This window comes from Mustela putorius, unplaced genomic scaffold (assembly GCF_011764305.1).
Source record: "Mustela putorius furo isolate JIRA1106 unplaced genomic scaffold, ASM1176430v1.1 tig00000242_pilon_pilon_pilon, whole genome shotgun sequence".
NCBI classification, from domain to species: Eukaryota; Metazoa; Chordata; class Mammalia; order Carnivora; family Mustelidae; genus Mustela; species Mustela putorius.
In genome coordinates, this window is record NW_025421325.1 from 19,498,131 (window position 1) to 19,642,309 (window position 144,179).

The 144,179-nt window shown below is 45.6% G+C and overlaps 1 protein-coding gene across 3 annotated transcripts; it reads left to right on the forward strand.

Moving 5' to 3' along the window:
- The first annotated feature begins 13,242 nt into the window (after positions 1-13,242).
- BLK (BLK proto-oncogene, Src family tyrosine kinase) lies at positions 13,243-83,153 on the forward strand. 3 transcript variants are annotated; one of them, XM_004766072.3, is made up of 13 exons: positions 13,243-13,598; positions 62,942-63,050; positions 65,224-65,275; positions 67,296-67,389; positions 68,284-68,382; positions 69,476-69,579; positions 73,917-74,063; positions 74,500-74,652; positions 75,955-76,134; positions 77,319-77,395; positions 80,089-80,239; positions 81,431-81,562; positions 82,307-83,153. In XM_004766072.3, the coding sequence occupies exons 2-13, from the start codon at positions 62,943-62,945 to the stop codon at positions 82,510-82,512; spliced, it is 1,503 nt and encodes a 500-aa protein (XP_004766129.1). In that variant the 5' UTR covers positions 13,243-13,598; position 62,942; the 3' UTR covers positions 82,513-83,153. The 3 variants fall into 3 exon arrangements, with proteins under 3 accessions (XP_004766129.1, XP_012918758.1, XP_012918757.1); XM_013063304.2 differs by lacking the exon at positions 13,243-13,598 and adding an exon at positions 31,542-32,081; XM_013063303.2 differs by lacking the exon at positions 13,243-13,598 and adding an exon at positions 36,801-37,056.
- The last annotated feature ends 61,026 nt before the right edge of the window (positions 83,154-144,179 follow it).

Consider the following 144,179-nt stretch of genomic DNA (forward strand, 5'->3'; position numbering starts at 1 on the left):
CCAGCAAACAAACAAACAAACAAACCACATTTCCTTCGTGTCTCTTCCATCGAGCACTCTGAGGTTTCTCTCAGAGCCACAGTCCCAGAATCTCCTTTGTATCTGGGTAGTATTCCACCTGTGGGCAGAGAACGTTTCCTTCCCATATCCTAGAGAGAAGAGGGTCTCTCTTTTGATTCTTATTCTTTTAAAAAGATCTAGTGTTAGGGTCTACCAAGGTCATACATGCATGTGATTTAAAGACTCAAAGAGGCTTGCTATGAAAACAAAGGGCTTTTTTTGCCTTTGCCAACTGCCTGCCCTTTTCTGCTTCCCAGAGCCTTAGCTTTTCCAACTGATACTTGGGACATTTACCTCCATTTTGCCAAATAACACACTTAGATTGCTACTTCTTGATTTTTCAGCTTTAGACAAGATCTTTTTATTTCTTACTGTAAAATAAATTTAGCTCTTTTTCAGTCTCTTTGAGACACCCTACTCATCTTTCCTATATAGGTATATAATAATTTTTATTAGATAAATGTTCATTGTTTGTATTATGATTATACAATCTAATATAGCTGAAAGATACCATATACTATGTTTATTTTTTCAAACACAAATTAAGTTTTCCCTTGATGTAATTGACTTGATTTTTCATTTGCTTAATTATCTATGTGTTTATCACTAATTCAACCCTTTGCCCCAAACCAGTTGTTTCTGGTTGTGTAAATCTCTTCTCAAAGCATTCAGATACAACAAGCATTGTGGTAATACTGCCTTACTGAAGACATCCCCCAGAGACTCGGACCTGCTCCAAAGTGTATGGGTTGAATAGGAAACTGTACCTCTCTTAAAAATCAATATTTTAAAATGTTGCATGACCCTTAAATGTCTTTATTCTACTCTCACCATAATTAATAGTTTGGCTTAAGACAGAATTCTAAGTTGGAAATAAGTTTCCTTTGGACCTTTGAAGACACATTACAGCACTTTCTAGTTTCTTTAAAGAGTCTGAAGCTGTTTTGGCCATTGATCCTCTGTTCACTCTGGAAATGCATAGATATTCCTTTTACTTCATTGATCTGAGATTTTATGCTGTAGTGCATTAGTGTAGGTTAATCTTTATCCATTGTGCTGACCATGCAGTGGGGCTTTTCAATCTGGAAACTTAACATCTTTCAACTCAGACATTTTCCTTTAACTAGTTCTTGGTTAATTTCCTCCTTTCTTTTTTATTTTTCTATTTCTGTAAGGTTTTTGTTCTCATTTTATTTAAAGTTTGGACCTTCTTGTCAGTTAATTTGCATTTCTTTTCTCTATCTCTCTTTTTCTCTATTTCTTTGAGATTTCTTCAGCTTTCTTTTTTAGTCCTTCCATTTCTTGTTGATCCCTAAGACTCTTTTTATTTTTTAAGTCTCTGTTTCTTCTTTCTTAAACATCCTGTTTTTCTTGTTTTGTGGTTCAATATTATTTGCTGACTCTCTAAGAATATCAGTAATAGTCTTTTTGAAGTTGTCCTTTCCTGTATAGGTTCTGTTTTCTCCGAGTTGTTTTTTCCCCCTCCTGTTTACTTTGCCTCTGCCTGATGTAGTAAAGGCTTTTTAAAAAAAAAATACTTATTCTTGACTGGTTGCTCATATTACAGACTGGTGTACTCAAAATTCTTTCTGGAAACTTTGAGCCCACGGGTTGGGACTGTCAACTGTTCTTCTTAGAGAGTGATACCATGTGAGCTGTTCCCATAGAAACTCCCATGCTAGCATCTTTAGACTCTGGGCTAGTCAGAGTGCTCAAAGAAGACCTTTCTACTCTCCAACTTGGAAGCACAGGACTGGATGCCTGTGCTTTGGATACAGAGTCGGAAATAAAACTGAGGTTGGCAGTTCTCAATCTTCAGTAAACAAATTTCATTTACTCCCTCTGAGATTAGTATATAGCTGTGTCTTCAGTTGTGCCTGGAGTCTCCCAGTACAGAGTTCCTCTGTTGTAACTTTGACCGGGAATAAACCTCCGGGCATCTGCTGGGATGAGGAGGGGGCAAATGCCAGTGTGTGCTGAGTAGGAGTCAAAAAGCAATGGGGTGGACTCTAACTGCTTTTTAAATAAACTTTCATCAATTAGTCTGTTTTTAGCTTCCTTTTATCCTCCTTTTAAATTCCTGAATCTTCTGGAGATTCTATGTTGAAAATGGGGTCTTTTTTTTTCTTTATTGGTTGGTTTAGCTAAAGATTTATCAAAACTGTCTTTTGGTCTCATTGATTTTCTCTTTTTGTTGGTTTGTTTGCCTTCTATTTCTTTGATCCCTACTCTATTGTTTCCTTTCTTCCACTTACATCACATTTGATTTGCTCTTCTTATTCATTGATTTTAGGCATTTCTTTTGTTATTTTCTTATGCTGACATTTAAAGCTATAAATTACTCTCGAAGTACTATTTTTTTTGCTGCCATAAATTTTGATGTGCTTTCTAAAAATTTTGATTCAGGTTAAGATATTTCCTAATTTCCCTTTTTTGAGGTTATTTAGAAATGTGCTGTTCTATTTCCACATATTTAGAGATTTATCAGATTTATTTCTATTATTGATTTCTAGTGTAATATCCTTTGCGGTTGGAGAATGTACTTGATTAATTTCATTCTTTTCACATTTTGGGGGGCTTCTTTTAAGGCCTAGAAGGTCTATCCTGGTAAATGTCCCATATAGACTTGAAAAGAATGGGTATTCTGATGTTGCTGGGTGGAGTGTTTATATGTCAGATAAATTGAGTTCGTTGTTAACATTTCTCAGATCTTCAAACTTACTGATTTTCTTTCTACTTATACTATCAGTTCCTGATAGGAGACTATCAAAATCCTAACAATAATTTTTGGATTATAAACTACATCTTCTTTAAAATTTATTTATTTATTTGAGAGACAGAGAGAGAGAACATGTGAGTGAAGGGAGGGGTGGGAAGAGAGGGAGAGAGAGAATCCTCAAACAGACTCTCCACTGAGCACGCAGTCTGATGCAGAGCTAGATCCCAGGACCCTGAGATCATGACCCAGGCAGAAATCACGAACTAATTGAGTTAGCCAGGTGCCCCTAAACTACACTTTTTAATTCTGTCAGTTTTTACTTCACATACTTCAGGGATTTTGTTGTTGTTTAAGGTCATGCACATTTATAGTTTTTTATGATATATAGTAAATATATATATATATAGTTTTATTGATCTTTTGTTATTATGAAATAATTCCCTTTCTCAGTGATAGCTCATCTTAAAGTCTATTTTGTCTGATATTCATATAGACACTCCATCCATTTATATTTATTGTTAGCATCATATAGATTTTCTATCTTTCACTTTATTTGTTGATCTAGCTTCAAAGTTGGTTTGAATTTATTTATTTATTTGTTTGTTTGTTAATTTTTAAATTTATTTTCAGCATAACAGTATTCATTGTTTTTGTACCACACCCAGTGCTCCATGCAATCCATGCCCTCTATAATACCCACCACCTGGTACCTCAACCTCCCACCCCCCGCCCCTTCAAAACCCTCAGATTGTTTTTCAGAGTCCATAGTCTCTCATGGTTCACCTCCCCTTCCAATTTCCCCCAACTCCCTTCTCCTCTCTATTTCCCCTTGTCCTCCATGCTATTTGTTATGCTCCACAAATAAGTGAAACCATATGATAATTGACTCTCTCTGCTTGACCTACTTCACTCAGCATAATCTCTTCCAGTCCCATCCATGTTGCTACAAAAGTTGGGTATGCATCCTTTCTGATGGAGGCATAATACTCCATAGTGTATATGGACCACATCTTCCTTATCCATTCGTCCGTTGAAGGGCATCTTGGTTCTTTCCACAGTTTGGCGACTGTGGCCATTGCTGCTATAAACATTGGGGTACAGATGTTTTTCACTACATCTTCTTTTCACTACATCTTTTCACTACATCTGTATCTTTGGGGTAAATACCCAGTAGTGCAATTGCAGGGTCATAGGGAAGTTCTATTTTTAATTTCTTGAGGAATCTCTACACTGTTCTCCAAAGAGGCTACACAAACTTGCATTCCCACCAACAGTGGAAGAGGGTTCCCCTTTCTCCACATCCCCTTCAACACATGTATTTATTTATTTTTAAAGATTTTGTGTATTTATTTTAGGGGGGAGTTGGGAGGGGCAAAGGGAGAAGGAAAGAATCTCAAGCAGACTCTACACTGAGCATGGAGCCTGGACCCCAATGCAGGGCTTGATGTCATGACCCTGAGATCATGACTTGAGCTAAAATAAGAAGTCAGATGCTCAAGCCACTGAGCCACTTAAGAACGCTTAATGTTGCTCTGAATTTAGAGTGCATGTTTTGTACCCAGAATGAGGTTGGATCTTGCTTTTTTTTTTTTTTCAGTCTGAGACAATCTTTGCCTTTTGATTGGAGTGTTTAATCCATTTATATTTGATGTAATTATTTATGTTTATATTTAGATCTATGACATTACCATTTGTTTTTTACATGTCTCATCTCTATTTTGTTCTTCTGTTCATCCTTTATTACCTTTTTATTAAAAAATATTTTTTGGTATACCATTTTAATTCCTCTTTACTTTTTCCATCAGCTTTATTTAGCTATTTATTTATTTATTACTATGTTGTCACAAATAGCAGGATTTCCTTCTTTTTAAAGACTGAATATTATATATATATATATATATAAGTTTTCATATATATACTTTATAAATATATATAAAGGTATATATATATATATGTATATATATACATATATATATATATACAAGTTTATATTTATCCATTCAATTCAACAGACATATTGTTTCCATATCCTAGCTATAGTGAATAATGCTGAACTCAACATGGGAGCGAAGACCTCTTTGAGAAACCAATTTCATTTCCTTGAGATATATGCCCAGAAGTGGGATCATAATGTAATTTGATTTTTTTATTCTTTAAGAAACCTCCACACTCTTTTACATAATGCCTGTACTAATTTACTGTCTCACCAATAGTGTAGAAAGATTCCTTTTCTGGGTGCCTGGGTGCTTCATAGTCAGTTGAGTAGCCAACTCTTGATTTTGGCTCAGACATGACCTAAGGGTCCTGGGATCCAGTTCTGAGTTGGACTCTGTGCTCAGTGAGTAGCTTGCTTGAGGACTTTTTCCCTCTCCCTTTCCTCTTCCACTCACTCTCTCTCTAAAAATAAATAAATACATCTCCTTTTTAAATATTTTATTTATTTGACAGAGTGAGACACAATGAGAGAGAGAACACAAGCAGAGAGAGTGGGAGAGGGAGAAGCAGGCTTCCCGCTGAGCAGGGAGCCTCATGTGGGGCTCAATCCCAGGACCCTGGGATCATGAATCATGACCTGAGCTGAAGACAGATGCTTAATGACTGAGCCACCCGGGTGCCTCTAAATAAATAAATCTTTAAAAAAGGTTCCTTTTCCTCTACATCCTTGCCAACTTGTTATTTTTAGTCTCTCTGATAATCATTTTAACAGATGTGAAATAATACTTCAGGGTGGTTTTGATTTGCATTTTCCTGATAACTAGTGAAGTTGAGCACCTTTTTATGTACCTGTTGGCCATTTGTATGTCTTCTTTTGAGAAATGTCTATTCAAATCTTTGCCCATTTGTTTTTTGCTTTCTTGTTTTGTTTTGTTGATGAGTTGTATGAGTTCCTTATATATTTCGGATACTATCTACTTATCAGACACAGTTTGTGAATATTTTCATCCATTCCATAGGTTACCTTTTCATTTCACTGATTTTATCCTTTTCTGCACAGATGCTTTTTTCATTTGGTGCCATCCTATTTAGCATCTTTCCTTTCATTCTGAAGAGTTGGAGCATTACTGTAAATCATGTGTAGTGGTGATAAACTCTCTTAGTTCTTGTTTGTCTGGGGAAAACTACCTTTCCTTCAATATTAATGGATAATTTTGTTGGTTATAGTATCCTTGGTTGGTAGATTTTTCTTTCAATACTTTAAATATATTATTCCAGTCTCTCTGGAGCAGAGAGACACTATTCCAGATTTACAGGAGTGCAAGATTTCTGGTGAGAAATCCACTGATAGTCTTATGGGGATTTCCTTGTATGTAATGAGTTTTTTTTTCTCTTGCTGCTTTCAGAGTTCTCTTTGACCTTGACTTTTGATAGTTTGAGTATATTATGTCTTGATGTAGTCACTTTTAGTCTAATCCTATTTAGGGACTTTTGAACTTCATGAATCTGGATGGCCTTTTTCCTCCCAAGATTTGGGAATTTTCTAGCCATTGCGTTTTAAAATAAGTTCTCTCACTTCTCTTTCCAGAAATCCCATAATGCATAAATTGATTAATTTGTTAATTTCCCATAAATCATGTAAGCTTTCTTCACTCTTTCTCATTCCTTTTTCTTCTCTAACTAGATAATTACAAATAGTTGAGTCTTTGAGTTTGAAAATTTTTCTGCTTGGTCAAGTCTGCTGTTGAAGCTGCCTATTGCATTTTTCATTTTATTAATTATATTCTTCAGCTGTTCAGTTGTTTTTAATGATTTCTTTCTCTTTGTTAAACTTCTCATTTTATTCATGTGCTGCTTTCCTGATTTTACTGAGTTATCTATCTGTATTTTCTATGACTTGCTAAGCTTCCTCAAAACAATCATTGCATTATCATAGATTCATAGATTTCCATTTTTTTGTGGTTGGTTATTGAGAAATTTTTGTGTTCCTTTCATAATGTCATGTTTTCTTGATATTTCATTTTCCTTATAGCCTTGTGTTGATGTCTGCACATTTAAGAAATCCACAACCTCTTCCAGACTTTACAAACTGGCTTTGGTGAAGAAAGAGCTTCACCTGTTAGGGGGGTTCTAGGGCATTGACTGGGTGAGGGGCTGTGGATCCAGATCTTGGTGGGGGTGTGTGTGTGGTTTTAGCTCTAGATCTGGACAATACACAATGATATAGTCTCTGTACAGCTCCAGCAGCTGAGGTGAGCATTAGCAAAGACTGTGGAGGTCCTTAGCAGCCAAGCCTGCAGGTGTCCCTAGTGATGGTGATGGATCCTTATGCATTGATGTTCCCTGTTGGCAAAGGCTGTTGGGATCCTCCTGTTCCCTTCATTCCCCACAGGGGAATGTTGTGGCCAAGATCTTTCTTGGTGCTGGATTTGGCATGCAGTTGTGCTCACTGTAGAGGTAGCACTGGTGTCTGAGCACAACGAAGTGGTCATAGTGCCAGGTCTGGTGCACAGCCATGTGTAGAGCAAATGCAGCTCCAGAGTCTGGGGTACAGACAGGCTTGGTGCAGCAGGAGCACTGGTGTCTAACATGTAGGCAAATGTCAAGTGACCATGGCTCTGGAATCAACAACACAGGTGCACTTGTTGTGGTCCTGCCATTGTCTGGGGCATGATTTACATGGAGGAGCTGCTGAGGCATATGTGCAGTTGTTGGGGAGGGGGAGTTGGTGGGGCAGGGATGCTCCAGGGGGTCTATCCCCCAGGGCAATACAGTAGGGTTTTGGGGGTAGGAGAAAGGCATAGCTTCTTCTTTGGGTGGAGGGCACAGCAGTATCAACTCCAGGGAGCTTCATCATCTGAAGTTAGCACCAATAAAATACTGTGGGAGCCTTTGGTGATGACAGCTTTTGGGTGGCTGCACGAGTGGTAAGGGCTACTGCAGTCCTCTGTATCTCCTTTTTCCCCAGGTGAGGAGGTCATGCTGAGGGACTCTCTTGGTACCAAGTTATATCAGAGTGGGGCATATGATGGTCCAGATAAGATACCTTATATGCTTTTCTATGCAGCCATTCTTGGTTTTGTGTTCTACTGAGTTGCTGCAAGTTCTTAATTATATTTAAAGGTCTCTCAGTGCTTTTTTCATCTGTTCATAGTCCTTTATTCATTACTTTTTTTTTTAATGGGAGGGAGAAGTACTAGGATTGCCTAATCTACTAACTTGCGAAGATCACTTTTCATCTTTACCTTTTAACTAAGTTCCTTTGAGGGATGCCTGGGTGGCTCAATTGGTTAAGCATCTGCCCTCAACTCAGGTCATGGTTCCAGGGTCCTGAGATGAAGCCCCGCAACCAGCTCCTTGCTCAGTGAGGAAACTGCTTCTCCCTCTTCCTCTGCCTGCCCGTCCCCCCACTCATCCTTTCTCTCTGTGTGTCTCTTAAATAAATTAAATTAAAACTAAGTTCCTTTGAATTTGTTTTCTTTAGTTACTGTCTTGGGCATTAAAATTGCACCTTCAATTTATCACAATTTACTTCAAATTAAAAATAATTTTTTTTTTTTGGTGAAAAAGGAAACTTTGCACTGGTATAGTTCCATTTCTTCTTTCCTCCCACATTATTATTTTCATATACATTTATATGTGTTATAAACCCCCAGTGTGATGTTATCATTCTTGCTTTAAACAATCCTATATGCTTTTTTCAAATTATGAGGAGAAAGGGTACTATATATTTATATTTTTATATATGTATTTTTTATTTACCTTCATGCTTGCCATTCCCAGAGATTTTCATTCCCTTTTGTGAACTGGTTACCATCTGGTGCTATTTCCTTTCAGCTAAAAGAATTTCTTTCTTTCTTTCTTTCTTTCTTTCTTTCCTTTTCCTTATTTCTTCCATAGCTTAAGTCAGATAAAAACAAATTCTCTCAGGTTTTTTAACATGGAAAAGGATTCATTTTACCTCCATTTTTAAAGATAGTTTTATTTGATAGTAAATTCTTAGGTGACAATTCTTCAGTTTTTTTTTTCTTTTAAGACTTCAAATATATATTCCACTGCCCTCCAGCATCTAGTTTTCCCAATTAGAAGTCAATCTTGAGTTGTTTTGTTGTTGCCATACATATGATGCATTATTTTTCCTCTTGCTGCTTGCAAAATTATCTCTTTTCTTTGGTTTTCTGTATTTTGACCATGATATCAAGGTGTGGTTCTCTTTGTTTGTATTTATGTTACCATAGACTCGGGGGCTTATAACAACATAAATTTATTTCCCATTCTTCTAGGGGCTATAAAGTCCAAGATTAATGTGCCAGCAGGTTTGGTGTCTAGTGAGAACCCTCTTCATAGATGGTTATGTTTTCGCTGTAACCTCACATGGTAGAGGGGAGGATGGGGGCTCTTTGGGGCCTGTTTTATTTCCAGATAAATACTTCTGAGACAATTTTATTCTACCCAATTTACATGAGGCTCCACTCTCTTGACCTAATCACCCCCAAAAGCCCCACCTCTTTATACCATCATTCTGGGCATTAGGTTTCATCGAATGAAATTTGGGGAGACACAAACACTTTGAGACGTGAGTGTTACCACTCCCGTAAGTGTTACCTGAGTGTTACCACTCAGATGGTAACATTGAATCTTTAAGCAAATGTTATTTACTATTGGTGGAGAAATTTCAACTATGTTTTCTTCAAATTATTTTTCTGTGTCTTTTTTTTTTTTCCTCTCATTTGGGGCTCCTATTATATTTATACTAGAACACTTTACATTGTCTGGCAGGTTTCTAAAACTCTGCTCATTTTTCTTAATTTTTTTGGTATCTTTTAGATTGGATTACTATTGATTGCTCTATCTTCAAATTCAAACTCTTTCTTCTGTCATCTCAGATCTGCTGTTGAACCTATCTAGTGAATTTTCAATGTTAGTTTTGTAGTTTTCAGCTCTAGAAAATCATTAATTCTTTTTTTTTTTAGAATTTCCACTTCTCCGTTGAGATTCTATTTTTGTTGGCTCTTTAATGTAATTTCCTTTCATTTTTTGAGCATATTGTCCTTTAATTCCTTGAACATATCTGTAACATTTGCTTTGAGGTCCGTCGGCCAAATTGAACATCTGGGCCCATTTGGAATCAAAATCTAGTGACTTTTTTTAAATCTGGTCACAGTTTCCTGTTTCGTGGCATGTATGATAATTTTTAGTTGAAAATTATGTATTGTAGTGACTCTGAATTCTGTTATTTTCCTGAAAGTTGTTGATTTTTGTTTTGTTTTGTTTTACTAATTTATCTATACCTCAATTGTTTTCCTCTATGGTGTGCAGCACCTAATATCACTGTGAAGTTTTTATCTCTTAGTCTTCTACTTTGTTTTTTACTCTGGCTTTCTAAGGGTATCCCCTGGTTCTGCATTGTTTAATAGTCAGGCAGTTATTTGAATGTAAGTTATGCTCAGACACTTTGAAAAAGCAAACCCTCCACCTTCTGCTGCCTAAACTTCATGTGGTTGGAGGAACAAATTCAAATCTACAGTTAGCCCTTAGGTTTCCCTTAGTTTTCACTTTCTGCTTCTTTCTCTTGGTTCTTCCCAACTCATGCATATTATATCAGTCAGTAAAAGAGGTACAGAGTGTTTATTAGCTCAGCCCTTTCATGACTCTCTTACTTTCAGGATCTCCCTCGTTATCTTTCTGGGTGATTTTCTGCCTACTCTGAACAGAGGCTATAACCTCAAGCAAGTAAAGCAGATTTTCACTTCCTATCTAGAACTGATTCCATGACCTTTAGCCCATAAAACTGCGGATTTTCATCTTCCCATCACAGACATAGCTGTCACCACTAGCTGGTAAGCCAACTGGTTTTCACTAACTAACAGCTCTCAAACCAAGCCCACTGTTCATTCCCATTGGAAAAGCTGTGATTCTCACCACTCAGGCTAAGGGATGGGAGGAGGGGTTTGAACCTGTAAGCAAGAAGGCCACAAACTCATGGCCATTCTAATGCAGTAGCAGTTTTTCAATACTAAACATTTCTTCATTTGTTGTTTGGCTTTGGTCATTTTCTAGTGCTTTGAAATGGTTGGTTTTGACATCTTTGTCTAGTTTTTTGCTTGTTTTCTTCAAAGGGTGATTGCTTCTCACACCATCACTCCTCCAGTGAATTTTCAACTAGATTACTTTAATGTTTCTTCTACTCAAATATTTTACTACCCTTGGTTTTGATTTTGATCAGAAATGTACTGGTGTCAAGAGGTTGGCTCAACCAACATGGAAGGAGAGCTCCAAATTTTGCATAAGTCACCTCAAAAGTGCAAAAATAAATGGGAGAGCCAATGAGGCTGAACATTAAACTGGGGTTTCAGAGTCCAATCTCGGTGTAGCCATAAGAGTCCTCTCTAAGGTTCTTTAACAAACGTGTCTAAAAAGGATACTCCTAGCCTCACCTTACACATTTCACAGCTTCCTATCTTCTCCCTTGGGTCCTGTCCCCACCTCCTCTCTGCCTTTCTCATGGATTTTATGACTCTGGGAGGGTGAAAATGGCTGAAATTAACTTTCACTTCTGCTCAGACAAGTGAAACCCAAGAGCAAGGTCATTTCCTCGTTCTTTTCTGAGTGACTGCTAGAATCCATTTTTGTTTTTTTCCGACCCCTGTCTATTGGACATAGATAGAAAGGTGACACTTTTTTTCCAGACCACACAAAGGCTAGCTTACCCTCCCTTTCCTGTAGTCATTCACCTCCCCTTGAGCTCCAATTTTGAACAGATGAGCCAGAGTCAGAGGAAAATAGCTTTTCTCCTTAGGAAGGTAGATTTCCTGCTCCCCACGACACTTTTAATATGCTCAGGTGCAAGTATATAATTTGTCCAAAAGTCACTTATTTAGTCATTTATTTAATTAGACATAATGGTACATAACTCAGGCAGCATCATTTGGATGCTTGTTCAGTAAAAGATTCAACCTAAGTACCTGCCTCTGAGAGTTTGAAAAATTCTTAGTCACAAACCATGTTCAAAGCCATCTGCTTGGTAACTTCTTCTAATAATCCCTGGTGTTCCTATTGCTTTTGCCCCTGTTCTAAAACTGTGCCTTGTTGGGATTCTGTTGCCCCATTTCCCACCCCGCATTATTATGTCTATCTACCAGACATCCTTTCCAGTCTCCCTAGGCTGACTCCCTCAAGGGAAGATCATGCTTATTTATACCTCAACCCCAAACCTCTGGCATGTGCTTAACACAGAGCAAACATTCACAAAAGTTTGTTGTGTTAATTGAATTGAAATAAGAAAGCTAAATAATCTCATCTCAAGTCAGCAAGTCTTTAGATCAAGAGTTTAAGGAGTTTGGGATTCTTTCAAGTTGTATTTAATGCTTAGATCCGACTCTCAGGTGTCAGGAGATGAATATAATAATAAATTAATAAGAGCTATGATTCACTGAGCACAACTCGTTCGGGACACTGTTCCAGGCTCTTCACTACCAAGGACAGAAGAAGACAAAGCAGTGTTAAGCATTAAGTTTGGGACTTAGATTAGAAATATTCACATCAGCTACAAGTTATGTAGAGTTTATTATGTACTAAACACTGTAATACAAATTTTTATGCGTTAATCCATTTACTGTGCAAAAAACTTTTGGGGAAATCAGGTAGGTTGTTTTCAAAGAGCCGTGGAACCCAAAAACTCCGTGTTGCTGCTGCTGTTGCTATGAACATCTGCAAAAAGCTCTTTCTTACCCAAAACTCTCAGCAAATTACTGTCTTAGTCCTAAAATCCATTAGGAAACTGAGATTCTGGACTGTGGTTCCACGCCAGGAGTAGAAGCAAGCCTGTCTGAACTCCATCCCTGCCAATGTTCCCAGACATAAAGACAGGAGAGGATCAAGTCCATGGGCTCCCTTTGGTCCCTCGATCAGAAAGCAAGTGACCAGCGGCTTACCATGTCTGGCTGGACCAGCAGTTCTCCTAAGGTTGTCTCAGCAATCTTCTTGGTCCTGTTGTTTCCTCAGCTGGTGTAGTACGGGACAGCACCTCACCACTCCAGATGATAGGGTCCTTTCCCAATCACTTCCATCATTCTCTACACCCCTGAGTTTTCAGTGCCAAGTGCAGTGGGACAATGGAAGAAGCTCTGTGATCAGAATCAATGACTGGTTAGACTGCTATTTTTTTTTTTTTAATGAGAATTAGCATTTGTTGAGAGACAATTCTGTGCCCGTCACACCCATTCTGTCATTTGTGCCCATGGTATCTCTGGGCTAGGTATTATCAGCACTATTTGGAAGACAAGACAAAACCAACAAGGCTGAGAGAACAGCTGCCCAGGCTCACACAGATGGCACAAGACAGCAGAGACCAACCTCTTTCTTGTCTTGCAGATAAATGCTACAAGGCAGAGAGAAATACCTTGTAGAGTTAGCTTGGAGCTTTACTAACTCTGCCAAGTCTGGTGCGGGAAAGCACCATCCATGTCATTAAACCAAACCCCCATGAGAAAACTTTCTAGTAGCAGAGGGTCATTGGAACCAGTGTGGCCCAGGGCCTGAGAAAGACCAGCTGCTTGTGGTCCTTCCTCCCAAGCTTTTCTGGGTCAGCAGTGCCCACTGGACCCAGTGAGACCACAGACGCCTTCAGAGTGTTCCATGGGAGGGGCGGGGCTCCTTGGAGGAAGCTGGTGAAGCTCTGACCACAGACCGGGGAGCCCGCCACCTCTGCTGGTGCTTGCCAACAGCAGGAAGCCACAAGCTATGGGAGCTGAATGAGATAACCACGATGGGCTTTTTCTTTGGGATTGTATCAGGAGTTGCTGGTTATCACTAGAAGGCTGCGGCATCATGAGGGTGCTGGGATTGAAAAAGCTATGGTGACAAGCTACTGAGCCTTACCAAGGTAAGACTGCATCTTTGTTTTGTTTTGTTTTTGATTTATAAAAGCTCATCCATCCAGGGAGATCTTGTTTCTTGGGCTTTCTAAGCTGGAAAAGCCAGTGAATGTGCCACAGAGGAAAGACAGGAGAAGACTGTGGGGTAGGAAAGGGGGTGGGCACATGCATACAGGCTGTGGGGCTCCTGACAAGTTATTCAGCATCTCTATAAACAAGGGTAATGGTACCTAAGAGGCAGACGTGGCAGAGGCTAGCAGGGATGTATGGGGAGTGTCTGCCTCAAGACAAATAATTTCCATGGTTTTCCATTTTTCAGACATCAGGGGTAGCGTGATAGAATAGGTTTAATGATTACTTTTTGGGCTAAGCGATCAGTTTCTGAGAAGGAATGAACAGTTGACAACACATTTTGGGAGGGTTTTTCAAATTCTAGGGTTTTAACAACTGTTCCAGTCATTTGCTAATTGGCCACTGCTTTCACCATCAACTGTCCACACAATCAAAGGACTATAGAATGGTTATCATCGTGCTGCCACAGTTAGAGAGAAAAATTGTGCATGATATATGTAGATACTTCTCCTTCCTGGATGGAGTTTGATTCCACTCACCTTTGGTGCCGAAGAGAGTTAGAATAAAATATGGAAATGGAAGAACAGGAACTCCATAATGGAGAATGCTGGCAGACACCACCTGAATCAGATGAATCAAGGTTAACTTCTCGAGGGATAAATTGTGTTGTATTATATAACTTTGGTTATGGTGCAAAGAGAAAGTACTTCCCCTCTGTGCTGTTCTTCCCCCAAACCCTTAGCCCTGATCTCATAATGAAAAAACACCAAACAAACCCAAAGTGAGGGAAAATCTACAGAATACTTGACCTTTGCCATTGTCAAGGTTATGGAAAAGGAGGAAATATGGAGAGACTCTTAACACGTCAGAGGAGAGTAAAGAGACATGACAACTAAATTCAAAACTCACATCTGGGATTGGAGTGGGTCCTAGGGGGAAAAAGTTATTAATGAAAAAATAGGTAAAATCTAAATAAAGTCTGGAGTTTAATACCATTGTGTCAAAATGGGTTTCCTCGTTCTGGCAAATGTACCATGGTTAAGTAAGATGGTAATATTAGGGGGAACTGAGTGCAGGGCATATATGAAGTCTCCAGGCTATCTTTGTAACTTTTCTGTAAACTAAAATTATTCCAAAATAAAAAGCTAAAAAAGATTATACTCATCCTGCCTCAGAGCAGATGTGGTCAAAAGGTGAGCTTGCTTTGGGAAAACTGGAATCCATGACATGGTGGTTCCTGCCCTCTCTTTGAACTTTCTGGAACACAACAGGACTTTTGCATTTTTTACCATTGTCTCCCCCAACCCCCACCTTAGTCCTAGAAAGTTCTATATTTCTCTCTCTCTCTCTTTTTAAAGATTTTATTTATTTATTTGAGAGAGAGCACACAGAGGGAAAGGAAGAAGAGAGTCCAATGCAGGGTTCAATCCTGAGACCCTAAGATCATGACATGAGCCAAAAGCAGAGGCCTAGCCAGCTGAACCACTCAGGTGCCCTTATATTTCTCTCTCTTTGTGGCATTTCTCATCATTCATGTATTCTTTTATTCAGAACAGTTTTTGAGCCCTTACTGCATGTCAGGGACTTTAGGGCCAAGTGCTCCCTGCTCTGTCACCCCAGCAGTGCTCACTGTGCTGGTTCAGGCTCACAGTCCTCTAAGTATACCCAAACCTGACCTCCTCCTTGGTGATGAAGCAGAAGGCCAGAACGGAAGCAAGTGAGGGCCCTGACCCTGTGTGGAATACCAGGATGGAATCTGCCATCCTCTGGGCCCAGTCATCCCCACAGAACCTGTGGCCAGCCAAGAAGCTGGGAGCCCAGCTGGGAACTAATTCCCTGGGAGCCCACTGTGCCACCCTCAAGTCTGCAGCAGCCCAACAGAGCCACCAGAGGCCAGCATCCTTGCTTGTAAGGGTTACGTGTGTGGGGAGGTAGCAGGGGAGCCAGAGCAACTCCACCCCCCACAACACATCCCTTACCCACCCCCACCCACCCGACAGGCCCAGCAGAGCAGGTGTGCTCTGGTTCACGGGTGATGTCCCAGCCAGATTAAAGAAAGAAGAAAGAATCATGAAGCTGTAGGAAGACAGCACTTAGATGAAAATCACAAGAGTTAGATGAAGATCAGTAGGGAGAGCAGTGATTACCACTGGGTCTCGGGTCCTTTTCCTGTCACAGTTCCTGTTCCTCTACTAGCAGCCCATCTCCTTTGTCTAAGTCAGCCCTGTGCTGCTCTGGAAAGGTCCAGACCATGCTCCTACTGTTCCCTCAGCCTGAGGCCCCCTCCCTACCTTCTCATTAGGGCAAGCCCCTCCTGTTCTAACTCCTGGGACCAAAGCCACTGCCTTCTCTTCGTTCCCAGTGCCCAAATCCAACCCTGTGTCCCCGTGAACTTCCAACAGATGCTGAGGGTTCCTTGTTTGCAGGAATTCTGGATCTGTGCTCCCTCAGAATAGGGAGGTGGGCCTCTTACATCCTCCCCTGGGTTCCAGAGCACAGGAAAGTATCTGGAGCAGGGTGGATGCCCTGTGAAATGGTTCTTGAGGGAAACAACAAGGGCAAGTTCTGGAGTGCCAGCCAAGATTAAGACAGGAGGAAGAAAGCTTGAAGGCAGAAATGCACATAAGACTTAATGACCACCCTTAGGCGCAGTGACCACCCTTAGGTGCAGTGACCACCCTTAGGCACAGTGAGCTTCGGTGCCATCACCACACCCAGGGTTTTATTGGGGGCCCTTGTGGAAGAAGGTGGTTGTCACTAGGTCTCTGGTATGTTCCACTAGCTGCAAGGTGCAGTACCGTCCAGAGGAAGATGATAGGCCTTGGGGCCAGCCAGTTTTTCTCTAGGACCTGGTTCTGCCACTTCCAGCTAGATGAACATGAGCAAAGGACCCAAGTCTCTGTAAGTTGGGAGCAGGTGCACTCTGCTTTAAGCCCAGATATGAGAACTAGATACAGCAGGATGATTAGAGCAAAGAAGAGGCTCTGCATTGGGTCCCTGCTGACCCTGCAGGACCTCGGCTCACCTCAGGCCACTGTGTGCTTTCTCACCAGAGGGCTGATGCTCAAAACCATGTCATATAAAGAGGTTCTCTTGGGTGCCTTGTCCTTACCTCTTTCTGCAGGCTTCTTCACATACCTTGGTATCTGAACTGCTAGGTTAGGACCAGGGTGAGGCGAGCGAGTCACCTGGGGTACAGAGTTTAAGAAAGTCCTCAGTCTCAGGGTTGCTCGGGCTCAGGAAATGTTTGTGCAGGTTTCTGTAGTGTCTAAAATGATGCAAGGTGGTCTGCGCTTAATGGATGAGGTCAGGAGCTCAGACCTCCAAGACCGCAGACCCTTGATGAGTTCATGGGGTCTAAGAGCTCTCTGAACTTGTCTGCAAGGTTTTACGCACATGTACACTCCCACACCATGCCCGCCCGGCTTCTATCACATTCCCAAAAGGATCCACCAACTCCAAATATTTGGAATCACCATGTCCAATATTTAGTAATAATAATTTAATTTTAGCTCTCAGTGTGTTGTGGATCCCAGGAATTAGAAAAAACGTGGGCATAGGGGTACAACAAGGCAGCTACGGCTGAAAGGTTCTCTAGGATAGAGGTTGGATGGCCAGCCTGTGGACCAGAGCGCTTCAGTTCAAGGTGTTGCCCTGCAGCTTTCTGACTGTGACTTGGACAAGTCACCAAGTGTCCTTGTGAAAAACAGTAGTTCATCCTCAGTCCATACTGACATAACTCAGGTAGGTTAATTTTACCCTGGAGTCTTACTTCTTCATTAGTTAGTAACAGTTGAAACTGAAAAGTATACAATATTTCCATCTAGATTCTATCCAGTTCTCCATGTGAGGATCACCAGAAGAGTCCCTATGGCTTGCAAAGAGCACTTTGCATGTTGTAACTTTTTAAATTAGTTTTTATGTACAATATTTATTTTGAAGTTTCAGAAGAGAGACCATGGTTTTGTTATGTTTCTCAAAGAGGAAATGCATTTAATATGACTGAGAAATGAATCCAGATATTTTGGGTGTGCCCCCTCCCCTTCCTTCCCCACCATCAAGCTAGTCAGTCCAAGATGCATGGGGTGTTCAAGGGATTGCATTCCAGAATCAGGCTCCGGCACACTTTCCTGGTGAGGGCATGTCGTCCTAGGCTTGAGCCGAAGGTTGCTGTAAGAAGTAAGGTAGGGAACTGTGTCATTGTAACTGTGATGCCACTAAGACCGCTGTTCACCGTTCCTCTCAGGACCACCCTAAGAGTTGCAGGAGAATTTCTGTCAGGCTCCAGACTTGGGAAATCCATGCTTCTCTGGAGCAATGGATATCCTAAAGACACTTTTTCCTCCAACAAATGATTACCCATTCTGTGCTTTGGACTACAGCACACTTAGAGCCTAATTTGCATCTAACCACTAGCAATTGGGTAGCCCCATCTCATGTTGGTTCTTTGTAACCAACTTTACCCTCAAATTTGTTTCTCTACCCTAATTTACCCTTTGGTCTTGATTTATTCATCTCTTTTTCTCTCCTATTGTTTCATGTTTGCTTTCAAAAGTGGCTTCAAATCTTTTTGGAAGCCCCAGAAAATGAATAAATAAACAAAATCAGAATAGCATTTTTGAAAGAGCTTGGTGCCTAGTGTGGGTGCTCAGTAAGAATTAGTTCCCTTTCTGTGTACAAAACAGAAACCAATTGTTTGTTTGTTTTGCCAAAGGGGTCAACCTATGGTGAAATGCTCAGCTGTGAATCTATAATATGTGCATAAACAGCTTGTTACACTACCTATTTTTAGATGTTCCACCTTGAACTGTAGCAAAGATTATACATAGTTATTTCATGTTAAGTTTTCCTTTTATTCCTTAATATACAGCCATCAAAACAAAAACAAAAACAAAAACAAAATCTTACCATTTGCAATGACATGGATGGAACTGAAGTGTATTATGCTGAGCAGAATAAGCCAATCAGAGAAAGACAATTATCACATGATCTCTCTGATATGAGGAAATTAAGAGGCAGGGTGGGAAAAAAATGGAACAAGATGGGATTAGGAGGGAGACAAACCATAAGAGACTGTTAATCTCTGGAAACAAACTGAGGGGGTGGGTGGGGAGGGAGAGGTTGGCTAGATTATGGACATTGGGGAGGGTATGTGCTATGGTGAGTGCTGTGAATTGTGTAAACCTGATGATTCACAGACCTATACCCCTGGGGCAAATAATACATTATAGTTAAAAAATATATATTCCCTTTATTCCTAAGCAAAGTTTTCTAAGGTCTGTAAAATACTTTGTACAAATTTGTTTGTACCTTTGTACTATTGTAACTCTTTCAGAGGGAACCTAGGTGGCTCAGTTGGTTGAGCGGCTGCCTTCGGCTCAGGTCATGATCCCGGCGTCCTGGGATCGAGTCCCACATCGGGCTCCTTGCTCGGCAGGGAGCCTGCTTCTCCCTCTGCCTCTGCCTGCCATTCTGTCTGCCTGTGCTCGCCCTCTGTCTGATAAATAAATAAAATCTTAAAGAAAAAATAAACATCTACAAAAATACTGTTTCTGTTAATAATTTATAATCAATAAGTTAGTAAAAGTACTAAAAGTTATGTAATTAAAAAACAATTCCTTTTATTCCTGCCATTTCTATAGTACAATCAGATTTTTTCAAAGAAATTTATTTATTTATTTACTTACTTACTTACTTACTTATAGAACATGTGCTCAGGTTGAGGAGGAACATGAGTTGGAAGGGTTGGAGTGGGGAAGGGGCAAAGGGGGAGGGAGAGAGATTCTTTTTTTTTTTTTTTTTTTTTTTTTTTTTTTTTTTTTTGAATTTTAATTTTTTTATTTTTATAAACATATATTTTTATCCCCAGGGGTACAGGTCTGTGAATCACCAGGTTTACACACTTCACAGCACTCACCAAATCACATACCCTCCCCAATGTCCATAATCCCACCCCCTTCTCCCAAACCCCCTCCCCCCGGCAACCCTCAGTTTGTTTTGTGAGATTAAGAGTCACTTATGGTTTGTCTCCCTCCCAATCCCATCTTGTTTCATTTATTCTTCTACCCACTTAAGCCTCCATGTTGCATCACCACTTCCTCATATCAGGGAGATCATATGATAGTTGTCTTTCTCTGCTTGACTTATTTCGCTAAGCATGATACGCTCTAGTTCCATCCATGTTGTTGCAAATGGCAAGATTTCATTTCTTTTGATGGCTGCATAGTATTCCATTGTGTATATATACCACATCTTCTTGATCCATTCATCTGTTGATGGACATCTAGGTTCTTTCCATAGTTTGGCTATTGTGGACATTGCTGCTATAAACATTCGGGTGCATGTGTCCCTTTGGATCACTACATTTGTATCTTTAGGGTAAATACCCAATAGTGCAATTGCTGGGTCATAGGGCAGTTCTATTTTCAACATTTTGAGGAACCTCCATGCTGTTTTCCAGAGTGGCTGGACCAGCTTGCATTCCCACCAACAGTGGAGGAGGGTTCCCCTTTCTCCGCATCCTCGCCAGCATCTGTCATTTCCTGACTTGTTGATTTTAGCCATTCTGACTGGTGTGAGGTGATATCTCATTGTGGTTTTGATTTGTATTTCCCTGATGCCGAGTGATATGGAGCACTTTTTCATGTGTCTGTTGGCCATCTGGATGTCTTCTTTGCAGAAATGTCTGTTCATGTCTTCTGCCCATTTCTTGATTGGATTATTTGTTCTTTGGGTGTTGAGTTTGCTAAGTTCTTTATAGATTCTGGGACACTAGTCCTTTATCTGATATGTCGTTTGCAAATATCTTCTCCCATTCTGTCAGTTGTCTTTTGATTTTGTTAACTGTTTCCTTTGCTGTGCAAAAGCTTTTGATCTTGATGAAATCCCAGTAGTTCATTTTTTCCCTTGCTTCCCTTGCCTTTTGCGTTGTTCCTAGGAGGATGTTGCTGCGGCAGAGGTCGAAGAGGTTGCTGCCCGTGTTCTCAAGGATTTTGATGGATTCCTTTCGTACATTGAGGTCCTTCATCCATTTTGAGTCTATTTTTGTGTGTGGTGTAAGGAAATGGTCCAATTTCATTTTTCTGCATGTGGCTGTCCAATTTTCCCAGCACCATTTATTGAAAAGGCTGTCTTTTTTCCATTGGACATTCTTTCCTGCTTTGTCGAAGATTAGTTGACCATAGATTTGAGGGTCTATTTCTGGGCTCTCTATTCTGTTCCATTGATCTATGTGTCTGTTTTTGTGCCAGTACCATGCTGTCTTGATGATGACAGCTTTGTAATAGAGCTTGAAGTCCGGAATTGTGATGCCACCAACGTTGGCTTTCTTTTTCAATATCCCTTTGGCTATTCGAGGTCTTTTCTGGTTCCATATAAATTTTAGAATTATTTGTTCCATTTCTTTGAAAAAGATGGATGGTACTTTGATAGGAATTGCATTAAATGCGTAGATTGCTTTAGGTAGCATAGACATTTTCACAATATTTATTCTTCCAATCCAGGAGCATGGAACATTTTTCCATTTCTTTGTGTCTTCCTCAATTTCTTTCATGAGTACTTTATAGTTTTCTGAGTATAGATTCTGTGTCTCTTTGGTTAGGTTTATTCCTAGGTATCTTATGGTTTTGGATGCAATTGTAAATGGGATTGAGGGAGAGAGATTCTTAAGGAACCTCCATGCACAGCATGGGGCTGACACGGGGCTTGACCTCAAGACCCAGAGATCACGACCTGAGTTGAAATCAAGAGTCAGGCATTAAAGCTACTGAGCCACCCAGGTGCCCCCAAAGAAAATTGTTGTTTTTTTTTTTTTAAAGACTGCATTTGGAGATGGGATTAAAAGTGATAATCCATTTCATGATTCTGTTTGGGCGGCTCTATGGGAAAGACTCAAATCTCTTTTCCCTATGCATTCACGTGGAAAGGAATCATTTCCATGTTGTGGTATCTGTCTGTCTGATGGGTTCCCTGGCATCTGTCAGTGCAGTGTTGGGTAGGGGAGATGAGAGAGATTAGGTTAAGATAGGTATCTTATAGACTGAGAGCAGTGGTATTCTGGTAATGCTGGTAAACGTTCAACAACCAGCTTTCTTGGAAACAAATATACACACATATACACATGTAAGTTAATTATAAACTGTACTGGTATAAAGAATATGTAACACATAATTCACAAATAATAACAAAATATGCAATATTCTTTTCTAAGGTTAGCTTTTAAGGTTATCTCTATGGATACCATAGAGACATCGATTCACCATAGAGTGCTTTTGCTGACTTTCGCCAAATTCTTGTGTCCATGGTCAAGTTGTAGTTCCAGTTGACACACAAGTAGAGGGGTGGCATGGATGTCCTTGATAGTTTCATTTATGTTAAGAAGACCAAAGTGACAGAGACATATCAGCCACGCATGCTGGGCATAGGTAGCAATGTCACTGGCTTCTTTGCTAAACTGGATAATAGTTTTTAATTACTCAAAAAAATTTTCTCAATTTTTTGTGCTGTTAACGGCTATGAACAGGACACATTTTAAAGTTGAACCTACATTATGGGCATTTTTTCTGTCACCGTATTAAGTCCAGAAAATCAACAACAGCAACAACAAAAACAAATCAGCCCCAGGTTTAAAGTTCCTGCCTATTCCTGTGGTGTAAACACTCCTAGAGAGCCAACTTCAAGCTGCTCACATGACCTGGCCGCACAAGGGGCTGGGAAGAGACACCCAATAGTCACACAGTCAGACAGTATTTCCATCCCACAGATGTGACTGATGTAAACAACCTCAAGAGCAGAGATAATAGTGAAATGTAGTGAAATAACCAGGGAATGGTGACATTTGAGTGGTTATTACCTTCATTTCTAGAATAATTCACTTAATTATATTTTATATAATTTACCATTTTATGTAATTTTAATTTTGTATGGTTTAATTTTGAATAGTGATGTGCTTAGCAAATGGCTCACAAAATTCCCCAAAATTTAGCAGTTGACTCCCACAAACCTATACAAGCACACTGCTGATGAGAAGCTGACTATATCAGTTTCGAACCACAGATCAGCATCCTGTCTGCATCTGGCTTTGCAAAGCAGGGACACGTGGAGAAGAGCCTGCCTCTTGGGATTTCCTGAGTCTTGAGCCTTTCAAAGTAGGTCTAGATACCCAGGGAATCCTGCTGTGTGCTTGGTGGCAGGAGGGGTATGCATGGTGCTGGATAGAGAGGTTTTCCCTACAAGGGTCATGTCCCCGCACCAGTTCTGGCTGCTGGTGACCTAACTTTTGGAGACCATAGACCCCTGATGAGTTTCCTGGAGCTTATGAGCTTCTTAAACTTGCATGCAAGCGGGGCATCTGAGTGGCTCTGTTGTTTAAGCCTCTGCCTTTGGCTCAGGTCAGGATCCCAGGGTCCTGGGATTGAGCTCCACATAGGCTCCCTGCTTAGCAGGGAATCTGCTTCTTCCTCTGCTTCTCTCTCTACTTGTGCTCATGTGTGCTCTCCAGCAAATAAAATCTTAAAACAAAGAACAAAAAACTTGCATGCTAGCTGTTGTGGAGGACATGAGCAACCCTCTGCAAAGATCTTTCAACAGATTTCATCAACTCAGGAGGGGTTGGGACTGCTGGCACCAAAAAGATTGACTTCTCGTGAGCTGCCAAGGGGTGAATGCAGCTTTCTCATGTCATGAGAACATGGGTCAACATGGGATGCTCTTTCCACTCCAAGAATGACTCCTGGGAAGACTTCACCACCAGTGCCAGATAGATGTACAAAGTAGAGGTATTTCTTCAAGTGGATCAGGGTTCAGTGAAGTACAGAGGGCTCGTTGTTGGCAATTGTCAGAGGCTGAGATTGGTGGGACAACACCTGTTTCCAACTGTCTTGACAAGCAGGCCTGGTGGCTCTATCACAGGTGTGGGGGAGGTAAAGTGGGGTGTCCCTTGTACCTTGATTTCTGCCAGAGCCTTATCTTAGCTGAAGCTGCTTGCCTCCTGGGCTGTCAGAGAAAAGAGCCAGTTCTTACTCTGTCTTCCTGGTCAAATAAATCTTCCCAGGCTCCTTTGCTCCACCCTGTCAAACAAGTCAAGTGGCCTCTGAGAACCAGCAAATGGGAAGTAAAAATAATACCCCAGAGGGACTCCTGGCTCAGACATCACAGGGGACAGGCCCTGTGACTGATGTCTTCCTCCAAGCTAGAACCCTGACCTCTAGAAAGATCTCATTGACTTGTATGATAGTTTCCTCGCAGAAAGGTCACACTTCTTTGTGGCATAGGAGAAGGGTTTAAAAGCTTCCTGCAGGAGGCCCCTCAGTGAGGGAGAGCGAGGCACAAAGTGAGGGCAATGCCACCTTCACTTCACTGCTGCCAAATGACAGTGTAACATTCATGCAGATGGGTTTGGAACCTTCTGCTTTCAAATCACCTTCCTCTAATGGCTGCTTGCACATAAAGCCACTATTAGGATGTGACCTCCACCCTCCTCCTGGTTCCTTCCCCACCTCCGATTCATTCGTGTGTTGTCAAACCTGCCACGGAAAGACAGACTACATGTAAGCAAAACCATGCCTCCGTGTTTGGTCCTTCTTTTCCTATTGATTGGAAAGCCCCTTGACAACTGAATGAAGTAAAGGCATGAGCAGAGTGGGTAAGAACCACGGGCCCTTGGGAGCTGGTTTTGCCCATATATGCTATTGCCATAAGCTTTTGATAGTTAAGATTGTCTTTGAATCTCCATGGTTATATGCTTTTAACTCCTTGCAGGTGGGAGTGGCTGCTAGCTGGTCTCCACCAAACACGTGCCCAAAACTCTCCAGTGTGGTGGTTTGCTGTTGGAGGTCAGCCGAGTGACTGAGGGTGTCCTGCATCTCCCAACTCTGTGAGATTCAGCCTGAGAAGGGAGTGTTTGTGGTTTTAGCCTTGGATATCCTAGAGCTTTCTGGCATGTGGAGTTCGGGGGAAGCCATCCATTTTGGATTTTATTTTAAGGATTTTATAACTAGAGAGGCAAAAAGAAAATCTCTTAAGGGAAGGAGATATAGGTTATTTTCTCTGTCTGTCTCTCATATACACAGACACAGACACACAGATTCACAGGTCCATGCACACACATGAACACAGACACACACAGACTCACACACACAAGCACGGATGTATGCAGGCACATACACAGAGAAAACACACCCACATACCTATCATCAACAACAAAACATCACAAAACCCACCATCACAAATGCTGTTGCAACAAAGTGAAGGAATAAATCTGCCCCATAAAGAGGTTCCCAGGTTTTATCCATGTGGTAGAAATCCAGTTGCTAAAGCACCATCTTCCCTAAAGTTCTTCTCATTCGTTCTTGTCATTGAACAGAGTTTTCTGCTGTCAGATGGCAAACAATGTCTGTCTTCTAGTCCAAGCAGGTCCTGAGAAGGGAGGGAACATCCCCTTCCTACTCCCCTCACCTCAGGGCTCAGACTGGTGTGTTGGTGGCCAGCAGGTTGACAGGACCACAGGGTTGGGGGACGTCCGGGTGTCACAAGAGGGGCCATGGAGCAGTAGAGGAAAGAGATGAAGGAGACTCCAGGTCTGCCTAAAATCCTCAGGATCCCTGCCTGGTCTTTCACCGCCCTGCTAAGGGTGACTAAGTCCCCTGGCATCTCTAGGAGGAGGCTCTGTTCCCCGCAGAAAAAAAACTAAAACATGGCCAAAGTGGGAGTCTTAGCAAAGGCCAGAGGGTGAGCGAGCACACACACCAGTTTCCCTGAGTGAGGGCAATGCTGTGGTAATATTTGTCCCCTCCTTTCTCAGATTTGTCCCCAGATCTCCACTGCTTTAGTTCAGACCCTCTTGCCTTTAGACTGGATGACTGCCGTATCATTAGAGCTCCTGCCTCTGCCTACAGTGACCCACATTGAAGTCTTTCCTCTCTGTTGCTGGAAAGATGTGTCTGAAGCTCAAATGTGGCCCTATCACCCCCAGGGTAAAAATCTTCATTGACTCTTCATCGAACAAACCCTAGGCCTCGAGGGACCAGCCATCTGGTCTACCATCCCAGTTTCCCTCCTGTCATCCTTCTTCAGATGCATGGGGCCCAGTAGTCCTGTCTCCAACAACTCCCTGTTGCCCATCACACCTCAGAGCTTGTGCTGAGCCCTCTTCTCTGTTTCAAATGCCCATCTGCCTGAGGAGAGCTCCCAGGCATCCTTAAAGTTCCAATCTCAAGGTCTCAGCCTTTGCGAGCCCTCCTATGTCCCAAGCACCCTGACCCAGGCACCAACAGGCATGGCTTACCACTTCTGCCACTGGGCCCAGCAGGGGGTTAGCATAGCAACAGCCTCAAGCTTCATGCTACGTGAACACGGCTCTTGCGTTTGTTCTCCAGGTGCACCATCATCAGGTTGTATCCCCAGTTCCCATTAACACACCCAGAGGGCAGAATCCCTTTTCTGTGGTCACACAGATAAGCAGCAACCCACCTAACCCTCAGGCCAGACCTCCTAACTCCTCACTCTGCCTGGCCACACTCTGGGGTGTCTCTCTAAGGCATCTGTGAAACGACCTTGAAGCTCTCCCATGACCTTTTTGCAAACCTAAGGGGTAGACAACACACAGCTGAATTTGTCCCTTAGCTTTATTCTCTTTTACCTTCCCAGGGTCACACACAGAAATATGTATTTGGCTCATTTATCATTCATTTAAAAAAAGAGAGAGAATTGCTGTTTGTGAGAACAAAGAGGCTAAGGAGAAATCTTTGAAATTGTTGACAGGGACATCAGCTTCACAGAAGGTAGAAGAGTGGGTTGAGTGAGTTTATTATGAAGGTGGTCCTATTCCTGTGGAAGAACATCCGGAGGGCTCAAGGAAGTTATAACAGAGTAGATCTGTGTGGTGTGAATATGCATTTTGGTCCACACTTAGTGTACAAAAATAGAATATCTAATCTGAGCATCTTGATTTCTGCTGGGTGTTGGGAAATAACCCCAGTGAGCTCAGCAGTCTCCTCCTTTCTCCAGGGTTGGGCCACAGTTCTGGGGTGGGGCTCATGGGGCTTAATTCTTTGGGGGAGCCCATCTGGTCTTCATCAGAAATTCACACCAGCCACTGCCAGGATGTCTCATGCCAGTCTCTGACGCAGGTCAGAGATGTGCAGTGCTGCGGCTAGTGGGCAAAGGGTGGAGGGCGGAGGGCGGAGGGTCGGGGAGGGAGGCAGGTTGCTGTGGGAGGGGTGTTGTGGGAGGGTTTCTGCGCCTACTGCTCGTGTACCGCAGCGGTCCCCCCAGCCGCAGGCATCTCTGGGACAGGGAGGCAGCTAGGCGCTTAGTCTGGGAGAAGGGAGCCAGAGCACGAGCTGCTTTTCCTTGGGAGGCTCGGTCCTAATGAGCAGTGTGCTGACCATGACCTTTAAGATCCACTGGCCTCCTGATGGCTGGAGCTGCTGCCCTCCCTCCGGCAAGCTGCACTGCAGGAAGCTTTTTCTTTCTGTCTGTCTTTCTTCCTTTCTTCCTTCCTTTCTCCTCCTCCTCCTCCTCCTTCTCTCTCTCTCTCTTTTTAAAGATTTTATTTATTTATTTATTTATTTGAGAGAGCAAGAGCACAAGCAGGAAGGGAGTAAAAGGACAGAGGGAGAGGGAGAAACAGACTCCCCACTGAGCAGGGAACCCGATGCAGGGCTGGATCCCAGGACGCTAGGATTATGACCAGACCCAAGGCAGACACTTAACCAACTGAGCCACCCAGGCATCCCCAGAAAACTTTACTGTAATTGTCTCTTCGTGATTGTTGTGAGAGCAGCCAACCTCCCAGCACCCATGGGAAACCCATGGTAACCCCCGTGTCTGTTTCCAGCACCAGCAAGCGTCAGACAAGTCATTTACCTCTGACTCTCTGAGTCAGCCCACCTGTGCATGGCACATGGGAACACCACAGGCTCACCTGGATTTAGACACGAATGGCCTCAGGCTGCTTGCATGAACCTGTCTCCTCGTTGGCTAGACTCGGATGCTGACCTAAACAGTAAAGGGTCTGCCAGGGTGATGGAGGGTAGGGACAATGAATGTGTTCCCACTGCTCTCAGTGGCAGGCTTGGTTTTGGGGGTTGGGGGAAGTCTGGGAAAACTCTGACCCGGTCTGCCCACCCTGTCTGCCTTCTCCGCCTACTCAGGCGGGAAGCCCCGGAAGGAGCCACTATTTGGAGGTAGGACAGGGCTGCAGCCAAGTGGAAGAACAGGCTGATTTTGTACAGATTTATCATTTATCTCCTTACTTGACAACTGTAAACATTACATAATACCCCCCAAATTTGAAAGCAGATACAAACCATCAATAATTTTACTAACCTCACATTTTTTCCCAAGAACTACTTATCTTGTTCATATGGTACAGCTTTTAATGGCTAGAATTATAAGGGGTTCCACTTTTCTTCCTTCCTTCCTTCCTATTTTTCATCATAACATAAGCTTTCACGATGGTCATTTTTGTGGCTGTATAACATTTCATTGTGTTAACTCTGCTTCACCATTTCTCCTGGACATTTGGTTGGCTGCTGCTGCTGCTGCTTCTTCTTCTTCTTTTTTTACAGTATAGAGGGCTATGATTAAAAACAAAATAACATGTAGTTTGCAAAGCTATGCTGAGCCCCATGATGCCCCTGAAGGCTATTCTTTCCTAATCTCTCCAAGAAATGCCAATTATCCAGGGAGGCAAATTGCTCATTTTGAGGGTGGAGTCGGGTGAACTTTGAACTGCGTTTTCCATCATGGCGATAGTGGCCTGAGCACTTCATCCTCTCCCATGCAGCTTCTTGTGGTGGGCAATCGTGTTTGCCAGCGAGGGTGACCCATGTGATCTTTGGCTAGAGAACAGGCTTTCCTCTCTGTGAAATGAAAAGACTCATGAAGAAACAAAACCAGAGCGCCTGGATGGCTCAGTTGCTTAAACGTTGGACTCTTGATTTTGACTCAGGTCATGATCTCAGTGTTGTGAAGCGATCCTCCTACAGGGCTCTGTGCTCAGTGGGGAGTCTGCTTCTCCCTCTGTCCCTCCCCCCCATATCTCCTCACTCTCTCTCTCCCTCTCAAATAAATCTTAAAAAAAAAAATGAAGAAGCAAAACCCAAAAGTTTGGTCTCATCTGTCCCAAAGGTCTTAATCAGAGGTCCATTAATTGCTGTGGGGTTTTTTAGGGGAAAGGGCACATGTTTGTATGAAAGTGTATTTTCTGGGGAAAAGCTATACTTTCACCAGGTTCTCAAAGAAGGCTGTGACTCCCCGCCCCCCCGCCACATACTCCCCACAGCTCCTTTTGGAAGAGTGGGATTAAAATGAAAGGATCCTAAAGATTTGTGTCTTTAAACAGAGGTCTAGTCATGGGACAGAGAACACATTATTCCCATTTTAAGGATGAGAAAACTGAGGCTCAGAAATTCTTCTAAGAGCATACACCTAGCATGTGGGGAACCTTGGATTTGAACCCATGTCTGTTTCACCAGCAAGTCTGTATATGCATACCCATTATGCTAAAGTGCCTTATGGTTAGGAGAATTGTTTCTATTTTTATTACTTTAACCAAAGCTAATTGCTAATGTGTTAGTGAGAGATTCTGCTGTGATTGTGGCCAACCATGGTGCTTAGCTAAAAGAAATATTTTGGCTTTAAAAAAACAAAACAAACAAAAAAAAACCTTGCATTTTTCTCCAGGAAGTCGGGCTGATACAGAAATATTTGTAGTTGGTTAATTGTTCTTTCCTGCTACAAGCATTAACCACAGGAGGTGAACTGTGTTGATCAAACTGAAATGTTCTCACTCAAGGCTTAAGGAGCCAAAGAAACTGAAATTCAAGAGACCAGATCTGTCCGTTCAATCCAACAAACAGGGTGGGAGATTTCGGCTTGTGATTCCCTGAATATCATAGGCCCTTTCAAAGAGATGTTTTTATTAACAACAAACTATTGGACACAGTAAGTGACTTTGGTTTTCTTTCTCTTAGTATTCCTGTGCCAAATCTCCTCAAGCTCCAGGGCTAGCTGGAGGCAAAGAAGGTGGGGCGTGATTTAATTTCACTCTCCTGGCTTCCTCTGGAAATCTCTGCTAAGTTAGCCACTTCTTATTACTGAAAATTGGCAGCCCTTAAAGGGGAAAGACTTCTTCAATGATACTGTAATAGCATTGCATGGTGACAGATAGAAGCTAGACTTGTCATGAGCCCAGAACACATAGACTTGTCAGATCACTGTGTTGTACACCTGAAACTAATGTAACGTTGTATGTCAACTATACTTCTATTTAAAAAAAAAAAAAAAAAAAAGAGGTGAGGGGGAGACTTCCTGAAATATGGGAAATAATTATGCAGTCAAAGAAAGGAAATTATAATTTAATTTGGGCATCTTAGATGTAATACAACATTAAACATTAGATCAGCATGCTTTCTTGGTCCCAAAGTGTTGGTTAATGATCAGTAATCAGCATTTAGAATAACAATGGCTTTGGTATAAATGACATTTTCCTACCGTTGTCCTGGTGAATTAAACTGTTTACTCTTCACGGTGCAGGCTGGATAAAAAGGCATTTTCTGATGTTTGGGTTTGTCTAATTAATTCACTCCCATTCAAAATAAGAAAGATTTATTGCATATCTCATATGTTCCAAATGCTGAGAATGGTCCTGAAGATACAAAGATTGAAAACAAACAAACAAACAAAAACCCTCCCTTCCCTTGAGGCACTCACAAGGGGTCTGATTTAGAAAACGGGCAGGTGATGGGACAGAGTGCCAGGAAAGCCTGGTGATGCCTCAACTAAGTCTTAAATGAAGACTCGTCCTTCAATCAGACCCAGGGAACGACATGCATGAAAGTCATGCTGGGTGTTCTTCAGCTCTTTCCCAGAACCTGCTGTCATTTCTTGACATGTTCTAGTCAAGATCATTAGCATGAAATCCTCATTCTCAACACTGCGCTGAAATCAACCTGCCGACACGTCCGTTATCAGACTATCTTTCAGATAGTCTGAAGACTGATGGTTCTGAACTTTTAGGCTTTGTAACTGTGGTCTCAACAGACATTTTTCCATGTTACTTTATAGTTTACAAATTACTTAATGATTTCATTTGATCCTTTAAGGCAAGTGGGGAACCCTAGTCCTAGCACCATTGTACAGATAAAGTGATCTCTGAGGTCAGAAGAGATTTAAAAATCTCTTCCCAGGGGTGCCTGGTTGGCTTGGTTAAGTGCCCTACTCTTGATCTCGGGGCTGTGAGATTGAGCCTCACATGGGGCTGTGTTGGGTATGGAGCCTGCTTAAAATTCTCTCTCTCTCTCTGTCCTTCCCCCTCCCCCACACATGCTCTCCCAAATCACACAGACTTCTAAATAAATAAATATTATGGTTTCTTGATGGTTTGGAGTCACTACTATTCCTGTGCCGTGTAATAATAATAATAATAATAACAACAACTGACATTTATTTAACACTTACTGTGTGGTATGGTATTATTCTAAGTACTTTACATATTTCATCTTAATATAAAGTCATCCAGGAACTTCCCTGCATAAAAGCATTTTTGGCCTTTGCCTCATCTTACAGATGAATCTAGATGATTCACTTAACAAAGTTTTCTGGGCAACATAACATGACTGCCTTTCTAAAAACTTACTTATTCAAGGAAGACAAGAAGGTTCTCAAAATTTTTTGGCCCTCGGTAAGAGTATTTCTTTTCACATTTTATCACAATCTACCTCATCCTTTCCCTCCATACCCACTGCCTGGATTAAGCCCTGATGTCCACACCCTGGGCCTGGCTGAGGCTGCTGATCATTGAGTGGTTGTTTCAGGAACCAGGACTCTGAATCTTAGAGTGAGTATTAAGAAGTTGGGAGGTGAAGCTGCCCAAGGCAGGGGAGAGAGCCAGAGGGCAGCTGAAAAAAGACCCTGTGATTCTTGGATCATGATGAGGGCAGCGGGAGTTGAGAGTGGGAGAGAAACCAGAGAAACATTTCCTGTGGGATCTCTGAGTCACCACCTTGGGCTCCATTGGGCAGTGAGAATGCAGGGGCTGGACCATCTCTGTATTCCATCCTCATTTTGGGAGCCGTCAGCAAAGCCTGGGTTCCCCCCAGATCCCTCTGTTCCTCTGCACCTCCAGAAATCTTCAGTGGAATTGCGGCCCACTGAAGGTTGAGGGCCTTCCCATGTGAAGATTGAGGGCCATGTGGTAATCATATTTATTTGTTTGTTTGTTTGTTTGTTTGTTTGTTTTGGTGATCATCCTTCTAAAGCCCTCATCTCACGGATGAGGAGGTGGAAGCAAAGAGGTGAGGTGACTGACTGGCTGGAGACTGCGCCATGGGTTACTAAATGGGATACTGAATGACCCAGGGACTCCCTGAAGGCATGATGGGATGTTAAAGTGCCTTCTGAATACTCAGAAAGAGGTAGGACATGCTTGCAACAGGTTGGGAACATTTGTTAAATTCCACGTTATTTAAACTTGGTCAGTTGGCAGACCATGTATCTTATATTGTATGTGGAGGCTGTGTGTTAGCAAAACTTGGGGTAACCAGCACAGTCCACCAGCCAGCCAGGCTGGGTCTCAGAGTTTACCAAAATGGAAAAGCCTATGCCTCCCAGAGTATTTAACTCATTGGTGTTTTCTGAGGGAAATATTTAGGAGGCGGCCATAGCAGAGGAATGAAAGCAGATAAGCCTGGTTTGTAGCCCTACTGAACTCCACACCTGGCTGAGGGATCGCAAGCAAATCTTGCCTCTGTCATCCCCATTTTTTTTCTAACTTTGTAAAGTGGGGTCATCAGTGCCTCCCTATGCAGAGACAAAGGGGGTTGTGGGTGATGATTAAATAGAAGCTGGAACATAGTGTGAACCCAGGGAGCTTGTCAGTGGCTTAACACCACGTCCCCAGGGCCTGGCAGAGTGCCCAGAGCAAGTAGGTCCTGGGACCCACGGGTTCTCCCCTTGGTCCTTCTAACTTGACATATTTCTCACAACATAACTTTCCTCTCTGTTGCTTCTTTGTTTCCTGTTGCCCTAATCTGTGTATTTTGTTTCTTCTACCCTTCCATTTTCTTTAACTTCATTCTTTTCCTTCTTACCTCTTTCGTTCGCAGGTTCTTGTCTTTCCAAATAATAGTATATGCATTTAAAATATAATTTTTCCTTAGAAGGACAATCCTTTCTACCTTGTACTCTACACAGTCATGTTGTAAGAGGCAGGGAGCTGGTGGGACATCAACTTCCTGAGCTGCTTCGTTCACCTCTTTTCTTTAGAGCAGTGGTTTCAAATGAGAAATCATGGCCCTTTAGTTGTTCATAAAATCTACTCAGTGGATTGTCACAGCCTTTAAAATATGAAAAAAAACACAGAGAATAGGAGAAAATATTTGCAAATCATCTATCTGATAAAGGATTAATATCCAGAGTATATAAAGAACTCCTACAACTAAAGAACTAAAAAAAACAACCTAATTTAAAAATGGGCAAAGAACTTAAATGGACATTTTCCCAAAGGAGATAGACAAATCAGCCAGCATATAAAAGATGCTCAGCATTACTAATTACTGGGAGAAGTACAAGTCAATGGCCAATGAGTTATCACCTCCCACTCCTTAGGATGGCCACTAACAAAAAAATAGAAAACACGTGTTGGCAAGGATGCGGAGAAGGGCGACACATGTGCACTGTCGGTGGGAATGTAAAGTGGTGCAGCCACTCTGGAGAATGGTGTGGCCCTTCCTCAAAAATTAAAAATAGAATGACCCCATGATGCCGCAATTGCACATCTAGGTATATGCCCCCCATTGAAAGTGTCTCAAAGAAATGTCTGCATCTTCATTTTCAGAGTGGCTTGTTCCTAGTTGCCATATTTGAAGGGATAAACAATGGGCAAGCAAATTGTTGCCTATTCGTGCAATGGAATATTATTCAACCTTCAAAGGAAGGAAATTCAAACACATGCCACAACCTGGATTAACCTGGAGAACCTTTGCTAAATGAAATGAGCCCATCAGAAAAGGACAAATTCTGAATGGTTCTACTTACATGAAGTACCTACAGTAGTGAAATTCATCAAGACAGAAAGTAGAGTGGTGGTTGGGGCTGGTAGAAGAGGAATGGGGAGTTGCTCTTTAACAGATACAGAGTTTCAATACTGCAAGAAGAAAAAGTTCTGGAACTGGTTCCACAACAATGTGAATCTATTTAACATCACTGAACATCACACTTAAAACTTAAGACGGTAAATTTTATGTTATGCCTATTTTACCACAGTTAAATCTTTAAAAAGAAATGTAGTAGAACAGACTAGAAAAGATCCACTCTCATTGCTTGCAGTAAGGGTAAAAAGTGTTTCCTGAACCTTTGCTTCATGGTGGCAGGGGTGTGTGTGCACATGCGTGGCTGGGTATGTCCTGGCTTACAGATGTACAGTATTTCTTACCGAGGGTCACGGTGAACAAAGAAAAGAGTTTTGACAAACACTGCTGTGGACAACCTCAGACCACAGAGCATGGGAAGGACACCAGCAGTCTGTTTGGAGAGATGTCCCCTCCCTGTGTGGCGGAGCTCAGAGCCGTCAGAAGAAGGGCTGCTCCTAATCTTCCGTCGCTTTCCAGGGTCTTCCCGATCTGCACTAGAAACACTTATTGATATCTATGGAGAAAAAGATCATCTAGTGGTTCTTGTACATTCTTCATCTTCTTCCATTTTCCCCAAGAACTAAAATCCGAACGCTCGATGGGTGTGGAAGAGTAAAGAAATGACGAGTAGTTAGCACACTCAGTAACTGTGAAGGGAAGGGGGGGGTGGGGAAGGAACTACAGAAGGAAGGAAATGGGGGGCAAAAAAGACGGATTGGTCTAGATTTCCCAGGCTTGCAGGTTTTAGGTAAACCCTCTCTACCCTCAGGAAGCTCAGAGGCTCACTGAAAGCCTTCCCAGAAGGAAGGCGGAACAAGGGGTCCTGAAATCTCAGGTCTGGTTTGTGGAAGCGACAGGGAGAAGCACTCCACGCTGCTGGGCCTTCAAGGCATACACAGGAGGTCTCTTCTTGGGGAACAAGAGTGGCTCAGCTGCCCTACCAGTACGCCCAAAGGGAGACATTCTTTTGTCTCCGGCAACTATGGAGGGGCGCCTATTGAAAGTGAAAGTGTGGAGTGTGTATTTAATAAAGGAGCTACCATCAGAACGTGGTCTATAGCTTCTGTAGAGTGCTGCATACAGAAGGTGCCAGAAGCTCTCCGACTAGCTCCCAGATGAGTAGAGCAAGAGTCCTGCCAAGAAGACACAGAGCTGGGGCTGAAATGGATTCACTGTGATTCACAATTCTCACTCTTCCTGCTACGACAGGGAAAGTGACAACACTGGTCTGGCCCATGAGGTGAAGAGAAAAGCCAAGGTTTAGAGTGTGGGGGGGGTGGGATTCCTGACGCATCACCACCTCACACCAACCTCAGCACCCTCATCTCCAAAGCCTCACAAGGCTGCTGCAAAGACCATATTCCATGACACCTTCCATTGCCGTTGTAGATATTAGAACGGGTGCCGTGTTAGGAGAGAGGCCATCCATTCATTCACTCAGAAACATCATGCACGGTGGCTACATGCAGGGAGTGGGGTTACATCCATGGGAAAAACAAAGGCCTAGCCTCATGCAGCTTACCTTCCGGTGGGGGAAGAGGATACTGAACAAATCTGCACATATACACCATCAAGGGGCAATCGGGGCTACGGAGCAAAATAAATCCTACTGAAGTGCCTGGGTTGGGCATAGACGAGGCTTGTGTTATCTTCAGAGAGCAGGGAAGGTCCCACTGCTACTCAGGGGACATTTGAGCAGAGCCAGAAGAGGGTCAAAGGAGCCAGCAATGTCTGGGGAAGGATATTGCAGGCAGAGGAAGAATGAGTATGAGTGCTTGAAGGTGGGAGTGTGTGGGTTTTTTGAACTCCCAAGAGGGAAGTCAGTGTGCTGGAAGCAGAGTGGGTGCAGGGAGAGCGGAAGGAGACCAGGAGGGAGAAGAGAAGGGTGTGGCTCATGGGCTTTGTCTGATATCTGTGGACTTTGGGGGATGGGAAGTGTGCACATGCATGTGCGTGTGTGTGTGTGCATGCGTGATGCACACAGTAAAATATACATCACACAAAACTGACCATGTTAAATGCACAGTTCAGTGACACTAAGTACATTCCCATTGTTGTGCGACCCATGACTGTCATGAACCTCCCAGCCTCCAAGCACACCCAGACCTTCCAGACACCTCTAGAATCTGGAGCACCTCCTGCCGTCACTGCTTATGCCTTGCTCCTCCGTGCTTCACCTGCTTTCAGAGTGTATTTGAGAGTTTCTCTTGGGCCTGTGGGAGTGAGTGGCACCTTGTAGGGATAGAAGCTCACCACCCAGCTCCTGGAGACCATGCTCCTTACCCGGCCGAGCCAGTAGCCCAGAAGAACCCCCTCACCCCCGCCCCCTTTCCGGTGCAGCCCTGTTCTGCAGTCATAGCTCTTGGCCCCTTGACCTGGTGGGGTCTTATTCCCCAAGGCCCCAAGAACTGGACCCCTCTGAGTCAGGGGCTCCCTCTCAGAGCTGAGAGTGACTCCTGGAAAGCCAGAGAAGTACCTTTTCCCTGAATTTCTCCATAGAGGAAGCATCAAGAGCAGCTCAGCCCCATGACCACAGTGGGGGCTGGCGGGGTAAGGAAGCCCCCAGGAAAAGTTATCAAAAGTATATGGGAGCCAGGCATCCTCAGATGGCTGACCATCCTCAGATGACTGACCTTCAGTCAGGCTCTCAAAGCTCACATTATAGAAGGGGAAACAGAGGGCAAGGGAATGCGCAGGGCCCACAGCCCTTTGAAGACCATCAGGTCTAGAACCTGGTTCTCCTAGTTGCTGAAGACATGGCAACCCCCCACTGAGCAGCCCTGTGGCCTCACACAGTCCCTGGGGGCCCTGTGTCCACAAGGCACATACCAACTTCCATCCAAATTCAGGCTCTAGCTAAGGCTCTCGATCGTCTTCCCCGATCAAGTACCCATCTTCCCGTGTGTTTAGTCAGTGCGCTCAGTGTTTAAAAATGGACCTGCCAAATCCCTGCTGGACACTGGGTTCTACTTTTGCAGACGTCCCACAGCAGGGGGCAGGGGGTGCAGCAGAAGGTTCTGACTCTTCAGGAGGTTGGAGGGGTATCTCTTTCCTCTCCCCTCCCCACCACATCTGAAGGTCCTCACCTTTTCACTGGCACCTCACCATTTCTATGCACTTCCCCCAGTTCCCCTGACAACACCCCGGTCCCCCCACTCGTCGCTGTGCCTCCTGGGTTGTCTCCTCCTGAGCGACCCTTCTTCTGGGCTCCCACCCCACTGTCTCCTCCACACAGCGGCTGCAGCGATCTTTCTGAAAGGTAAGTCAGCCTTGTTTAAAATACTTTAATGTGGTATTTTGAAAGAAAACCCAACTCCTTCTTGGCCCGACCCCCCCTTCTTTGCCTTCGCCTACCCGGCCTTCCTGCTCACCCTGTTCCAAGCACACAGACCCCCTCCTGCTCCTAGAATGTGCCAAGTGCGTGCTGTCCTCCGAGCCTTCCCCACCGCTGTTCCCACTGCCCTTCCCAACCTCTGCAGAGCTGTTGCCTCAGTTTAAAAATGTCACCCTCTGGGAAAGGTCTTTCCTCACCGTCTGAGTAACCCAGTACATCTGAGATAATTCGATCACACTGTCCTCTGCTTTCTGCGCAGCACTTACCTCTTTGGGAAACAGTTGGTCATTTCCTTACTTGCTCTCCTTCACCGGCCACTGGTCAACGAAAGCGAGCTCTGCAGGGGAAACCTGGGCTGTCATGTGAGTGTCTGGCACTCACCCTGCAGCACAGCCCAGGGTCTGTGCAGAAAGTTCTTTGCTGGGGACAGAATAGGTCCTCACGTGGAGGAAAGATGGCTCTGGGCTGCCCTGGGTGCAGTCAGGTGGAGCTCCTTGTCCCACACAGCTGCTGGGAACCCACATTGTCACACTCTTTCTGGAAAGCAATCCGACAGTTTGGATCAGGATCCTGAAACAGCCGCACACAGTATTGGTCCAAATTAGTGTTCCTTCTGAGAGCCTAAACTGAGGTGGAAGAAACCCGAAATGTAGGCAGCAATTTTTGCACAAATATTAGATAAAGCTGTCCATGTATGTATGTGTGCACACACATACAGACGGTAGGGCAAAATTATAAAATTGTGTTTATTTTAAGTCTGAATGATGAAAAAAGCCTCTGGTGTAGTGTTTAGTGACAAGAGGAATACAAAACTGTACGTACAGCCGGATCATAGCTAAAATGTATTTAGAGACTATTTGCTCCAGGCACTGCGCACTTTGCTTCTACCTCCTGCCTTTCTCCTCTCTCCCCGTGAGGCTGTTATTATTTTATAGCCTGGGAAAATGAGATTTCAAAAAATCAAAGATACTGATGAATGTGGTATAGTTTATAAATCATGAAGTCAGGATTTAAGTCCATTTCAAAGATTCCATTTTCAACCATGCTCCATACTGGTTTCAGCTTTGGAAAAGCGCCCTCCCCCATGCCCAAAAAAGATGTAAGATAAAATACCCCAAATTATTAATAGAGCTTGTCTCTGCATGTTGGGTTTATAGGAAACTTTCTTTTTAATTTTTTATAAACATATATTTTTATCCCCAGGGTTACAGGTTATAGGAAACTTTCTACTTTTTAAAGTCTTATATTTAAATTTGTTGCTATATGAGTACATATTATTTTCATACAAAGTTTATCATTTTATTAAAAAATAAGTTGTCACACATAAAGCTATACATAAATTTGGCTTATCAATATAGAAGCAAAAATATTTTTAAAAAAGAGATTCGAGTCAAATATGATATTTCATATATTGTCACTAAGTGAAGCTCATTCCATCATGAGAGAATTCAACATTAAGAAAAATATTAATCTGTCACATCAAGTCAAAATAGAAACGTAATTGTTGATAATTGTCCAGATTGATATTTTGAAAGACATTATACAGAATTCAGTGACATTCCTGTGAAAGCTTCTTGTAACCTAGAGAAAAGGAAAAGTTTCCAGATATCTATTGAAAGCCAACAGCCAAATTCAAGATAAATGAGACGGGCCTAATATTGATATCAGTTAGCTTTGTTTTGGAAATTTTACCCTGTATAATGTAACAAGACAAAGCAGTAAAATTACATATTTAAGGAAAAGATGTAACAGATGACATATTTGTCTTCCTGAGAAATCTAAGACAAGTAATGGAAAAACTATCAGAATTAATAAAATAACTCAAATACAAAAACACCAATAGATTTCTTTTTTCAATAATAACATTAACAAACCCAAGTTCCAAACTTAATGCATGAATTTAAATGTAACACCAACAAAAATTAGCATGGCCATTTTTAACTTGTCAAAATTATTCTTAAATTATATCGGAAAAGTGAGAAAGAAAGAAAGTCTTAAAAGAAGAAATTGAACTGCATTATTAAACTGAAGTAATTACACAGGAACAAATAGAGTCCAGAAACAAGCCCATGAATACGTGGAAATTGAATATTGGACAAGCAAGCATTTCAAATTATTGAGAAAGATGGGTTTTTAAAAATACTAATTTGTTTGGAGAGAGAGAGAATGAGAATGCAGAAGCAGGGGTGGGTGCAGAGGGAGAGGTCGGGAAAGAGTCCCCAGCAGACTCCGAGCTGAGTCTGATGCCGGCCTTGATCCCACGACCCTGAGATCGTGACATGAGCCGAAATCAAGAATCAGGCATTTAACGGACTGAGCCACCCACAGGTGCCCCGCGAAAGATGTATTTTCTTTTAATTCATCATATAGTATTTGATTTGTCAACAAAAATGTTTCTCTTCATTCCTGAAATATTCTATATATTTTTCAAAAAATTTAATTTTTGCCCTTGACATTTAGTTCTTCCGTCCATTTGAACGGGACAGTTGAGAGCAATTGTAAAGTAAGGATAGAATTTCATGGTTTTTTTCTGTATGGAAAACCAGTTGTCCTGGCATCATGCATTGAATGGCTCATCATTTTCTTGCTAATCATCTATATCTCTTCTGGAATGTACTATTTTCCAAATGGGTAAAGGTCAGCTTGGGTCTCTCTATTCCACTTCTCTGTTCTATTCATACGCCTCCACTCTTAATTGTCACAGTTTTTAAGAAGCATTTGTATCTCATAGGGATCTTCTACCTTATTCTTTTTCTTCAGGGATATATTTCCTGTTTTGGGTCTTTGCTCATGGGTAAAATTTTATTTATTTATTTATTTATTTATTTATTTATTTATTTGAGAGAGAGAGCACAAGCAAGGGGAGCAGCAGAGGAAGAAGGAGAAGCAGGCTCTCCGCTGAGCAGGAGCCCAGTGAGGGGATTCATCTTAGGACACTGGGATCAGGACCCGATCGAAGCCCATTTTGAGAATTCACAGTAGAGAGGAAGGAGCTCGCCTTACTGCCCTCTAAGTCCACAAAATCAATCAAAGCTTTGTTGTTGAGAGAAATTCTCACAGATGGGCACAAGGGATCATGATCATCATCGTGCAATTTGTCATCATGAAAAAGTGGAGACAACCTCTCTTCAGTAAAAAATGAATAAATGGGAGGCACCTGGGTGGCTCAGTGGGTTAAGCCTCTGCCTTCGGCTCAGGTCATGATCTCAGGGTCCTGGGATTGAGCCCCGCATCGGGTTCTCTTCTCAGCAGGGAGCCTGCTTCCCCCTCTCTCTCTGCCTGCCTCTCTGCCTACTTGTGATATCTGTCTGTCAAATAAATAAATAAAATATTTTAAAAAATGAATAAGTGGTTATATAAAATGAGGTTTATTCACTAATGGAATAAGATTAAAAAAAATAGAAGACCTAGAGATCTATGTAGCAAAATGAACAAACCTTAAAAACACAGTTTGGGGTAAAAAAAAAATGCAAAGTGGTGACACGTATTATAAAGTCACTTTTGCAAAACATACCAAACAAAAGTATAGAATGTTTGTGGCTGTTTATCCATATGTCACAAACATATAAACTCAAACATGGCAATAGCATTCACTGACTTCGAGATAATTATTTTTTTTGGAGACAAAGGAAGAGGAAAATAATGATCAAGCTTTAGTTTTATCTGTGACATAAAAAGAGAAGGGAGGAAGGAAAGGGAACTGATGTAGATGTACATCATATAAGTATCTGTTTGATATTAGTCCTATTACATTAGTGCGCTTTGCAAATACATGAAATATTCATAAATAGTAGTGAAAAAATATAAACTAGTTGTATATTTCTTTCATCTTGGGGTGGGAAAGATATTTCCAAGTGTGAACACCCAAGGTAAAAATTGGTAAGTTGAATAGATGGACTGGATAAAGATGTTATCCTTCTATGTACAATAAATACCATAAATAAGAAAGCAGAAGATAAGTTGAAAAAAATATTTACAAGATACATGACAAAGTAATATATGAGTTAAATATATTTATCATGGAAAGGGATTCTGTATATCATTAAGAAAATGATAAACACCTCAGTGTAAAAGTGAGGTTGATAAATACAGGATAAATATTATTAGAAAATGAAATTAAAATTATGGTTTTTTTTAGTTTTTAGTCAAAAAATTATGAAAAGCTTTTCCTCTTTTCTCTCTCTTTTTTTAAATTTTATTTTATTCTTCCAGCATTCCAAGATTCATTATTTGTGCATCACACCCAGTGCTCCACACAGTCTGTGCCCTGCTTGATACCCACCACCAGGCTCACCCATCCCCCTACCATCCTCCCTTCCAAAACTCTCAATTTAAATTTTAAATTTTAACTGTGAGTTGAGCAGTTTGACAAAGATTTCTTTAAAATTTGATAAAAACCACTGACGAAAGGCCAGACAAATGGGCTTCCTTCATCGCTGTGAGAATGTAAATGAGCATTACCTTCGTAGAGATCAGTCCAGCATCAGAGACGAAGATCCTGACATCTATGTATCTTCCTTGATTTAGTAGTTCCAATTACAGAAAAACAGCTTTAAAAATATTGGACCAACGACTAAATACATATTTTACAAAGATGTTTATTATGGGTTTATTTGTAATGATAAAAGGTTGCAAATAACTTATTTGACCAATAGTGGTTAAATAAATTAATGTTGAGTCTGCACCATGGCATGTAGTTACTAATATTGGCTCCAAAATTGCATTTATTTATATGTAGTTTACCGTACTCTTTACTGAAATAACTGTATTATAATACTGTATACACAGTTTGGCCCTATTTTTTTAAGATTTAAATATTTGTTTTGAAGAGAGAGCAAGAGGGAGAGAATCTTTAACAGACTCCCCACTGAGCACGGAGCCCCATGGGCGGCTCAATCTCACGACCCAGCAAAATCATAACCTGAGCAGAAACCAAGAGTCAGATACTTAACCAACTGAGCCACTCAGGTGCCCTGGGCCCCCGTTTTTAAGAAGTGTAGATACATCTATAAAAAACTCTATAAAAACTCCAGTGTTCATAGTGATTCTCCATATGTGGTAGGATTACAGGTGATTTTTATTTTGTTCTTTGCATGGATCTGAATTTTTCTGACTTTCAACAGGTATGTATTACCTGCCTATGAAAAATTAGGTTAAAAAGTAAAGGAAAATTTTTAAAAAATAAGTTAACTTAGTATGAAGAGCATAATAACATTTTTCAGAGAAAGTACAGGGAAATACATACTCATATACTGTGGTATGAAATGCCTAAAGGCCGATTTGGCAAAATAGATCAGAAGACTTCAAAATGTTACGACCTTACACCTAGCAATCTCACTTCCAGAACTTTTAACCTCAACCAAGATTAACGGGGGACATGAACAAGGATAAGTACACGAGCAAAGGGCACCCTTGCCGCATTCCTTCTGATACTAAAAGATGGAAACAGCTTGGGTGTGTACAAAAGCAGTGGGTAAAATACTGATCAGATGCCTCGCAGCCTTGTAATGTATACTACGGGCAGAATGGGTAATGCCAGGAACAGATGGACATGATACACTCTTTTAAAAGCAGGTCACCACCAAACAGGATGTAGATAATGATCCCAGCTCTGCTTTTTTTTTTTTTTTTCAAATGGCAATGGAAAATTATGTACCAGAATGTTCACAGAGGTTATCTCTCTGGATGACGGTGTTATAAGTAATTTCTGTCTTCCTCTCTACTTTCTGGATTTCCTATAACAGAAGCAGATTCCTTGTGTAAAGAGAAAAGCATATTTAATGTGATTCATAAGAGGAGGGCGAGTCCTCCAAGCTTGAATGGAACACAGAAAGGACAGAATTCCATCACGTCATTCATGCTTTCTAACGCTGCTCAAGGGCACATGTTCCCATGTATTTTATTTTTTGTAGATAATTGTCTAGTTTCTTTTTTTTTTAACTTCACATTTTAAAATAATATTTAACGGTATTATGTATTTGAGCATGTTGCTTTGTGTTTAATCCAAATCGCACTGAGGTATGTAAAACAAAAATGTAAAGTCTGGGGCACCTGGGTGGTGCAGTCTGTTAAGCCCGGGACTCTTGGTTTTGGGTCCTGAGATCGAGCCTCCTCTGAGCACTGCATTGGGCTCCATGCTTGGGGAATCTGCATGAGATTCTCTTTCCCTCTGCTCTTCCCACTTGTTCTCTCTCTCTTTCCCTCTCTATAGAATAGATAAATAAACCTTAAAAAAAGAAAAAGAAAAAAAGTAAAGTCCTCCAATCCTTTGGCTTGTGAATTTCATTCCCAAGAAGTGGCTCTGTTAGCAGTTTCATTTATATGAAGGGCTTCCAGACATTTTCTTTTCATTTGCAGATATATTTATACACTGCCTGCCTCTGCACCCCTCCCCCACCCCCGCCAACAAAGATCAACCCAACAGAGATCATATTATACAAAGCTCCTGCAATTTGCTCTTCCACTTCACAAGCATGTATTCTGGGCCTTTTCCTTTGTCAGAAACCTTTTTCTTGTTGTTTGTTTAAGATTTTATTTATTTATTTGATAGAAGTCACAAGTAGGCAGAGAGGCAGGCAGAGAGAGAGGAAGGGAAGCAGGTTCCCTGCTGAGCAGAGAGCCCGATGCGGGGCTTGATCCCAGGACCCTGAGACCATGACCTGAGCCGAAGGCAGAGGCCTTAACCCACTGAGCCACTCAGGTGCCCCAGCCAGAAGCCTTTTTTATTTTCCCTTATGTATTTGGAGTCACACTCAGTTGCTACTATTTCTCTCTCTCTCTTTTTTTAAGTTTTTTTTATTAATTTTTTTAATAATCTTTACACCGAACGTAGGACTCAAACTCATGACCTTGGGATCAAGAGTCACATGCTCGGGGCGCCTGGGTGGCTCAGTGGGTTAAAGCCTCTGCCTTGGGCTCAGGTCATGGTCTCAGGGTCTTGGGATCGAGCCCTGCGTCAGGCTCTCTACTCAGCAGGAGCCTACTTTCTCTTCTCTCTCTCTCTCTCTGCCTGCCTCTCTGCCTACTTGTGATCTCTGTCTGTCAAAAAAATAAATAAATAATCTTAAAAAAAAAAAAAAGAGTCACATGCTCTATGGACTGAGTCAGCCAGGTGCCCGTCTGTCACTATTTCTTTTATCTCACATGCCATCCTCTTTTTTGGATATTTCCCCCCATTTTTTCTAGAGTCATTTGTTTCATGCCTAATAGCATCATTAATTTTCCCCTGTGGGTGTGTGTGCCTTGTGCATGTATACGAGGGGAGATTTCATGCTCTTAAGGCTTAACTTAAGATGCCAGAACAGGAATAAATCTTTTCCACCATGCTAAGAACTCAACACACCATGGAATATGCAACTCAACACCCTTCAATGGCCTCCAAATGCTCTTTTTTAAAAATCGGCTTTAATGAGGTATAAATGACATTTGCCCATTTTAAGTGTACAATTATGAGGTTTACAAATATATGCCTTTGGGTAAAGACCACAGTCAAAATGTGGGCTATTTCCATCACCCCCAAAAGTTTTCCCAAGGCCCGTTTTGTTCAGTCTCTTGACACCATCCCCTTGTCCCTGAGAACCACCGATCAGCTTTCGGTTACTGTAGTTTTGCCTCATACAGAGCTTCATATACATGGAAACATACAGCATGTTTTTGCATGTGTGTTTGGCTTCTTTGTCGTAGCACAATGCTCTTGAGATTCAAACAGGTTCTTATAGGTATCAGTTGTCTGTTACAACCTTAAATGTTTTAAATCCATTCATCAGCTAATGCATGTTTCAGTTGTTTTCAGTTGGGAGCTAATAAGAGTAAAGCTCCTAAGAACCGATGCATACAAGTCTCTGCGGTCATAGGGTTGCATTTCTCTTTGAATAATAACTAGAAATGAAATCTCTGGGCCAGAAGATAAGAATTTCCCAGACTGTTTTCCGAAGTTACTGTTCCATTTCACCTTACCGTCGACATTGTAAGAAAGTGGCAGTTTTTCCACAGCCTTGCTGACACTTGATGTGATCAGTCTTTTGATATTAGCCATTCTCGCAGGTGTGTAGGGATAGCCCACTGTGATTTTTAAATGTCATTCTCATAAAAGTCAATACTATTAAGCACCTTTTCACGTGCTTGCTTGCCATTCATCTATCTTCTCTGTTCTAGTATTTATTCAATTGAACTTTTGTCTTCTTTTATGAAGTTATAAAATGTATTTACATATTCTTATATCAGATATATATATTTCAAATATTTTCCCAGTCTGCGGTTTACATATTCATTTCCATAATAATCCTCTCTCCCTGTCTCTCTCTCTCTCTCTCTCTATATATATATACACATACATATATATATGTATACATATGTATGTTTCTTTTTTTTTAGAGAGTGTGTGCACAAGTGGGGCTGGGGGGCCACAGGGAGAAGGAGAGAGAGAATCTTAAGCAGGTTCCATACTCAGCACAGAGCCCAACATGGGGCTCCATCTCATGACCATGAGATCATGACCTGAGCTGAAATCAGGAGTTGGATGCTAAACTGACTGAGTCACCCAGGTGCCCCAATAATAGTATCTTTTAAAATGTACAAACTTTTAACTTTGAAAAATCCATCAATTTTTCTTTTACCGTTTATGGGGTTTTTTGTGTATTTTTAAAAAATTTTTATTTATTGGAGCCTGGGTGGCTCAGTGGGTTAAAGCCTCTCCTTTCGGCTCAGGTCATGATCTCAGGGTCCTGGGATAGAGACCCACATGGGCTCTCTGCTCAGCAGGGAGCCTGCTTCCCCCTTTCTCTCTCCCTGCCTCTTTGCCTACTTGTGATCTCTCTGTGTCAAATAAATAAATAAAATCTTTACCAAAAAAAATTTATTTATTTATTTGTCAGGGAGTGAGATAGAGAGCACAAGCAGGGGTAGCAGCAGGCAGAGAGAGAGAGAAGTAGACCCCCTACTGAGCAAGAAGCCCAATGCAAGACTCAGACCCTGAGATCATGACCTGAGCTGAAGGCAGATGCTTAACTGACTGAGCCACCCAGGCATCCCTATAATGTATGGTTTTTATTCCAAAAGATTTTTTTAACTAAGCAAAATCACAAAGATTTTCTGCTATGGTATTTTTTTAGAAATATAACATATCCATTTTTAGCAACTTTTATGATTTTTTTTTCTTTTTGACTGGGTTTTAGCGATTTGATGATGATATAACTTGATGTCATTTTCTCCATACATGAGGCTGATTGACTTTCTTGAGTCTTTGGGTTTATGGTTTTCACACACTTGGAATTTCCATCTTTCATATCCTCAAAGATTTCTTTTTCTCTTCCAGCCCCTTTCTGATAATCCAATTACCTTTTTTGGCCACTTAATACTATCTCATTGCTCACTAGAGCCCAATTCCCTTTTCCCAGTTTTGTATCTCTCTGTGCTTCACTGCGGATAGTTTCTATTGTTGTGCCCACAAGCTCACTGGTCTTTCTTCTACAGGATATAATGTGCTATTGTTACCTACTAGAGGTGTTTTTTGGTCTGTTTTACAGATCACATTTTTCATCTCTAGACGGTTGATTTGCGTCCTTTTTATCTTTTTTTTTCTCTTATTCTATTTCATGATTTTATTTTTAAAAAGATTTTATTTATTTATTTGACAGAGAGAGAGATCACAAGTAGGCAGAAAGGCAGGCAGAGAGAGAGGAGGTAGCAGGCTTCGCACTGAGCAGGGAGCCCGATGTGGGGCTCAATTCCAGAACCCTGAGATCATGACCTGAGTTGAAGTCAGAGACTTAACCAAGTGAGCCACCCAGGAGCCCCATATATCATGATTTTCAATTATACACCCCAATCTATTTATATAATTTGTAATGGCTGTATTAAGGTTCTTGTCAACTAATTATATAGACTTGCTTTCTGGTTCTATTCCTGTTGATTTGTGTTTCTCCTGGTTACAAGTTATGTTTTTCTATTTCCTTGCAGGCTTAGTAATTTTTTTTTGAAATTGTATAATTAAAATACAGGGTTATATTAGTTTCAAGTGTACAACTAATGATTCAACAATTCTGTACATTACCCAGTGCTCATCAAGATAAGTGTGCTCTTAATCCCCATTATCTATTTCACCCATCCTCCACCGACCTCCCCTCTGCCCATCCTCCACCGACCTCCCCTCTGGTAACCACCAGTTTGTTCTTTGTATTTAAGAGTCTGCTTTTTCCCTTGGTTCATTTGTTTTGTTTCTTAATTTCCACATATGAGTGAAATCAAATGATATTTATCTTTTCCTAACTGACTTATTTCACAAAGCATTATACCCTCTAGATCCCTCTATGTTGTTGCAGATGGTGTGCCTACTAATTTTTATTGGGTGCCAGATACTGATTTTTATAATGAAGTTGAATATTGTTGTTCCTTTAGAGAGTGTTATTCTTCATTATGGCACACTATTAAGTCTCTTATGGATCAAACTGATCATTTCAAGGCTTGCTTTTTTGATTCTTAGAAATCATATCAATGTACATCAGTCTGTTTTGGACTCCTCTGCTAGCATTAAAGATAGAAATAAAATCATCATTTTGAACCAAAAAAAAAAAAAGTCATCACCAAACCGAGGTCAACTGGATTTTCTTCTACATTATCTTCTAGGAGTTTATAATTTCATGTTTTATGCTTAGGTCATGATCCATTTTTAGCTAATTATATAATGTGAAAGATTATATAATATATAAATAATATATAATATTATATAATATATAATATATAATAATATATAAATAATATAATAATTATATAAAGATTATAATGTCTATGTATGATTGATTGATTGATTGATTGAGTGGATGGCCATTTGTTCCAGCATTGTTTGTTGAAGAGAATATAGTTTCTTCACTGAATTGCCTGGGCACCTTTGTCAATGACTAGTTAGCTATATTTGTGGTCATCTATTTCACTGTTTCTTGGTACCCTGTTCTGTTAATTGGGATTGCTTTAAATCTGTAAATCATGTTGGAAAGAACTGAGATGATAATAATATTAGCCTTCCTGTCATTGTAAATGAAACATATCTTTATTTATTTATTTATTATTTAGATTTTTTTTATTTCTTTCATCAGAATTTTTTAGCTTTCTTCATATACATCTTGTTCATATTTTGCTCAATTTATACTTTATTCTTTCATTTGTTTGAGGTAAATGGTATTGTGTTTGTAATTTCAAATTTCAATGCTTTATTGCTGTTATATAAGAAAGCAAATGACAGGTTGCCAGGGTGGCTCCGTGGGTTAAAGCCTCTGCCTTTGGCTCAGGTCATGATCCCAGGGTCCTGGGATTCAAGCCCCACATCAGGCTGTCTGCTCAGTGGGGAGCTGCTTCCCCTCTCTGCCTGCCTCTCCGCCTACTTGTGATCTCTTTCTGTCAAATAAATAAATAAATCTTAAAAAAAAAAAGCAAATGTCTTTTCTATATTAATCTTTATTCTGCAACCTTGCTATAATCACTTATTAGTTCCAAGGGGGTTTTTTTGGTTGTTGATTCTTTTGGATTTTCTACATAGACAGTCATGTCATCTGTGAACAGTTGTCTTTCTTCCTTCTCAACCTGTTAGCCTTTTATTTTCTTTTCTTGTCTTACTGCATTAGCTTAGACTTACAGTATGGTGTTGAATGGGAATGGTAACAGTGAACATTCTTGACTGTTTGCTGTTTTCTAGGATGCTGCTTGACATTATAATCTAGATCATTAACTTGGAACTCCCACTGTATCCATCTTAATATTTTTCAATCACATTTTTAATTCATAAGAACTCCTTTGTTTCTGATTTTTCATTTTCACATCAACATATTCCTTTTAAATTTATACAATATCATGTATAATTTCTCTGAGGACACTAATTATAGGTTTTCTTAAAAGATATTTTCTGCACTCGGGCGCCTGGGTGGCTCAGTGGGTTAAGCCGCTGCCTTCGGCTCAGGTCATGATCTCAGGGTCCTGGGATCGAGGCCCGTATCGGGCTCTCTGCTCAGCAGGGAGCCTGCTTCCCTCTCTCTCTCTCTGCCTGCCTCTCCATCTACTTGTGATTTCTCTCTGTCAAATAAATAAATAAAATCTTTAAAAAAAAAAGATATTTTCTGCACTCTATCTCTGCTTTCTCCTGAATTATTCCATTTGTTTATTATTAACCTTCTCTTCAATATTGCTCAATTTCTTCTGATTCTTTTGACACTTGGTTGACTGTTTATATTTATGCATAAATGACATTGTTCTGTATTGATAGTTGATATAGCTTTCCTCTGTAGCTATGTGAGACTGTTTCTCCATTGACCGGTTCCCTGAATAGAATGACAGACTGTGCATTTTGATTAAGTTGTGTGGGGTCTTCTGAAGGTGCAAGAAATAAGTAAGAAGGTAATAAGACTGGCTCCCTTAAAAAGTGATAAAAGGTTTGTAAAGCTAGTTGTACTGCCTGGGACCAATAATCATATTAGTTGCTATTATTGGCCATGGTGGTAGTGATGGTGGTTGTATCTAGATTTGTGAACTTCATACCTACTAGAACATCTAAATCTTTTCCAGGCAAAAATTACTATTTTTATGTAGCCCAATCTACATGCCAACCTTGTATATATACTGTCTTTATTCTTTACAGTAATTATTCAAGGTAAGCATACTATTTCCACTATGCAGATGGGAAAACAGGTTTGGAGTAAATAAATCACATTGCCTTTCAAACAGCTATTAAGCAGCAAAGCCAGAATTCCACACATTTCTGTTAGTTCCCAAAGTCAGAAAGTGCTCTCTCCACCACACCACTGTGTTGTCCCTCACACACTATTACTGAGTCTGGCCTTTCTGCTATGATGCCTCACTGGTTGATTTTTTGAGCCTTAATTGCATGCTTTTTTCCTCTTATTTTAATTCAACTTGTTTGTTTCAGGCTTTCATTCCTGAGGGATTTTTTTTTTTTAATCTGACTGTTAGTTTTCCCCCTCATTTTATATGTTCTGATTATCTAATGAACAAAATTTTTGAGTCTGCATATTGCTGAGAAAATATTGACTAAAAAATGCTGAAGTTAGAACCCTGAAGCATGCCACTATAGTCCTTCCTCGATGTGAGATTTATCTATTATTTAGCACTACTCAGTAAGGTAGCTTACTTAGACAAATTTGCCTGGCCCTGGAATAACAAACCTTGCCCAGAATGAGACTTACAACAGGAATTATAAATAAATGAATAACTTGAAAAATCTCATCACAAGTGTCTTATTTTTATTACTTTCCATGCTTTGGAACAGAATGGGATCAGTCAGACTTCAAAGCCAGGTAGAATTGGTTTTTAAATATGTGGCTCCAATGGGGCACCTGGGTGGCTCAGAGGGTCAAGCCTCTACCTTCGGCTCAGGTCATGATCTTAGGGTCCTGGGATTGAGCCCTGCATCAGGCTCTCTGCTCAGCAGGGAGCCTGCTTCTTCCTCTCGCTCTCTGCCTGCCTTTCTGCCTACTTGTGATTTCTGACAAATAGGTAAATAAAATCTTTAAATATGTGGTTCCCTGTATGGTCTTGGGCAAGTCCTTAAACCTCACTGAACCTCAGTTGCTCTGTATGTAAAATGGGAGGAAATATGTCTGCTGTCAGGCATAGACATACTACATATAAAGCACATGGCATAGCCTCCAACCTTGAGGAAGAAGGAGTACTAGGCACTGTGCTAGTACATATGTTCATGTAATAGGCAAATCCTACAACAAAGAGTTTTATATATTAATTTTAAATCTCTGTGTCTCTGGACATCTGTGTCTCTAAACCCATTCAATAATCACAATTGACCCCAAAACATCAGGGATCTGAGACTTTTTTCTTCGTTTCTTTTTCTGTCTTTAATCTTTTCCAGCTTCATCTTTGAAAGCATAAAATAAAGCCAATTTTTTCCAGTTCAAGTATGTGCTCCTTGCCCCCTAAAACCTGGTAGATAAAGGTGCTTCTCTGCACAAACTTCCCTTCTGTTTACACATTCCATCTCTGGGTTGTGTTTAATAAATGCTGGAAAGATGGCTCAAAAAGACTGAATGATGGATAGTGTCTTTTTTTTTTTTTTGAGAGAGAGTGTGTGTGTATGTGCATGCACAAGTGGGAATGGGGTGGGGAGGTTCGGAAGGGCAGAGGGAGAGGGAGAGAATCTTATGCAGACTCCACACTGAGCACAGAGCCCAATGCAGGGCTAGATCATACAACCCTCAGATCATGACCTGAGCCCAAATCAAGGAGTCGAACGCTTAAACAACTGAGCCACCCAGGAGGCCCCAGATAGTGTCTTTTTAAAGAAGTCCAAGTCAAAGGGGTGCCTGGGTGGCTCAGGGGGTTAAAGCCTCTGCCTTCGGCTCAGGTCATGATCCCAGGGTCCTGGGATGGAGCCCCGCATCGGGCTCTCTGCTCAGTGAGAAGCCTGCTTCCTCCTCTCTCTCTGCCTGCTTCTCTGCCTACTTGTGATCTCTGTCTGTCAAATAAATAAATAAAATCTAAAAAAAAAAAAAAAAAAAAGAAGCAGTCCAAGTCATGAATAGACAGACCTGGGAAAATACCTGTGAACTCAGTAAGAGAGAACAAATCTTTGAAGACAGAGATGAGACTCAAATCCTTGTTCTGCACCTCAGTTTCTTTACCCCCCTGCCTTCAGTGTCCTGTCTGAGGACGAGGAGGATGATGGTGATTCTGTTTAGCTCACAGGATCATTTTCAAGTTTCTAAGGCACAGAGTGTGAAAATGCTTTTACAAACTGGCAAGTACCATAGGGAGGCTAGCTGTTATTACAGAAAAGCAATTATTTCCCCATGTCAAAAACTTGCAAAAATATGATAATACATAAACAATATCTGTAGGGAAGATAGAAAAAAATTCATTTCATTTAAAAACAAGATCACCGGGGCACCTGGGTGGCTCAGTGGTTTAAGGCCTCTGCCTTCAGCTTGGGTCATGATCCCGGGGTGCTGGGATCGAGCCCCGCATCAGGCTCTCTGTTCAGCGGGGAACCTGCTTCCTCCTCTCTCTCTCTGCCTGCCTCTCTGTCTACTTGTGATCTTTGTCTGTCAAATAAATAAATAAAATCTTAAAAAAAATAAAATAAAATAAAAAATAAAAAATCTAAAAATAAATAAATAAAAACAAGATCACCGACAGGAAAACTACAAGCATTATTTATGAAGGGTTCATATGAAGAAATACCCAAGCAGGCCGTCTTTTTTTTTTTTTTTTAAAGATTTTATTTATTTATTTGACAGACAGAGATCACAAGTAGGCAGAGAAGCAGGCAGAGAGAGATGAGGAAGCAGGCTACCCGCTGAGCAGAGAGCCCGATGCGGGGCTCGATCCCATGACCCTGGGATCATGACCTGAGCTGAAGGCAGAGGCTTTAACCCACTGAGCCACCCAGGCGCCCCAAGCAGGCCGTCTTTTTAATCTTTTTTACAAGTAATACTACAAAAGTGCAGCCAAATAAAGAAAGGGTCTTTGTGAAGTGGGGTTGGTGAACCTGTCTGCATCAGTATCACTGGGGATACTTGTTAAAAATGGAGACCCCCGGGGCGTCTGGGTGGCTCAGTGGGTTAAAGCCTCTGCCTTCGGCTCAGGTCATGATCCCTTGGTCCTGGGATCAGGCTCTCTGCTCAGTGGGGAACCTGCTTCCTCCTCTCTCTCTGCCTGCTTCTCTGCCTACTTGTGATCTCTTTCAAATAAATAAATAAAATCTTAAAAAAAAAAAAAATGGAGACCCTGGCGCCCCACGTTGGCCCAAATATCAGAACTGCTAGCTAGGGCTAGGCCTCGGGAATTTGAAAACTCCCAGTTGGTTGTACTGCAAACCAAGGTTGAGTACAGTTGTGCTAAGGAAGCATGATTGACTCCATCAGGCAGTAGTGAACTCATTATTTGATCTCTTGTTCAATTTTTTTAAAGAAAACAATGCCAAAAAATTTAGAAATTAAAAAGTAGATTAAGACCCATAGTCCCATCAATACAAAGTGCAACAGTAGTTGTATTTATGTTTTGGGATAACAGAGACATGTTTTAATTATCATTACTGTGGGTTTTTTAAAAATATAAATTTGTATGCTGTCTCCAAATAAGGGAATTTTATTCACAGGCTAGGAATTATAACAAGAATTTAGATATCAACACGATGCCATTTTTCCTCATAAATGTCTACCAAATTTCAAGCTTCTCCATGTCAGCAGAATCAGATGTGGGTGACTCAGTCAACATGTGTCTATATTTTACTTAACACAGATTCACAAGAATGCCGTCTTCCTTCCTGAAGCTTGCTCAGCACCCTCAAACATTTTACCACTCAAAAATCTTTTCTATCAACCCTACCACAGTGGGGAGTAAATTTCCACTGTGGAAACATTTTTACTCTACAAAGTTGAAATAGCCACATGTGTGTCTCCTCAATGTGCCTGAATTGGCAGTCAGTTTGACCAAGAGCACAACTACGTTGCAAGTTTAATCACTTCTAGCTTGCCCCCTGGCAGGGGTTCGTCCGCGCTGTAGGGGCTCTACGTGCTCAGCCAGGTGTCACAGCTCTGTATCGGGTCCTATACCAGTACTGGATAAATATGCTACTAGTATTTAAAGGTATCACCCAAGGTGGTAACTGCGGTTTCTTGAATAATTCCATCATACCCTCTACAATCCAGCCAGTGGAAAATACTCTTTCTTGAGCAAGGTTTCTATCTCTTTATCTCTGGAAAAGCACTATTCTTTATATCCAAATACAACCCAACCCTGGTAGAACTCTACATGGCATTTTTTTTCTTTCTGAACCTTTAATTTCTCGACTCCCTACTAACAAATGTGGAAGGAATGTTGGAATTAGAGCATCAGTATTTAGTAATATTTAGTAGCCCTTAATAGAAACATTAGTTGAAGTGTTGATGAGGAAGTTGGCAATGGAGAGATCAGACCAACATCACTTGAACCCAGATCTACGCTAGCATCATTAAAGTGGCATAGCCAGACAGTGTAAGCCTCCTGATAGTATGCGATGTGGAGCACATAGTCCTTCCATAAGGCATCCCTACGAGAGAAAGATGAACCTGGATCTAATGTAACCCACTGAGTTAACTCTATGTACAAGGAATAGGGAGATAGAGAAACAAGTCATTATAAAGGAGCAAAATCCAACATCCAGAATATTCTATAGGACCACCAACCTGGTTTTTACAAATGATGGCATGAAACTAACTAAAACGGGGGATGTGGGCTACTCTAGTAGAGAGAGAGAGACAGAACAATCATATGTTATGTATGAAGTTTGTTTGAATCCCAAATAGGACAAACCAACAGCAAGAAGCCATTTTTGAGACAATTGGGGGAAATATGAATACAGATAGGCTGTTAGATAATACCATGGAATTATTGCCAGCTTCATTAGGTTGATAATGACATTATGGTTATGTGAGAAATGTCTCCACATTTTAGTGATGTATGCAAAGTATGTGAAAGTGACATGGCATGTTTCAAGCCATTTGTTTCATTTCATTTCAGAAAGTTTCAATCCTTTATTTATTAAATGATTTGTCTTAATGTCAAGAAAGTAATGTACAATTATGGAATTGGGTGATGAGTATGTGGGTGTTCACTATTCTCCATATTTTTTATACTTTGAGAATTTTCATTAAAAATCATTTTAATCTTGGGGTGCCTGGGTGGCTCAGTGGATTAAGCCTCTGCCTTCAGCTCAAGTCATGATCTCAGGGTCCTGGGATGGAGTCCTGCGTCGGGCTCTCTGCTCAGCAGGGAGCCTGCTTCCTCCCTCTCTCTCTGCCTGCCTCTCTGCCTGCTTCTGATCTCTGTTTGTCAAAATAATAAACAAAATAAAATCTTTAAAAAATCATTCTAATCTTAAAAAATTACATTTGAATTGTCCTTTAAGATCTAGCTTGTGTTTCCTTCCACGTGGAAGTGATTTCTTCTTGCTGAGCTCAAAAAACATCTTTTCAGTATGTAATTCTGTCTACATTGAATTTGTAACTTGGGTATATGTCTCACCTCTATCCTGCCACAAGGACGGACTCTGTCATTATTTCTTCTCTCCGTCTTTGCCTGACACAGTACATGGTTGACAGCAACTGAATGAACACAAGAATATAGAGCTCTAAGAGCCAGCACTACTGCTATTTCACGTTCACATGTGGAGGGAAATATGAGGCAGCCTCATTCAAGCTGAGTTATTTGAAGTTGAGACTCGGAAAATGGGTTTCAATTCAAATTCTTTGGCTCCTTTACTGATTCAGAGTCACAGGGCCATTACTATACTTTTCTCAACTAGGAAAGGGATGAAGCACTAATGACATCATGGGGGCAGGACTTGGAATTCCTACATGTTGGAAAAGACATAAAGGAAGAGAGAACTCACTGAAGGGAAGCCAATATCTCGTCATGGTGGCGAACACCTGGGCTGAGCCCTGGCTTTGCAGATAGGCTCACCTGTTCCCCCTTGATGCTGCCCACCCATACCTGACAGGTCAAGTCAGAAAGGTAAAGTTTTTAGCAAATAACAAGGCAAGGTTTCCAGACTGCAGACTTAGGAGCCAGTCAGAACTGCATGTAAGGCCCACCCCACAGCTTGACCTGGACAGACACTTTCATGTCCCAAGTTCATCTCTCTATAGAAGGAAAGTAGCAGTGCCTATCCCACACTGTTACTGAAGAGATTATTATTGATAAATTGTATATGCGGAAAAATAGTAAATCATTTATCAGACACTGACTTTCTGAGATGGCATAAGAGCCTGTAATAACTAATTTAATCCTTGCAACACTTTGTTGTAAGTAGTTATTCTCACAAAACTAAGAGACAGAAAAGTTGAGCAACTTTCCCAAGGATACACAAGTAGGAGATAGCAAAACCAGGATTCAAAGCTAAGTATTCTTGTCCCCTGTGCTGTGTGGTCTCCCTCAAACATGACAACAAATGTAGCATGTCTGGCTTAGTGTCTGGCACCCGGGAAATACTTAAGACGTTATAGTATTTGCTATTTAAAAATGTAAACCAGAGTCAATCTGACAACTTCATGCATGAGACTTTTTTTTTTTTTCCAACCAAATCATCCCCCTGCCTCTAAAATAACATGTCTGGGCTTCTGGAGCAACAGTGTAGGTGGAGGGACTCAGAGTCATCAACACTCTTCTGGACCACACAACAGCCACCATCTCCATTGGCTTTGTGCACCCCTCCCCACCAAACACCTTGGCTTCCAACACCAGGGCCTCAGAAACCCCTCCTAAAAAGAGGTGGTAATCCCAGTGCATCCCAGGGCCATCTTTGGGCATCATAAGGCTCTGGAGAGTGAAAGTGTCACCCAAGTTGCTCTAGGCGTCTTCTAGTTAATATTTATTTAGCACTCTCTATCCTCTGTTCTGTTCCTGCTCTCATCTTGTTGGTTTGCATGACAACCATGAAAGTTATGTGCAAGCTGTTAGTCTTGACCTTTAGAAAACCTACATATTTGTGTTTCGCTATCCCAAAACATTTTCCATATGTTGCATTGGAGCTTGAGCACGTCAGCTGGTTGAAAGAACGTTCTCAGCATCACGGGGGCCGGTGACTGCCTGCTAAAAGCTCAGTCTTGGCAGAGCAACCATTTTTGCCTGGATAGTAGTGTTTGCACAATTGGTTTAATACTTCGGTGCATTTTTCTCTAATTTAACACAAATAGTCATAGAAATTGCATCCATAATGATGGGTGAGCTCCTAATTTAAAAACATCTATGAGAGGCTGAAAATAGATGGTGAAGATATGCCAAATAGACAAGACATAATTGAGAATTTCATAACATGGCTTAATTCTGCAGACAACTGCTCTTTACCCACAAAACAACAAAGTCAATTGTTTGATTTTTTTTTTTTCAGCATTCACCATTGAGTATGCTTTTTCAGGAAACCTTTATTTATGAAACAAGGAAAAGTTTCATACCTCCCCTTATAGATAAGGAGACTGAGACTCAGAGAGATAAAGGGGTTTCCCCAAGTTCACACGGCCATATATAGGTAGTTTTGAGCCCAGGTTCCTCGAACCCCCAGCTACCTGCACTGCACCAGGGAGTTGGGAGAAATCTGCCTGAGTGTGCCCAAACTCCAGAGGGGCACACAGCCCCCAGACCTCTCCACTCCGGTAGCAACCCCAGAGGTTTCTCCTCTGGATGGAGGGCTTCTGAGGCACCTGGCAACCCCCACGGAAAAGACGATAGGGTATCTGAACCTAAACCTGAACTATGGGTTAAGGGTGAGGGAGCTTCAGGTAGGGCCACTTGTGCACCTGCTTTGAGCAGTGAGTTCCAGACAGTACCAGGCAGAGATCAGCCTCCAGCTTCTGGCCCTTCCACCTCAGTGTGACCTTAGCAAGCCACCTCACCACTCTTATCTTCAGCCATAAAATGAGGATATTTGTAACCAGCCTATCGATATTTTCATGAATATCAAATAAATCATATACGCCAAGTGTTTTTCCACCTGTGGACTGCTGGGCAACTGTAAATACAGGGTTTCTAATTTCTCTATTTTTAGTTGCTCCCTCCACCACATCCCCTGTCAGGCTGAGGCTGTGGGCCTGTCAGGCTTTGAGCATCTCCCCTGGGGCAAACACTGACCTCCCTGCTCTGGTCAAATTCTGCACGGGGGGGCTTGAATCCATTCCAAATAAACAAACAGAAATCCCTTGCCTCACCTTCCCCTCCTCTTGCTAGCCGTCCCCCACTACACACACATACACAACACACACATCTGGGCACACTCGCGACATTGATACATGCACCGGTGCACATGTGTACACCCTCTCACCTTCTCTCCCTCTCTGTGTCTCTCTCTCACACCCACACAGACACACAGACTCACACATTTCTTCCACCCATCCTCTGTCCTTCACCACTGGAAAGGAGGCCAGTGTCTTCTCAGTGCAAGAAAACCACCTGGAGCCACCCAGGACACGCATGTGTTACACTTTGGTTTTGCATGGACTTCTGCATTTCCTGGCTCCGCCCAGCCTGAAACTGTTAAAATATCACAGCAGGGGGGCAGCCCCAGCCCCCAGACACAGCTCTAATCGTCACAAGGCCTCCTGAGTAGCTCTAGTCCCCAGTCAGAGTCACTGGGGTAGAGGGACCCATAGAGAACCTATGTATGTACAGAAACCGTGGAAAGTCATCTGTATATACACCGCTAAGGAGGTGAAGGACAAAGAAGTACGAGTAGTGGGTAATTTGATTTCAGGAATTTTACTTTCTGTCAAGTTGTTTAAACATTCAATTATGTTGTTTAAGTGGACGGAAATGTTTGTCAGGAAGTTTAAAATTGGTGGCAATATGGCTGACCAGATACGGCTGATCATTTGGGCCGTGGCAGAAGCAGAAGTCCAAGTTGGAAAAATTCTAGAAGCTGCTGCCTGCTGACCCTTCATTGAGCCAGGAGGTCGGGAGAAGTTAGGAAAGGCATGAGGCTCAGGCAGCCCTCATGGCTACTCAGTGGCTGTTCTTAAGAACTGGGGATGACCCTGGTTCCAGGCCTCATGCCTCTCTGTTGCTGGTCCAGGCACTGGTATTCTCTTTTTTTTTGCTGGTACAAATAATATATGCTTCCTATTAAAGAATTCAAGGAACATGTAAAATTATATGAAAGAAGGTAATAAGTTACATGAAGTCCTATCACTTGAAATAAACAACATTAACATTTTAAGAAATATCTTTTGGGGCCACAATATGTGCGTGTGCGCGCGCGCACACACACACACACACACACACAGAATTTTTGTAATTTGCTTTTGTTTTGTTTTTCTCATTTTCCGCCTCCCTTGTCTGTCTCTACCTCCCCTACCAATAATGAAAGTAAACAACTTTGCGTTCATCCTCCTAAACCTCTCTTCATGTAACATAAAAATGTATGCGTGTCTGCATAGAGGTTTCTTTTCTCATTCTTTGGTATTTCCAAATATTGAATAATTTTATGCACCTCTGTGCATCTTGCTTTTCTCATGTAACAGCATGTTCTAGAAAAGTCCTTTTAGCTTCACTTGTAAAGATGTAGTACATTCTTTTTAAGAGTTGTATAATATATTAGGGATTTTAGAGTGCATTTTTATTCAACAATTCCCCAAATGGTGAGCAGTTACAGAGTTTTTTTGTTTTGCCTTTTGTAGCTACCAGTATTGCTGCAATAAACATTTTTATACTGCATATATTCCTACATAATGATGTTTGATTAGTCTCTGAGATTCCCAGAAGTGGGATTGTAAATTTAAAGATATATGTATTCTTTAATTCTAATAAAACTGGAAAAATTTCTACACAGTCAGTAATATTTCATATTTTATTTGTCTGATAAATATCTATTAAGTCCTTACTCCTTGCCAGGCAATTTGGATTAAAAAATGAGTTAAGATAAAGATCCCAACCTTCACTGAGGGTTGATCCTAGAAATACAATGGGTAAGAAGAGATGAATGAAAGAACAGTAATTATATTAAATACTTTTGTACCAGGAATGTATGAAAATGTAATTCTCCCTTGCTTTCCCATCAACAATTGGTATTATCATTCCTTTTATTTTTTCCCCAATCTTATTGATGTAATGTGAATATTTTATCTTAAGTTGCATTTCTTAATTTGCATTTAATTTAACATTTTTCATGTTTGTTTATCTAGTGGGATTTGCATTGGATGAACTGACATTCACAATCTTTATTCCTTTTTTTTATTGAGTGGGTCATATGCTAGACCATATTCTTGTTTAATTACATGAGCTCTGTGTATATTATAAATACACATTTATCTGCAGTATGCCTTGCAAGTCATTTTCCCAATCTATTGCTCAGGTACTGACTTCATAATTTCTTTAACTATAGAATACCTTTCGCTTTTATAAATTTGTATTTTTGCTATCAGTATGTCTTTTTGTCCTTTCAGCATCTGACTACCCTTCATTGTTCATTGTTATTTCCAAACTCTGGGTCAAATATATAGTCTCCTAAATTTTCTTTCAATTAAATTTTTTTTAACTTTTTAATATTTTTTCAGTACATGTGGAATTTATTTTTTAATATGGTGTGAGGTAGGGGTTCGATTGCTTTTTCTTCTAGGTAGACAGCCACTTGTTAAATGTCACTTATTAAAATCAACCATCAGTTCTCCTTTGAAGTAAAATGTATCTTTTTCATATATACAATTCCAAATGCTCTATAATCTGTTTGCATGCTTATTATTCTGCTCCATTGATAATATGTCTGTTCTTATTCCAATTTTATGCTGTTTTGATTACAGTCTACTTTATCATTATTTTAAAGCTAGATTAAAACTTTATTTGGTCAAAGAAAATTTCAGATAATTTTATCCAATTAAAAATTGTAATTGTTGGGCACCTGGGTGGCTCAGTGGGTTAAAGCCTCTGCTTTCGGCTCAGGTCATGATCCCAGGGTCCTGGGATAGAGTCCCACATCTGGATCTCTGCTCAGCGGGGAGCCTGCTTCCTTCTCACTCTCTGCCTGCCTCTCTGCCTACTTCTGATCTCTGTCTGTCAAATAAATAAATAAATAAATAAATAAATCTTTTTTAAAAAGCTAATTTAATTATATTAGGAACAAGAAAGAGGACATAAGAAAGAGACGATGTTGAAATAATTACAAGACAATACTACATAAAACTTTATGGCAACAAACTGGAAAATGTGGAGGAAATCAAAGATCTATAAATCATATAAATCATCAAAATGGTGCAAGGGAGAGGAAAAATGGGAACTGACAAATTCTTGTAGAAGAAATTGGAAATCTACTTAAGGACCTACTTTTTATAAAAGGACCCCTTGGAGTTCTAAATAGCCTTTAAAGAAGAGAGTCCCAAGGTTATTAAACAGTTCAAGACCATAGGAAAAAGGTGGACAGTTCCCTTGTATGTTATAAAGCCAGCATTATCTTGGTGCTAACTCCTCATACACAGAACCCGTTCAGGAATATTGATTCTCATTTGAAATAAAATATTGGCAAATAGGATCCATCCATGTATCAAAAAGACTAGTGAACTGTAACCAAACAGCTTTTATTTCAGAATGAAGAGAAGTTTCAGTAGCAGAAAATTTATCAACAGAATTCATCACATCAACATATTAAATTATCATATTAAAAGATACTCAATAAGTACCTGATAAAATTTAATATCAATTCTTTTTTTTTCTCTTTAAAGATTTTATTTACTTATCTGAGAGAGAGATAGGGAGAGTACAGAAGAAGAGTGAGAGGGAGAAGCAGACCATCTGCTGAACAGAGAACCCGATGTGACATGAGGCTCAGTATCAATTCTTAATAAAAACCCATAATCCCTTGTGCAAAATTCTGATACCAAAAAAATATCTCTAAAAACTGAAATGTTGGCCCATAACTTTGGTACAAATTTCATTTAAAAAGTCCCATTCTTTACAAATGTGAAGTATTGCAAGGCCTTTACCCAAAGCATACCTCAACTAAGTATTCATGGATAATTTATTGTGGCTCTCTGTCCTGTATTTAAGATTATTATAGTCTTCCTTTTCTTCAAGGAGAGTTTGAGGAAAAGTAATATGAGACATGTGCTTTCACCTTTCTGGAAGAAAAGCACCACTGCATTTCATTAAATCTAAGACACCACTCTTTGGAAGGCTAGCATTTATTTTATGTATGACTGACATAGGGAAAAAAAGATGCTGCTAATTACTTTATGAACCATCACTAGTTGTAAAACACATCATGGTTTCAGAGATACTGAAATGTGAAAAAAAAAAAAAGGTGGGGTGCATCTTGGAATCAAAGAAATGCTATGAACACCTCCAAAAACAGTCAGGAACCCTCCACCAACTGCACGGCCCTTCAGACAAGAGCAGGAACTCAAGGTCCTTTCCTCTAAATGTCTGCCTGTTGGGGATGGGCCAGGTGTGAGGTGGAGTGGAGTAGCCAGTGGTCAGCCAGGACTCCAGAGTTGGCTCTTCAAAGGTTAAGTGACCATGAACCAGCTATGGAACATGTCAAACTTCAGTCTGGGACAGTGATCACGCCTATTTACGCTTACTTTAAAGTGGAAAGGATGACGGAGACAGGGTTTGGGAATTTCCCGGTCAAGTGTAAGCTCCTCTTAAAGAACCAGCCCTGGAACGGAGGCAGTGCTGATGTCCTGGTGACGCTGCCTGTGGTCTCTAGCATCTTTCCCACTTCCGTCGTTCTATGATCCTTTACCCAAGAAGAATCTTGGCTGTATTTCTCTCACCTCTAAGGAAGTTTCTCTGAGATTCCTGAGAAGAGGCAGTTGGCCTCAGATGCCTGAACCATCCCTGGGGCCTGAATTTATAGCCTCTCACCTGAAAATCTGAGACGGAAAGAACCTCAGCCATGTTCTTACACGGGCTGGGACAGGGACGTGACCTTCCCATGTAATGCAGACTGTGGCAAAGTGAAGACTAGAACCCAGCCCACCAGAATCATCATCGGACACTTTCCGGATGCCAGGGCTCCTGTCCCGAGGGCACTGGGGTCCACCCCAGCAGTTTCTGGCAGTTTGCTCAGGCAGATGATCTCTGTGTCCTAAACCCAGTCATTCCTTCTCTCTGGACCACTTCTTCCTGCTCTGGGGGGAAAAAGACAATGCCAGCTTAGCCTGCCAGATCCCCTAAACGGATTCCATGTTCTGATTTTGACTTTCATTGCCCTCCCACTTCCATCCCTCCTCCTCTTCTCTCTAATTGGCCATCCCGAAGGGGCTGGGGGAGCTCTTCTGTACTGAGGCTCTGAAGGCCTACTCACGTCGCCAGTCTGCTGTGTGTTCTCCGACAGGATGGGAGTGGTGAGCAGCAAAAAGCAGGTGAAGGAGAAGAGTAAGGCCCGATGGAGTCCTGTGAAGGTCAACACCCAGAGCAAAGATCCCCCACCACTGCCACCCTTGGTGAGTGATGGCTGTTCCCAGCTGGAAACGGAGGGGGAGGAAGAAGAGCAGAGAGCACATGCTTGTCTCCAGCCAGCACCAGGGCCATCTCTAAATAATTCAGGGCTCTGAAAAATCTGCCCCTTGCCCCTGCCACCAAAAGTGGCAGCCACCTCATGCTGGTGTGGCAATATAGTAGGAGATGTTTAACAGCCAGAGTGCCATGTTTACCCTGAATAGCTGTGTGCTTTGAAGCAGGTTACTTAACTCCCCTATGCCTCAGTTTCCGCATCTGTAAAATGGGTATAGTGAAAGTGCCTTTCTGATAGGGAGGTAACAACATGGGATGTATATACAACCATGCAATTCCGTAACATACTACCCTTCGAACAGAACCGGGCATGTGTAGTCCCCAGTAATTCTTAGCCGGTTCTTATTTCACAAGGGCAGCCTTGAAGAGAAAAAGAAATCAAAAAGATCGAGAAGAGGGTGTGGTGGGAATGGGTCTGAGGCACTTAGCAACATCTGCTGCCCCCACCCCTACCCAGAAGCTCCTGGACAACAGTCCCCTTCCTAGCACTGCTGCCCACCTTCCAAAGAGTTACTCTCCAGGAATGAGGAACCCTAAGACTAGCCACATCTCTCCAGCAAATCCTCAGCTTCCCGTGGAACCTGAGATGCTGTTCTGGCTTGTTTACAGAACACTTAGAACCCTTCCACAGAGGGTACTACATTCCAAAGAGGCATTTTTAGATGTCTATTTGTGACACTCCCCTTCCCCACCTGGCCACCTATCCCTTTTTGGTTGGGGGCAGTTGGGAGTCATGCCTGGAACCTGCTCTCTTGCTCTCTGCCTCTGGGGGCACATTCAACTGTTCATCAATTTAGTCCAACGGTGACCTAATGGGACGTAGGATTGCTAATCCCATTTCTTAGACAAACAAGGCATTTTATCTGTGTCTCAACTTAACACAGAACACTGAGATGCTTGTTGAATGAGTGAATGATGGCTCGATGACTTAGACTGAGTAATATCGCCAAAGTTACATGGTAATAAGTTATAGAGGCTGGAATATTTTAAACTTTATTTTTTTAAAAAAGACTATTTATTTATTTGAAAGAGAGAGCGCGTAAGCATGAGCAGGGGCAAGGGTCAGAGGGAGAGGAAGAAGCAAACTCCCCGTTGAGCAGGGAGCCTGACATGGGACTCGATCCCAGGACCCCAGGATCACGACCCCAGTCGATGGCAGATGTTCAACTGACTGAACCACCCAGGTGCCCCAGAGTTTTTAACTAAAAAAAAAAATCATATGACATATTCTAATTGTGGAGAAAAATTATAAACACTCGTTATCCCACTAGCCAGTGATACCCAGAGTTAGTGCTACAGAACCCCTGTTCCCAGACCCTATTGTCGATGTTATTTATATGACATGTTTATATTTTCAATGGAGCCATACTGTATGTACCATGTGGCAAAATGCTGCTTCAAAATTGTGTTCAATAAATATGGAAGACAAACAAAAAATACTCATAACATGTCCATCAGATTAAAAGGATAATGAAATGAATACCCAGCACAGCCCCTTTGGTCTTCAGGAGCAGTGACCATTGTCCCCACCCAAGTCCATCCCTCACCCCAGGCCCCTACCTGAATGTGTCCATCATTCCTTAGCTTACCGTTTTGTATCATCACATGTGCATATACTCCTAAAGACTGTTTAGTTTCTTCTGCCGGTTGTGAACTTTTGATCAAATCAAACAGCCTGTATTCTTCTGAGACGTGGTTGTCAGATCTCCCATTACATCTGTGACCTTCATCCACGTTGATGCGCATATCTGGGCTCAGAAGTTGCCACAGTGGCGTAGCATTTCCTTGCATGACTGTGCCCCAGTTTGCCTATTTTTCTGTCATTAGTCCTAAGGACAATTTCCACATTTTACAATTCTTATGTATTATTGTAGTTTTGCTGGGAGCATTCTTGTGCATGGTTCCTGATACACTACAGAAGTTTCTCTACAGGGTGTATACCTAGGGATGTATTTGTTGAGCTTTAGGGAAATACGCCCTACAGAGCCCCTGGGTGACAGGTGCAACAGCCTCCCAGCCCAGGCCTTGGGTTTGGGGGGTGTGGAACTACTGCAGCGTGTGTGTGTGTGTGTGTGTGTGTGTGTGTGTGTGTTTCTGCTGCAGGTGCTGTTTAACCATCTGGCTCCTGCACCTCCGGACACGTGTCCAGACCAAGGTAAGAAGGGGCTGTTTTTGAAGCCGAGGCTCTCCAGGCCATCTGCTCTGGGCCCAGGTCTGTGCAGGCAGAACAGGGGCTCAGCTGGGAGAAGCTTCCTGGAGAGGACAGGGGAGGCCCTCCAGGGTCAGAGAGGCAGAGGCTATGGGGGGAGGCACTAAACCAAACATAGCAAGGGGTGTGGCCCAACTCTGCCCTAGGCTTCAGCTGCCCACGGAGGCGGGGCCCCCTCCAGGAATCAAGACTCAGTTCCTGTATCTGAGCCTGGGTGTTTTTTTGTGTTTTGTTTTTCAAATAAGAACTACAAACTATAAATGAGACAAAAAGAAAAATGTTACAATAAATACAAACAGCATAAAAAACAAAACTAAGCTTTCTTTTTTTTTTTTAAGATTTTATTTATTTATTTGGCAGACAGAGATCACAAGTGGGCAGAGAGGCAGGCAGAGAAAAAGAGGGGGAAGCAGGCTCCCTGCTGAGCAGAGAGCCTGATGCGGAACTCGATCCCAGGGCCCTGGGATCATGACCTGAGCCGAAGGCAGAGGCTTTAACCCACTGAGCCACCCAGGTGCCCCCAAAACCAAGTTTTCAAAGATTCTAAAGCCCCACCCTCAAAGGGTGAGGGCCGATGGGTCTGCATATTCCCTCCTGCCCTGAGTCTGTTCCGAGAAAGATAGAAAGCTTTATCTTTCTCCGCAACTTCCCCACTTTCCAAAGCTGCTGCTGGCCTTCTGACCACTGACGCCACCCTCCCTCACCCCGTCTCTACTGCCACTCTGGTGGGTAGGACAGTGGGGGATTGTGTAATGAGTGACCATGGCCCTCCTGGGTCAGGGGTTTGGAGCCTGGGGGGGCGGGTGTGACTCACAGGACGGTCCCTTCCTTCAGAACTGGCTTGCAGGAGCATGAGGAGCTCTGACAGCCTGGGTCCCTCATTGTCTCACCCGGCATGCACTAAGCAAACAGTACCCACTCTGTCCAAATACTGGGGAGGCTATAAAATTGAGTAAGATGTGGCTCCTCAACCTGAGAGAGCTCAGAGTCTGTCAAGCTCCCAAACAAAATGCTGAAACCAGATGTTTCTCATCTTGGTGTTTCTCATCCTGCTGGGACTCACGACTGATTACCACAAGGCTCATCCTTCATTTCCTACTTGGGGGGAGGGGGGTTGGCGGTTCACGGCCCCAGCAAGGAAGCCCTGGGCAAAGCAATAAACTAACAACCTTTGATGCAAAGACTTGAATCTTAGAACTGGAGGTGGGGGGCATCGTCATCTATTCCAATCCCCTCTTCCCCCCATGGGGAAGTGACTAGCCATCACACCACACATCGGTGACAAAGTTGAGTCATCCGCTCCCAGGTGAGCGAGGTGGTCTCCAAGTGACCTTTTCCAGTGGCTCTTGGCTCCCCAGAGCTAGCAGGAAAGACCTCCTTACTCGCAGTGGCCATTCGGATGTCCATTCCTGGGACTAGCAGCAAGTCAGGGTACCACCTGCCAGGAGCACAAGGCCACAGTTACAGGTCAAGGTTATAGCAGCCACATTCCCAAGACCACTACCCTCTTTGGAATAGAGGTGGGGAGGGGCAGCTGGCAAAGAGGAAGAGAAGGGAAGCTGATGTGACTTTGAAGCAATAAGGAATCAGCCAACACTCATTCCCAAACTTGGGATGGCAGCCTTCAGCCCAGTGCAGCCAATCTCCCTAAATCTTGGGCTAGCCAGTCCCTGAGAGGGTAGCTCTGGGCCTTAGGGCTTTCATGTGGAGACCAGAAGGGATGACAGGATGGACTCTAGGGGCAGCCTGTCCTTATTCCCGGCAGCAAAGTTAGAAGGTCAGTCTGGTAGACAGGAGATTCCCCTGCTGCCTCAGTGAGGGAGAAAGCACACCACAGCTTCCCCTCTGTCCCTGTGTCCTCCTTACCTCGTGGCAGCCAGAGATGGCGCACAGCACAGACTCACCCAGCCCCTGCCCTCACTCTGCTGGGCCCAAGCGGTGCACAGCTCTTCCTTGTTCCCTCTAGAGGAGCACTTCGTGGTGGCCCTGTATGACTACAGCTCGGTGAATGACAGGGACCTGCAGATGCTGAAGGGGGAGAAGCTGCAGATACTGAAGGAGTAAGTTCCTGGAATGCGGTCCTGTGGTCAGGGGACTCTGAGGCTCCCTATCACAGTGGGACAGCCACCCAGCCGTCCAGTCCAGTCACCCACCATTTCTTTTTACCTTGACCCAGTTTTCTCCTTCGATCTACCATTCCACAGTCTTTCTCACAAGGTGGCTTCCACTCACTATCTCCCACTTCACTGTCAAAATCATACTTCTCCTTCAAAACTACCTCCAACATCACCTCCTCCATGAAGCCCTCCTGATGGGCACAGCGCTTGCCTGGCTGCTCTGCCACAGGTTCGTGTGTCTCCCTTGCCAGCCAGAACCTCGCACAGGATTCTGCTCATGAAATCATCTTTACTTAATTTCTAGGGCTCCCTCTCAGAAACTCCTCCAAAGTCTGCTCTCTCTCTAACGTCGGGCTTGTTCTGTGGAGCCTGGAGGTTCTGCTTTTGTTCTTGAAGTTCTGCGATGGCCTTGAGCCCAAAGCACAAAAGCCTCGACCTTCTGGGCACACGTGGGCTGCCCGGCTCCTCCTTTGGGCAGCATCTCTCCTCCTGCTATTGTCTTTCCTGTCTGGTCCCGACGCACTCAATAAACTCTCAATCTGTCCCATTAACCAAGAGGAAGGCTACTCACGGAAGACAGGGGCCCTCTGGCGTGGTCAGGCTGTCTGGACAAACTCTTCCTCTGGAGTCTTCACCAACCCCTTACTCCCTGGACCAGTCTGTGAGATGCTCAACAAGTTAGCACCTCCCCACTGAGCAACTCATACCAGTTCCTTCTCATCTGCCCTCTGCATCCTCTGCCTCAGGGATGAGATTGGAGTTGGGGAAGGGCTGTGAGCGCCCCCCAGAGATACCCACAGGAGTCACTATGCCATTTTGGTTTTCCCTTCTCTGTAGAGTTGGAGACTGGTGGTTGGCCAGGTCTCTCACCACTGGAAGAGAAGGCTATGTGCCCAGCAACTTTGTGGCCCGAGTGGAGACCTTGGAAGTGGAAAAGTAGGTGGACACACAGAGGGCCCTTCAAAGCCGAGGCCCACTTTTTGCTTCCCCCCTGGGGGCTGCTGGGCAGGGAGGGGTCGGAAAGGGACTGAAAGGTGAGCCTCTGGGAGCATAGCATGGAGGGAGCTAGAAAGGGGCTGCTGGGGAAGTATTATCCACAGACCCAGACAGCCTGGTGCTCAGGGAACTACTTCTCTGTGCTCACCTCACTCTTCCCATCTGTGAAATGGAACTGCTCCTCCCCTGATTTATTTGGATGTAAATGTCCCTACAGGCCCATGACCTTGCAAGCTAACCTTGAAGCACGATGATTAGCCCCATCTCCTCCAGGGCCTCCGACGGGCAGGACTCAGGGGTACTCACAGCGTGATGGCCTCGCTCAGAATTGGCCTCCAGAAAGCAGCACTCCTCAGAACCCTCATAACCCACTTCTGCACAGAACCAGTCACTCATTCCCTCCTACAACATGCACTGAACAAACAGAACCCAGACTCTGACTCTGTCCACATGTGGAGAAAGCTGTAGAAATGAGTAAGATGGGGCTTTTTCCCTGAAAGAGCTGAGAGTCTGTTAAACTCGTGAGCAAAGTGCTGGAACTGGGTTAGTGGCCTTACCTGGTATCCCTCATCCAGCGATGGTCGCCCTTGGGAGGATTCTCTGTCTGGCACTGCCAGGCCTGCACCTCTCCCTGGAAGAGTGTGTGGGGTCATGGACACTAACTTCCACACTGATTGGTCCCTGCTTGAGAGGAACATGGCGGGAATCTGTGCTCTGAGGGTCTCAGCACTTTGTGGAATTCAGACTTGACCTCAAGGAGGATCAAACAAAGAGCACCCAAAAATGTTCTCAGTTCAAGAAAGCAGTAAGTCCATCCGCTGATGGGAAGTAAAAAGAAAAGGATGCCCAGGGGCCAAAGGGCATTTCATGAACCAAGATGTGAGGAGTGTTGTTATTTCAGGGTTAACCTGAAAACAGGAAAACGCTATTTTGGGGGGCAAGGGGGTGTACAGCTTAGAAGGGGGGCATGGATAAGAGTATTCCAAGGAGTATGTTCAGCCTCTGAGATCTGCCTGCCTTTTCTCTTTCCCAGATGGTTCTTTAGATCAATTAGCCGGAAAGATGCTGAGAGGCAGCTTCTGGCTCCAATCAATAAGGCGGGCTCCTTTCTTATCAGAGAGAGTGAAACCAACAAAGGTAAGCATGGTGCCCAGTGTACCCTTCCTGTGCAGTCCCCAGGAAGCGCCCCCACCCCCACCCCCGAGGCTGCTTCTGGGAATGCCAGCCAGGGGAACCTAGAGGCTTCCGGGCCTCCTGTCTCCCTTTCAGTTCAGGCCCTGCCTGACCAGCCTATCTAGTGTCCAGAAGCTGAGTGTGAGGCTATGGTGCCAACAGGTGTCCATTGGCTGGGCTGGACATGAACAGGGTACAGGTAAGAGAGGCAGCTAGAGAGCTGCTCCCGCCCAGGCCACTGTGCATCGTCTCTGGCTCAGTGGGGACACTGAGGCTGGTGAGGTCTGAAGAGAGGGAGAGACCCAGAGCCATGTTTTGGAATCAAAGGATTTGGGAGCCCATAGACCCCTTAGAAATCATCTCAGCCAAGGCACTTACAGGCACCTGGAAGGTGACAGAGTTTGGAGAAAGGCCCGTGGCTGGGTATGAAAGACTGGGGTGGCCATTGTGGAGAATGGGGAGCACGCATGGATTCAAACCCCCCGATTGACCAAAACATTTCTGCCTTCCTTCTTAAAGTTCCCTTTGTTATGACATATAAAGCATACAAAACTTGCATAAATTATAAGTGAGCGTATAATTACAGGAAACATCTGTGCAGCCACAGGAGAGCGAACATTCCAGACATCCACAGCCCTTCTCACCACTCCACTTGTGTGACTCAACCTACCCCTCCCCCAAGAGAAATCATGGCTATCTCAACTCTTAAAGAAATTCTCTTTTCTTTTTCTTATTTTTTTAAAGATTTTATTTATTTATTTGAGAGGGAGAGTGCTCACAAACAGAGGGAAGGACAGAAGGAGAAGCAGACTCCCCACTGAGCAGGGAGCCCAATGCTAGTTCTATCCCAGGACCTTGGGATTGTGACCCGAGCTGAAGGCAGATGTTTAACCAATTGAGCCACCCAGGGGCCCCAACTTTTAGGGAAATCCTTTCTTGCTTTTCCTTATGGCTTCACCACCCATGGTTCCCATATTCTTCAACTTGATGCAAATGGAACCATACTATTTTTATTTTTATATGTCTTGTCCCTTCCACTTGACATTGTTTGTTATATTAATTTACTGGGCCTGCTGTCATAAAGTACCAGAAACCGGGGTGGACGGCTTCACAGAAAGAAACTGTGTCATGGTGCTGGAGGCTGGCAGTCCTAGATAGAGTTGGCGGCAGGATTGGTTTCTTCTGAGGCTTCTCTCCTTGGCTTGTAGATAGCCACCTTCTACCTGACAGACCTCCTGACCTGGTCTGTCCTCAGTCTGTGTCTTAATCTCCTTTTCTAATAAGGGCACCAGTCATGTTGGATTAGTCAACCTGTCTCCCCACCAATGACTTCAGTAGTTACCTCTTTAAAGCTCCCATCTCCAAATAGAGTCACATTCTGAGCTACTGGAGGACTTCAACATAGGAATTTGGGAGGGACACAATTCAGCCCATAACAGGTACCCTCATGTTGTTGAGGACAGTGGTCCGTTCACATTCACTGCTCTACAGAACCCAGCATATGAATATTCTGTAAGCTGTTCCTCCTTTCTGATGTTGGGAGACATACGCTGTTTCCAGCTTGCAGCTATTATGAACGAGCTGCTCTGGACTTTATTATATATGCTTCCTGGTACATACTTGCCACCTTTGGGATGCTGAGCCAATGGCCCCATTTGAAAGGTGAGGAAACTGAGTCCCTAAGGGAAGAAATGACTCCCATGAGGCCAACAGTGAACAGAGATCAGAGGATCAGAGCCCAAGTCATCTAAGAGACTTTACAAGGTCTACAGTGTGTCCGGCAGGCCTGTCATGAGCTGATGGAGGCGAATATCCCTGAGTAAGATGAAGAAAGCCTTTGTTCATCATGACATGGCACATAAGGACCTCTTACATCCTTGTGGCCAATTTTTAACTGGAGGAGAGGTGGTGACAGTGACATCAGAGGAGGAAGGGAAGAGATGATGGCTGGGCTGCAAGCTGGTTCCCTGTGGTTGGGGCAATGAGAGGAGACAGAGGTTCTGCTTAGTGGGAGCACCCCACCAGCCTCGTCCTCCAGCTCCATCACAGCTTGAGAACCACAGCGAGCGGAAGCCCCAGAGCAGCAAACAAGGGACATTATACCCTGGGAGGCTCAGGGGAAATCCCGAAGCCTCCCCGCCCTTCAAAGGGTCAGGGCCAGGTTGAGGAGGTGGGGGGTGCATTGGTCAGTTGGGTGTTCTATATAAAATTTCCGGAACTGTACCAGTGGATGAATTAAATCCATATATATCTATATATGGATATTGCCATATTGCCACTACTCCATTTTGGCAAAGCACTTTTGACCAAGAAGCGATATGGGAATCACTGGAGATGACATACCTGTTTTGTTTTTAGAGAATATTTCAAACATGTACAGAAGTAGAGAGAAGAGTATGATGGAACCCCTTGTGCCCACATTCTGCTTGGACAGTGATCTCTCAGTCAATCCTATTTTCTGTATATTCCCACCCACCCCTACTATGTTGACACAAGTCCCAGAATCATGTGATCTCGCCCTGGACATGATGTCTTAGTCATTGTCTATTGGTAAGGTGCCTTCTGGAAGAGAGGGACCTCCCAACCTCAGGATGGAGGAAGGGGTGCTCTAAAGGTGGGGGTACCCCTCTTGTCCTTGCCCACCATGGGGAAGCTAGTCCAAGCTGGAAATTGGCCAGTTTGAGGCAGGGCTGCAGGACTGCCTCAGCATCATCAAGCCCACACACATAGACGGACACAGACACATTTGCATACATGCTCCTCAGAACTCCGAAGCAAGTGTCCTCTCTCTGCATCTGAAAACTGCAGCCAGCGGATGGAAGACAGGGAAGGAACGCTGCCCACAGAAGCCGGGGAAATGAATTCTCCCCTGTATTGCCTCTGTCATTCTCTTAGCCTCTCAAACCTCTGTTTATGGGTACCTGGGTGAGGATCAGCTAGTTTCCCAGTCTGAAGGCAGACAGTTCTGCGGGCATTAAATCTCAATCTCTGGGAGCCCTGAACCAGCAGTTGAAAGTATTTGGAGGAATAACAATAAGAAGAATATTAAACTGTGAAAAGAAATGGGGGACAGGCCCTTGGATGAACCCCAGGCAAGCTAGAAGCCCTAAATCATGAGCTCTGGTAGCAGCATCGTGGGGAAGAGAGCAGGGTCTCCTAGGCTTCTTATGATGCAGCCTACACGATGTCCAGCTGAAAAGAAAAAAAAAAAAAAAAAGAGGAGGGGGCGAGAAAGGCCCTCTTCCTCACTACCGGGGTGGTGCAAGGTTCCATGAACTCATTAGAGCCACTCTCAGGTTGCACTTACCGGGGCAAGGCAAGGGAGACAGTTTGCAGCGAGCAGGGTGGAGCTGCGGTCGCGGACGTGGGATGGGCCTGGCGACAGCAAGATGCACACACACATCTTGCATGGTTTGTAAGTAGGTGATGAGAGGAGCAATAGCTAAGGGAGGGGAGAGGGAAAGGTGGTTTGCGAGGGAGACAAACAGCACCGCGGAAAAACCGGGCGTGCACACCCAGAAGAAGAGGCGTCCGAGCCTGACACCTAGCGGTGGAGCTTTGTAAAAGCTTCCTATCGGAGGGGGGAACCCTCAGAAGGCCAATAGCATTCCCCTTCCTGACCTCAGTTTCCTCATCTTCCCATTAAGAGTAGCGGGCGTGTTACCCAGAGAGCTGGACAGAGACATTTTATGAGAACATCAAGTCGTGGAAAGACGTTTCTCCAGTGGAAACTCTTGCCTCCTAAATTGCTCTTAGCCTTTAGCATCTGCTATCCTTGTCTGCAGGCAGACAGTAATATACATGACAAGGTACAGAGATGTTTATAAATTTGAACAGAATTCCTGGGAAATAGGTTATTATATTCTCCTCCACGGACATGAGTGCTTAAGTTTGGTGTTTGCTATTCCTTGTGGGGGCAGCGCCAGCCTTTTCAGCTAGAATGAGTGAGTTGAATGAATCCAGGAATCAATCAATCCTCTAGTTCCTTCAATAACTCTACATTTCTCAATAAATAGTCCATGGCAAAGGGGGGTCCCTGGATGACCAGATGTCCAAGTAGGGGACAGCATGTTTGCTTCAGCGTTCTGGGATTCCCTGGCTTGGAGAGAAACATCAAGGTCTGAGTTGGGTGGCGAGGATAGGGGAGGCTTTCTGGAGGGCTGAGGTTGAGATGAAAGAAAGATAACTTATGGTGGGAAGAGTTAAAGTGGAGGGCAGAATTTGGGTGGTTTTGAAATGAAGCCCAAATCTCAACCCTGATTTTCCCCTCTGTATGCCTTATCACTTTATTACTCCTCTAGGTGCCTTTTCCTTGACTGTGAAGGATGTGACCACCCAGGGGGAGATGATCAAACACTACAAGATCCGCTCCCTGGATGAAGGGGGCTATTACATCTCCCCCCGCATCACCTTCCCTACACTCCAGGCTTTGGTGCAGCATTATTCTCGTAAGAGGGGAGGATGTGACCGGGGTGCAGAGGAGCCCTTCGATCTATCACTAGATCTCAAGATCATGTGAATCACTGGTGCCATCGTAGGGGAGGGGGCTATCCCAAAGCTGGGCAAGTATCGGCACAGTGATTCAAAGTCGATTTCCCTAATCCCTTCTACTGGCTCACTCAGCGTGTGACCACTTGGAGCATAACGAGGATTTTCAGTCTTAGAGCAGGTCAATGACAGCATGCCTTGCTTTATGCAAAATGAATGCAAATGCAGAGAGTGTGTACAGCAAATGTGAACACAGGCATATGTGTACTTGGACATGGGAGTGTGGTTGGCAAAAACAAGAAAGGGACACAGCTGGGAAGGATATGGTTCCCGAGGGAGACCTGTGATTAGGCTACTCTGGTAATCTCCAGCTCCATCTCTTCTTCCCTAATGCAGAGAAAGGGGATGGTTTATGCCAGAGGCTGACCCAACCCTGTGTGAATCTGGCTCCCCAAAACCCCTGGGCCCAGGATGAATGGGAAATCCCCCGGCAGTCTCTCAAGCTGGTCAGGAAACTCGGGTCTGGGCAGTTTGGCGATGTCTGGATGGGTGAGTATGTGGCCAGAAGCCTCTCTCTCCCTGCCCTGTGTCCTGAAGCACAGAAGGCTCAGGATATGCACACTGTATTGTGCTTCCCCAGAAAGCTTGTTTGGGAGAAGGGCCAGAGGCGATGGTACCCATTTCACAGATGAGGTAATGAAGGCAATCCTAAGACACTGCAGTGACTTGGCCTCCACTGTCAGGACACCATGGTGGTGCTGTAGGAACAGACTCCAGCTCTCCCAACACCTTAGTTGGTTCCTTCCCTCACTCTTCACTGCCCGGGGCTAGTCTGCCATGGATGGACTGGTCTGTGAACTTGAACATCTGGCTAACTCCTCTTAGCTTTGGTTTGCCAGATGGAAATGACCTGCTCAACATGGTCAATGGTGACCCAGGAGCTCCAGAAGTCTAATAATAGACCAAGCCACTGCTTGTAGCTGGGTGACAAGCGAGGTCACTGAGCTCTCCAGTCCCTGTACGTGTAGCGGACGACCACTCTTGTACTCACCAAGAGCACTAGCAGACTATGAAAGGCAGTGCTTTATTTTATTCCTGGACCAGTCCATAGCTCTGGGGCATGATCCCCAGGTGAGATCCACCTGTGTCCCCAAACCCTCCTCCAGCAACCGGGACTGATGCCTGAAACACCTATGTGCGGAGCCCTACATAGGTCCTTGCAAAGATCTCCTGAGAAGGGTGTGTCAATTATTATTTATCTTTTACCTTTCAGGGTGGATGGGGGAGCTTGATGGAGGAGAACGTGCTTGGAGGAAAATGTGGGTGGGGGAGAATGTGGAGGTACAGGGGAAGGAAACTTGCAGGGCACAGAAAGGAGGGAAAGAGGTCTACAAGCCACCTCTGCCTCCTCGGCAGTGTTGCCATGGGCTGTGATGCCCATTTCCAGGCTGAAGGTATCGTGTGGTAGAAGAGACTCGCGTCGGGAGAGGAGCAGGCTATAGGAAGGACAGAAGGGACACGACACACCAGGACAGACCTGGCGCAGGGGCGAGGAGGTAAAGCAGCCTCCCTCCAGGCAGGGAAGTTTCTCAACTCCCTGAGGCTCCAGTCGGGCACAAGAGGCTGAGATAGGCTGGCATCCTACAGGAAAAGCCAGCTCATCTGTCACCTATAGGACCCGAACATCCGAGCCCAGGGCTCCATCCTAGGGGGGCAGTTCTGACCTCAGTCCTCCACCTGTAGAATAAGGGTGGCTCCTGGAAGCTTATAGATATTTTAGTGAAGGGATCACCTCCCACAGTGTCCAGGTCTTCTAAATGGTTTCTTTATTCTCTCCCCGACCCGGCTCAGGTTATTACAAGAACAATGTGAAAGTGGCCATCAAGACCTTAAAGGAGGGAACCATGTCTCCGGAAGCCTTCCTGGCAGAGGCCAACATGATGAAAACTCTCCAGCATGAGAGGCTAGTTCGTCTCTATGCCGTGGTCACCAAGGAACCCATTTACATCGTGACCGAGTACATGGCCAGAGGTGGTGCCCTGCATGGGCTGCATCGTCAGACAGGGGTGGGGAGGGGCAGGGTCAAGGCATGAGGAGCCCAGAAGGCTGAGGCTGATCTGCTGCAGTGGGTCTGCCAGTGAGCGGACCTCCGTGGGGGATCCCTGGGTCATGGGCCCCACCAATTAGGCAATATCCTACAGATCTAAGGTTTTCCATGGGACTGAGGGGCAGGAAGGAAGGATGGTGGGAAAAATATGGGTCAGTGGTTCTTTCAGAGCTGTGTCCCCATTCAGACACACTTCAGGCAACATTTTTGGAGGGCACCTTCTATGCCCAGCACTGTCTGATGCTCACTAGGGAGGGCAGAGCACTGCCAAGAGTGCTCGACTGGGCATCCAGAGATGGTTCTGGTCCCAGTTATGCCACTCACTAGCCATGGACTTCTGAAAACCATAAATGACATCATGGATGAAAAGAGAGATCAGGCCAGCTGGCCATGGAAGTCCACAGTGAAGCCAAGATCTCATGGGGCAGTGGGTGGGGGTCAGCCTGTGAGCTCCTTCCCACTCTTCCTGTGACCCTGATTGCCCAACACTTCTGTAGGATCCTAACCTGCCATGTTAACCTAACTCCTTAGAAATCATCCTCAAGGGGGCCCCACATTGAGCTGGGAACTCAATGCCTCCACCGCCCACCAGCCCCCCCTTAGGTGACCATCCCTCCCCGTTCTTAGATGTCACAGTGGAGCTGCATTTGTCCCCCGCACCAAACCCCAGGAGGCAGGGGTCTCCGTGCTGGCATTTTTTGCACCCTTGGTCCTCAGAGACAGAATCTGCCAACAAAGGGTGAAGGGGACAGGAAGACGCTGTGGGACATCATGCCAAGAACAGGCACTGATACAGAGTCGGGAGATCAGGTTCTGCTCCTGGCTTCCCGGCTGGGTGGCTCTGACCCTTGCAGAACTTCCTCTGAGCAGCTGGGAGCACAGTGGCTGCCTCCTGGGATGCTCTGATGACCGAGACTAGAATTTCTGTAAAGCATAAAGCACTCTACTCTGCAGCTGTGGGTGGTTTTGTTCTCTGTGTACCGGAGATCTGACAGGGTGCCCCATGTTTCCTGACACCAGGTTGGGGGCAGCGCACACATGGCAGGGACCGGCACAGCCGGGGTTGGCTCATTTTGCACAAGAGCAGTTGCAACTTCTCTTTCCTTAGGATGCTTGCTGGATTTCCTGAAGACAGATGAAGGTAGCAGATTGTCCCTCTCCAGACTGATCGACATGTCAGCCCAGGTTTGTGAGCTATCAACTATAACAAAGCCCAAGAGTAGTGATGACCAAGTGGACTCAGAACCCCACCCTCTCCTCTGTGCCTTGTGGCTTCATGAAACTGACTATTCAGAGGTTGTAGCCACTCAATTTAGGCTGGGCTGGGAAGGGCAGAAAACACAGAGTAATAACAGTTTAAATTTGTAAATATCCAGAGGTGTTTTGTGTGGGAGCAAGTAAGTGGGTCTTTCCCCCAAAGACACAGGGACCCACATTTCTTCCATCTGCTCGGCACTTAGCATGTCATTTAAGCCCACCTTCTCCCTTCTAACAGCTGAGCCACTCAGGCTTCCCACCTTCCTCCTTCTAGACATGTCCCTGAAGTCACCTACTATCCTTACTTTGACATTTCTTTCCTTGCCCCCAACCATGTCACCTGGCCACACCCAGGCTGCGAAGGAGGTTGGGAAATGCAGTCTTTATTCTGGGCCGTTGGGATGAAGTGAGGTGAGTCCAATTATTCCTGAAGAGAAGGAGAACGGATGGTGTGGGGAACCCGGAGAGTTCACCTGAATTCCATGTGTAGGCAGGCGTGTCATGACCTCCTTTCTTCCTCAGATTATGCCCACAAATGCCTCTTCCAGCAGGTGAATCACAGTCCAGGCTTCATGAGGTGAAGAGCAAAAGGGAGAGAAGGGGTCGTTCCTCCCCGGGGATGTTAGCTGAGGGTTCTAACTGGCAGGGAAACACACCTGATAGCCCTGAGTGTGTGTGTCTGCTAAAACTGGAACTCTCAGCAGAAGAGCTCTGGTCTGTGGTCAGCCGGTGAGACCCAGAAACACACACACATCCGCCTCCAGAGAGGAAACCTCCCCCTCACCCCACACCACCACCCCATCCCCACCTTGTCTGGTATTATCTGTTATTAGTATCAGTGCAGGAACTGATGTCACCATGCCCTTTTTCCACTAAGGTTAGTGCACCTGGGTTTGGGTAGGGTGCTGAGTGGTCTCGGAAAATTAACACTGGTAACCAGCCTCAAACCACAAAACGGTGTTAAGAGTGGCCACCCCTTCTTTCTTTCTTTCTTTGCCTTTCTCACTCTCCCCTGTCTCTTTCTCAGTTCCTGGGGAAATCTTGGGTCTTCCCAGGGGCAAAGGATATGAAAAGCCACCTGCATGTATACCTAGGGGTGGCCAAGAATCTAAGGGTTAGGAAACCAGAAAATCAGAACCTTCCAAGTGAACAGCTTCTACACCCCATTCTAGTCATGCTTGCGTCTCAGCACACACGTGTGTGGACACACACACACACACACACGACCCTTCTGGGCACTCCTTTTCCTGCTTTGCAGGATGAAATGCAAATCCCGCCTATAACCGTCATCTATGTGCCCTACTTTGCAGCCCCACAGCACCCCCCCATGTCCTGTCACACCCCTGAGCCCTCACTCAGGCTGCCCCTTTCACCCAGAATGCCTGGGCAAAATCCTAACCGACATTCAAGACCCAAGTTAAATTCAATTCAGATTTCCCTGGATGGGAAAGGGGCAGAGAACACTTTCTGCATGAGTTTTAGTTAGCACCGTGTGTGGTGTAGTCGTCTTGAAAGCCCATCTGGTTCCCCCGCAAACCCCCCCACCTTTGGTATGATTTCTAGTACTTCTCAGTACGCATTTGTTAATGGGAGGAGTGCTGGTAAATGTTATCCAGATCCAAGATATTTGGTATTCAGCTTTCTAGCCCCCACAGTAACATACCAATAAATGTATGATTTAGCAAAGGAATAAATGAATGACTAAGTGAATGGATTCTTGAATAAACCAGGGCAGATGGACGCTTACGGAGAAGTAGGATGAAGTCCAGTGCTGCCTTCTTGCCATCGCTGGTCTGGGGGTACATTGGCATTTTATGCTCTGCCTCGGTTCCTTCATCCATCAAGCGGGAGTGAGAAGAATAAAGCCTCAATGAGTTTCCTCGACTACAAGACACAAGTGCCACATGAGCAGCTATTCCTGGCCCAATGGTGGTGATAGGGGACAGAAACGGCCTCTGGTCCACTGGAATTCTGCGCATGCCCTCTGAGGGCCTAGTTAGCCACCTGGCCACATGTCTTGTGTAATGCCCACCTCGACTCCACACCCTGGAGACCCCTTTCCTCATGTTCCAGGTCAGGACAGAGACCCCTTAGAGAGCTTAAGCAGCTCCAATCCAAGGCTCCCTGCTCTTGAACAGTGCTGCTGACTTCCCTCCTTCCCTGACCTTTTCTTCCCCGACCCCTTAAAAGACCTTCTTCTCCTGCTTTCATTCTGCTGTCTTCCTTCCCTGCAAACACTTGGAAGGACAGAGAAGTGGGTGAGTGGTTCAGGCAGCTCTGGCTCTGATATCCATGTCTCTGCTTTTCTGGGCTTTTCGAGGGCTGCGGTCTATGGCTTATTCAGCTGAAGAGTGGTGGAAGCCAGTTTTCTCCACTCAGGAATCTGCTCCTTCTCCTTCTCCAGCAGCACTCCTCGTCCCCTATGCATCTGCCAACAAACACAAACACAGACCTCCAAGTGTTCCTGCCCCTTCCAGGCTATGAGGGGGTGAGGAACAGCCTTCCAGATAGGTGGGCAGGTCCTTCCTCTCCTGATTGCGGCTCTGCAGGGCATGCTGGTTGGCTCCATCCTTGCCTGGAGGTCCCTGCGCTGTTCTTCACTGTGTGGCTTGTTCCCTCAGATTGCCGAAGGAATGGCATACATCGAGCAAATGAATTCGATCCACCGCGACCTGAGAGCAGCCAACATCCTGGTGTCTGAGACCCTGTGCTGCAAGATCGCGGACTTCGGCTTGGCCCGCATCATTGACAGTGAATACACTGCTCAAGAAGGTGGGCGGAGCCCCCATCTACAAGGGAGACCTTGGGCCTTACCTTCCCCAACTCCTTAAACCCCCTTGTGCTTCTCCTTGACACTTCAGAGAAGAGCTTTGTGTTTTTTCCCAATTCTGGCCTCACTCCCAGGTAGATCAGCGTTTCTGTAAAGGGGCTTCACTAGTGTCTGATGAGGAATGGTTTTGTGATGAAGTAGGTTTGGAGATGCTGCATAGGTTGTTCAGACCCTCTTTGGAGATTCCTGGTGCACACCAACATATGAAAGGCACTGACAAGTCCTGCAGCAAAGAAACAGCATATATTTGCTTCACCTGTCTCTCCAAAACTAATTTGAGCCCAAGGTACCTTTTTCACTTGGCTTCTGTAAGCCTCCCACAGATATAGGGTTTCTCAGAACACACTATGGAAAACATTTTTTTGAAGCATGAATAGGCAGTAAATGCTTATACCTGAATTAGGGTTTCCACAGAACACTCGGCTTTTCTTCGTGAGACAAAAAAAAAAAAAAAAAAAAAAAAAAAAAAAATCTTCATGAAAAGATTTAAAATGGTCAAATACATGTATCAAGTAAGCTAGCAAGCAAGCTGAGCATATTAATCAGTTGGCACAGGAGAAAGATCAATAGGGCTTATTCCCTGAGGAAGCTTCAGGCTGGCTGGGGAAACCGAGAAAGCAGGACAAGGAAGGAGGTAATCTCATGCTGAGCTGTATGCTGTCTACTCTAAATGCTGACCAGGCTGCAGCTCCCCAGGGGGCTTCACAGGACAGCAGGATTGGAATGCCCTCCTCACCGTGACCCTAGGTGGCACACAAGTCCCTTGACATCAGTTCCATTTTGCAGGTAGGGATTAAAAGGCAGGGACCAGTTAAGGTGAATTGCCCAAACGATGGATTTCTGTTATTAAACACGTGAGGTGGAAATGACTCTTCTGTTCCAGGTGGAAACACATATGGGTTGCCTTGTGAAGCCCACGGAACCAAGACCCAAACAGGGTGACAGAGGTTGTCTCTTGGGCTGTGCACCCCTAGAGTCTTCAACATGCCTACTCATGTGTTCTAGTGGGTCTTAGTGGTTCTCTGGAAGCACAACCAGAGATGGTGGTCCAAGGCCTGCTAAAAAGGGGGAGGGAAGGTGCATAGGGACAGTCTGTCATGGCCTCACAAAGCTGCCTGTGGCTTTTCTCATAGGCGCCAAGTTCCCCATCAAGTGGACTGCCCCAGAGGCCATCCATTTTGGGGTGTTCACCATCAAAGCAGATGTGTGGTCGTTTGGAATCCTCCTGATGGAAATCGTCACTTATGGGCGCGTACCCTATCCAGGTAGGCGGCTTGGTCCCGCAGTGATTAGATGGGCTCCCTACCTTCCAGAAATGACTGCAATGACAGATATCCCATCCTTGGTGCCTGGAGCTGCCCACATCTATGTCAGAATGGGGTCCCGCAGTTGGAACAGAGACTCATGCATGTCACTCTGGAGACAGAGGCTCTGTGCCCCTTCCTCAACATTGCTTTGGCAACAGGGCTGTGCCCCTTCATTCAGGAGAGGTCAGTAAACCCCCAAACCAGGAATTAAGTGAAGGTCAGTGTCTGAACTCAAGTTCACTCCAAATTGGTTCTCACTTGAGGACAGCTTGTCTCTCCTCTGGCCTTGCACCTTGGGTGTAGTTCCGGAAGCCGTGCTCTGACTGTACAACTTCCCAGCCCTCCCCCCGCCCCACTGGGCCGCTAAAGGGCTTGGCCAACTCAGCAGCCTACAGCCAGCGGTCTCCCTCCGCGGGCTGGTGCATCTTCACGGAGCACCTGGCCAGCGAGTGACGGGCTTGGGCTGTGTGCCCATGGCAGGTAAGCAAGACAGGCTCCCACACACGGAGGAACTGCCCGCACTAAGGAGACAACCCAAGCCTCCCCTCCAGCTGTTCTCGGAGGAATGACATGTAAATAAAGGGTTATTTCTCAGGGGCACCAGCTGGGCAGCCCAGTGACCTGCGAGGGAGGATGCGGTGGTCTGGGCCTCACGGGCTCCCGCCGCCCCTCAGCCGCGCTCTGCGTCCCGTCCGCCTGCAGGAATGAGCAACCCCGAGGTCATCCGCAGCCTGGAGCGCGGCTACCGCATGCCGCGGCCCGACTCGTGCCCGCCGGAGCTGTACCGCGGTGTCATTGCTGAGTGCTGGAGGAGCCGGCCAGAGGAGCGGCCCACATTTGAGTTCCTGCAGTCAGTGCTCGAGGACTTCCACACAGCCACCGAGCAGCAGTACGAGCTGCAGCCCTAGGCCCTGACGCAGGGACACGCGTCCAGGGCGCGCGAGGCCCAGGGTTGGCTCACACCTGCGACCCATCCTGTAGAACTGACCAGGCATGTTCACCTCGCAGCTTATATTCTAGCCACAGCCAGCCAGGAAGGGCAGGGATGAATTGGTATGCCCATTTCTCAGATGAGGAAAGTAGAGGTAGAGGCGGCCTGACGGGTGGATCACACAGCACAGACTCTGGACATTCAATGGCAGCCCCCCACCCCTTCTCTGGCTGTGTGACCTTGGTGAGCCACTCAGCCTCTCTGTTCCTCCGCTGTCTTACTTGTACAATGAGGGAAGAACCATGATAGTACCTACCTCGTATGTTCCTCGAGAGGATTACATTCGTTAACCCCAGTAAGATGTTCAGAATAGTGCCCGGCAAAGGCCTGGCACACCGTTAAACGTTTGACTTCGTGTGACAACCCTGAGCTGGTTCCAAAAGCAAGAAGTCGGCTACAGGTGACTGGGGAGTCCGGCTGCTCCCACCTGCGCCGTCCGCGCCCCTGTCCTGCTCGCTCTCTGCTATCCCAGAAGCAGGACTGGGTCCTCTGAGATGTCCGTTCAGAGAAGCGTCCAGCGCTTTGGGGGCTTTTCCGTAATAAAGTCACGAGATCTGACCTTCGCCGTGTCGTTACTGGGGACAAGCCTGGACCTCGCTACGTGACACAGGTGGTTTGCATGAGTGACGCGGCAAGGGACTCGCGGATTTGTGGAAACCGAGCTCAGCCTCAAAGACAACACCGCAGACCCAGGGGTCATGGCCTTTTAGGGGAGGCTTGAGCAGGGCCGGCAGGTGGCGCCCTCACCTCAGAAATCCCTGGGCTTCTGGTCTGAGCCCAGGACCCGTTGCTGAGGCCTGGCAGTGGGAGAGTGCGAGCTGCACTTGTTGGGGGTGCGTGCACGGGAAGCGAGCGCCCTGGGCTCTGAGTCCTGCGACCAGGTGCAGCAACGAGGTGCGCACGGTGATGGGGTGGTAACACCAGGAAACATTCAAGGCTTCACACTGTTCAGGAGGCTCGCTATTTGTCATGTTTTTTTGTTGTTGTTGTTGTTTTTATTTATAATAGATTTATTATTATAGATTATTATTAAATAGATTTATTATGATAGATTTTTTTGAGAATTTAGGTTTATGAAAAATAAGTGGAAAGAATAAAGAATGTCCATTTACCCCTCACCCCCGCCCCTCTATTTCCTCTATCATTAACATCTTGCCATAGTGTGGTTCATTTGTTACAAGGACAGGCCAAATTAACACATCATTACTAGCTAAAGCCCCTAGTTTACATTAGGATTCTCTCTTTGTGTTATATTGTATGCGTGTTGGACAATGTATAATGACTTGCCTCCAGCATTACACTATCATATAAAATAGTTTCAATGCCCTAAAAATCCCTTATGCTTCTATTCATCCCTCCCCCCCTTTAAACCCCTGGCCATCAACTTGCCATGTTTTGACCCCTCTGATCCTGGTAACCCAAGGAATATTACGATGTTGTGTACCGAGGAAGAAAGGCAGGCACAAAGAGATTGGGTGGTATTCCCAGGTCACACTGCTTATTAGTGGTGGGAGGGGGTTGTGGAGGCGAGCACAGCTGCTGGACTATGGCAGCAGAGTCTTGGTGGGAGCTGCTGGGCTGGGACAACCTCACCACAGGAGCTGCCCCTGTAGGGGAACAGAGGTGACTGGGCAAAGAAGAACAAACATCTGTATGTTTGCATCCTTGGGATTTCCAGTATGCATTCCTGTAAGGTCCTTGGGATTTCTAGTATGTGTTCCCATACTGTCTATGGATTCTCAAACAGCTCTGGGGAGGCATCACCATTGTTATCAAGCCTATACTCCTTTCCATACAAGAAATAAACGACAGAGGCTCCACACCACGAAGCTTATTCAGAGGCTCTTAGCTGGCCAGTGCTGGACCCCAGATTTGAACCCATTCTTTGCCCCCAGCCCCTCTCCACAAACTACTACGTAGGTGAACACAACACTCCCAGGAGCAGGCGATGCTGGTACGCGGAGGTGAGGCAGGCTCACATGGAGCCTAGTGAGTGTGTGTGAAGCAGGCAACATGGTCAGATTGGGGCTTGGACAGATCTCCTCTAGGCCATCCAGGATTTGGGAGGTAGAGGACTCTAGGGACAAGAAACCTTGTCCTCAGGGCAGTGGGGAGAGGGAGGGGCAGAGAATCGCCTCTGAGTTCCCCCAGGAGCCATGGGCACTTTGGGCAAGAGTACTGCGGAGTCTTTCAGAAAAAAAATTCACAGCTCGAGCCTCCGCCACTCTGGAGGAGGCCTAGAGCCCACGCCCCATCTCCTCAGAATATTTGGGAATTGGGGCTGTCAGGGCTAGACCCCAAGATGAGGGAACATGGCTGGAGGGAACTAAGCTGGAATTCAGGGTAACCTGTAGAGGGTTGGGGAGGGCACCAGACACAGATCTGAGCCCGTAAGGCTTACAGATGAGCAGGGTCTGAGAGGACCTAAGAGTGACTCTGGAGGGAGGACTGGAAGGAATCCTATCAGTCAGATAGAAAATGAATCCCACCTTCCTGCTTAGCAGCCTGGACCTACAGCCTGGGCACCACCTCCCTGTCTCTCATGGCCCCTCTGAAGTAGTTTCCAGCAACTTGGGATCCAGCTGTCCAGAGCTGCAAGGCCTGGGGCTGGCTCGTCACCTCGCTGGACCCCACCACCTTCCCCATAAAGATGAAGTGGGTTCTCTCAGTGCTTTGTAACTGCACTGCTTCTAAAAATCACTTCAGCTCCTTGTTTTGAAAAACAGGTTTCAGCTGTTTTTTTCAGCTCTTGGTCTCAGCTCAGGTCATGATCTCGTGGGTTGTGGGATCGAGCCCAGCACTAGGCTCAGTGCTCAGCAGGGTGTCTCAGATTCTCTCCCTCTGCACCCTTCCCAAGGTGCTCTCTCTCTCTCTCTCAAATAAATAAAGCTTCAGGAGAACATAATAAATAAAAGACAGGCTTCTAGTCGCTTTCTGGGATTCTGATCCAGCAGGTCTAAGGTGGGATCTGGAAACCTCATCTTTCCTAGAGCTCTCAACCCTGGCTGCAGTTCAGATGATGGTGCAGTGAAGGTTAGACCATAACACAGGGGAAGGAACATCTAAAAATACCAGTGCCAGGATCCAGGAGGGGCCTGACCATTGGCACATTTTAGATGTCTGCAGCTGATACCAGAGTTCAGCCAGGATTGGGAACCATGGGGCTAGGCTGCATGGGGTTGGGAAGGACCCTTCCCAGGAGGGCAAGCTGCAAGACAGCAGGGGTTCCTAGTCTGATGCTCAGGCCGTGGAATTGCAAGACCAGTTCATATCTGTTGCTTTTCCTAGTTCTCAATGCAAGTCCTAACCTGCAGAAACTAGAAAAGAAACCCATGAGCCCAATGTTTTCTCAGACCCACCTTGTCAGGCTCACAGAGGTTTTCTGGAGGTGAGGCTGGAGCCCAACCTTGAGGGACCAGAGAGACTTTTCACCACCAGGGGGCGCCCTTGCCTCAGCGGTGCCCAGAACTGAGCCTGAGTGCCCCAGGAGGTTTTGTTAGGACAATCGTTCAATTTATAAAGACCCAGAAGCTTTTCAATTCCCAGCCAGAAAGTGAAGTGTGAGAGGATGTGGAGAGAGATGCAGCATGACAGAGATAGATACAGAGAGAGACAAGACGGAGAGAAACAGAGACACCGAGAGAGCCTGAATGGGCAGAGGCAACATTTCCTGCTCTGGGAATTTGTCTTCCGAGTGGGAGGGCTGCTCACTCAGGGCTGTGGAGGTCCTATTCTCCCGCCAGGATCTGCGAGTGGGAGGAAATCGCAGGGAGAACCCGGGCCTGAGATATTTGATCGCTGCCCGTCTCCCAGAGCTCTGGCGAGGAGCACACCCGGCCTTGGACCCAGACGTCTCCCTGCCTGTGATGGAAACCCTGCCTTCCTTTCCGTCTTCCTCCACAGAGGCAGGACACATGTGCAGCAATGGAATTGCTGCAGCGTTTGAAAATGAAGAACGGCAAGATCTTTGGGGTTACATAGACCTGGGTTCAAATACAAGCACTTCCTTTCCCAGGATGTGTGACCTTGGACCCTTGGCTTGATTTCTCTGAGCCTCAGTTTCTTCATCTATAAAATGGACATAAAATAAAAATACCCAAAAGAGGGGCACCTAGGTGGCTCCGTGGGTTGAGCTTCCAATTCTTGATTTTGGCTCAGGTCATGACCTTGGTGTCATGGCATTGAGCAGCCTGGCATTGGGCTTCACAAGTTTAACACAGAATCTGCTTGAGATTCTCCTTCCCTTTCCTTCTCCCGGCATCCAGTCACACTCTAAATAAATGAGTGGATGGATGGATGGATGAATAATCTTTTTTAAAAACACCTAAAATATAGGCTTGTTTCGAGGTTTAGACAAAATAGTACATACGAGGCATTTATCATTGTGCCTGTCTTCTGCAAATGCTCAGAAATGTTAGCTCTTTTTTTTTTTTAAAGATTATTTATTTATTTATTTGACAGACAGAGATCACAAGTAGGCAGAGAGGCAGGCAGAGAGAGGAAGGAAAGCAGGCCCCCCTGCAGAGCAGAGAGCCAGATGTGGGGCTCGATCCCAGGACCCTGAGATCATGACCCGAGCAGAAGGCAGAGGCTTTTACCCACTGAGCCACCCAGACGCCCCAGAAATGTTAGCTCTTATTATTATTCTTAGGCTAGCCCCCAGAGAAAGGCCTTTAAAGACACTGAGTCACAACCTCCAACACCTTACCTGGGTTTCCCTGTCCTCTGTGATCTGTCTCCAGACTTGGGCTTCTAATACCACCAGTATTCTGTTCTCCACTCATTGCCGTGATTTTTCTTTGTCGTCTCTCACACCCCTCCCACCTTCGAGGAAAGACTTCAAAAAGAACACATGGGATTTGAAGTCAAGGACCTAGGTTTAGCAGCACTTTCCGGCTGTGCAACCTTGGATAAATAACTCAAGTTCTCGGAGCCTCCACTTCCTTGTCTGTGAACAGGTGAGAACAATGACTCCCTTGCAAAGTTGTTTTAAGGATTTAAAGAGTAGTTTAAAAATGGAATGGTAGATTGGGCTGCCGGAACAAGTACCACAGAGTGGGGGACGTCAGCCACAGAAATGTCTTTTCTCATAGCTTTGGATGCTTGTTTCAGAAACAAGCTTATTTGGTGTGGGTAAAATTCTCATCTACAAATAAATAAGATCCACAGAGAAGCTGGAACACCAGTGGACGAGCTCCTTTTTTTTTTTTTTTTTTTTTTTAAGGATTTGCTTTTAAGTAATCTCTCCACTCAACTTGAACTCCAAGCCTAGTTCGAGAGTTTCTTGCTCTACCGACTGAGCCAGCCAGGAGCCCCAGCAGAGCACCGGCTTCCTGTAGGACGGTCTAGATTTACACAAAAGACAAATCTGTCTTTAAAATGAAATGATTTATTTTATAGAAGGGTCCACCACATATTCCTTCAGGTACTTTAAAAAGCAGTCTTTGAGGTTCCTCAAGCCTCCTGTCGTCCTCGGTTTTGGTTTTGGCTGTGGTCAAACACCCCTCACATAAAATGTCCCTACCAGCGCAGGCACTTTCCAAGTGTGCTGGTCCGCCGTGTCCCGTTCCCTCACATTGCCATGCAGCCACCAGCACCCTCCACCTCCAGAACTTCGTCTTCCCAAACTGAAACTCTGTCTCCACTGAATGCCAGCTCCCCCCTCCCCTTCCCCAGTCCCCCCCCCCCACCCCCCAAGCTCTCATTCTACTCTACTTCCTGTCTCTGGGGATTTGGCTGTTCTAAGTTCTCATGTAAATGGAAATTTGAATCCTATAGCATGTGTCCTTTGGTGTCCACTTATTTCATTCGGCGTGGTGGCCTTCAGGTTCATCTGTACCGTGGCCTGTGTCAGAATTCCCTCCTTTGAGACTGAATGAGATTCCACTGTGTGTTGTCTGTCTTGCATTTTGTTTATCCATTCATCTGTTGAGGGGTACTTGGGTTGTTTCTACCTCTTGGCTGTTGTGAATAATGCTGTTACGAACATGGGGTACAAATATCTCTTCAAGATTCAAGCCTGGGGGTGCCTGGGTGGCTCAGTCAGTGTCGGCCTTCGGCTCAGATCATGATACCGGAGTCTTGGGATTGAGTCCCACATCGGTCTCCTCGCTCAGTGTGGAGTCTGCTTCTCCCGCTGACCCTCCCCCATCTTGTGTGCTCTCTCTCTCTTACTCTTTCTCAAGTAAATGAATAAAATATTAAAAAGAAAAAAAACAGATCTAAGTCAGGACCATATAGTAGTTCTATTTTTCTTTCTTCCTTCCTTTCTTCCTTCCTTCCTTTCTTTCTTTCTTTCTTTTTTTTTTTTTTGGAGAAAGAGAGCCCATGTGCATGAGTAAGGGGTGGGGCAGAGGGAGAAAGAGTGTCTTAAGCAGACTCTCTGCCAAGGGTGGAGCTCCACCAAGGACCCTGACATCATAACCTGAGCCAAAACCTAGAGTCAGATGCTTAATGGACTGAGCCACCCAGGCGCCCTATTTTTAATTTTTTACAGAACTGCTGTAATGTTATCACAGCAGCTGCTCCGTTCTGCGTTCCCAGCAGCCTGCACAAGGCTTCCAACTCCTCCCCACTGATGTCTTCTGCTTGTTTTGACCCAGCCCTCTTACTGGGTGTGAGGTGGACGCTGTCATTTAACAGCAATCACCCAATATCGTTCGACTCTGGGCCCCACAGAATCTCAGGTCCTTCTGACAGGCCCTCAGGTGACTCTGGGTTTCTAGGGGTGCGTTATTCCCTGCGTGTGCTTGACAAACCGCTCCGGGATGGTGCCTCTGCTGTCTCCCACAGGACACAGTGGCTCACGGACCTTTGTAGGCTTGGCTGAGAGGTCCCAGGTGAGTGGATGTCCTGAGGTAGGGAATAGCACTCTATTTTGAGGAAAAAACCTCTCAGCTTCCTTCCAGGGGAGTCCACCCCAGCACCACCTCAGGGTGACCTGGACTTGCCCAAGGCTCTCACCAGCCATCCCCAGGTGGGCCTTCACCATGGTGGACACATGTGAAGGTGTTCACAAGGGTTTGCAGGACACGCAGCATCTCCATCCTCACTGGAATGAACTATGTCCAGCTTGGGACCCTTGGCCGTAGGAGAGAGAGCAGAAGGTATCGGCCACCAGGCAGATCAGGGAAGACAAGAGACACCTGGACCTTCAACGGGCTTGTGGTGAATCCTGTAGCCAAACTGGGCTCTTCAAGTTTTCTGGAATGGACAGCCAACCTTGATACCATGTTTAGAATCTTAGAGAGCTGAACAAAACTTTCCTGATCAGTCAACATTTATTGAGTCTGAAGTACCATCACAACCTGGAAAAGTAGATCCTATGATCCTCATTTTATACATGAGGGGACTGGGGCACAGAGAGGTAAGTAACTGGTCCAAGGATACACAGCCGGTAAGTGGTGGCATGAGGACTCACTACTTACCCATTCTTCCAGAAAGACTCTGGTCAAGATGTTCCAAGCTGGGTTCCTGGGAGCCTTGGGGATCTATGGTGGGTCTTGGGAGTAGGAAGCTCCCAGTAGGATGGAAGTAGGAGTTGAGAAGGCCCCACTCACCCACTTCAGGCACCAAGGTCCCTCTTCCTATCTATTTCACATGTTCAGCTGCCCTACAAGGGTTATTTCCCTGTCCACCCAACACACTCGGATTCCTGGTGGGCAGATGTTTGTTGACGCCGGGTTTTTCTGAAAATAGAAATCCTCATATCTGAGCACTCTCCAAATCAGGTTAGTTGATTCCCTAGAAATCTCCATTCCGTAGCCATGCCAGAAGAGCTCTTTATTTCTTGGAACAGATCATAGAGCCTTAAACACACTTGCCATTTACAAAAGGGTGTACTCGCTTTGTGTTGCCTGGCATGTTTTCCCCGGTTCCTCTTCCTTCAGGCCAAGAGGAAGGCAGTGATGCTGGCACATTCCCCGCCATCACATCAGAGAGAGTGGAGGGGCTGGAACACAAATCCCAGGCTCCTGGCTCCATGCCCAGCACTTGAGGGACCCAGCAAGTGCACTGAGATTAAACGTGCACTTGAGAAGTGAGGAACAGGGCAGACACAGCCTGCGCAGGGCCTGCTGAGTGGCCCTTGAGGGGCAATCGTTTTAATAAGGTTAAGCAAAACGTTCCAAGAGGATGACAGGGAAGTTTTGTGAATGCCTGGTGGAAAAGAAGCAGGGGAAAGAAACATCTGGCACCGATGAGGCCACCAGGCTTAATGGATTCTCATCCTTGAGACAGCAACGTGGCCCCTAGAGAGGTGAGGTGGCCACAGCCCCCAGGCATGAGGTCAGGAACTGTGCTGGTGATTCATAGAGTAACAACTCCGCCTGACATCAGCCAGAGACCTAAAAATAGCCACCAGAGAATGTCCAGAAGATAATGGGAGAAAGTCAAAATTTGTGGGCAGAACAGTGGCTGCACATGGAAAATGTCTCACTGGCACCTGCAGAGAACTAGCGACCTTTCAGGTCCTTTCTTGACCCTGAAGGGATACAGCAATGGGGAAGATGAGAAGCTACACCCAAAGAACCTTTAAGTCTGCCCTCATCCATGGGAGCTTAAGTCTCATACCACTCGTGCTCATGATTGAGGATGCTGGTAGCAATGCCATTTACCAACGTTACATGTCAGGCTTAAGCTCTCCTTAAGCTTTATACGCACGAACTCATTTAGCCCACAAGACAACCATCAGAAGCAGGTTCTGATACTAGTCGCCTTTTATAAATAAGAAAACCAAGGCTCTCAGGCTCTCGGGGGTGAGGTCATCTGCCAAGAACAAGCAACTAAGACTTGAGCCCAAGAACACCCAACTAAGTAAGACTCAAGCCTCTGAGCAGAGCCTCTCCCAGCTAGAATTCCCTAGGAGAGGGCGCGAGCTGAGGCTTTGAGGCTGGCCACTGCACAGCAAGCTGGAGGCAGAGCTGGAGCTGGCCCCAGAATCCACTGGTGGGGGCTTTGCCCACACCCCTTTGGCCTCTCTCTCATGCCAGTCACCAATCATGTGGACGGAGAGGTTTTGGAAGAATTGGGCAGTGTGTTCACTTTAACTCTTGGCTCTGCCTCGTACTGGCTATGGAATTCCCTGACAAATTATTTAAACTCTCTGAAACTCAGTTTCATCATCTTTAAAGTGGACACAAACATACCTCAAAGGGAAGCCAGGATGAACTGAGGTAATGTACATGAACCTGTGGGTACAGGGTTGTGCCCACAGTAGGATAGCAGCACATGCATGCTCCCATCCCCCTGTTAGAGCTCAGGCCAGACAGCGTCCTCCCTGGGTCACCTGGGAGCCAGTGTGGGAGCCCTGCCTCCCCACCCCCACCCCATCTGCCTCCATCTCCAATCAGCAGTTGAGCCCCAAGGCTACCACATCTCTGTGGCTAGCAGAGACTGACAGGGTCTGATGGGAGCCAGTCCCAAGGGGTCTGAAGGCAGATTACTGAGGACTGATGAGGTGAAGAGGGATCGCTGCCATGAGCTGACAGAGTTGCCTGGGAAGATGGGAAGGCAAGAGGGTAAGGGGGTTCCCTAATCTCACCTGATGTCTTCTGGAAGGACAAGGGTACCATCTGGGGACATCGCCGCTGGAACCTTTCCTTCTGTGCCAAGATCACTGCATCTCTTGGTTAAAATTAGCTTCCTGCTCATTACTCTGGACTGAATGGCCTTTTCCCATGAACCACCAGGACTTGGTCTTGTACAGATAGGGGCTGGGCTGTGCCCTCTATTTTCCAGAGAGCAAACAGGGCACCTGTTTCCATTCAGGAGACTGGACAGGAGGTGAGGTGTGTGCATGAGAGTGTTTACACATGTGTGCAGGCGTATATAACCAACCAAACCAGGGGACCCAGGAAGAAGTCTGAACCCTAGAGTCATGCAAGCTTCTCATCGTTGGCATCATTCTTTTTTTTTTTTTTTTGAGATAAAGTGAGTGGAGGATGGGGGTTAGAAGGAGAGGGAGAGAGAGAATCCTCAAGCAGATTCCCCACTGAGCGCAGAACTCAACATGGGGCTCCATCCCAGGACCCTGAGATCATGACCTGAGCTGAAATCAAGAGTCGGCTGTTTAACCACCTGAGCCTCCCAGGCACCCCTGGCATAATTCTTTGATTGTGCTGTTTATTTCTTACTTCCAAGGCTCCCATGTGACATCTGGTGACATCATCTCACTCCTGCATAGTTCTAGCTTTCAACAGTAGGCCCAGTCCACCCACATGCACCACACCTGAACCCCAGGAGATTCACTTATTCACTTCACCACACCTGAACCCCAGGAGATACTTATTAAGTGAGGGAGCAAATGACAAAGAAAAACAAAATGGTTTGGCTAGACAGTCCCCTCTGTTAGGCTGAGCTGTGTCATTTCCCACCACGTCCCCAGTTCCTGGCACAGGAAAACGCATAGGGAACATGGGAAGGGCACAGTGGATATTTGTCAAACATCTGAATGATTGGGAGCAAGTTGAAATTTTGCTCTTTGCCCACATGCCCCTAGATAGTAACATACAAGCCAAAACATGCTCCATGAGAGTCAGGCAAGGATGGTTTGAGCCATGTTAGCCAAGGAGGCTGAGACTGGGAAGAAAAGAGCACAGTGGTCAAGGATCCAGAGGCTCAAATTCTGCTCAGCTGAGTGACTGATTCCTCACCCATCAGGTGCATCCACCAGTCAGGGCCCCTGCCCAAAGTGGATGAGACGGTGCCTCTCTAGCCCTCTACATGATGGACATTCAACATAGGGTAACCATTAATATTTTTACCAGATTTCCCCCAGAGAAATGTGGGTTAAACATCCAGAAACATAGGATGCAGAGGAGACCCTCATGAAGGACATAGGAACAAGTTAAAAATAAGCATTAGACAGGAGAAAATATTTGTGATGCTTATATCAAAAGCATTTCTGCAAAGAAAACACAAGGAGCTCTTCCTGGTCTCAACAACCTAAAACAAATAGACAAATGATAAGACACAGGAAAGAGAACTTCAAACACCTAATAGAAAGAGAAAGAGAACTTCAAACACCTAATAAACATAGGAAAATGTGCCCAACCACAGCAATAAATGGAAAAATGCAAATTAAACAGCAATGCAATATTTTTTTGACATCCAAATGGCAAAATGGCAATACTGCTAATATTCAATCATATTGGGGATGATGTGGGAGAATGGTTCCCCTCCTCATCAAGTGTTGTTGGAAGTGTAATTGGATAAAGTCTTTTGGGAGGGCGTTTTCGACAGCACCACCCCAAATTGGAGATGTATATACTCAGTGATAAAGCAGTTGTCCTTCTAGAAGTTTATCCTACCCTAAAACGTGCCCCCAAAGATGCATGTACCATACCCTTCACAGCAACATGTTTGCCAAACCAAACAGCAAACACTGAGAACAACTTAAAGGCACAGCAGTGGGGAAGGTATAAGTCAAAGAGGACACACTCATCTCATGAACTACTGTTTTGGCATTAAAATGAATGGGGCACTTCTCTAGTTACTGATACAGAAACATGGCCAAGACATGTCAAGGAGAGGAGAAAGGTGGAGGAAAACTTCACATATGGCATGACTCTACATACACACAATTTTATATTTATCACACATGCACATTTATGTGTCTATAAATATGCCCCAAAGGGATCCAAGTGATACCCACCCAGGAGAGCCCTGAGTGACCTCCTGGGGGTGGGGCGCGACTAATGGGACAAAAGCGGATAAGGGAGGGCACTCACGTCTTATGCTGTTCTTCCGAATTGCTCCAGACTTTTAGTATGAGAATGCATTAATGCATTGGGAGAAACAAAAAAGACAGGCAGAGGTCAGTGATGGATTGGTCAGTGCAATTGTGCCTGGTGGCAGAGAATGGATGACATGACCCCTGGGGCTGGGTCCAGCCCTGGGGCTGTAAGCAGCCTCCTGGGGTTGGGCCTCCCTTACCTACCCACCCCCCCCCCACCCAGTTCCAGCCTATTTCCTCTCCAGATAGCGCCCTCCACCAGGTTATCATCCGGCTCTGAGCCCTGCACCACGCCTTTAATGTGCCATCACGTGGCTTATCGGCTTATCGTCCCTGGCCCAAAGCAGGGCGGGTGGGAGGTCCAAGACTGCGCCTCACCCGAAGTAGACTGGCGCTGCTAGATGGTGGGAATCCCCCACCTCTTGGCTTGGGTCAGCAGCTAATGCTGTGGGGGTAGGGGATTAACTCCCTACCAGCAGCATCTCCTCTCTCTACCACTGGGGCATCCCTGTGATAGTCCTCAGACAGCCGTCTCTTCCTATTACAGCAGTTAACGTGGATTGTATGTCTACTAGGTACCAGCCCTGTGTTAGGGAGTGAGCGTGCTTTTTTTCTTCTTAATATAGACATCATACTAACAGATAGGTACTAGGGTGTCCACATCACAGATGGGGAAACTCTCAGACATACTAAGCGACCAAAGCCACCACCGAACATAGGACAGAACCAGAATTTCGACCCAGGCCACTGTATGGACTTCTGCCCAGAAAGCAGGAGGTTGAGTGGACCTTATCTATTCTAGATCTTGGTCACCGCCAGGTGCCCCTCATCCCAGCAGGGACTCATCCTGCCTTCTTATTTTTCGAAGTTGGTAAGGGACCCTCTCCACTGGGGGTAGCAAACACAAATGTCATTAAACTTAGCCCAGCTAATTAAGAATTTGTCTTCTGGCATTTTGAAGGAGCGGAGTAAAAAGAGCACTTCACAAGATCAGACACTTGGCAGGCCTCCCAGAACCTCAGCCATGCCATTTGCCAGCTTCAGTTTTCCCATCTGTAAAATGGGTATAATAAAAGTACCTCGGGGGTGGTAAAGGAGGCATTAATGTACATCACGCTCTTGGGTGTCAAGTAAATAGGTGTCAAGAGGAAAGGTTAAATGATCTTTGAGGTTTCTCCCAACTCTATTTATAATCATGACTGACCAAGGTGAAGTTTTCTTGGTACCGTCTATGAGAAAATAGGATTGGCCAAACCAGAGTAAGTGAGACTGCAGAGGAAATACTTCTGAGTTGAGGAAACAACTTGCATAAGGCTTCCAAGAACCTCTGGAAACCTACCAAACACATTCACCACAGATCTTCTACTCTGAAAGCAATTCCCTGGCAACTCCATCAGCCTGCCCACCTCAAGTAACTTTATATCCCTGAACGTATCAGGACAATCTTACTTTCAAACTCTTCACCTTTCCACCACAGTGCTTCTGTGAGTCAGGCTCACCTTCCCTTCACTGGAAAGGGTTAGTACAATGGGATGGGAGAAGGACCCCGTTGTGTGGGATCTCAGGGAAGTGTGCGGGAGTCTAGGATCTGGGGAGCTTTGGGAAAGTTTTAGAAAATTCTGGACAGAATCCCTTCGTGAGTTTAGGGAGCAGCAATTTCTGGTCTTTGGAGAAGATAGCTGGATTTTCAGAAACTGGTTACCTGTTCTAGGCCCATCCCTACTTGTGAAACCACAGCTCTCTCCCAAGTTGAGACGCCATTTGGGCATGCAGAAAGTTGTTAGAGGCCTCAGCACAGAAGGGACCCTTATGCCATCAGAGCAGGAAAGGCATGGAGTTCCCCTAATCTCTTCTGCCTGGGCCCAACCCCCAAGCAATTGCTGGCAAGTTACCTAGATTCTCTGTGCTTCAGTTTTCTCTTGGGCAATTTGTAGCAGCCCCACCTCTTGAGGTTACTGGGAATGCTGAGCACAGGACTGGCCTGGAGAAAGCCCTCATCCAGCATCCCCTAGCTCTTGAGGATGATGATCAAGACTTAAAGGAACTGATTGGGGAAATATCACCACCTCCTTCATTCTCCCAGAGGCCTTTGGTGACTGTGTGCCATTCTTCCAGGATCATTTCCCAGGGAGGCTGAAAGTGCTGGGGGACCCTGTCCCAGGGTGCAGAAAGAAGGTCAAAGAGTGGCGGGTATGTCTTGGGCATCGTGGGATTTGAGGACTGGAGTTTCATGGAAGAATCGGTGTGTTGGAGATGGGGGTGTCATGGTGTGAGGATGTTTTGGGGGTGGCTAAGGAAGGATGGGTGGATCCTGGAGGTGTGTCTTAGAGGGCATCAGCCTCCTCACCCAGGAGTCCCCACCAGCAGGTCAGATATGTTCGTGAGGTCTCTGGTAAGACAACATCCAGGGGGGCTGCTGCAATAGATGAAGCAAGGAAAGGAGATGGTTGGAGAGAGGCTAGAGTGGACAGAGGCAGCAGCCAGCAATGGCTTCAGGCACCTACAAAGGGCCTCCGGCAGTGGAATGGGAGTAGGGGAGATTGACGCCAAAGTGTCCATTCTGGGGTATGCGTCTTCTAAGCTGAACATTATTCTTGGTGACTCAGATTCACCCAACACACCCTTAACGACTGGGTGCGTGGCATGGAGCCAGAAACTTCCTATCTATCATTGTGTTTCCTGCTTTAGAAACCCTGTGAGAAGGCACAGATGAAGAAACTGAGGTTCAGGAATGTTGGGTAACTTGTCCAGCATGGTTTTAGACTTCCTGTCCAGTCCCCTTTGTGGGACCGCCCCCCAGCTACTCACAACACAATTGGCTCCAGAGAACACTGTGACTCGAACACAGAGGCAGTGGGTGAGCAAGGACTCGGAGGAAAATATGATTTCGGAACTCCAGTCAAGGACCTCCCAGCAAATTCTTTTGGGTCAGCGTGACCTTCTCAAATTTTAGGTTGGACTATTTGAAATTGCCATTTAATATTCAAAGTAATCGAATATTAGCAATTTCATGGGTCTCAACCTAATAGTATTTGGAAAAGTCTTAAAATATAATCAAACAAACAAACAACAACAACAACCAAAAAAAAAAAAAAAAAAACGGTGGAAACAACGGTGAGAAAGAAAGACCTCTGTCCAGCTCAAGGATTCTATGACTTGTCCCTTGAGTTTAATCACAACTATGATCAGTCTTATTAAGATGAAGGTTGAGACTCAAGAGATATTACAACCCCAATTCCTGCCATCACCCAGAGGAGGAAAAGCACAGTCTTAGGGAACCACAGGCAAGTCTCTGTGGCTGGAAGAACCATAATGCTAACATGGTGTGTGTTGATGGTGAGATTCCCTGGGGAGTGGGGCTGGAGTGGGACCCCTGGTGGGCAGTCTACTCACCAACACTGAAAACCCTCCATCTTTACCTCCCCTCTCGCTCTGAGGTCCTTGTGTCCCACAGGGATTCCTGACCCCAGACTTTGATACAAATCAAGTCTTGGTGGGAATTGGTGTGGGCTTCAGTCCAGGGCAGCAGAGTGAGGTGAGCACTGTAAAGGCCAACACACTGGGATTAAAATCCTAGCACTGTCACTTCCCAGGCGTGACCCCACGCAAGCGTTCCCCATCGCTCTGCTGCATGCGCATGCCTGTTCCCTCAGCTGCAGAATCTGGCTAATAAAGGCAACCAACTGTTGAGGGCCGTTGAGAGGGTAAGTGGAGAAATGTTTGCCAAGCACTCAGTAGATGGTAGCCAGTGTCTGGGGTAGCGTGCCTTAAGGCAGTGGGCATTTAGAAAGTGCTCATGTGAAGCCAGGCCTGGGTCCATGGGCCTGAGTGATCCTCCTCTATCTTCCCCCTTTGCTCCATCGCCGCCTTGTCTTGGCCTCATCGTTGGTGGTCCTGGGCCCACCGCGGCAGTTTCTCCCTGTTGATAACTCTGGGGTCATGGGGGTCAGCCTGGGGCCAGCAGCTGGGCAGGCATCTTCCATCTCTCCCCGCTCCCTGCTGCTGAGGGACTGTGCAGGAGGCTTGAGGCTCTCATCTCAGAGACAGCGGTGTAAACACTGAGATGGACCGGCAGCAACCGCAGCAAATCTGGATGAGCCAGGAAGCACGTCGCCCTCTGCTGGAAGCCTCGGTCCCTGGGGGAGGAGGGCCGGGCGGAGAATGGTAACATCCCGTCATAGAAGAGCCTGTGCCAAGGACCCAGTGTCCCCCAGGTGTGTCCAAGGTGGGCTAAGGGATGTTCTCCGAGGACTCCTTCCCCAAAATACTGCGCCTCTAATATACTCCTTTGAGTTCTTCGGGACCACTGTGACCGTCAGGGTCCTCCTCTGCACATAGGGAATAATACACCTTCTGTACCTAGCCTGGAAGGACGGTGAGCACTGGATTGTGTGGTGTCCAGCACAGAGAAGCAGTCAGTACCAGTCAATATCATCCTGCGAGGGATTCTGCCCTCTCTAAACATCCTTTCCCAAGATGTTAGGGTGCCTGCATTGGGCCACGGAGGCAGCCTGGTCTGTGACATCTCTCAGTGAAGAGAAAATGATGGAATTACAAAACTTTGGAGTTGAGAGGTCCCTGCAGAGCTGGAGTGGCCGAGTGGCCCAGTCATACTTTCCTACTTTATAAAGGCTAGTCACATCTGTAATTCTGAGTCGTGTGCACTTTGAAGCAGGCCCTCAGCCTCTACGCCTCAATGTCCTGGTCTCCATGTGGAGCATAGTGACAATGTCCGCACCACCAATCTCATAAAAATGAGGTGAGGGACAAGAAAAAGCTTCACAAATTTAAGGTTCCTACTAGTTATTTGCATTTAGAAGTTCAAGTAGCCAAGCGTCTCCCCAAAGTAGCTTGGGCTGGGACTCACCCCAGCCTGACCTTCGGGCTGCCTCCCTTTCCTGGTCCACAGAAAGGGTGAGGTGGGAAGTCCACAGATGGGGGCCCGTGCAGCCCTGGGGCTGAAGGCAGGCTCCATCCCTCCGGCTCCTCCTTCAGTGCTAGTAGCTGACGTGCGGGGCCCATATCCTGCATGCTCAACCCCGCACGTGCTTGGCTTCGTAACCCTCTTTCCAACATCCACACGAGGCAGACACCCTGACTTCCTTTTCCAGGCTCCCTGTGTGCAGCGCATGCTAGGTGTTATATGACGTCATATGACAGTCACACACGACCCGGCCTACCGGGGGAGATGACTTAATTATAACCGTGACCATGAAAATGATGGTGCCTGCTACTTCCTGAGTGGTTACTACACCCTTGAAGCTTGGTCCTATTACCTAATGCTGCCCTTCTGCAGTGGGGAATGTTCCTATCCCCGTTTCATAGACGAGACAACTGAGGACTCATTAGACCAATAATCAACCAGCTGAGATTGGACCATAATGTGGGTCTTTCTGACATCAGAATTCTTGTCCTCTGTTTACCATTCTTCTAGATACTCTTCCCATCTCCTTCATCCTGTGAATTAAGCCTCCACTCCATGCACATCTTCCAGCTTCTTGTAATTCTAAAAATTTTGAGCCATTCTTTTTGTTTTTTTGTACCCCTGTGTAACCCTGCCTTGTTTATTGTAAACCACCAACATGGAGCAGTCTTTCAAGGTAAGGCTGCTTCAGTTTTCCTCTGAACGATCCTGTTGACTTCTGAGCTCTGGCGTCAGCCAGGCCCTAGGCGACCCAGATCAATGTCATGGTGGTGACAAAGAGGTTCAACCCCTACTTCCCACTGAGCATCCTACCCCAAGGCCAGTGTCTTCTCGATTCCTGGCCTCTCCCTCCCATTCCCACATGAAATCAATGATGTCAAGGAAGAAATCAATGTCTTCTCTACCTACTTAACAACCCAACAATTAATTAGTTTACATTTAATTCATACATGAAAGAGAAGAAAGAGAAGGAGGGGGGAAAGGAAAGATTCTGACCCATCAGGTCAGAGGGAACCCATCTTGGCTTCTAGAAATCATCACACATTTTCTAAACATTTGCAAACTACATGGATGGAAGCTCCGTGAGAGCAGCTGGTTTTGCTCCCTGGCCTAGAACAGGGCTTGGCATATTGTAAGTTCTCAGCAAATACTTGTTAAATGAATACATCTGAAGCTCTTTACGCCTGTTTCCCTCCACCATGTTTGTTCTGGAGCCCAGTGGCTCGAGGACTTTCTCCAACTTTGTCTTCTCCTCTCTCCCCATCACCTAGCCTACTTCCCCGGACTTCTTCATACTGCCTTGGCCTTGCTCCCTGCCTCAGAACTTCCCCTGTACCAGACCCAGGATCCCAGGCTCTTTGACCCAGAGTCCTCCTTTTGAGAGCGTGGAGAGTCAGGAAATAATTGCTGAGTGATGGATTAAGAAATCAACAACTTCAGATACTTAATTCAGTCTCCTTGATTTCAATCTCTTCACCTTGGTCAGAACCGTTTGTAAGAATCTCCGTGAAACGGTTTGCATTTCCTCTCATTTCTTTTCCTCTGTATGTGTCTTAAAGTAAGCAACAAAGAAGAGGCAAAGAGACTCTAGGATGGGAAAATGAGAGGTCTGGAAAATCCCCATCTGATAATCAGGACTGAGTTTCCCAGGCTCACAACAGCTAGCCTAGCAGGTTTGCAGACTGCATTGTGTGAGAATGTTGGAGCCAGGTGAGACCTGAAATTCGGTGGTCTCTAGGGGTGGACTTGCACCTGCCCATGGGCTCCTGTTCTATATTGTGCTCATTTGGCCTCACCCACCTTGAGGGGAGACAGTGAGCGTCAAGGTAATTTCATGTCCTACTTCCTGTTTCCTTCATTAGACTACCTCTTCCCCAGAACTTGCAAGACCCACTTCAGAGGAGTTCAGAATCTGCCTTGGGGTCTCTTGCCTCCTATTTCCTGCCTCTCAGTTCTGCTGGAATAGGGCTGAACCTTTGATGCATGAATCCTAACATTATGCTAAGTGAAAGAAGCAAATCACAAAAGGACAAATAATGTATCATTACAGCTGTAGTAGTCAATTCATAGAGACAGGAAGTACACTGTGGTTTCTAGGGCTGCGGAGGGGGGTGGATGGGGAGTTATTATTTAATGGGGACAGAGTTTCACTTTGGGATGGTGAAGAGCTCTGGACATGGCTGGTGGTGAAGGTTACGTAGCAATGTCAATGTCACCGAACTGTGCACTTAACAATGGTTAAAAGGGCAAGTTTTATGTTATATATATTTTGCCACAATAAAAAAACTAAAGAAAATTTAAAGTTGGCACCTAAGTTGGTAAGTAGTAGCCCTAAAAATTTTTGTTGGACCTGTTATCTCTGTTTCAGAATTTGGAACAGCTTTCCAGAGGTCTGGAGTGAGTCAGCCACTTCGCTCACTGGGCCTTAAGCAGTGCTGGGCACATGGCAGGTCCTCAGCAAATAGGGAATGAGTGAATGAATGTATAAATGAATGAATGAATGACACAGTGGGAACCCCATATGCCCTCTTTCCTACCTCCCACTCCTCCCACCAACTTCTCTTCCCCATCCTCATCAGAGAACAGAGATTAGCTGCCTTGGTCTTGATGACCCATGTGGAAGGGACCATCAGAAGCCATTTGTTCATGCTCCTTCCTGTAGTAAGATATGTTTCAGACAATCAGTGTCTGTGTTCTTAGAGGCCTCCAAGGAAGAGGTCTCGCTAATCCCCAGGGTTACGTTTTAAATGCTCTTTGATTGATGGGGTAGTCTTCCACACTTTAGTCTGCTCTGATTTAAACCTCCCACACCCACCCAGCCCATTCTTTTCCCCTGAGAGATGTGAGAGGCAGCTGGGAGAAGCAGGTGGGGGGTGCCACGCTCGGCTCAGGATAGAGAGTGGGTAAGAATAGGACTCGGCCACCTTTTAAGTCCTGTCAGTCCAGACAAAATATTCTGAGGATTGATGAGGTCTTCCCTGAGGCTGGAGATGGATTGTGTGGCCTCAGGAAGTCCCCTTTCCAAGTCGTGGAATTCTCAGAGTCTGTGAGGCCAAATGAACATGGCTCTGAAGAGCCCGGGTGGTGTGAGCTGCCACTTTGGAACCTCTCTCTGATGAGCGTGTGTTTCCAGGAGTCAAAAAGGGAGGACAGTTAGTGACTACTAAGTCTCATTGGAGACCCAGAGAAATAATTGTGCAGCAAAAGGACACCATGGGAAAATATGAACAAATAGTCAAAACTCACAAATTAAGCAAATGAATTCTTTCTGGCAACCAGAAGGAAGAGGGTTCCTGAGTGAGGGAATAGTTTGGTCGAAACTATAAGCAAATGCTGAAATGGCCTGATCTCCTAGTATTCTGTTGCCTTATTTGAAGATTAATCAGTTTTCCATAGATCTTAAAGATTATGAGTAACTGGCATTATAAGAAGACAGTATGTGTAGTAGGTACATGGTTAATTAAACGTATAAGCAGAATGTATATCACTATGGGCAGGTAATTTATTCCCACAAAAGTAATCATACTGCTGTCTTCCAGTTAGTATATTTCGTATGAGAATTGATACAGGAATTATATCAGATATTCCCAAATGATGTGCTCTACAGCCCTATAGAATCAGAGACTTCTTGAGAGAGTAATACATATTAGCATATTAAAAAATGTAAAAAATACTTTAATAAAGAAGTCTGTTTCACTTTGCCATATAACATTTCTCCAAACTAATTTTCTACAAAAGCCTCTGTCCATCATTATCTATCATTCTATGGAAATAGAATTTCTTGGAATATATTTAGGAAAATGTTTAAGTATGTCATTCAAATACCCTTGACCTCCCCCATGATTCCTTAAACAGCTGATGTCCATTCACAAAGATGGACTCTGCTCTCCCGACACCAGGAATGCAGAAACACAGGAGAGCAGTCCCCATCCACCAGAAACTCATGCTGCATGCTATGGGCTACTGGCTTAGCAAGGGCTGTGTAATTTCACGAAACAACTCAATAGGAGTTGGAATAGAGAAAGCATAAGGTGCAGGAGACACACCTACCCCAGGTAGGCAATTAGGGAAGGCTTCCTGTAGGGAACCAGCCAGGCTTATACGGGGAGAAGAATGTTCTAGAAAGAAGGAAATGCTTTTGAGGTACTTGGAAACACAAGCAAAAAGAACCTACCCAGGAGACAGAAAAGAGTTTCTGTATGACTAGAGAAAAGGGTGTGCACAAAGGAATGGGGAGAGGGATGGCTGGAGGAGAAGATGGGGAAAGATCATAGCATCCACCATCTTAAGAAACATGGGCTCCACCCCAAAGGTAATGTAGCAGCAGTGAGGTTCTAAGCGTGCAATTGTCATGCCTCATGATCTTGACAGCACAAGATGTTTGTCTGCATGGAGGCAGATCGGGAAGAGCAGATGCTGAAGAGACGATCCTGCATAGGGGATGGGAGGGACTTGAGACAAGACCTACCATTTCAGGCAAAGGCAGCATCCAGGCAAGCAATTTTTATCAGAGAAGTCAACAGTCCCACGATGGATACCATTCCCTACATAGGCAGTGAGTGACCGTCAGAAAGTTCCTCTCCTAGGAAGGAGAGATGACATGGAGATACAACAATAATCTAGGGAAGCTTTTTTAAAAAGAGGAAGTAGTGGTGAGGAGGTAAAAGAGGGTAGTGGAAACTGGGGAACAAGTGAGAACTTGGTGTCAAGGATAAAAATTAAAAGCTTTGGTGATACTGTAATAAGATCAGTGGGTAAACATGAAAACCGGAGCTCCTTAAAACTCTGGTAACTAAGATCAAGATGGACTTTGAAGCTTGGGGTTCAAGGGGTGATTAAGCGGCCTTCACTGAGAGGTGGAGGAACTTCACGAATGCTGGAGATCAGGCAGGTCCTGATCTGAGCGGCACCTTAGCCTCCACAGGTTGGGAAGAAAGCAACAAAGCTGTTCTGGTCTATGCTGCCATCTGGTGGCTGACAGTAAAAACTGGGAGACCGGCTCTTTCTTTCTCTCTCTCTCTCTCTCTCTCTTAATTATTTACTGATTTGTCAAAGAAAGAGAACACAAACAGGGGGAGCAGCGGGCAGAGGAAGAAAGAGCCTGATCTGGGACTTGATCCCAGAACCCTGGGATCAGGACCTGAGCCAAAGGCAGACGCTTAACTGACTAAGCCACCCAGGCACCTATCCTATTTATCTTTTGAAGAAAGCATGAACACTGTGCCCTCATCCCTTTGCAACATTCCTTGAGTCTCCACCCAAAGCTTAGCTCACTCCAGATCAGACACTTGCTCATGTTTACGTCCTCTGTCCTCTCTTAACCCTGCATCTCCGCCTGAGCCCTTGCCAAGCTATCTCAGAGGAAATCTCCCTCCCCCGTTTCTGATCTTATTTTCTCTTGTTCTTTTTCTGCGTTTTGCTTTGGGACAGAAGGACATTTTCTTAAATGATCCCAATCATAGTTGGGAAAAGATAGCAAAGGGTCTGTATTAGTGGAAGGAAAATGTATGAGGTTTGAATTAAGGATAATTTTATAAGACAGAACGATATCATCCATCTTCACAGGTGAGCACTAATTGGTCTCCACCTACCTCTCCACTTCTGATTAAATCTATGTCTCCTTAGGACCCAGCAGGAAACAGACTTCTTTATCAAATTTTTCATTTTGTTCCTTTAAATTATGGGTTTGCAATAGCATTTACTTTTCATTACAAAACCATGGCATTTGAGGCACTGGGTTTAACAGATCCAGGGGTTTGGGAGGATTGGAAGTATTACTGGGTTTTTCCAGGGAAATGTGTTACAATTTCCAGATGAAGCCATCCATAAGCAGCAGCTACCTGTGCCATTAGTTCCTTAGCTTCAAGATTAAGACAAGGTCTATGGGCACAGATGTAAGTACACTGGGGACAGCAGATCCTGCCTGCTTTGCATGAAGACGACAGAGAACTCACTGATGGCATTTGTCTTTCTAGAAATACTAAGGATACCTATATGAAACAGAGGGAGCCAGGGACCAAGGACAAAGCCAGAGCATTTTGAAAACCCATGACTCCTAGTGACTGTGCTCTTCACATCATGGGCAGAGCACCTGCCAAACTAAAGGCAAGGCGTCCCTGACAGGTCCACAGGTAGGACTTCCACGTGAGACTTGCAGCATGAAGCCAGGTCTGGCTAGCCAAAAGAGACTGAACTGTTACTAGGAGGCTCCCCTAGAATGCACACGAGTTATGAAGCCAGAATGATATTTGCAGGCACCAGAAGAGCTCCACAGTTCCAACTGCTGGTTCCTAAACCTATGAATGATGTCTTCTGTGCTCCTGGTCCTGGGAGAGTAGGAGCAGCTATGGCTCCTGGATGCCAGTGTCTGCCTGTCTGTCCCTGCCTTGTCTGCCTCTCTCTCACATGCACACGCACACACACACATACATGTATGTATCCGTGTATGCACGTGCACACACATGCATGCCTAAGACCTCTCCTTATTTGGGGCTGAACAGTAGCCTGTGTTCTTTCAAAGGACAGAAGAGCCACCAGCCCCCACAGGGACACTCTGCTCTTGCCTTTGCAGAGTGACCTCCCAGAGAGCCAAAACAAACTGACAAATTTCACTTGTGCGGAAACTCTTGGAAGGCTCTTCTCCTCAGTGGGGCTGCAGAGACCACACTCTTGCCCTGGAGCAGAAAAACCAGGGTACATGACAGCAGCTACCACAGGGACACACAGGACCACGAACGAACCCCACGCTCTTGTGATTTGTGAAAGAGAATAGCAATGACATTAAGATTGGGGTTTTTTTTCTTCTTCTTCTTGTCTTTCTTCCTTATTTATTTTCTCTACCTTCTCTTGTTTCAGGATTCCCCATCCCTATTCCATGCCTGTTGATTCTGGAAGGTCCACGTAAAGGGTCTCTGGGCTCTTTTGCGCAGCACTTTTCATAAGGTTGCCTCGAAGACCAGGGACTCCCGTGGAGGTTGGGGGAGGCTGCCCCCCGCCCCACGCACGCCCCGGCGTGGCCTGGCTCCAGTCCTCTTCTTAGCCCCTGTGTCTCCGGGTCCCTGTCCCACCCCTGCATGCTGCAGTCACCTGCCTCGCTCCTTGTGGCACTCCTGTCCCGCAGAGCAAACATCTGGCTCCCCATCAACTGGACAAGGCATTTGTCAGCTTTAATGGATGTACGGCTCCCAGCCCTGACATGTTTTATGCATCCCCAGGGGGCTTTGATCTCCTTGTCTACATACATAAATGAGAGGATTACCGAGACATCCAGAACAGGGCACCGAAGATGTCTTTCACTGAGGTGCTTTTGCCTCCAGCAGATAAGAGTAATAAGCTGCAATCCCCAGGGGCCATTAGGGCCCGGAGCTGGAGGGTAACTTCACTCAGGGAGAAATGGTGTAGGGAGACTGGCCTAGAAGGATCTCCCTGTCATGATTCCCCGATATTGTTTATATCTGGGTGACGTGGATAAAGAAACCGATCACTTCTGGCACCGCCTTACCTCCCTGAAGATTACAGACAACTGTGGCTGACATTTGCCAAGGTTGCTTTGACTGACTCGGTGGTGGCATATGGTTACTGTCAGCATTTCTGGACGTGGGGGCTGGGAGAGGACATGGGGCTGGGGACTGGTATTTTTAGGACACTTGGAGTCCTTGGCTGGATTCAGGCCAGCTCTCCAGACTGTTACGAAGCCTCAGTGTCACTCCTGCTTTGCCCCATCTCCTGAGAGAGAAAGGAACAGCAAAAGAGAGTTTGGGGGGACTGTTGCCCTGATCATCCTCTGTCTGGTGGGTGCTGCTGGCCAGTGTTTGGGGGTGGGGTTTCTTTGAATGCACACCCAGTTTCAAGATGACAACAGAGAAAGGGTAACGAAACAGCAGAGAGACGGGGAGGAGATAAGCAGCAGGGAGGTGGGAAGGGGCTTCATTAACCATCAGCCAGGTGACTGGGGGGCCTCACAAGTTGCTCAGCTGAGCAAGCAACAGCTCTGATCCCAATTCTCTGACCCTTATTTGTTGCATAAGGCTACTGGATCTACTGACCTATTTATCATATGTGCCTATATGTTCTAGGGACAGTGAGTCAATGAGGCATCAATAAACTCAGGACTTTGCCATCATTTTCCTCTTAGGGAAATAACTGTGGGCTTTCTGGTTTGGAAGGATCCTGAAGGACCATCTGACCCAACCTCATCTAAGGTTTGAGGATCTTCTGCAGTATCACTAAGAACCATCTGCCTAAGCTCAAGTACTTCTGGTGATGAGTACCTCCCTACTACAAATCACTGGCACCTTTGATTATTATAAAGTTCTTCCTGTGTTGGGCCAAAATTTGTTTTCCCTTACCATCTACGCCTTGGTCTTCCTCCTTATCTCTAGTGCTGAGAAGAAAGAGTGTCATCTACCTCCACCTAACTCACTGGAAAGTTATACGCTACGTCTGTCAAATGGCAAAGTAAAATCAGGTAAAGTCTAAGTGCTGCCCTTCACCCAACCCTAGGCTACTGACCAACCCACCCAGGGTATTTACAGAAGTTAGAAAATGGCATCTTTCTCCCAGACTCAATACTGCCACCTGCTGGAAGACTGCACAATACTCCACGTAGTGAATAGACTCACCACTCACTGCGGAGCCCCACTCTCCCAGCACCCCCAGACCCCCCCAACCCCCCCCCCCCCGCCGTCCCCCGGACTACAGGTTTTGTTTTCTTTGATTTGCTCTGGCATGGGAGAAGGAAGTTCAGGAGGCTCAACATAAGAAGGGGGTTGATCATGTGTCATCTAAAGCCAAAGTGATTTCTTAAATTTATTTTATAAGAACAAACAAAAATTTCTTAAGTATCTAGACCAATCCTCTTAAATTTCAGAAAGCATCTCACAGTTCCAGATGCTTTTAGCCCCTGTTCTTACCCCCTTTTTCTTTCGTTGCTCTGCCTTTTTTCTCTTCTTTCCTATGTTAGTGCTTCATTCTCGGGCCCCAACCTTTGCTGCTTCATTCAGGATTGGATGGAGGGAGTCTGTGATACTGAATTATGGACGCCTGCTAAAGAACAAGCCGGTTTTATCATTTTCCCAGAAATGGGAAAGGAGCCACCAGGAGCAAGCAGGAGAGGCAAGCCCAGTCTTCTCACTCCCTCAGGTTCTGAGGGCTGAGCTGGGGACCCATGTGGGGGCAAGAGGCCCAGCCCCACCCTCCAGCAGCTTCCAACCCAGTAGAGTATCTGACTTGGACTCGAGACAGACATTTCCTTCTTGGCAGAAAAGGCCATTCTGTCTGTTTGACTTGTTCCGTTACTTCCAACAATGATGTTAAGCGACAGGGATACAATATTCCACGCCCGAGTTTGGCAGAAGCTTGGAGCAACAGGTAGACCTTTGCTGTCTGTCCCATTTTAGGCCATCTGGGGATGCTGGATGGGTGAGGGCCAGCTTCTGGAGTGCAACTTTCTGGGCAGTTCTCATCCTCCAGTCCCGAACGTATTCAGCAACTGTGTGGAGTGCGGGGTTCTAGAGGAGGTGACCTCTGGCAAAGCGAAAACAAGTCAGGCTACCATGACTAGGTGAATGGAGAAACAAACTGTGCTCTAGCCTTATGACAGAATATTATTCAGCCTTCCAAAAGAAGGACAGTCTCACCCGTGCTACAACATGGATGAACTTTGAGGACCTTGGCAAAATAAAAGAAGCCAGGCACAGAAGAACAAATACTACAAGATTTCCTCCTCATAATCAAACTCAGAGAGACAGAAGGTGGGACAGGGTTGCCAAGGGCTGGGGGAGGCAGCCAGGGGAATGAGTGTTTAATGGGGGCCGAGTTTCAGTTCGGGAAGATGGGCTCAGTCTGGACACCGACGTGGGGTCTGGTATCCAACACTGTGAATGTTCTCACTGCCACGGAATTGGACACTCAGGAAGAGACAAAATGTCAAGTTTATTTTGTGTATGTTTTACCACAATATCTTTTAAAAGTTGGGCTTATTTGGAGATGGGAGGTGGGCGGGGACTGCATTCAGGAGGCGGAGTGGAGGCCTGTGGGGGCTTCTCTCCGCTCACAAACAGGAAGCAGAGTTTGAATTCTTCCCTGTGGTCGCTCGTCTAGGGCAAGTCATCCTGCATGTCTAAGCCTCTACCTTGTCCTCAGTGGAGTGTGACACTACTAATCCCCCCTCCATTCCCTCCTGTAAAGAGACCATGATGATCAAGGGGAACAGCCTCTGTAAAAGGGCTTTATAAACCACGGGAGCGTGAGCAGGGGCGGGGCCGGGGGTTGGTGGCCCCGTTGCCGGCCACTGTGAGGACAAGGACTTGAGCTGCAGACTCCCCAGATCCAGGTCCACATCCCAACGTGTCCACAGCTGATTGTGTGACCTTGATCAAGTCACTCAACGCCTCAGTTTCACTTAAAGTCATTTGTAAACCGGGATCCGCATTGACTGCCCACAGGGGATGCACCAGTCAGGATCTAAGGCGAAGGGGAACCAGGGGAAGAAGAAATCTGTTCTGAGGCTTTAGTGGGGTTTAAAACTGAGGAGTGGTTAATTAGGTGATGCAATTGCTCCCAGCCTAACAAAGGGCAGGGAGGGCCCCAGAGTAAGCAGCGCAGGAAGACACCACCCTCGGTCTGGGGCACGAGGAGCAGGCTGTGTTCCTGAAGCCCAGGAACCAGAGAGATCCAGAGGATACGGAATGCAATGGGCCTGTTCCAAGGGAGCAAAGGCCTGGATCTGAGGGTAAATAAGACAGGACAGAAATGCCATCCGCTCAGCACATATCTCGTCCTTGCCCTGGTATTGAACTCTGAAACCACTTTGTCTGACAGGGCAACTTTCCCTCATAACCCAAACCCAGCAGAAGCCTGAGGGCACAGAAGCAGCCGAAGTCCACACACAGGGCAGCTCCTAGAAAGATCAGGTAGAGAGAGGAGGAGTTGGGGTGAGGGGTGGGGGGACAGGGAGGTGCCTTGCACGTCGTGTCCAGGAGAGAGTACTGGGCCCTGGAAACCCGCAGTGGGGTCTGGAGTCCTGTAGGCTCTCTGTCTCCACATGGGTCTGCCCCAGTCAGGTCCCGCCTTGGATTGGAGAGCTGAGTGGGGGCTGACGAGCCAACGTTCCATTCCTGGGCCTGGTCAGGGTGGATGGGGCCCCACCTTTGTCCTGGCTGCGAGTCTGGCTCCCTCAGCCGGGCCATCTCCACGGAGGGTCACACACCCCCTGGGGCTCTCAGCTAGCCCCCTCATCCGGGTCCCTTCCAGAGCACACGGGACTAACCCAGAGCCTCTCCACAGCTAAGCGTTCCTGCCAGCAAAGGTTTTTCTCTGACGTGCCTTCCCCACGCTGGCTCCCTCATCCGTCACCCTGAGAGGCGGTCCCTCCCGCGGCAACACAAGAGGCAGAGCCAAGGCCCTTATCCCGCCCTTGCCTAACTCGCCAGCCCCTGCAGGAGCAGTGTGGGCAGGAGGCCGAGGCACACCATCCCACCACCTGCCGCCTTCTTCCACTTCTCACTCCCTCTTCTCCCATCCTCCGGAAGCTCGGGAGCAGAAGACATCCATGCCCCCTCTCTTGGGCCAGGCCACTCCCTTGGGCCATACTCTCCCCCATCTTGAGATGAGCTCTGCCCCCCACCCCCTTTCCCTGGGCCCAGTGCCCTGGAAGACAAAGTGCAGGAGCAGGAAGCCAGCTGACCAGTAGGGGAACAGAAGTCAGGAGGAGTTTCATCCGGGTGATAGCGGACCAGCCAAGCCCGGGCCCGGAGCGTGAAGGTATAGGGACTCCCAGTTGGCCAGAAGCTGCTGGCTCACCAGACAAGGTGGCAGGAGCACTTGTGAAAGTAAAAGGGTCTTCTCTCCTTTGGATTCAGAGATTTGAATTGGGTGCTTTGGGGCTAAATGTACTGAGACAATGGATCTATGCTTTAGCCAGAGATGGGATAAAGTCTCCTTGAAGGAAGACCTTGAAGGACCCAGTCCAACAGGCAGTCTTCACCTTCCTGAGGGCCCTTGCCCACAAACACCCACTCAGACCCAGCTCAATCTGCTTTCTTGGCTCTCTGAATACCCTGATACCAACTAGCACCCCATCATCTCCCCCGTCCCCTCCCTGCCCATGTGCCTCACTCTCTAGACCCATCATGCCCCTGGGAACCCCTCCCTCCCTACATCGGGGACATCCTTCCTTCTGCCACAATGCCTGGCAGGCTGAGATGTGCTCTGAGTGGAAACTTGAACTGAGCCATCTGTCCCTAGAAGCTGTACCACCACCGTTAGGGACCATCACACCACAATAGGCATCCAGCATGTGCCTCCTCTGGGGGGTGGACAGCCTTGAAGAGCCAGCCCACAGGTGCAGAATTAGAAGAACCTATATTTGAGTCCCAGCTGCAATGCTGGGTGTCCTTGCCTATGTCACCTAGCCACTCAGAGCTCTAGTCCCCTCAACCATGACATGGGAAACAGGACAGCTATACCTGTCTCGCCTTTCTCACCAGATTGTGGCAGAGACGCAGATGGGGTAAGAAAAGTAACCGGGCATGGCAGGTTAAGTCAGCTGGCAAAAGTGAGAGAGGACTGTTGTTATCCTGGGTACTTTGTGTCGGAGTTTTAGGAACAGAAAACTCTTAAGTTCCAAACTGCTCCCCAACTCTCTCTCCCCAGAGACACCTCCAGACCAAGCTAGTGGACAGGCTCCATCCACAGGCAGAGGAATGAAGTAGGAGGGGCCTTTAGATACCATGGATTCTTTAAAATATGTCTATTTCAGTCCCTGAATTACTGTTTTAAATTTCTGAAATGCCAGAGAAGCAAAAGCCGCCTCTGACCACGTGTTGCTGCCTCCCACCCTGTCTCCTGAGTCTTTCTCCCCGAGGGGCCCCTCCCGGGTGAAGGGCAGACCAGGGCCTCCCTCTGCAGCTTCCCACTGCGCCGGCCCGAAGCCTGGCGCTTGGACCCAGTCCAGCCTCAGAGCCCGGATAACAACACAGCTCCCCTTCCAGCATTTGAGCCAATTAAAAAGACAAATGACCACCGGCTTATCTTCCCTCCTTCTCTACTCCTCTCTCCCTTTCCACCCCCATACTTTGGGCCCTCCCCTCCAGGGAAATGGGGCTAGGGACCTCCAGGCTGTGATTGCCTTCTGGAACAACTAGGCTCCCCCTGACCCTCTCTCCTGCCCCTCAAACCTGCTCTGGGGCCTTTCAAGGTCTTGATGGATATAGCTTCTCCAGCCTCCTTTTGGAGATTCTGAGTGTTTCTGAGCCCTTGTGCTGGTGGGAGAACAGTGCGGGGGGAGGAGCAGACCGGAAGAAATCAGAATAGAAAGGCAACAGGCTCACAAAACATTTATTTTCAATGAAAAATTTTTAGAGTTTATTTTCCAGATCTGGACTTGGGGCCCTAGAGTTTTAAGACAAAGCTCTGATTCTGGTGGGGCATTTAATATATTCACTCCATGGTTAAGATGACCAGATTCTCTGCCTCGAAGGAGGCCAGGCTCCCCAGGAAAGAACAAGAGTTTTGGAGGTGCAAAGCTGTGGCTCTAATCCAGCCTCCAGCCCTAGTGAACTCCAAGACCCAGTGCAAATTACTAAAGGCCTCTGAGCTCGCACTCCCATTCGTCAAATGCCTATCTCATGGGAGGGCTAGAAGGAATAAGTAAGATATCATGCATTAAGTGTCTAGCACAGCACTGGGCATGTCCAAGGCATGCTGTTAATATCCCTCCCTCCTTTACTTTAATTTCTCTATGGCTCACACCTTTACCTCCTATCATAACTTGAAGGGTCTCATAAGCATCATCGATAGAATGAACGTTCATCATGAAATCTAGCTGAAAAGAAAAAAAGAAAAAAAAAACTTTCTTGTTACTTTTACTCCCTGATGAACTCCTATTAATCCCTCAAAACCCAGTCCAATTGCCACCTCTCTGGCTTTTACCTTCTCCACTACTCCCCCAGAACCTTGATCACACTTTCACTTTCACTCTGTAATACTGTCATCGTTCCATTCAGTTCATCGGTATCTGTTGCATGCCTGCCGCGTGCAAGGCTCACTGCCAGGTCCAAACAATATTCTGGCGAACAGGAGGCAGGAAATCGCTGCTCTCCTGCAGCAAATATTCGAGCTGGAGGAAACAGACATAAAAAATTTTTTTTTCTAAAAAATAAGCAACTTGTCTGTCTCCTAGACAGTAGACTCCTTGTCTTCTCCCTCTTTGTATTCTGAGAAACCACATCGTGCCGACAGAGTGGAAGCTCAGCAGATGTTCATTGTTTCTCTAGACCATGCTTTGTTTTCCATGTTTCTCTCCTCTGGGAAGATGACGGAAGCCTGTTCACAGGCCCTTTTGGCAGTCAAGGTCCATGGCTCCTTAGGTCTGCACAGTTCTGAGCACCGTGTTTCATGGACACACCGGTAGACTCAACAGCCCTCCCTCATTCCACCAGATTCTCGAGGCCCTGCAGGGAGTCTCACCTGCTGCTCACCTCTGGGCTGGGTCCCCCAGGCCGGGGGTGGACGGGATGGGGGGCAGAGGGAGCAGGGAAGGGCTCCCTCCAGGCGTGTGTGTGCAGGCTGGAAGGGAGCCTTCTGACAATCAGGAACTGTTTGCTGAGTCGTGGAGCTGCTTCCCAGAGGACCCTGAGAGGCAGGAGCCAGGCAGGAGCTGGTTTCCTTCCTGTTCCCAGCTGCAGCCAACTTTTTGTAGAGGAGCATTTGGGGTGATGTTTGGCTCAGCCAAAGCGCAGAGTCGCTGGGGTCCTACAATGATGGAACTGAAAAGGAATTCAGAGGTCAGCCAGCTCAACTCCCTCACTGATAGAGAAGACAACGGAGACCCATGAAATAGCCACATTTTAGATGAACAGGGTCTTGCGGATCTCCTCCATCAGGAAAGGGAGACTTAGAGATTTCATGCTCCTCCCTCAATTTCAGCACACCTCACCGATCAATGACAGCACCCCCATCCCACCCCCGCAGCCGAACAGAGACAAGGCACCCCGATCCTCTCGGCCTGACCCCAGGAAAGACTGCTGAGTCAGCACATCAAATAATAATGAGACTCATGATGGTTCACATGGATACTGGAAGCTTGTTTTGTGCCGAATTTCTACAGGTGTGGCCTCATTTGGTTCCTAAAACTCTGTGGGGCAAAGACTTTCATCATTCTCATCTTGCAGATGAGGGAAAGGAGACGGAGAAGTGAGTAGCTCGCCCGAGGTCCCACAGCTAATAACCAGGGCTTGCACAGCCTCTGGGGCTTGGTCAGCAAGGAGGGAGGACAGGTGGACAGAGAGGCATGCACATCAACCCGAGAGCTCATTCTGAGCCACAGGCACCAGCACATTTTCTCAGGACGGTACATCAGGGAAGCACCCCCCTGCCCATGCTAGTCATATATTGTTAGTTGCCATTACTAAGCTTCAACAAATGACACATCAGGTGTAGAGCTGGATAATTGATATATACGTGATCCCATTTTCATCCCCAAAGCAGACCCAAGAAGTAGTCATCGTTGCCTTCATTTTACAGGAGGGGAAACTGAGGCTTGGCGCAATTAACTAATGCCCAGGAGGGAAGCAGCTCATCGGTGGTAGCCTCAGAATTTGGACTGGGGCCAGACTGACTCCTGAGTCCATGTTCTATTTTCCATTGACCTCTGCCTCTTCCCAGGAGTGGTCACCCCAGCAGCAGGTGTTGGGGGAAAGCAAGGATCTCCTACGTCTGTGGGCCCAGCAGCTCCTGCCAGCACAGTCCCTGGCTCATTGAAGAGATGTGGCAGCTGGGTCAGGGGCTGGATGGGCTCGTCCCCTGGCCAGTGTGTACTCTCCCACGCACACTCCCCCTCCTTCTGGTCACCAATCATCTCAAGCAGCCACATGGTAACTACCCCGAGGGCGGGCTTGGTCCCAGACCCACTGGGTCCCATTCGGGTATGGTGGTGTGATGGAATAAAAAGTGCTCGAGATCTGAAGTCAGGAGAGTCCCTTTAAGTCAACTCTGACACCAACCACCCTCATGGTCCTGAGTCCCACGTCACCCCCAAACATCAGTTTCACCTGAGAAACGAAAAGCAGCAGAATGACCTGTCAAGGTTATAGAGGGGATCAAAGAAGCCCATGCAGGCCGAGAGCACCACCTTGGCAGCCAAAGGGCTTGCTCCCGGATGCAAAAGTGTCACCCAACAATGGAGCAACCCTGCCCGAGGCTCAGCAACTATGCTGAGTCTCAGTTTGACGGTGTGGACCATCAAATCTGTCCCACCCTTTACTGTGCAGACCAAATGGGGGGGGTGTCTGTGAGGCAACTCTAGATTAGGAAGCACCAACCAGATGGCATTTTGCACGTGCTCCGTAAATCACCATGGTCTCATAAAACAAAACTTAACTTCCTTAGTAACAATGTTAATGGCACGAAACCAGCAGTTGCAAAATGCTGCCAGCTGCCCTTGGTCCTGCAAACATCCTTGTGCATTCCCAGGGTCCTAGATGATTGCACCCTCGAGATCGAGGCTCTCGGACCCTTCCTCAGACTGGGTGGTTTGTCGGGACCATCTCTCCCTGGGCGGCCGCAGCTGCTGCCTGAGACATCTCCCTGCCCTTGAGAAGGTAGCTTGCTAATGCAAGTTTTGTCTGAAATTCCATTCCGGGGCCTCCCCCTGCCCCAGAGCACGAGGCCTTGAAGATGTTGCGTGCTGTGTGGGCTGGACCAGGCAAAAGTAACAGTGCGAGAGAAAGGGGAGCGAGAGAAGGAGACTGTGAGCACGATAGCCATGGGGTCAAGGCCAGAAAGCACAGTGCAGACTGAAGGTTTCCAGGATCCCCCTTCTGGCTGAAGCAATTGTTAGTGGTGATAAATAAAAACAAGCCTGCTCTGTAGCTCCTTCAGCTCATGACCTCAGATGGTCTTCCCAATATAAGCCCCTCTCACAGCCTTTGTCCTGGAAGAGCACCAATGCCCTCTGGATTCCAGCTGAGTGACATTCAGGCCTTTGCCCACCTTTCACCTGTGTCTTTTAAACAGCGGACACCTGAGATCCTTCCCCACCACCATCCATCCCCACAGCCTGCTCTGGTTTAGTTACGGGCTGAGTGCGTCCCGTCCAAGTTCCTGCATTGAAATCCTAACCCTCAGTAACTCAGAATACAACTGCATTTGAAGATAGGGTCCTCAAAGGGGTAACTGAAATTCAGTGAGGTCATGGGATGTCCCTAATTTGATATGGCTAGTGTCTTGATCAGAAGAGAAGATGAGAACATGAACATGCACAGAGAAAAAGCCATGCAAGGACCCAAGCAAAAGGTGACCATTCTCAGGCCAAGAGACAGAAGTTTCAGAAGAAACCAAGCCTGTTGATCCCTTATTCTTGGGCTTCCAGCCCCCAGAACTAGGAAAAAATAAACTTCCATTGTTTGAGCCTTCCCCCTGGCCCCCCCCATCTGTAGTCATTTGTTATAGCAGCCTAAGCAAACCAATAATCCTTTCAGAGTAGCTTCATTCAATTCAAGAGCTACAGATGGCCCAGCCTTTGTTTGCCAGGTACTGGGCCACACAGTGCAGATCTGAAGCTGAAAGACACACAGCCCCTGACCTCAGGTTGCTCACAGTCCAAGGCAAGGGCAGATCATTTCAAGGAAAGAATTCATTGACGGGGGTGGGGTTCAGGAGGAGCACAGAGTACGGGATGATGAATTACATGGGAACATCAAGGATGACTTCTCAGAGGAGGTGAAAACTGAGAAGGTTTTATTTTTTTTTTAAGATTTTCTTTATTTATTTGGAAGGGGAGGTGGGTGACGGGGGAAGGAGCAGACGAAGAGGGACAAGCAGACTGGATTGCATAACCCAGAGTTCATGACCTGAGCCAAAATCAAGAGTCAGATGTCCAACTGACTGAGCCACCCAGGCGCCCCACCTGAAGAAGTTTTAAAATAATGGAAAAGGCTGGACCGGGCAGGGAAGAAGAGGGACTGAGGGCTTGGCAGACACTGACACACGAAGGGACGTGGCAAATTTGGGAAATTACCCAGACTACAGGAGCAGATGAAACGCAAACTGGGGCGGATGATGGGAAACCAGGTAACCTCTGGGAGCTTAGTTTCTTCATCGGTAAACTGGGAATAATAGTATTTCACACAGTTGATAGCAGTCAACTACAACGGAGAAAGAATGTTTAGAGCAAAGCACTCAAAGCTTACTTCAAATAAACTCATCATAAACCCCTTCAATTTCCAACTCTACTCACCTTGCCCTACTATTATGTGCAATCTTCAAGTAGGCATCCATTAAATCAGGCCAGGCCTGATTTTTTTTTTAAGATTTTATTTATTTATGATTGAGAAAGAGAGAAAGAGATCGTGAGAGAGGACACGAGCAGGAGGAAGGGCAGAGGGAGAGGGAGAAGCAGACGCCCCACTGATCGTGGGATCATGACCTGAGCCAAAGGGAGACCCTCAATGGACTGAACCACCCAGGCAGCCAGGCCTGATTTTTTTAATTAAAAAAATAATAACAATTAAATATTTAGAATAGATTTAGATTTGCAGAGAAGTTGCAATGACCGTACAGAGTTTCCATACACCGCCCTACCCAGTTTCCCTCATTGTTAATATTTTACATTAATATGATACACTTGGTACCATTAAAGAACTGATATTGATACATTATTATTAATTGAGGTCCATATTTATTCAGATTTCCTTAGTTTTTACCTAACGTCCTTCTTCTGCTCCAGCATTCCAGTCCAAGATACCACATTGCATGTAGTTGTCATGTCTCTTTAAGCCCCTCTTGGCTGTGGACCACTCTTTATTCCAGGCATACAACATTTGCTCAGAAAGGTACCAATGCACGGAAGCAGAGAGTGGGGGAAAGAGCTGGGAGATTTCCTGAGAAAAATGTGATCTTTTTCAGTGTTGTATCATGTGGCTTATCAGCAACAGACATTGGTTACAAATGAGACTTCTCTATTTACTGAAGGAGACCCAAGAAGCCCGTTTGCGGTATTCTCAGCTCATTTTATCTTTTGTCTCAAAATATAATAAACAATTTATATCAGTCAATGCCCAATTTTAAAAAGGTCCCCCCCACCCCGCGACAGCCTGAGTCTTTTCTGTTTTCCCAGCAATGCTTCTGTGGTCCAGGTGTCCTGTGATCCTCAGACTACCCTCAGGTCGGCATCTGGTGGAGAGGTGAAGAGCTGACTCCATCCCTGGAACCCAGCGCCCCAATGGGACGAAGAAAGAGGACAAGAGCTGCGCATGCCCAGTGGCTTCCATTCTCTTTGAGGCCCTCGTCTGTAACTACCCCCGGGGTCCAACCCAATGCCGCATGGTTAGTTAGATGAGATGCTTCCACTCTAAACCTACCCGGGTGCCCCCCGGAGTGCAGTGGGCTCTGGTGGGACTGTTACTGGCTGTTCCTCATAAACATTAGAGTGGAGGAATGTCTCTGCAGGTGCTTCGGGCTGCTGCAGGAAGCACATCCACAGGCTGCCTAATGGAGGATGAAGGGAAAGTGCCCCACAGACTTGCGGGAACAGCCTTCTGCGTCCAGAAGACGCTAGGTCCTAGGACTCTGTCCTAGGTGCTAGGACTCTGTCCCTTCACAGGTTTCACATTAAGGCCCCATCGGAATGACGAGGAACCAGAGAACTCGCTGGGGCGGCAAAATGTATGAGCCCGTAGCGTCAGAGAGCAACAAACCCCATGTCCCACCCCACTCACACCCACTGCCTGCAGGGCCACAGGTAATCACAACATCGTGCTCTCAGCTGAGTGCATTTCTTTTCTTACTTCTTCTTGATGTTGTTGAAATAAAAGAACTTTTTAATGCTTTGAAACATTGTTAAAAGATTCAAACAAGCAGATGAAGTAAAAATGCTTCTTGAGCTCCCCTCCATCTTGTCCCCTCCCCAGGATGCCAGATGCTATCAGCTGAGCATGTGTTCTGACAGACCTTTTTCAAGGGATTTACATGCATGTAGGCACACATTTAGAAATAGAGTGTATTTCTAATATACTATACTAATATGCTGGGGATATGCTATTTTAACATACTATTCTCATCTACTAGAAATACAGACTTTTGCATAGGATTTTTTTCAAAAACTTTTTATTTATTTTAGAGCAGAAGGAGGAGCATAGGAAGAGAGAATTTTTTAAAGATTTTATTTATTTTTTCATTTTTGCGAGAGAGAGAGCACATGAGTGGAGGAAAAGGGTATAGAGAGCGGGAGATCCTCGCTGAGCAAGGATCCCAATACAGGACTCGAACTCAGGACCCTGGATTCACGTCCTGAGGTGAAGGCAGGCACTTAACCAACCGAGCCACCCAGCCACCCAGGAGTGAGAGAATCTTAAACAGACCCCACACCCAGTGCAGAGCCTGACAATGGGGGTCCATCTCATGACCCTGAGATCATGACCTCAGCCGAACCCAAGAGTCAGAGCCTTAACCAACTGAACAACCCAGGTGTCCCTCCATAGGATTTCAAAAGTAAGAATGTTGTATGGTTTATATAACTATTTGCTTATAGAAATTAAGGGAGGTTTTTCTTTTTTTTTCTTCTATATAAACCATGCTATAATTAAAGTGTCCCTTTTTTAATCTGTAGGTAAGACTGGTAGGTATCCATGTCCCCATCAAGGCCGGATGACCAGGTATCCTTCTTTTCATCCTGGGAAGAGCAAGAGACCACCACTTGCTGTGCATATTTGCCCAGGGTGGCTCATGTAGATGGCCAATAGCACCCAATGTCCTCTTGAAATAGTGTCTACTTCCACAAATACAGCTGATGAATCATTTAAAGGCTTGGTATTGTCGATTGGCATGCCCAGTATAACTATTCAGGCTTCAGGCCATTTAGCCTCAAGATGATCACAGAGATAATATATATATAGACATCAGATTTCCATGCAGTGACTGCCATAACAAATGACCACAAACTTGGTGACTTAACCAACAGAAACTTATTCTCCCACAGCTACAAAGGTCAGAGTCTGAAGTCAGTATTTCTGCAGAGCCATGCTATCTCTAGAGGCTCTAGAAGAGAACCCCTCCCAGCTTTTTCCAGCTTCTGGTGGCTCCAGATATTCCTTGGCTGGTGCCTGTATCACTCCATTCTCTGCTTCTGCATTCATGTGGCTTTCTCCTCTGTGTGTCCATATCTTCTCTTCCCCCTTTCATAAGGATGCTTGTCATCAGATTTAGGGTCCACCCAGCTCTTGTAGGTTGACATCATCTCAAGATCCTTAAGTATATCTGCAAAGACCCTTTTTCCAAATAAGGGAGTTCACAGGTTCTGGGCACTAAGACATGGACATCTCTTTTGGGGTCACCATTCAACCCACTACAGGGATCCATAGCTCAGTCTTCCACTTTACAGATGAAAGCACCCTTTCCTGCCAGAGGATGATAAATGCTATGGAGAAAAATAAAGCAAAAGAGAGACTCAGGGAAGTGCCCACTGAGGGTGGGTTTCCTCTTTCAAATAGGGTGGTTAGGGAAGTCCTCTCTGATAACAAAACATTGACCAAAGAATGGCAGAAGTGAGGATGTGAGTCATACACGTGTCTGGGAGAAATCCTTCCAAGCAGAGGGGACAGCAAGTGCAGATCTGGCCTGTGCATACCCTTAGCACGTTGTTCCTACTGTTGTAATAATTTACCACATTCCTTTTCCTTTAACCACTTACATATTTGTCTCCAGGATTAGACTGTATGTTCTTTGAAGACAAAAACTCTATCTTTCTCCTTGTAGGATCCCCAGCACCTAGCTTAGTGCATAATGCATGATACATGGTCAGTAAATATTTGATGAGAAAGCAAATGAATGACAAAAAGTATAAAGAGATGCATGGCTTAAATGGCTTGCCTGAGGTCACACAGCTGGTTGGGGCAATGCCAAAACCGGAACAGCAGAGCTCTGGTACTCATGAGAAAACAAGGTTGTGTATTTCAATGGAAGCACATTCTTCTAGCTGATTTTCCTTAAAGAATCAATTATCTCAATATGTATTGAGACACACAGAGTAGATGTGACAACCCACAAAACGAGGTGGTCTTGGGAGGAGGTAGGGGATAGAATGGTGCGCAGTGCTGGGCAGTTGGGTCAACTGAGTATCAGCAGGGATTGTGGTAGTTAAGAGTGAACCCTGGACTGGCTTGGAGGCTGGGAATCAAGGCCACCATGGATGGGGTCAGGTGAGTGCATGTCAGCAGGGCTTAGAAAGTAAGTATAAGCCGTACAGGAAAGGTTTCATGAGGTCCAAAGCCAAGAAAGGGAAGAAGCCCAAGAACATAGGTAGATTAAACGGAGCACAGGTCAATGCATTTGCAGGACCTTGGATAGCTCCACAGGAGGCTGGGCTGAGGGGCTTTAGATGACTGAACTTTCAGCCTGCAAGTCCCAACGGTGAACATTTGGAGCGACCTCTCAGAGGAAACTCTGAGATTTAAAAGACCACAAAAGTCCACAATCATGGTGGACCTAACGTGTTCATTTTGAAGAACAGAAGACTAGTACTCTCTGAAAACATTTTCCAAAAGTAGTGGCTTTTTCAACATGTTTAAGATGTTATGTAGACATGACTGATGGTTGTGAAAACCGCAATGAAGCACCAGAGAAATCAGTGGTCAAAGGAGGGGCCTTAGCTAAGTTCCAGATCTCCCACACCCAAAGGTGCAGACTCCATCACTGACCTGGCCTGTCTGCTCCAGTTTTTGGACCCTGGCTACATCTTGAGCAAGAGGTAATCTTCACCAATGCAGAAATTCCCAGGCATCCTCAGGCCATGCTGATGCACCTATGGTATGTCAGAATGAGTATGGACTTTGAAGCCATCTCAAAACAGAGCTTCTTTGGGCCTCTATTTTGACACCTGTAAAGTGGGGACATTAACATCTTGCAAAAAGATTAGTAAAGCTACACAAAGTGCCTGGCATGTAGCAGAAGTTCCATGTGGGATCATGGTAGGACAGAAGCCATTCTCCATCCTTCTTAGGGTTTTACCAGGGGTCCAGCGCACACCTCTTGGAAGTGGCACTGTCTTTCTTCCCAGAGTTTTTATCCCTGCCACATCTCACCCAAGTTTGAAGCTCAAGTCCAGGCAGGATCATACCACGTGATAAAAAGAGAGAGCCAGAAGTAGGATTTTCAAAAGCCAGTGGAAGAAGAACTCAGTTGCTTAAGAATTGCTTTATGCACTAATAAATCTAGCATTTGTGGAGAGCAACTGCTGCACAGCTTCTGAGAAGGGCTGATGAGGAACTCAGTGACAGTATATCCAGGCCAGACTTCCTGCCTTCAGAATCAGACCAGGTCAGTGGGGTGCTTCCCTACCAATATAAAAATGCTGGTGGCATCACTTGTGACTAAAAACCTTATCCCCTATGAGGAAGAGAATCCAGAGTCCTGGAATCAAACAGTTCAGAATATAAATCCTGTCTCTGGTTTTCACTAATTCTATGGTCCTGGGCCAGTTACATAACCTCCCTGTGCCTTGGTCTCCCCATCTGTGAAATGGAGGACTAACAGCTACTTCAAACAGCTATGGTGAACTGTAAAGGAGTGAAAAGTTCCTGGCACATAGTAAGTACTCAACAATTGTTAACTCCTTGTCTACCTTCCCCTAGGAGTAAATATCAAGATTTTGAGGGGAGAAAAGACCTAGCTTTTAGATTTTTTGTAAGTTTCCTTTTTTTCTCTTCCTTTTTTCCAGCTTTTTAAAAATGATTTTATTTTTTATTTTTTAAATTTGAATTGTAAGTTCTTTAAGTGAAATGGACAATGTTCTCTCCCTTGTCTTAGGCAAAAGTAGAATCACAGAGCTGAGAAAACTTCAGCAATCACCCCTTTCAATGCTTTTATTTTAAAGATTTATTTACTTACTTACTTACGAGAGTGTGTGTGTGCAGGAGAAAGAAGCAGAGGGAGAGGGAGAGAGAGTCTCAGGCTGACTCCACATTGAGCACGGAGCCCGAAGCAGGGCTTGATCTCACAACCCTGAGATCACAACCTGAACCGAAACCGAGAGTCAGATGCCCAACCGACCACTCCACCCAGGTGCCCCTCAATACCTTTATTTTCGAGTCAATGAGGTACTAGAGGTGATGTGGTCTTCTGTTTCACAACTCCTTTAGCTTCAAGTGACCAAAATCCAACTCAGACAAAGCGAAGTAAAAGTGAAATGTTTGGGATATGAGACACTGCTGGACCTCATGCGGGTTTGGGGGCAGGAGAGGGGGAGTAGGTGTGGAGCAGCTGGGCAGAATCCATCCACCCTTTCACCAAATCACCCAGCCAGTGAGTGGGTAAATACTAGAGCATTCTGGTTCTAAACCAGTACTTTTTTCTCCTCCATCTGCTCACAGTCCCAGACCCACGGATAGACCTTATTTACTAGGTGGTGGGAATGATTTGTGCTATTTCAGTCCCTTAGGAGATCTGGAGACAAATCAACCAGAATTGATTGTGTGATCAGCCTGCAGCCATGGTCAAGATTATAATCTGGGGCTCCACAGTACTCTGCATGAGCACCTGGCTAACCTGCCCCACACATCCATAGGTGTGCTGGAAGCGGTATTCTCAATAGTCCAGCAATGGTGTGAACACTAAGCTGTATCTCTGGTCAGGAATTCCTGAGCCTCAAAAGAAACACACTAAACAGACACACTACACACTCACACTGTTAGGACAAGGTCTTTATCTCTCTGTGAATCCCCACTGGGCATCTCTGAAAACACATAGCAGGTCAGTTCTGTAAAGTGGCTGTACATGCATTTGGTGCTATCTTCACAGTTTATGGACCTTCCAGCACAGAGAATCCAATCTCCTGCTCCCACTGAAACAGCCAACAAACCTCAGCACCAGCTGATTTTGACCTGTTGCCAATCCACAAGGAACTCTTGGATGGCTGGTGTCAATGAATGTTAGAGTTGGAAGGAGCCATGGAGATAATTCAGCCTTTCTTCCATTTTACAGTTGAGGATGCTGAGGCACAGAGAGAACCATGTTATTTCAGAGCAGGGGTTTTCAACATTTGTACAACAAATATTGAGTCTGGCCTTGACCAGGTAAGTGCTGGCCTAGGGGCAGAAAGGCTAGACCACGAACAGAACACCTGGGCTTTCCATGAACTCCCTCCATAGCCATTCAAGTCCTGGGAGATGCTGGGCGTAAAGTCCTTCTGGTTCCCTGGGACCAGCAGTGGGAGAATTGGCTGGCCTTGACAGAAGTCCAAGCAGAGTCCTGGCAGAGTCCTGGGGTCACCAGTTCCTCTGGGGCAACCCCCACCACCCCTCAAAACAAACTGTTAGAGCACTTGGGAGACCTGTCTTGGCCAGCTGTTCCTTTTCTATCTGAAGAGCTGAAATTCTAATAGGGATGATTTATGAGTTTCTGAGCGAGGGGAATAGGAGCAGCACTTTCCCCTGACACAGAGCCTGGTCCCGCGGGTGCCGGGATGAGTAATGCTCTCCTGGGGGGCAAAGGGCTCTTGTCTGAGTCAAGAGATGATTTAAGTCCTCAAGGAGCCAGCATTCCCTCCAATAACTCACCCTCCCCGAGAAAGGGAGTGAAGTCCCCCTGTCCTATCGGCATCTGTGCCCACTCAGGGCAGGAGGCGCCTCAGAGGCCATCAGCGAGGACACCCCACAATTAGCATCCTTTAGAGCAGGGCAGGGGCTGGCAGTGAGGCACAGGGCATGGGTACATGTGCTGATGGCTAGGCCAGTGGCTGGTCCAGACCTCTGAAGGCAGACACCTAGCGGAAGAAGGAACAGCCTTAGACTGGCTGATCCTCAGGGTCAGTTGTAAAGAACACAAAAGGCCAGTTGTAAAGGACACAAGAGGATTTGAACTCTGGATAAAAGAACTTCCTGACCATCAGACTGGCACACCACCCCCTAGAGAAAATAAACTGTCTTTTGAGGCAGCTGACGAGGACGTGGGTGCGCAGGAACCCTGTGCATTGCTGGTTGAATATAAAATTGTACAACCACTATGGAAAGCAGTATGATAGGTACTCAAAACCTTAAACGTCAGATTACCATTTGACCCAGAAATTCTACCTCTAGATATACGATAGAACAGTCGAAAGCACAGATCTGAACAGATACTTGTATACCATATTCACAAGAGCCAAAAGGTACAGACAACCCAAGTGTTCCTTATGAACAGATGAACGGACAAAGTACGGTCTGTCCATACAATGGAGTAGTACTCAGCCTTAGAAAGGAAGGAAATCATGACACAAGCTACAACAGGAAGGGGCCTTGAGAAAGTTGATGCAAAGTGACAAATCCAATCACAAAGGACAAATCCTATATGACGCCACGTATATGAGGTACCCAGAGACGTCAAGTTCTTAGAGGCAGAAAGCAGTATGGGGGCGGGCAGGGCCTCTGTGAAAGAGGGAGCGTAGGGAGTTTATGTTCAATGTGGATGGGTTTTCAGTTTGTGCTGCTGAAGAAGGTTCTAAAGACAAACAGCAGTGATGGTTGCACGGGGATGTGAGAGTACCTAATGCCATTGAACTGTACACTTTAAAATAACTAAAGAGGTAAGTTTCAGGTTATGTACACTTTGTGAGAATAAGACAAAAAAGGGATAAAAGGAAGTTCAATCATCACAGGAGAAGGGACTCCGAGTTCTTAAGGACCCAGACATCTTTGAAACTAACAGGTTTCTTTTGATCACTGGGGAGACCTATGGTTAACTTGAGAGAAAAATGGGAAGACAAATTCTGGATCGTATCCAGGACAGGTCTTCTTGCCAGAGATGATGGCGCCCGGGGCAAAAATGGCATGGTCTTTGAAACACAGATGTTGCATCAACCCCAACAATCCACTTCCTAAATCCCTGTCTGTCGAATCATCTCCCCTTGATACCTTTTCTGTAATGTGAATAATAATTACCAAAATTCTCACAGCTAATATTTATCTGGTATATCGTCTGTGCCAGTCACTGTGCTAAGCACATTGTAGGCATGGTTCAAAACTCACAATGAACCTAGGAGAAAGTGCTGTTACAGATGCGGAAAAGAGAGACTCAGTGCACTTATACATCTTCAGCGGGAGATTTTTCCAGACTTCCCTCTCCCGCTCAGCATGCTGTACACACACACCAAGGGGCTTGAGAGGTGGGGATGAAGCTGGTAGGAAGGAGGCATTTGAACTGGGCCTTCAAGGAAAATGAGGCTCTAGCTGTGAATCAGCTGTTGGGCTCATTACTAAACTTCCCTACCCTAAGCTTCAGGCTCTTGTCTGTAAATGAGGATGATCATCACACCTGCCGCACAGATTTGCCATGAGGAGGAAACGAGGCGACTATGAAGTGCTTAGCACAGTGACTGGCTGGGGGGGCTGCCCATGGAGAAAGGGCTGATAAACCGCAGCTATCCTGGTTGGTATCCACCTCTCCCTCCTCTGAGCTTTCTGGGTGCTCTCGCCTTCACCCCTCTTGGTGCACTTAGCAATTGCCTCCGTGCATTAGATAGAACACTCTATCTCAGTCCAGTGGCCACCCCACTTCCCACAAATTCTACACTATGGGAGGGCAGAGGTCGTATTTTGCTCCTCTCTGGGTCTCCAGCAGCCGCGTAGGAAGTGCACAGTCAGGCGACATAATAAATGGATGCATGATGCTCTCTGACCAAAAAAAAAAGAAAGAAAGAAAAAAGAAAACACAAAACCCTCCCATGCCTATAATCAGAGCTGCAGCCAGCCTGCTAATGAGGAAGGCCAGAGCACTGTCCCGCCCCATCCTTGGCGCAGACAGCCAGACGACCAGCTGGGGCAGGGCTGATCTCACCAAGGATAAGAGGGAGCAGGGGGCTTTGCAGAGGGGATAGCCTTGGGTCCAGCGGTGCTGACCTCCTGGCCGACTGTCCCAGAGGAAGTGACGGGCCTGGGCCTGGAGGCCTCAGGGTGCAGCTCCGAAGCACGACTGAGCTGGAAAACTGAAAAAATGAGAGTGGGAAATGGGAGTCAAGGAGCCAAGGGAAATGGCAGATCTGTTAACAGGCTGTTTTTGCTTTTGTCTCTGGAGAAGGAAGAGGATGGAGAGCAAAGAGAGGAGAGTCGCAGGCTGGCTTCCTGCCCTGCCCGGCCAGGGTGGGAGAACGCCAGATAATGGCTGATAGCGGTGGAAACGGGGAGACAAGATAAAGGGGAGGCTGGCCCCAGGCAGCAGACCCCCGGAGCCAGGGAGGAGCACCGGAGGGACTGACGAGGAAGATGGGGCGGAAGCACAGAGGAAGTGCTAACAGGGAGAGAAGAAAGGACTCTTGGAGACCCTGAGACAAGCATCCACTTAGGTCGAGCTGGCCTGGGGCCTTGGGGTCTGAGAGCTGACCTGTCTCTCAGGCCCAGGGCAAGCCCCACACTTTCCAGCAAGTTCCTCACCACCCTGAGTGTCAGTCTCCTCTGCGGTAGACACGGGGTGGTGGAGGGTGGGTGATTAGAAACCTAACGTGCCACACTTGTGTTGGCTAAGAGAGCTGAGAGGCAGCAGGGTGAGCAGCTGGTACACCACTAGTGATCAGGTAAAGGGTCTTTTCCTCTCCTTCCCTGAAAGTGGCTTCAGGGATGGTCGTCTCCAACATCTCTTCTGGCTCCTGATGGGGGAGGCTGTGATGTAGAAAGAAGCCACCTTGCTGTGCAGCACGCACCCTCCCTGCTCAAGCTCACACCGGCTCTGTCTTCCCTATGAAACCTGCCTTCGAAACTCCAGACACCATCCCTTCTCCCCTAGAATCGTTGGTCTTTGCACAACACCCCGGTCTTCATCAGCTTAGGCATTCCTTCAGCCCATATTTTTTGAACACCTTCTGTGGGCCAGCCCCCTGCTGAGACCTGGGGACACAGCAGAGAGTGACGTGTCCCTGCCCTGAGCGCGCTTGCGACCTAGAGGTGGAGACAAGAGCGAATGATAGTGACAAAGTCCACTAAGGGTTGTTAAAAGCTCTGTGGAAGATAAAAATTGGGGAGGGGGGGCACCATCGAGCCAGAATACGGCATGTCCTCCTCTAGGCCACCTACTTGTTGGGTGAGTCTTGATTTACCATGCAAACGGGCAGGCCATAAGGACACAGGGGAAAGGTGAAAGACAGGCAGAAGGGAGAAAGGAGAAAGGGGACGAACCAGACATTGTATGCTAACGTGCTATTGGTAAAGCCCTGATAACTCTCTAAACGCTATCATTTACCTGGAAAGGGAGGAGACACTTCAAAGTATGTGAGAATTTTCAACGAAACCCAGTTAGACCCTCGAACCTCCTGAAAACCACACACTGAGACCCTCAAAGCTCAGGGAGCCTCAGTGTTGGGCTGAGCACAGAGACACCCAGGAAATGTCGCCTTGAATCAAAGGAACTAAAGGAATACATGCGCCACAAATGAAACCACCCATGAACAACAACAACAACAACAACAAAGTGACAGGTGTGGAAGAACTGCCAAGTGGGTAGCTTGTGCCCTGTTTCTATACCCCACTTTCTCTTGTGCCCTCTCTCTCCTCAGTACTTACAGTCGTCATCTGCACTCTTAGAAGACAGCATGGAAGTTACTCAACCCCACTAAAGTGTTGATGACATTGTGTGTTGGGCCATATGGAAATATTTGCCCCTTAAAATGGGACAAAGGGAATTTGGTGGAATTTTACCCAGTCCTTGAAAGACAGATTTGAGACATAGAGGAGCCCTTTAAATCCCCTGGGGCGAGAGGATTCACTTGGCTTAAAGCAGCCCTTGCAAACACCGTTTCCCATCCACACAGACCATCCCTCCTCCCCCTCTCCTTTGGACCTACCAAAGGAGGGGCCTGTCAGGAAAGAGAATGCAGAAACCATGCGGTCTGGAATTGCAGTCGAGGAGGAGCACCCCTTACCCTGGCCTTCTGGTCCCCTTCATCCTGATGTCTGGGCCAATGTCCCCAGGATGGCGGTGCACATGAGACCCCAGCAAGCCCCTTGTGAGTTAAGTTCACATGGACTCAAAATTCCTTGGATTGACTTCGGGCTCTCTGTGGGCCCAGCTTCCTTAGTGGAACATCCGCACAGCATTCCTCCCTGGTGCGCCTCACAGGTCTGGCCAGAACCAGCCAAGTGGAACGGTATTCCCACATGGACCCCCTGAGCTCTAGGGTATTGGCCTAGGGGAGGAGGTAGGGGGATGGGAAGAGTTTCAACAGTTGTGGTAAGCTGTGGGGAGGGGACTGGCCTCTGGGTGGCCTGAGAGCTCTGTGATGTCCTGAGTGTCATCCAGCAGGCCCTGAGCCCTGCGCTCTTGCACAGAGCAGGACCTGCTTACAGGGTTTGAGTGTGTGTCCAGTCAGGTGCAGGTGCCCCGGTAGAAACTACCTTTACCTGGAGCTTGCCAACCACATTCCGAATTCCATTTTCTCAGGAGCACTTCAACACAGATCTTTTACATATAAATTTCGATTCCGTGGAGGACAGAAGTCTCCAAATGCTTATGGTAGGCATTCAGTTTCTGTTTAAAGTCCAGGCAATAACTGGAGGCCCTGTGGGCTCATCTCGCTCCCCAGGAGCCCACGGCAGGCTGGCCTCAAGGGCAGGAGCCCACCTCCTCTTCTCTGCCCCAGCTCTCCAAGGAGGGACCCAGGAGCACAACTTCTCACTCCCCTCCCTGGCTCCTCTCCTCTGCCCTGCTCAGCAGGTCCCCACACCATTGTGCAAAGTCTACAAACAGCTGTACTCATAACAGACGCCATTTAATGTGCTCATACCATGTGGCAAGCCCCCAGCTAAGCCCCGTGATTATTGCAGTTCCAGCCTCAGGACAATCCCTGGAGCAGTACCTGCTTAGTGGGTGAGGAGACTGAGTCTTGGAAAAGTTAAGTCATCTGCTCAAGCCGACTACAGCAGGGCCCACCCCATCCCAGAGCTCCCCGCTTTCTCTCTTAACCAGATTTGCAGCAACCAAGCACACCACACAGACACAGAGTCCCCTGTGCTCAGGCCTCCACTGTGAACAAAGAGACTCAGACAAGGACTAAGCACAGGAAGGTCAGCGCAGACCATATTTTTAAGACTTTCCTCGGGAATTGGCACAATCTGGGGCAACAGTTGTTGGGATGAGGGGAGATGGGGTCTTGAGTTTTCTATCTGCTCGCAGACTGGACTCTCCCAGCTGGCTGCCCTTTGGTTTAATTCTGCAGATATTTACCAAGACTCCTACTAAGAACGGGCTCCGTGGGGACCTTTCGGGGCTGCAAGGAGATTCAGAGAAGAGCGGCAGCCCCTCCCCACCCAGAGCTCATTAGAGGGGTTCACAGCCCAAAGCATATAGGGACAAAAGCGGTCCACAGCATCCTGGCCACCCTCCTCGGCATTTCAGCTTTGAGGGAGGCCAGCGGGGTCGGGAGGCAGGGACAGAGAGAAAGGCCAGAAATTGTGGCTGGGAACCCACCCCACCGTGGCGCCCTCAGCGGCCCCACTGGAAGGAGGAAAGGGGCGAATTCTCGTGAGAATTCTGATAAATGGGCTCCTCCACCCCTCCCCCTCCCCCAATTAAAGCGGAGCTCTCCGAGCGCCGCGATGCAGAAACCACTTCCAAGCCAGGCATGACATCAACATTTCAGTGATAAGGGGTGGACAATGGGGTGTTAGACTAATAGAAAAACACCGCTGGATAAGGCCGGCTCCTGATACCCAGGCTGATGGGAAATACCATTGTCTGTCCGCTGTCAGCTGAGTCCCGGGGCGACAGGGATTCCAGCGGCCACAGGCTGCGGCGGGGAGGGCGCCGCGGGAGCGGGGAGGGGCGGGGCCCGGGGGCGCGGGGGGGCGGGGAGGTGCCGGGCCGCCGGGCTGGAGTCCCGACTGCGGCGCTGGCTCCGGGCGGCACGCACTGGGGTCTCGGGATCTCCGAGCCACTGGGCGTGGCTCGTGGCGGAGACCGCCCCGCCCCTGCGCAGGTTCAAGTGCGGCGGTTCAAGTTTCCCCGGTCCGCCTCGGGTTGGCAGACGCCCGCAACCCCGCGGCGGGACCTGCGTGTTCACCAGCCTCGGACCTGCCGCCCGAGAACCACCCCCCCCCCCGAAGGCGCGGTGGGCATGCAGGGTGGCCCCCCACTTCTCTCCCGGCGGGGGCACTGTGTTGTCTGACTTCATTGCTCATAGGTGTATTTGCTTCATCAAGTCTCAGAACTGTATTTTTTTTTTATCAAAATAATACGCGTACAGAGTTTTTATATTTTAAGTCAATCAGTGATGGAAGGATGTTTAACAACAGCAAAACTTATTTCCTGCTCCCCATCCCGTCCGTGTACCCTGTCCTGCTCCCCAGAGGCAGCCAAACCCCGGTCCACTCCTAGGGCTGCTTCTGGCATTTGCCTGTTTCTGAATAATGTGCCATGCTGCTGTTTCTATTGATCAATTTTAGACATCCTCTAATGACTTTTTTCATATGGCAGATGAGAACTTAGCACCTTTGCACAACCCTTTTACCTTCTCTCTCTCATCCTTCACTAGTTGTACAGAATTATATTAGAGTAAAATAATTATCAGCGATTATTCTGACAATAAAAATATTGCCGTAACGCTGTTTCCTAGACCCTGTTTCCCCTACTTTGTTAAGGTTTTCCTTTGTCTTGCTGGAGCATTTCCTTCAGTACCTTCCTCAGAGAGGGCACATTTTTTTATTTGGTAAGATTTGAAGCCTAGACTGGAAATCCTTTTTTCAGAGTACTTTGAAAGGATTGCTCCCTTGTCAGACTTCTCAAGACACACGTTCCTCATCCGGAGACTCTGTATGGGACCTTGTCTTGTTTTGTCACCGGAGGCTCTTAGGAAATTCTCTCTATACCTGTTGTTGGAATGTTTCATGGTGATAGTTCTTAATGTGTCTTTTCACTCCTTGTCTTGGATATCTATCAATAGGCTGGTTTTGTTTTGTTTTGTTTTGTTTTGTTTTTTAAGATTTCATTTATTTATTTGACAGAGAGAGAGCATGAGAGAAGCACAAGCAGGGAGAGTGGCAGAGGGAGAGGGAGAAACAGGCCCAGTGAGGGGCTGGATCCCACGACTCTGGGATCATGACCTAACCCAAAGGCAGCTTAACAGACTGAGGCACCCAAGTGCCCCAGACAGCAGGCTTTTAATCTGGAAAAGCACCACCTTTAATTCTGGGGAAAATTCACCTATTATTTCTTGGCTAATTTCTTCTCTTGCCCATCTTCTCTATTCCTTCTTTCTAGGACCTCTATTAATTGGATATTGGAAAACTGATAATCTAAATGTCTCATCTGCTTCCTTCTATTTCTTTGTCATTCTGTTCCACCTTTGGGGAAATTGTTTTTCAACTTCATCTTCATGCCCTCCTATAAAATCCTTTTTTTCCTTCTGTATTTTAATTTCTAATAGCTCTTTCTTGTTTTCTGATTCCTGCTTTTTCATAGCTTCTAGTCTTATTTCATTAAGGCAACATCTTATCACCTAAAATACATTAATTACAATTCTTTTAAAGTTTTCTTCTGCTCCTCACATTGCTTTTTACTTTCAGCTTCGTTGTATCTGTTTGTCTTGGTCTCTGTTTCTGAGGTTGGAAACTTTCCTCAGATGTGTGGTGATCTTTGGCTGTGTCACTAAAGTGTCATTGGAAGTTCTGAGTGCACAAGGGACTTGTGTCCCGTGGGGCTTCAACCTGATGACTGGGGGAGAACTTGGTCATTTTCTTGGACTAGTCAGTTTCTCCACCTTCTGTCTTGGGACCTACACGATGATCCTGCTTTATGGGATTGAGGCAGAGGAAGGCATTTATGTGGGTCTGATGATTCAGTTTGCCAATTTCTTATCCTCATGGTCAGGGCTATTCCTCAGACCCATTTTCCACTCTGTCAGATGCCCCTGCATCAGTGGCCTCCCCAGTTCAGTTTCCACCAGAAAATACTTTATTTAGCACCTAAAATACCATTTAGGACATAGCAAGTCCTAGAATTATGCCCAAGATCTAATGGAAATCCTTCCTTTGGCAAAGAAAGAACCCAGAGAGAAATGACTTGTGTTAGACCTCACAGGAGGCTGGAGCAGCACTGGGCCAGGGTGAGTCCAGTCCATGACCTTGACCTTTCTGACAGAGAACACAGCTGGTGGGGAAAGTGCCTGGTCTCCTTTCCCCCTTCCATCTCTCTGTGTTTTGCTTTCTATTCCTTCCTCTGTTTCCTTCCCCCCCTCCACTGACACATCACAATAGGGTAAAAGACATTTAGTATGAACTGCATAAAGGAGAGACTTGGGGCGCCTGGGTGGCTCAGTGGGTTAAACCTCTGCCTGCGGCTCAGGTCATGATCTCAGGGTCCTGGGATTGTGTTCTGCACCTGCACCTGGCTCTCTGCTCCACAGGGAGCCTGCTTCCTCCTCTCTCTCTGCCTGCCTCTGCCTACTTGTGATCTCTGTTTGTCAAATAAATAAATAAAATCTTTAAAGGAGAGACTTGGATAGTCTACTCGTTTAAGTGATGGAAAAGAAAAAATTTTTATAAAAATAAATCTGTAAATTTATTGGTCCTCAATTTTATATATTTGGCTCTCATATACCCCATGCTTTCATACACAGATACTTAAGAATGTCTTTTCCTGTGCCTATCTTGGACGTTTGTATGGTATTTCTTGAAAGAACTTGGAGTTTCGCGAGGGGGTGCTGCCTGGCTGCAGACGACTCTTGGCCCGGTCACCATTTTTGTCGGTTTGGCCGTGCACGTTACCACAATTATCTGTATTATATTGGCATATTTTCCTTCATTATGTTACCTAATGAAATGGAAAACAGAAATGAAAGTGCAATACTAGTGATAAAACAGGGTTAGGTCAAGGGAAATTCATTCAGTTGAGGCAAGAAGCTTCCCAGAGAGGCTCAGCCAATCTTCAGCTTTGAGCTGAAGCGTGTTGAGTTAGCCTGGTTGGTGGTGGTCAGTTTTGAAAGAAAACAGCACAATTAGAGAACAAGGTGTAATTGAAGAGTTTGTAATCTGTTTTTTTTTTTTTTTTTTTTTGGATCTCAGGAAATAGAATCCCTTTATAATATATAAATGTATTGCTTTGTTTGGCACATTTGAAATGATCTGTCGTTTGTTTCTTATTTGGAGAGAGAAAGTGGATAAAACAATGGGACTTTCCGAGCCTCCTCAGTCCCTGAAAGTACTCCCAGGATCAGTGTCCCTGCCCATGTCCACAGCTGGGCTCATACGAGCACACTAAGAAAGTACTCGCAGGTTTAGAAAGCTCATATGCTCTCCCACGGCAGATGTGTCAGGGTCTGGCCATTCCTCCTTGGCCCTGGATGGTTTGCTTCCCTCCCAATATGACTCTTAGTGCTATTTTAGGACAGGGGGCTCCCCTGTTGAGACCGCTGCCTGCCTGGATCACCTACACTCTGGTGACTAACCCAGTACCCTTCATCCTCCATGTATGCACCCAGGGAATCCAGGTGAACAGAAGCCCAACCAGGAAAGTCAGCCTGGCTTCTTCCTACACCCTGCCCCATTTCTACACCCTCCACAATGTCCTGACCATGTTCTCCAAGTCACTAAGCCAAAAGCCTGTGAGCCATTCTCAACTCCTTCCAGCCTTACATCCAAACTTTTGCAACACTCTTTCTCGATTTTACTAAAGCCTCCCTCGACATCCCCACAGCTACCACCCTAGGACAGGCCACCATCTAGGTGGTCTCATCTAGGCTATTTCTATCACCCTCAGGCGGTCTTCAGCCCCAACATGTCCCTTCCCCAGTCCACCCTTCATAGGGCTGCCTGCGTGATCTTTCCAGAATGCCACTCTGGTCACCTCAGGTCCTAATTAAAATGTTTCAGGATGGACACCTGGGTGGCTCAGTCTGTTAGGCATCTGCCCTTAGCTCAGGTCATGATCCTGGGGTCCCAGGATTGAGCCCTGTATCAGTGGGGAGTCTGCTTCTCCCTCTGCCCTCCTCCTTCTCACGCTCTCTCTCTCAAATACATAAATAAAATCTTTTTTTAAAATCCTGTCAAGACCTCCTTACTGTCAGAGTCCAGACTCTAGAGCATTTACCCCCTACCTGCTTCTCCAACTTTTTTCCCACCTCCTCCCCATAAAGCCCAACTGGAAGCCACAGGACACCACTGAGTCTCCAGACTTTTGCCAGTGGTACTCCTTGGCTTGGAATGCCTTCACCCCTTGGTGATGATGTCATAGTCCTCCTATTGTTATTCCTTATCCTTTCCCTAGGAAGAGTTCATCACTCCTTCCTCTGTTTCTACAACTCTTGAAAGTATCTACTCTCCCTTGAAACTGCCCCGTGTTATAATGCTCAGGTTGTTTCCCTTCTTCCCCACAATCTTCTCAAGGCAACACTGTGTCTTCAATCTATCTTTAGTGCCTAAATCAGCCTTGGCATATAGTTGGCACCTAATAAAATGCCTCTTGAGCTTCTTTCATGAAACTGAAATATGTAGCCCCTGACTACGTATGGTTTATCTAAAAAGTGGTTAGAGAACTGTTTACATAGAATCGAAAGTATGTCTTCAAATACCAAGATAAAGATATTTCATTTAAAAATAATTTGCTAGCAGTCAGAGTGAGTGGCCACCCCATGCATCTCACTGAACATCTGTAGAACTGAAGGGATTCTCCCAACAAGACAAAGGACACCCTATTTTCTACATCCCCAACACTTTAATCAGTCTTAAGCAGAATGTGAGGCAAAATTACAGACATAGAAATGGATGGGAATTTGCATTTCTTCTCTGACTGATCCAGAAATTCTGGGTAGTAAGAACAGATGAAACTTCCTCAGTGTCTTCTGTATACCAAGCACAGTATCTAATAAGAGCCGTCTTGTGATTATAGACCCCCCCCTTTTTTTAACAAGAAATAGATTAAAGTATGGTTATCACATCTAAACTTTTTATATCCAAACAAATTTAAATAGATTGAAGATAACTCCTTCAGAGAAGCCTCCTTGCAACTCCCTGACTAGGTTAGGTGCCCCTGCTCCCTGCTCTCCACCACTGTGGACTGCTATATAATTACTCCTTTAATATCTGTCTTCTCTACGAGGCACAAACTCTATGAGGGCTGGAGCTATGTCATTATGGTCACTAGGATAACCTTGACAGGTGACATAATGCCTGGCATATAAAATGGGTGGATGAAGGGTGGGAGAGATAGATGCTATCCTGGTGTCTGGTGTAGTGTCTACTCATTGTCCATCCTTACTCATTTTGGCATGATTTTCTTTTTTCTGCTGCCCACATTGGCCTGCTTTCCATGTATACTGAGACTTTATTATCCTGGTCCATTCAGTGTTCTCATTCTCCCCATCTCTCCCTCCGCTCCCTATGTCAATGGCTGAAGCTAACTCCATCACTGTCCTTCAGGCATTTTGCTGATCTATGACTCCCAAGCTCCTAAGCATCTTTTGGCCTTCCCCAAGTGCCCAAGCTTTGAGTTAACCTCTGAGAGTATGGAATTCACGACTACATAATACCAAATTACTACTGTTCTCCATAGAATCTGCCCGAGATTCTTTCTACTGCTAAGTGAGGTTCAGAATAAGTTACTCTCACTAATGATCCAGACATGACATTAGTCATGACTCTTGGGTATGAATAAAAAAGCCAATTCAAACCAACCTAACTGGGAAAAGAGGGAAACTATTCAACCTATAATTACTGAGTCTGAGCTGTAATGACTCCAGGCAAGACCACAATGTCAATGCCATCAAGCTCTGTTTGTCTCTCTCTCCATATCCAGCCTTTGCCCTCCTCATACACTTGTCTTGATTCTTACAAAAGGGTCTCAACATGATAATAAATATGCTTTGGGAACCTCTGAGTGTTCTCATGTCCTTACAGCTCATGATCCAAAAGGAAGAAACATTTTTTTGGAGTCCATGTGTCAAATCTCAAGGAAGGATTCTGATTGATTCTGCTCAGGTCACATGTGCACATCTGGCCCAGTCACTACGGGGACTAGAGTAAACAATTAGAATTGGAGTGTCCTAAGCCCTATATCATCCCTAAAGCTTCTGTGTTTGATACCCCATTAAAGCCATGTGAGGTTCATATTGTGTTTCCCCCAGTGAAACCTTGCTTGCAGATTAAACCTGTCTGTTATGGTCATCCCCGGAATAAACACCTCATGAGTACCCTCTTAGAACAAAGCACCATGTTAGGCCTTGTTGGGGAAAACAAAGATTAATCAGACTTACCTTGGCCAAAAGGGGTTTTAGAGTCAGTAAGGATTTAATTATGCATAAAATATCTGTAGTAGAATGCAGTTGAGCCCTAAAGGTACAGACAGTGTCCTTAGAGGCCCTAGAAGGGACATATCGAAGGGTCACCTATGAGAGTCAGTGAACAATCCAATAAACAGTGGCTAATTGGATGGTTAAGGATGAGGGAGCATCAACCCTGTTTACCCAGAGCTGGTTAGATGTCTAGGCATGACTTTAGAGAGGTCCTTCCAGACATCTGTAATGCTGTTTTCTTTCAGGTATGTCCTCCCCTTCTTCCATTCACTGTCCTGTTCTGAATCACTCAGCTCACGTCAGACCCCAATTTTCCCCTTGGTAATCTACCAGGACGGTCACTTTGTGCTACCATTATCACAGACATTTCTACTAGTGATTCCTGAGCTCTCTTAAGGGACCTGGAGAGTGATGGTCTTTAGGTCAGATTGGGCTTTGTTCTAAGGCCTCTTCTATGGAATGCTTCAGTCGCTCATCTCTGGACTTCTAACTGGTCCTCAGTCTGTTGACAAGAACTATCATTCCAATCACACCCAACCTGCTAGAAGCTCAGTTTCCTAGGACATCCCTCCTTTTTCATCCCAGCATGCCTCCCTTCCCAGGATTCCATCTAAATTTTGAACCCTTTATGCAAGAGGGAAAGTGAAAATAGCACAATGGATAGGGACAATGCTGCTTGGAGGCAGAGACACATCTGGTTAGAAGGGAAAGTCTCAGCTTGCTAGCTGGATTGGCCTCTTGGGTTCAGTCAGTCCATAATTTCAGTTTATTCAGTACATGTGTTTCATAACTGTGCATGTTCCAGAAAATGCATGTGGGTTTTTTTTTTCCAAGTACTGGCTAAAATGAGAAAAGTTCATCAGGAGCATACAGTATGTTTAAATATTTTTCATTCTTAATAATTCTCTGAGTTAATTAACTTTTTTGCCCATTGAGGTGAAATTCATATAACACTGAATTACCAATTTTAAGGTGTATATTCAGTAACATTTAGGACATTCACAATGTTGTGCAGCCACAACAATCACCACTATCAAATTCTGACTCATCAGCCTAAAAGAAGACTTCGTGCCCCTTAAGCCACTCACTCCCCACCCCTCCTTTGCCCAAGCCCCTGGCAACCACATACCCGCTTTCTGTCTCTATAGGATCACCTATTCTGGAGATTTTTTATGAATGAAGTCATACAATATGGGATTTTTGGGGCCTGATTTGTTTCACCTAGCATAATGTTTTCAAGGTTCATCCACCATCTGTCATCATCATAAGATGTATCAGCACTTTGATTTCTTTTTATGTCTGAAACATATTGTATGGATACACCACATTTTATTTATCCAACAGTCTGTTCATGGACATTTGGGTTTTTCCTGCCTTCTAGACACTGTGAATAGTGTCACTATGAACATTCATGTAGAAGTATTTGTTTGCCTACAAGTTTTCTATTATTTGGGGTATATACGGAGAAGTGGAATTTTTGGATCACGTGGTAATTTGATATTTAATTTTTTGAGGAACCACTATTCTACTTTCCACAGCAGATAAACCATTTAACATTACTGCCAAAAATGTACAATGAATCCAATTTCCCCACCTTGTCTCCAAAACTTGTTATTTTCAAAGTTTGCTGTTGTTTTTTTCATTATAGCCATCCTAGTGGGTGTGAAGTGGTTTCTTATTGTGGTTTCGATTTGCATTTCCCTAAATACTAACAATATAAATCATAGTTTCATGTGCTTGTTAGCCATTTGTATAATTTCTTTGGAGACATATCTATTCAAGACTTCTGCCCATTTTTGACTTGAGGTTTTTGTCTTTTTGTTGTTGAAGTGTAAGAGTTCTCTATAAATTCTGGATATTAGATGTTTATCAGATTTATGATTTGCAAACATTTGCTATCATTCCGTAAATTGTCTTTTCACTTTCTTTTTTTTTTAAGATTTTATTTATTTATTTGACAGAGATTACAAGCAGGCAGAGAAGCAGGTAGAGAGAGAGGAGGAAGCAGGCTTCTTGCTGAGTAGAGAGCCTGATGTGGGGCTCGATCCCAGGACCCTGAGATCATGACCTGAGCTGAAGGCAGAGGCTTTAACCCACTGAGCCACCCAGGTGCCCCTCTTTTCACTTTCTTAATGCATAGGTTTTTACTTTTAGTGAGTCCAACTTACCTATTTTTTCTTTTGCTCCTCTTGCTTTTGACATCATATCTAGGAGAACATTGTCAAATCCAAGTTCATGATTATTTATCCCTATCTTTCTTCCTAACAGTTTTATAGTTTTAGCTCTTACATACAAGTTGTTTATCCATTTTGAGTTAATTATCATAAATGGTATGAAGAAGGGTTTCAGCTTCATTCTTTGACATGTACATGTCCAGTTGTCCAAACACCATTTGTTGAAGAGACTATTCTTGCCCCCATTGAATGGTCTTGGCACACTTGTTGAAAAAACAATTGGCCATAGATGCATGAGCTTACTTCTGGATTATTTTACTTCAGTTCTATTCCATTGCTCTCTATATTTATCCTTATGCCAGTACCACACTGGTTTGATTACTGTGGGTTTGAAATAAAATGAAGAAGTGTGAGCTCTCCAACTTTGTTCTGTTTTGATATTGTTTTGGTGCATTGGCTAACTTCAGTTATGGAAAGGGCTCCTCCCTGGGTCCCCAAGTCATCTCATAAGGCAACTTATTATAGCAGAAGGATCCTTGGAGAAAGAATCTGGAGACCTGGGTTCTGCTGGATTTGCCACAAACTTTCTGGGTGTCCTTGTAAGCAACATCTCTAGGTGTTCTTTGTAAATCACCTCTCAGATCTTGCTTTATTTAGTCTTCTGCAAAATGGGGACAAGGAGAGCCCAAACTTAAATTTTCTGTTTGGTGTGGAACCTGAAGCTCTTTAAAACCTCCCCCCGATAAATGCCTGGAATCCTCAGACCGAGGCCACAGTTATCAGGGAAGATACAAACAGACAACTACCCTCCCACAACCCCACATTTATAGCTAGCTGGTTTCTGCCTGCTCCTTCTTGGGTCATCATCAAGGTGTCATTCTAGAAAGCACTAAATTGGCAGAGAGGTGAGAAGTCTGGATCAAGAAGAAAGTTAGATATCAGATCACATTCATTTCTTCCTCCAACTGTCATTGAATCATGCTTGTTATTTTCTAGCACTTGTCTGATGAATAAAGAATGAAGTCTCATATATTTTATTTTCTTTACTTTTTTAAGTTTCGTGTATTTTAGATGGTACACATTCATTTATTCAAAAACATCTATAGAGAACTATTTTGTGCTAGGCATTAGGTTGGGTGCTATGAGTCCCACCCTCTGGTAATCAGTTTCACATTTGAATAATATGAAGGGGAATTTAAATTATTTTGAAAGTCTTTTTCAATGATTTGTGTATTGCATTCAATTTTTTCAATTACTACTGCATGTGTTGACAGCCTTACAGGAAATCAAAACCCTGGGCATAAAAGGTCAACTACTTACACACCTGGATGCCACCCTCAGTACCCAGGCACAGTCTGTGTTACCTGGCTGCAATCAAGGTGTATTTGGTACCACATGTTGACTTTCTTAACATGGTGTATTTCCATAGAATTGTGTTTTAGTAGAGATATAGTCCAAATCTTAGACCACGCGCTAGAATGTCATCATTTCAACAGTCAGCCTACCTCTGTCTTTTGTCCCCATTTCTACTGTGACTGCCTTGTATTTCATGTTCTTTTTTTTTTTTAAGATTTTATTTATTTATTTGACAAACAGAGATCACAAGCAGGCAGAGAGGCAGGCAGAGAGAGGGGGAAACGGGCTCCCTGCCAAGCACCAGGCAGGGCTCCATCCCAGGACCCTGAGATCATGACCTGAGCCAAAAGCAGAGGCTTAACCCACTGAGCCACCCAGGTGCCCCCTGTATCCCATGTTCTAATGTTGGAGTGTAGATAGACCATAAGGAGGCTACAAAGGAAATTATGGTAGGCTGCACAAAGGTGGTGGACCAGATAATGGATTGCGTAGGGTGAGGGAGAGAGAGAAGGAGCCATCAAGCCTGAGTCCAAGATTTCTGCCTGCAATACTGTTTTGTTGAGTTCTATTGAGTGAGTTCAGGAGCACAAAGAGGACCAGATCTGGGGAGAAGAACAGGACACTGCTTTGCTCAACAGTGTCTGGCGGAGTTATACAACAAGGGAATCTCAGGGAAGATCACAAGTTAAGTGGTGAGGTGTCTTTGAGGCATCCAAATGACATCAGTAAGGAGGCAGATGGAGCACAAAGAAAAGGTGAGGGCTGGAGATTGTGTGGGAGGCCATAGAAGCAGTGGGTCTGGATGGGATTGCAAAAGGGGAGGGTGTAGAGTGGGGAGAGAACCTAGACTTAAGCCTTGAGGAATACCAACTTAATAAACACTAGAGGGGGGCGCCTGGGTGGCTCAGTGGGTTAAAGTCTCTGCCTTCGGCTCAGGTCATGGTCTCAGGGTCCTGGGATCGAGCCCCACATTGGGCTCTCCACTCAACAGGGAGCCTGCTCTCCCCAGCCTTCCCTGCCTGCCTCCCTGCCTACTTGGGATCTCTGTCAAATAAATAAATAAAATCTTAAAAAAAAAAAAAAAAAAAGCACTAGAGGGAGGATTTTCTGCAGTGGAGACAGAGATGTAACCAAAGTAGTCAGAGGAAGCAAGGATCCTATGGAAGCCCAGAAGCAAAGGAAGAGACTGCTTCAAACTGAAGGAGGAGATTGTGTCAACAATGTCAAATGCCGTTGAGAGGTCAAGAAGAAGAGAGAAAATGTCCATCAGATTTAGTGACGTTGAGGTCATTGGTGACCCTAAGGGCCGTTTCCGTGGCACGACTAGGGGAGGCAAGATAGAAGAGGACGGCAGGGCAAGTGACAAAATGAAGAAAGTTGAGCCAACTCCTTTGGCAAATTTGGCTTCTAAGCACAGCCCATTTCTAGTCCTTCCCCCACCTTCACTGCGAAACTTTCGGTAAATCTCATCTCTTCTCAAGATCTGTTACTCCCTAAAGAAGCTGGGGGAAGTGAGAAGATACAGTATCTCTAAGTGCATGGATAATCTTTTGCAAACCAAAGTCAGACAAGTAATCTGAAAAAGAAAACTAGGCACTTACAAGGACAATGGATCAAAAGAGGGTTGGGTGGTGTCCTTTCTCTAGGGACCCCCTCCTCATCTTCTTTGAGTTAAGAGGGGGCACAGAGCACTTTAGGGAATGGAAGGTGCTGAACAACTTCCAAGGGTCAAGTGGGCAGTGAGTCTGCATAAAGAAAAATGAGGAAGGGAAGAGGAGGAGGAGGAAAAGAGGGACAGAGTTAGAGCTGCTCCAACAAGCCCTGAGAGCCAGTTAGTACTGGAGGAGGGGATCCTGGTCTGGCCAGTTTGTTCTTTCCAGAAACTGCGGAGGAGGAGAGAGGCCTGGCAGAATTGCTCCCCTGCATCTACTGCAGGCCTGACGGAAGGCAGGGCTGGGCTGGGAAGAGATGAGGAAGGTGGAGAGGAAGGGCAGCAGGAATAATTATTTGAGCTGGCAGCCGGCCCCAACTAGAGGGTGACCCCTGGGACCCCAGGGTAGAAAAGAGTGAGCGTTCCTTTAATGGCCACAGGTGTTAGAGTAGAAAATTTTCCATGAAAAGGGGGTTGTTCCACATGATTAAAATAACCACTTGGGCCCTCTTGGCAAGCTCAGGCCTTGTTTTTTTCACACTTAGCAGCGTGTCCTTCAACTCCTTTTGGAGGCTGCTCTGAGGATAAATGGCAAAAGAAATTCCTTTTCTTCTCATACACACACTAATAAGGAAGGAGTGGGAGAAAGTGGGCCCCCAAGGGCAGGTTGGGGAGGCCGAGGCTGGGCACTAGGTTTTTGTTGCAGACAGAGGGAGGCTGGGCGCTGCAGGATGAGGAGTTGCTGTGTGGGGAGTGACAGCTAGCTCTGGCACTTGGCAGCCAGCTGGGCTGGGGTGGGGGTTGGGTAGGCAGACACCTTCTGGTTGGGGACTGCTCTGCAGAAAATGCTGGAAATAGAGTAACAGAGACCGTAGCCCTGTCCAAAAGAGAGCACCCAGGACATGGTTCCTGGTGGTCTTCAGGGCAAATTGACCAGGGCAATGTGCTAGGAAGAAGGCTGAAAAGAAGACAAATTTGTACATTCTGGGGTGTTCGGAGACTCCCCCCCACCCCCCATAGGGAGAAGCCAAGACCAGACATAGCCTAAGAGCAGGCTTGCACTCCACTTCCTGCTATCTGGGCAGGTAAGTGGATGGCTTGCTGTCTTGGCTTCCCCTTTAAAATGTGGTTGCATGGGGATGAGTGAGGCATTGCCCGGAAAGTGCACAGCAGATATTGTTAATGATGATGACAATGACCATCTCTCTATCCATCCTCAACCCAAGACCTCCAGGGTTCCTAACCACTCTCTTCTCCAGCCCAGTCCTAATTGCACTTGGGTTTTCTTGGTTTCTGTAGCCCTAGATCGAGTACTAAATAACACCTCCCCTTTCACCATGGAAGGTCCATGTACCCCTCAGGAATGAATGCAGGAGGTTACCCACTTCCACTGAAGCAGTTGGTGAAACTGTTCTTGTTGCTCTTGTGGCATTATTGTTGATGGGCAAAAGCCAATTATGGCCTTTTGCTGCCATCCTTCTCCCTACAAAACACCATTTGCTCCCTCAT

What these genes read in the sequence shown, in the direction of transcription:
- BLK (XM_004766072.3), top strand. Translation starts at nt 62,943, where the DNA reads ATGGGAGTGGTGAGCAGCAAAAAGCAGGTGAAGGAGAAGAGTAAGGCC. An exon ending in AAGCTGCAGATACTGAAGGA is followed by an intron (nt 67,390 to 68,283) that starts GTAAGTTCCTGG and finishes CCTTCTCTGTAG; the next exon opens with AGTTGGAGACTGGTGGTTGG. An exon ending in TGAATACACTGCTCAAGAAG is followed by an intron (nt 80,240 to 81,430) that starts GTGGGCGGAGCC and finishes CTTTTCTCATAG; the next exon opens with GCGCCAAGTTCCCCATCAAG.